Genomic DNA, 144,179 nt, shown 5'->3' with positions numbered 1-144,179 from the left:
ATCCCAGCTAGGCAAGCCAACTAATGATGTAAACATATATTTATTTCTTTAAAAATTATCCGAGCATTAAAACTCGGAGTACTTGCAAAAATTAAGACAATGTGAGAAATAAGATAAATTAAAACCCAAGTAAAATAATTAAATCCAAAAATTCTACTAGTGTGTGCCGAGACCTGGTGTCACAAGTATATTAGCATCTAGTAGATTATACAAAATTTTAAATATTGTCTAAAATAAAATAGACAGAATACAATTACAAGAAGAGGCACTAGTTGATGCAGAACGGCTCAGAAAGGCAGCTCACTACTAAGCCTCTGGATAACGTAGGTGCGCTCCGATAGATCCTCCGATAGTACCTGTCTCATATCCTGCACAAAATGTGCAGCAAGCGTAGCATGAGTATATAAACAACGTATACCCAGTAAGTATCAAGCCTAATCTCAAAGAAGTAGTGACGAGAGGTCGACTTTTACACTCACAATGGGTCAATAATATTACAATAGAAATATATTAAATTAAACATGATTTTTAGATGAACAACAATAATTTTCTTAACAAGCAGAAGTAATTAATTCCATACATTTCAATAATTTCCAATTTTATCAATTTACTTCACAAGCAACAATTAAAATATCAAGGTATCGTATAATTAATATTATTACGCACGATTTCTGCTGAGGTCGTACGGCCCGATCCAGAGTGTCGTGTACACTGCTGAGGGATGCGCGACGCGATCCATAGATGCATCTATACTGCCAAGGCGTTCGGCCCGCTCCACAAGAAAGGAGGACATTTTCTTATGAACCTCCGGAATGATAAGTTATTATAAGGCTAACACATAAGGATATACAATTTCTATTAACAATCAAGTAATTTGCACGCATAAGGATGTACAAATTTCTACAACAATTAAATATTCTGAACAAAATTTCAAGTATGTGAGATTTCAATCTTTTACTATTTTCTCTAACAATTTGCAACATAATTATATTGCTTTAATTAAATAAGGATACAATTATCACAAGTAATTCATGATTTGAGTCCTAAACTACCTCGACCATAGCAATATTAGTAGCTAAGCACGGACTCTCGTCACCTCGTGCGTACATAGCACCCACAATTAGCTACAATTATTAATTTAAATCATCTATGGGATAAATTCCCTCTTACAAGGTTAGACAAGAGACTTACCTTGTCTCAAAGCCCACTTCCCGATCATAACGTCGCGCAAAAATCCCAACTCGGTGCCGAAAAATCCGAAACTATCCAAATGTTATATAAAATAATTAATACATATTCGAAAATTCAAAATTAGACTATTAAATAAATTTTCCTATCCAAAATGGTAAATTTCTAAAATTTACCCCGGGCCCACATGCCCGAATTTTAGAAATTTTCAGAGGAAAACGTTTCCCATAATCTCAAGAATTCAAATATACAATTTCCATCCAATTCCATAACCATTTTCGTGGTTAAAATCTCGTTTTTGTCAAAACCTAGGTTTTTCATCTAAACCCTTGATTTTCAAGATTTACAGGTTATAATCTACCCATGATCTGTGTATTAAACTCAAAGTGTGTAGAACTAACTTACCTTCAAGTTGCTAGTTGAAATTCCCTCTCAAAAGCTCCAAAAATCGCCCAAGAATGGAGAAAATGGGCTCAAAAAATGGTTGATCCCCAATTTTTAATCCATTCAGCCAAGCAATGGTTTCGCATCTACGGCTCCGCATCTGCAGAAAAAGCATCACAAATGCGGCCTCCCCTTAAGTCAGCCTCGTCTGCTTTTGCGGCTTGTACATCGCATCTGCGATGCGCTTCTGCAGTTGTTCTTGCGCATCTGCGCCCAGTTCGCTTCTACGGTGCCTTCCTCGCACCTGCGGTTGGCCAAGCGCAGGTGCGGTTGCAGCAGAAGCTGGAAGCTTCAACTGCTGCTCCAAGGTCCAAAATCGATCCGAGCCTCGTCCGGTCACACCGAACATACCAACAAGTTTAAAATCACAAAACGGACTCGCTCGAACCCTCGAAACGTGTAAATCAATATCAAAACTAAGAATCATACCTCAAACCAAATTGATTTAACTTAGAATTTTCAAATTCTTCAAACTTACTCCGAATGTGCTGAAATATACTTATACTAATCGGAATGACACCAGATTTTGCGTGCAAGTCTTAAATCACCATACGGAGTTATTCTCAGGCTCGAAATTTCAAACGGACTTCAATTACTCCAAAACCTACTCCAAACCAAATTTAAAGAATATTAAACCTTCAATTAGTTAATGTTTCACTATTAAGCTTTGAAACGTTCCTGGGTTGTCCAAAACCCGATTCAACCATACGTCCAAGTCAAAAATCAGCATACGAACCTATTAAAACCATTAAATCCCGATTTTGGGATCGTTTTCTCAAATTGTTGACCGAAGTCAAACTTGGGCTTTTAAAACCAAATTAAGGAACCAAGTGCTCCGATTTCAACTTGATCACTTACAAATCCCGAATCAACCATCCTCGCAAGTCATAAATTAGTAAAAAACACATACAGGGAGTTTTATTTAGGGGGACGGGGTTCTAAAAGTCAAAATGACTGGTTGGGTCATTACATTCTCCACCTCTTAAACAAGCGTTCTTCCTCGAATGGGTTTAGAATTTTACTTGGAGTGCTAAATAAGCGTGGATATCTGCTATGCATGTCCTCCTCGGCCTCCCAAGACGCTTCCTCAACTGTTTAGCCCCTCCACTAGACTTTTACTGCAGTAATCTTCATGGACCTCAACTGGCGAACCTGTTTATCAACAATGGCAATTGGCTCCTCTTCATAACCCAAGCTCTTATCTAGCTGAACCGTGCTGAAGTCTAACACATGAGATAGGTTGTCATGATACTTCCGGAGTATAGATACATGGAAAACCGGATGAACTCCTGATAGGTTGGGAGGCAAAGCAAGCTCGTAAGCAACCTCCCCAACTCATCGCAACACCTCAAATGGGCCTATAAACCTTGGGCTCAACTTGCCCTTTTCCCAAATATCATGATTCCTTTCATCGGCGAAACCTTCAAGTGAACTTTTTCACCCACCATAAATGATAAATCACGCACTTTCTGATCCGCGTAACTCTTCTGTCTGGACTGTGCTGTACGAAGTCGCTCCTGAATCAACTTTACCTTTTCCAAGGCATCCTTCACCAAATCAGTACCATATAACTTAGCCTCACAGGGCCCAAACCATCCGATGGGCGAACGTAATCGCCGACCATATAAAGCCTCAAATGGAGCCATCTCGATGCTGGATTGGTAACTGTTGTTATAAGAAAACTCGGCCAAAGGTAAGAAACGATCCCACTAACCTCCAAAGTTAATCACACAAACCCTGAGCATATCCTCCAAAATGTGAACTGTCTGCTCCGACTGCCCGTAGTCACAACCGGAATAAAGTGTGCCGACTTGGTTAACCTATCAACAATGACCCAAACTGCATCAAACTTCCGCAAGGTCCGCAGCAACCCAACTACAAAGTCCATAGTAATGCGTTCCCATTCCCACTCTGGTATAGTCATCTGCTAAATTAGGCCACCTAGCCTCTGGTGCTCATATTTAACTTGCTGGCAATTTAGACACCTAGCTACATACTCAATTATATCCTTCTTCATCCTCCGCCGCCAATAATGTTGCATCAAGTCACGATAAATCTTCATAGCAAGTAGATGAATAGAATACCGAGAATTGTGTGCCTCATCTAGAATCCTTTTCCTCGGTCCATCCACATTAGGAACACATAGACGATCCTGGAGTCGTAGAACACCATCCGCGCCAATAGTAACTTCCTTGGCACAACCCCATAGTACCGTTTCTCGAAGAACCATTAAGGGTGGATCATCGAACTGGCGAGTCTTGATCTGCTCAAATAGTGAAGACTGGGCCACAACACACGCAAGAACTCGGTTGGGCTCCGAAATATCCAACCTTACAAGTCTGTTAGTCAAGGACTGAATATCCAAAGCTAATGGCCTCTCCTCTGCTGAAATGAAAGCCAAACTACCCATACTCTCCGCATTTCTACTCAAGGTGTCCCCAACTACATTTGCTTTGCCGGATGATACATGATAGTAATATCATAATATTTTAGTAACTCAAGCCATCTGCGCTGCCTCAAATTTAGGTCGCTCTGCTTGAAAAATGTTGCAAACTGCGATGATCAGTGTAAACTTCACAAGACATCCCATAAAGATAATGCCTCCAAATCTTAAGTGTGTGAACAATTGCGGTTAAATCTAAATCATGCACCGGGTAATTTTTCTCATGGGGTTTCAGCTGACGTGAGGAATATGTAATAACTCTCCCCTCCTACATCAGTAGACAACCCAAATTAACGCGTGAAATGTCACAATACACTGTATACATCCCCGAACCGGAAGGCAACACTAACACTGGTGTTGTAGTCAATGTTGTTCTCAGCTTCTGAAAGCTCACCTCACAATCATCTGACCATCGGAACGGAGCACCCTTCTGGTTAATTTGGTCAAAGGTGCTGCAATAGATGAAAATCCCTCCACGAACCGATGATAATAACCTGGTAATACTAGGAAACTCCTGATCTCAGTCGCCGAAGTGAGACGATGCCAATTCTGAACTGCCTTGATCTTTTTGGGATCAACTTAAAGCCCTCGCCTAATACAATATGCCTAAAAAATGCCACAGAATGTAGCCAAAACTCACACTTGGAGAACTTAGCATATAACTTTTGATCCCGCAAGTCCTGTACCACCACTCTCATATGTTGCTCGTGCTCCTCCTTACTGCGCGAATAAATCAAAATGCCATCAATGTAGGCAATGACAAACGAATCAATATATGGCCTGAATACCGTGTTCATCAAATCCATAAACGCCGTCGGGGCGTTAGTCAAACCAAAAGACATCACCAGAAATTCATAGTGACCATATCTAGTCCAGAAAGCAGTCTTCGGAATATCTGAATCCTGAATCTTCAATCGATGGTACACCGACCTCAGGTCAATCTTAGAGAGCACCCTGCAACTTGTCAAATAGATCATCAATTCTTAATAGTAACTTTGTTCAATTGGCGATAATCAAAACACATTCGCATTGTTCCATCTTTCTTCTTCACGAATAATACTGGTGCACCCCAAGGCGATACACTCGGTCTGACAAATCCTTTAGATAGTAACTCATCAAGTTGTTCTTTCAATTCCTTCAATTCTTTCGGAACCATGCGATACGGTGGGATAGATATAGGCTGGGTATCTGGATCCAAGTCAATACAAAAATCAATATCACGATCTGGTGGCATGCCTGGAAGATCTGAAGGAAATACATTGGAGAACTCCCAAACTACAAGCATTGAATCAATAGTCGGAGTCTCTGTAGTAGTATCCCGAACATAGGCTAGATAAGCCAAACAAACCTTCTCGACCATATGCCGAGCTTTTAGAAAGCAAATAACATGATTAGATACGCTCACAGACGAACCCTTCCACTCCAACCTAGGAATTTCTGGCATTGCCAAAGTAACAGTCTTAGCATGGCAATTTAGGACGGCATGATATGGGGATAGCCATTCCATGCCTATGATAATCTCGAAGTCGGTCATATCAAGAAGTAGAAGGTCCGCTCTAATCTCATAACCACAGAATGTAACAACACAGGACCGATAGATCTGATCCATAACAACAGAATCACCCACAGGAGTGGACACATAAACAGGAGTACTCAAGGACTCTCAAGAAACACCCAGGAAATGAGCAAATAGAGAGAACACATATGAATACGTAGATCCTGGATCAAATAATACAGAGGCATATTTGACGTAAACAGAAATAATACATGTAATCAATGCATCTGAGGCATCTGCATCTGGTCTAGCCGGAAAAGCATAGAACTGAGTTGGAGTGCCAATTGGCTGGCCTCCACCTGGCTAGCCTCCACCTCTAGGACGACGCCTACCCACTTGCCCTCTACCTCTAGGTGGTCAGATGGCTAGTGGAGTAACTGGCGCGATAATCATAGGTTGCTGACCCTGCTGCACTGGTCTACCCCGAAGCCTGGGGTAGAATCACCGTATGTGACTAAGATCCCTGCACTCGTAACAACTTTTCGGTGCGATGGTCTATTGAATAGAAATCTGACCTTGGGGACCTGAATACCCACTGAAAGAACCCTGAATAGTTGGTGGGCGATAAGAACTCTCTGGAATAGCACTGAAATAAGGTCGACTAGGGCACCCCGAGGAGGTGGTGGTGCTGGATATGGGGGCCCGCTGGACTGCCCTCTCACGAACTAACCTCTACCCCCAGACGGAGCACCTCTGAACTCTCCAGAATATCTAAATCTCTTATCCTTCATAACCTGCTCTCGGTTACGCTGACGCACACCCTCAATCCTCCGGGCTATCTCCACAACCAACTCATAAGAAGTCCCCATCTCAACCTCTCGGGCCATAGTGGCCTGAATGCCAGTATGTAAACCCGCAACAAACCTCCGTACTCTCTCCGTCTCGGTAGGGAGTATCATAAGTGCATGGCAAGATAACTCAGAAAACCTCGCCTCATAATCGGTCACTGACATTTGACCTTGCTGGAGCTGCTCAAACTGGAACCACAACTCTTCCCTCTAGGAGGGTGGAATATACTTGTCCAGGAAAATACAGGTGAACATGTCCCAAGTCATGGGAGGAGAATATGTTGGTCTGCCAAGAAGATAAGATTTTGACCATCTACGGGCTCTGCCCTCCAGCTGAAAGTAGAAAAGTCTACCCCGTGAGACTCTAATATTCTCATATTGTGCAGTCTGTCCCTGCACCGATCAATGAAGTCCTGGGGATCCTTATGTCTCTCACCCCCGAAGACAGGAGGATGTAGTCTAGTCCATCTGTCCAATAGCTTCTACGGCTCGCCTGCCGTAGCTGGTCTGGGCTCAGGTGTAGCTGCTGCCACTGGTTGGACTCCACACACGGGTAGTGCACCCTGGGTATGATATACAACAGTTGCCTACCCATGAGCATGTGCGGTAGGGGTCTGTGCTCCCCCGCCGGCCTGAGATGTGGTTGGGTCTGCCGAAAATAAACTGGCATGAGTCATTGTGACCAAGTAGCATACGGCCCATGACCTCCTGAAATCCCGGTGCAGACGTGAAATCCACTGGAGCTGGCTCTACTACGGGCACCTCGCCCTATTCCTCAATAATAGGATCCTCTATTGGACCCACTGGTGGCATAACTGGAAATATTCTGGGACGTCCTCGCCCCCTACCATGGGCTGGATCCCTCTCTCGGCCTCTGCCTCGGCCTCTAACAACAGGGGGAGTAGCTCTTCCCTGGTCTAGAACCTCGTTAGAGCGCGTTCTCACCGTCTCTGAGAGAATAAGAGAAAGATATTTAGTACTACATTAATTGCACGATGGAATATGAAGAAAGATAGTTTTCCTAACACCATATAGCCTCTCGAAGATAAGTACAGACGTCTCTGTACCGATCGGCAAGACTCTATTAGGCCTGCTCATAACTTGTGAGACCTACGTGAACTTAGTGCTCTAATACTATGTTGTCACGACCCAAATTCACCTATAAGTCGTGATGACACCCAACATCCCAGCTAGGCAACCAAACTAATGACTTAAACAAATATTCATTTCTCTAAAAATTATCCGAGTAATAAAACTCGAAGTACTGGCAAAAATTAAGACAATGTGAGAAATAAGATAAATTAAAACCCAAGTAAAATAATTAGATCCAAAAATTCTACTAGTGTGTGCCAAGACCTGGTGTCACAAGTATATGAGCATCTAGAAGATTATACAAAATTCTAAATAATGTCTGAAATAAAATAGACAGAATACAAATACAAGAAGAGGCACTAGTTGTTGCAGAACGGCTCAGAAAGGCAGCTCACCACTAAGCCTCTAAATAACGTGGGTGCGCTCCGATAGGTCCTCCAATAGTACCTGTCTCAGGTCCTGCACAAAAAGTGCAACAAGCGTAGCATGAGTACGTAAACAACGTGTATCCAGTAAGTATCAAGCCTAATATCGAAGAAGTAGTGATGAGAGGTCGACTTTGATACTCACTATGGGTCAATAATATTACAATAGAAATATATTAAATTAAACATCATTTTTAGATGAACAACAATAATTTTCTTAACAAGCAGAAGTAATTAATTCCGTACATTTCAATAATTTTCAATTTTATCAATTTACTTCACAAGCAGCAATTAAAATATAAGGTATCATGTAATTATTATTATTAGGCACGATTTCTGCCGAGGTCGTACGGCCCAATCCAGAGTGTCGTGTACACTGTCGAGGGACGCGCGACGCGATCCATAGATGCATCTATACTGCCGAGGCATTTGGCCTGCTTCACAAGAAAGGAGGACATTTTCTTATGAACCTCCGGAATGAGAATATATATATTTATTTATTTATTTTTTAGATTTAACGCACGAGGATGTACAAATTTCTACAACAGTTAAATATTCTGAACAAAATTTCAAGTACATGAGATTTCAATCTTTTACCATTTCCTCTAACAATTTACAACATAATTATATTGCTATAATAAAATAATGATATAATTATCACAAGTAATTCATGATTTGAGTCCTAAACTACCCGGACTTTAACAATATTAGTACCTACGCACGGACTCTCGTCACCCCGTGCGTACGTAGCCCCAACAATTAGCAATAATTATTAATTTAAATCACTTGTGGGTAAATTACCTCTTACAAGGTTAGACAAGAGACTTACCATGTCTCAAAGCCCACTTCCTGATCACAACGTCGTGCAAAAATCCCAATTCAGTGCCGAAAAATACGAAACTATCCAAATGTTATATAAAATAATTAATACATATTCGGAAATTCGAAATTAGACTATTAAATAAATTACCCTATCCAAAATAGTAAATTCTTAAAATTCACCCCGGGCCCACGTACCTAGATTCTAGAAATTTTCGGAGAAAAACGTTACCCATAATCTCAAAAACTCAAATATAAAATTTCCATCCAATTCCATAATCATATTCGTGGTTAAAATCTCGTTTTTGTCAAAACCTAGGTTTTTCGTCTAAACCCTTGATTTCCAAGATTTACAGGTTATAATCTACCCATGATCTATGTATTTAACTCAAAGTGTGTAGAACTAACTTACCTTCAAGTTGCTAGTTGAAATCCCCTCTCAAAAGCTCCGAAATCGCCCAAGAATGGAGAAAATAGGCTCAAAAAATGGTTGAGACCCGATTTTTAACCCATACTGTCAAACATTGGTTTCGCATATGTGGCTCGCAAGCCACTTTTGTGGAAAAGGTATCGCAGATGCGGCTTTCCCCTAAGCCTGCCTCGTCCGCTTCTGCGGCTTGTACATCGCATCTGCACCCAGTCCACTTCTGCGATGTCGTCCACGCACTTGCGGCTGGCCAAGCGCAGGTGCGGTTGCAGCAAAAGCTGGAAGCTTCAGCTGCTGCTCCAAGGTCCAAAATCGATCTGAGCCTCATCCGGTTACACCCGAGGCCCCCGGGACCCCGCCCGAAGGTACCAACAAATTTGAAATTATAAAACGGACTCGCTCGAACCCTCGGAACATGTAAAATAACATCAAAACTAAGAATCATACCTCAAACCAAATTGATTCAACTTAGAATTTTCAAATTCTTCAAACTTACTTCGAACATGCCGAAATATACTTATACTACTCGGAATGACACCAAATTTTGCGTACAAGTCTTAAATCACCATACAAAGTTATTCTCAGGCTTGGAATTCCAAACGGAATTCAATTACTCTAAAACTTACTCCAACCCAAATTTAAAGAATATTAAACCTTCAATTAGTTGATTTTTCACTATTAAGCTCTGAAACGCTCTCGGGTTGTCCAAAACCCGATTCGAACATACGCCCAAGTCAAAAATCATCACACGAACCTATTGGAACCTTCAAATCATGATTCTGGGGTCGTTTTCTCAAAATGTTGACAGAATTCAAACTTGAGCTTTTAAAACCAAATTAAGTAACCATGTGTTCTGATTTCAACCCGATCATCTCCAAATCCCGAACCAACCATTCCCGCAAGTCATAAATTAGTAAAAACTCATACATGGAGTTTTATTTAGGGGAACGGTCTTCTAAAAGTCAAAATGACCGGTTTGGTCATTACAATCAAAATGGGCCTCTAGGAAGATGACATCTTGCGCTTAATGAAGTGGGCTTATCACTTTAGCCCAATTAAATGGGTTAGCCCAATAAATTAAGACTTATTTATTTAATCCATATATATTGGACTTGATTAATTAATCCAATTATAATAGTCCATAATATTTATTTGAACTAATATATTTAATATATAGTCCAAATTATTTTATTGAATTTAAATCCAACAAAATTTATTTGATTAAATGCTTACAGATGACTAGCGTTTGATTGTTTTTCTTTGGGATATTAACTTATGTCAATATAGTCACATGTTATATAGACGAGCAAGCTACGAATTAGAACCTCTTCGTTGATTTTAAAATTCAGTTTTTTATTAATCGCTAACTTTTAGAGGCTTCATAGGCATTGAATAAGAATCAAGAATTTGAAGTTCATATATCATGGTTTTATTTAGTTGATCTCAGATATTTTATTTAACAAGCTAAATTATGCAGAATATTTTTAAAAACAGATTTTTTTTTAAAACAAAAATGTTGGTTTCTTTTATTTTTAGATTGCTTTAGTTTTACTTGCATTTTAGAATAGAAAGAACAAATTGGAAGGTTTGTTCGGTCAAATTAAGGCACCGAGCGTCGGCTACGTCTCGGTTTATTGCTATGTATTATTTTTTCAGATGTTCATAAGACACACATTTGTCTATATAATCACCGGGATAGTTCGGAAAATAAGGAAAAAAGAATAAAGGAATTCATTTGCGTATGTAATTAACTGTGCTACAGGTCAACGAAGTAGTACATTTCTCTAATTTCTTTACTATATCCCACTCTTGCTCATTATTATTCACCGTCTATACTCTATAGTGCACCTATCAGCAAAGTCATTTTCCAATTTAATACCTTCATTTAAACCAATATAGACAAGGCAAGTAGAAAATAAATTACAAGAAGGTTATGTCGTATATACCTTATAAGTTATAGTAACAGAAGCAACCCGAAATAATTCTATCCTAAAATTAATGGATTCACATAAACTCGCAAATTATATAATCAGTGGCGGATCCAAGTAGTGGCTAGCGGGTTCAATTGAACCCGCTTCACAAAAAAATAATATTGTGTATTTGTATAAATTATGATTAAAGCTGTTTAAATTTTGCATAAATATTTTATTTGAACCCACTTGACAACTATTATTTTACGACTAAATTTATATATTTCTAAGATTAAACATGCATGCACAAAATCTTGGGTCCGCCACTGTATATAATAGGTCCGCCCTTGGGTTATAAGTTTGTTAAAGTTGACAGTTGCTAAGAAGCAATTGAATCAAATCATCAAGCGATATAAACCAATCAAAATAAAAGATCAATATGTTATATATCAACAAGTTAATGCTGATATATATAACCATACTTACATTAAGTCCATTGTTTACTATTTGGTTCACATGCTAGTTATGTAGGATTATGATGCAGGAATTATTTACATGGTGATTAATAATAAAATGATTGTAATTTTCTTAATACTAAGTAGGAGATCTTATACATGAATAACTTACTATAACACACTTTTTTGTGTTAAAATAGTTTAATTCGAGCATTGCTAATACATATTCTTACTCCACATTCTATTCCACATAAAATAATTCATTAATATTGTGATGATCCAAAATAGCATCTTTAAATTTAATAAGTAATTCTGTGTTCTAAGACCTCGAAAAGTACCATTTATTATTTCTTGACTTGCATGCGCATTCCGTACAATTTTTCGAAAAGATTTTATGTGAAAAATGGATTAAAATGTGAAATAGAGCTTTAAAAACTCAACTGAATTGACTTTAGTCAATATTTTGAGAGAACGGACCCGGATCAGTGTTTTGATAATTTCGGTAGGTCCATATCATGATTTGGGACTTGGGCGTATGCTCGGAATCGAATTCTGAGGTACATAGCTCGAGATATGGAATTTTGATGAAACATTAAAAGTTTGAAAGCTTAATGATTTTTAAGAAATTACTGATGTTGGATTTATTGACTTCGGGTCCGTATTTTGGTTTCGGAGTCCGGTATAGATCCACTATAATATTTAGGACTTGTCTGCCGAATTTGGTGAGAATCGGAGTTGATTTGATGTGATTCAGGCGTCCGGTTGTAAAAATATAAGTTTTAAAGTTTTCTTGAAAATTTTCTTTGATTTGATGTCTGATTCGTAGTTCTAGGTGTTATTTTGGCAATTTGATCGCACGAGCAAGTTCGTATGATGTTTTAGAACTTATGTGCATGTTTGATTTGGATCCCCGAGGGCTCGGGTGCGTTTCGGATAGGCTACGGGATGATTTCAGACTTAGAAAATCTAGTTTTCTGCAAACTTTAGGCTTTTGGAATCTCCTTCATCGCGTTAGCGAATGTACTATCACGAACTCGAAGAGCAAACTGAGCTGGCCGAATTTTCCTTCTTCGCGAATGCGAAGCTTTAGAGGTCTCGGGGAGGGGTCATTTGTCCTTATACGCGAACGCGAGCACTGGCACGCGAACGCGAAGGCCGGGGGGAAAAGCCTTCGCGAACGCGAAGGAGGACTCGCAAACGCGAAAGCCACATGCTGCTACTCATCGCGAACGTGACAGGCTCTTCGCGAACGCGAAGAAGGCCTGACCCCTATGACTTTAAACAGAACCAAAACGGGATTTTTTGCATTTTTCACAAACCCTCAATTATAACTCGGCTTAGGGGAGATTTCAAAGGAGTTTTTTACGATTTCGATATGGGTAAGTGTTCTATATCATATAGTTATTGTATTTCATAAGTCTAAGCCTATATTCATCATTTATTTCGGATTTAGATGGAAGAAATTGAAATTTTTGTAAAACTTTTCAAAAATGAAAAATTTAGATTTGAAGATCCATTTGACATCGGAATTGGATAATTTCTGTATGTTTAGACTCGTCTCGGAATGGGTGTTCGGATTTCGTAAGTTTTTCCGAGATTTGAGACGTGGGTCCTACTGCCGAATATATTAATAAATTTCGAATTTTTATCCGGAAAATTTGTAAATTTATATGGAATTAATTCCTATGATTCGTATTGAGTATATTGAATTGTTTGTGAATAGATATGAAGCTTTCAGAGACAAATTTAAAAGGAAAAGTTGTGGTTGAATAATTGATTGGAACTTGCAATTCGATTTAAGTGTCGTGGTTAACCTTGACTTGAGAAAATAGAACCCTTAAATTATTTGTTATGTGAATTGCATGTGAACGACGTATAGGCGAGGTGACGAGTGTCTATACGTCGTCAAATTAATTGTTTGCCATCTTACTTAAAAAATCATAAATTATTTTAAATCATGAATTAATTATTATTATTATTGTTTCTCTCCTATTCTTTGTCAAATATTAATTCTTGAAATCCTGCATTAATTGTTACATGCTATTTGAATTATGTGCCTTAATTGTTATTTGACATTTAGTATATTAAATATTAAACTGCATATTTTCTCTTTGATTTTCATAATAATTTGCTATTTGCCTTTGTTTGTTTCATAATTAAATAATAATTATTGTATGCTTGTTGTCTTATAGTTTTATATTAATTGTCAGATTTATTGGGAGATTTCTTCTATAAGAATGGGTAAATGAATATGTTGGAGGAGCGGGTTGCACGCCGCAACAGTATTAATTATAATGAATATATTGGAGGATCGGGTTGCAACCGCAATAGACTTATTAAAAGTCCATATTGGAGGATCAGGTTGCACGTCGTAACAGACTTATTAAAAGTCCATATTGGAGGATCGGGTTGCACTCCGCAACAGACTTATTTAAAAGTCGACATACATATATATTTTGGAGGATCGGGTTGTACGCCGCAACAGACTTGATTAAAATGAATATATTGTGAGAGCGGGTTGCACGCTGCAACAGACGCAACAAAACCGAATGTGAATATATTGTGAGAGCAGATTGCAGAGTGCAACAGAATTGAATGTGAATATATTATGAGAGCGGGTTGCACGCTGCGGCAGAATTGAATGTGAATATATTGTAAGAGCGGGTTGCACGCTGCAACAGAATTGATGGAAATGACAATTGGTTATGACTGCTGAGTTGGCTTCAATTATTATAAATGAATTACCTGATTTATTTCTATTGTTGTTGTTGTTACTAATATTGCGTACATGTTAATGTAAGTGACCCGCCTTAGCCACGTCACTACTTCGTCGAGGTTAGGCTAAGCTCTTACCAACACATAGGGTCGGTTGTACTGATACTACACTCTGCACTTCTTGTGCAGATTTCGGAGTTGGTCCCAGCAGCGCACCATAGACCTGCTCGGATTTCAGCTACCAGAGGAGACTTGAGGTATAACTGTATGTGTCCGTCGTTCTGAAGTCCCTGTCTATTTTACTTTAGATGTGTGTTTATTTCCAGATAGTTTTATTTATTCAGAACTTTATTTGTATTTATTCTTGAAGCTCGTGTACTTGTGACACCAATTCTGGGATGGTATTTGGACACCGTCGTTTTTATAGATTATTCCACTATATTTCAAACTTTGCTTCCGTATTTGTTTATTTGATTATTAATAATTTAAAGATTGTTTAAAAATTAGTTAATATTATTCTAACGTTGGCTTGCCTAGCAAGTGAAATGTTAGGCGCCATCACGGTCCGAAGGTGAGAATTTTGGGTCGTGACAGGTGGTATCAGAGCACTAGGTTACATAGGTCTCACGAGTCACGAGCAAGCTTAGTAGAGTCTAAAGGATAGGTACGGAGACGCATGTACCTATCTCTCAAAGGCTATGAAGTTTAGGAACAATATAACTTCTTTCTTATTCGGTCGTGCGATTTTATTCTATCATCGATAATTGAATCATTTTACTCTTATTCTCTTGCAGATGGTGAGAATACGTAATACCTCTACCGATGGACAGGGATTAGAACCCCCGGTGGCAACTATGGCCAGGGGTAGAGGTCGAGGTCGTGCTAGAGGATGAGGTCGAGGCCGAGGTAGAGCTCAGTCCAGAGCTCGAGCAGCTGCACCTGTTGAAGAACCTCAGGTGGACCTTCAGGAGAAGGTTCCAGTTCAAAATGTACCAGTTGGACCAGTTCAGGTCCCAGAAGGATTCATAGCCACTCTAGTACTTCAGGATGCTCTAGTCCATTTGGTAAGTCTTATGGAAGGCGTGGGCCAAAATGGTACATTTTCAGTGGAACCATTCGTCTTACAGGCTAGGGGAGGAGCACAAACTCCCACTACTCCCGCTCCGGAGTAGATGGCTCCCCAGAATCAAGCTCCAACAGCCCCACCAGTTGGGGTAGTTCAGCCAGTTGTTGCGGCACAGATCGGTGATAGGCCCGCCATGTCTTTTGAGGCCTTATTGATACTGGATAAGTTTAACAAGCTCTTTCCAGTTCACTTCAGTGGTACACCTTCTGAGGACCCACATGATTATCTTGAACATTGCCATGAGGTGCTGCGGAACATGGGTATACTTGAGACCAATGGGGTTGATTTTGCTGTATTTCAGATGAAGGGTTCCGCCAAGAGGTAGTGGAAAGATTACACATTGACCCGACCAGTCGGATCGCCTGCAATTACATGGGAGCAGTTCTCTCCGATATTTGTGGAAAAGTTCCTCCCTATCAATCTAAGAGAGGAATTCCGCAAGCAATTTGAGCTTTTACAGCAGGGCAATATGACTGTTACTCAGTATGAGTCCCGTTTTGTGGATTTGGCCCATCATTCTCTCCTTTTACTACCTACGGAGGGAGAGAGAGTGAGGAGGTTTATTGAGGGACTCACTCACTCTATCAGATTTCAGATGGCCAAGGAGACCGGAAGTGAGATTTCTTTTCAGGCAGCTGCTAATGTCGCAAGAAGGATCGAGATGGTTCTTGCACATAAGAGAGGGCAGAGGTCCGATAAGAGGCCTCGTCAGTTCAGTGGTTTCAGTGGTGCCTCTTCATGCATCTATCGGTGCTTCAGGGAGTCACGGTCCTATTATGCCTTACTTTGGCTAGCCAGCATTCAGTGCATATTCAGCTCCTATCAGTGCACCACCATTCCATAGTTACTACAGCGGTTATCCGGCCTATTTGGGTCAGCTTCAGCAGCCACGACAACAGGATGGGTGCTATGAGTGTGGGAACATTTGTCACATCATGAGGTATTGCCCTAGATTGGCGAGTAACAGATCTCGGCAAGATTCTCGTGCCATCATACCGGCACCGGTTTCTTCACCGCCTGCTCAGCCAGCTAGAGGTAGGGGTAAGGTAGCTAGAGGTGGAGGTCAGGCTATTAGAGGTAGAGGTCAGGCCATTAGAGGTGGAGTTCAGACTGTTATAGGTGGAGGCCAGCCAGTCAGAGGTCGTCCCAGGGGCGCAGCTCAGAGTGGTGGGGGCCAACCCCAATTTTATGTTTTTCCAGCTAGGCCTCAGGCCGAGTCATCTGATGTTGTGATCACATGTATTATTCCAGTTTTCCATAGAGATGCTTTAGTTCTATTTTATCCATGATGTACTTATTCCTATGTGTTTTGCTTCATATTTAGTTGTGCCTTGTGATTCTCTAAGTGCTTCTGTTTTTGTATCTACACCGGTGGGAGACTCTGTTGTAGTAAATCATGTTTATCGTTCGTGTGTGGTTACTATTGGTATTCTTAAGACTAGTGTGGATTTTTTACTTTTTGATATGGTAGATTTTGATGTCATCTTGGGTATAGATTGGATGTCTCCTTATCATGCTATATTGGATTGTCATGCCAAGACAGTGACCCTAGCTATGCCGGGCCTCGGTTAGAGTGGAAAGGAACTACTGATCATTCTACCAGCAGGGTTATTTCTTATATGAAAGCTCGGCGTATGGTAGAGAAAGGGTGTCTAGCATATTTGGCTTATATTCGCGATCCTAGTGCGGATGTCCCTTCTATGGACTTAGTGCCAGTTGTTCGTGAATTTCCAGAAGTATTTCCTATATATTTGCCCGGGATGCCACCCGATAGAGATATTGACTTATGTATTGATTTGGCTCAGGGCACTCAGCCCATTTCTATTTCACCATATCGTATGGCCATGCCGGAGTTGAAAGAATTAAAATAGTAGTTGCAAGACTTGCTTGATCAAGGATTCATTAAACCCAGTGTCTCGCCATGGGGTGCACTAGTATTATTTGTAAAGAAGAAAGATGACTCGATGCGGATGTGTATAGAATATCGGCAGTTGAACAAGTCCACTATCAAAAACAAATATCCGCTGCCAAGAATTGATGACTTATTTGATCAGCTTCAGGGTGCCAAGGTATTTTCAAAGATCGATTTAAGGTCTCGCTACCATCAGTTGAAGATTAGGGCATCTGATGTCCCTAAAACAGCTTTTCGAACTCGGTATAGGCATTACGAATTTCTAGTGATGTCATTTGGGTTGACAAATGCCCCAGCAACATTTATGGACTTGATGAATCGGGTGTTCAAGCCTTATTTGGATTCTTTTGTGGTTGTATTCATTGATGATATCTTGATTTACTCCAGCAATCGAGAGGAACATGAGCAGCATCTTCGAAGTGTGCTTCACACCTTGAAGAATAATCAGTTATGCGCCAAGTTTTCAAAATATGAGTTTTGGTTAGACTCAGTTGCCTTTTTGGGGCATGCTGTATCGGCAGAAGACATAAAGGTGGATCCTAAGAAGATTGAGGTTGTTCATAATTGGCCTAGACCTACTTCAGTTACAGATATCCGGAATTTCCTGGGTTTAGCATGTTATTATCGTCGGTTCGTGGAAGGGTTTTCATTTATAGCAAGCCCATTGACCACATTGACCCAGAAAGGTGTCCCATTCAGATGGTCAGACGAGTGTGAGTTGAGCTTTCATAAGCTCAAGATTGTTTTGACTACGGCGCCAATATTGGTATTACCCACAGGTTCAGGATCGTATACGGTATATTGTGACGCATCTCACATTGGGCTTTGTATAATATTAATGCAAGATGGCAAGGTAATTGCATATGCATCGCGGTATTTGAAAGTTCACGAGAAGAATTATCCTGTTCAGGACTTAGAATTGGCAGCCATTGTTCATGCGCTGAAGATTTGGAGGCATTACCTCTACGGTGTCTCGTGTGAGGTATTTACTGATCATCGTAGCCTTCAGTATCTGTCCAAACAAAAGGATCTTAATTTAAGGCAGAGAATATGGTTGGAGTTGTTGAAAGACTATGATATCACCATTTTGTATCACCCCGAAAAGGCCAATGTGGTGGCCGATGCTTTGAGTAGAAAAGGCTATGAGTATGGGTAGTCTTGCGTATATTCCGGTTAGTGAGAGTCCATTAGCTGCAAATGTACATACTTTGGATAATCAGTTCGTGAGATTAGATATTTCAGAACCCAGTTGGGTTCTAGCTTGCACAACCGCTGTCTTCTTTATATGAGCGCATCAGAGAGATGCACTATGATGATCCGTATTTACTTGTCCTTAAGGACACGGTGCGGCACGGTGATGCCAAACATGTTGATGTGAGGAAGATGGGGTTCTGCGGATGCAAAGTCGTATTTGTGTGCCTAATGTGGATGGGCTTCGTGAATTAATTCTTGAAGAAACACACAGTTCCAGGTATTCTATTCATCTAGGTACCGCCAAAGAGTATCAATATTTATGGCAACATTATTGGTGGAGGGGAATGAAAAAGGATATAGTTACATATGTAGCTCGGTGTCTAAATTATCAGCAAGTTAAGTACGAGCATCAGAGACCTGGTGGTTCGCTTCAGGAGTTTGAAATTCCTGAGTGGAATTGAGAGCGTATCACTATGAATTTTGTTGTTGGGCTCCCACGGACTCAGAGAAAATTTGACGTAGTTTGGGTTATTGTGGACAGGTTGACCAAGTCAGAATAATTCATTCCAGTGGCAGTTACCTATTCTTCAAAGAGGTTAGCTGAAATTTACATTCGTGAGATTGTCCGCCTTCACGGTGTGCCCGTGTCTATTATTTCAGATCGAGGTACGCAGTTTTCCTCACATTTTTGGAGGGTTGTACATCGTGAGTTAGGCACGCAGGTAGAGTTGAGTAGATCGTTTCATCCACAGATAGACGGACAGTCAGAGCGCACTATTCAGATATTGGAAGATATGCTCCGCGCTTGTGTTATAGACTTTGGAGGTTCTTGGGATCATTTCTTGCCACTTGCGGAGTTTGCTTATAATAATAGCTACCAGTCGAGCATTCATATGGCTCCATATAAGGCATTATACGGAAGGCAATGACGATCGCCGGTTGGTTGGTTTGAACCGGGAGAGGCTCGGTTGTTGGGTACCGATTTGGTACAGGATGCCTTTGATAAGGTCAAGATTACTCAGGATCGACTTCTCACAACTCAGTTTAGGCAAAAGAGTTATGCTGACTGTAAAGTTCGTGATATTGCATTCATGGTTAGAGAAATAATATTGCTCCGGGTTTCACCTATGAAAGGTGTAATGAGGTTCAGAAAGAAGGGCAAGTTGAGCCCTAGGTATATCGGACCCTTTGAAATTCTTGAAAGGGTGGGTGAGGTAGCCTACATGCTTGCATTACCACCTATTTTAGCAGCGGTTCATCTGGTGATCCATGTGTCTATGCTCCAAAAATATCTTGGTGATCCGTCCCATGTGTTAGATTTCAGATCAGTCCAATTGGACAAATATTTTACTTACGAGGAGGAGCCGGTGGCTATTCTAGACCAGCAGGTCCGACAGTTGAGGTCTAAGAGTTATCCTTAAGTTCGGGTACAATGGAGAGGTCAGCCGGTAGAGACATCTACCTGGGAGTCCGAGTCGGACATGCGGAGTAAATATCCACACATTTTCTCCAGCTTAGGTACTTTTTCTAACTTTGTTCGAGGACGAACGTTTGTTTTAGAGGTGGAGAATGTGATGACCCAAAATATCATCTTTAAATTTAATAAGTAATTATGTGTTCTAAGACCTCAAAAAGCACCATTTTATCATTTCTCGACTTGCGTGCACATTCCGTATAATTTTCCGAAAAGCTTTTATGTGAAAAATGGATTAAAATGTGAAATAGAGCTTTATTAACTCAACCGAGTTGACTTTATTCAATATTTTGAGAGAAAGAACCCGGATCAGTGTTTTGACAATTTCTGTAGGTCTGTATCGTGAATTGGGACTTGGGCGTATGCCCGGAATCGAATTCCATAGCTCGAGATATGGAATTTTGATGAAAAATTAAAAGCTTAAAAACTTAATGATTTCTAAGAAATTACTGATGTTAGATTTATTGACCTCGGGTCCGTATTTTAGTTTTGGAGTCCGATCTAGGTTCACTATAATATTTAGGACTTGTCTGCCTAATTTGGTGAGAATCGGAGTTGATTTGATGTGATTCGAACATCCGATTGTAAAAATATAAGTTTTAAAGTATTCTTGAAAATTTCCTTTGATTTGGTATCCGATTCGTAGTTCTAGGTGTTATTTTGGCGATTTGATCATGCGAGCAAGTTCGTATGATGTTTTAGAACTTGCGTGCACGTTTGGTTTGGATCCCCGAGGGATCGGTGAGTTTCAGATAGGCTATGGGATAATTTCGGACTTAGGAAAATGGTTTTCTGCAGATTTTGGGCTTCTAGTATTTCTTTTATCGTGTTCGCGAAAGTACTATCGCGAACACGAAGAGCAAACTGATCTAGCCGAATTTTCCTTCTTCGCGAACGCGAAGCTTTAGAGGTCTAGGGGAGGGGTCATTTGTCCTTTTACGCGAACGCGAGCACTGGCACGCGAACGCGAAGGCCAGGGGGGAAAGTCTTCGCGAACGCGAAGGAGGACTCGCAAACACGAAAGCCACATGCTGCTACTCATCGTGAACACGACAGGCCCTTCGCGAACGCGAAGAAGGCCTGACCCCTATGACTTAAAGCAGAACCAAAACGGGATTTTTTTCATTTTTCACAAACCCTCAATTATAACTCGGCTTAGAGGAGATTTCAAAGGAGTTTTTTCACGATTTCGAACTGGGAAAGTGTTCTCTATCATATAGTTATTGTATTTCATAAGTCTAAGCCTATATTCATCATTTATTTCGGATTTAGATGGAAGAAATTGAAATTTTTGTAAAACTTTCCAAAAATGAAAAATTTAGATTTGAAGGTCCATTTGACATCGGAATTGGATAATTTCTGTATGTTTAGACTCGTCTCGGAATGTGTGTTCGGATTTCATAAGTTTTTCCGAGATTTGAGACGTAGGTCCCACTGCCGAATATTTCAATGAATTTCAGATTTTTATTCGGAAAATATGTAAATTCATATGGAATTAATTCCTATGATTCGTATTGAGTATATTAAATTGTTTGTGAATAGATTTGAAGCTTTCATAGACAAATCTAAAAGGAAAAGTTGTGGTTGAATAATTGATTGGAATTTACAAAGCGAGATAAGTGTCGTGGCTATCCTTGACTTGAAAAAATAGAACCCTTAAATTATTTGTTATATAAATTGCATGTGAACGACGTATAGGCGAGGTGACGAGTATCTATACGTCGTCAAATTAATTATTTGCCTGCTTACTTGAAAAATCATAAATTGTTTTAAATCATGAATTAATTATTATAATAATTGTCTCTCTCCTATTCTTTGTCAAATATTAATTCTTGAATTCCTACATTAATTGTTACATGCTATTTGAATTATGTGCCTTAATTGTTATTTGACATTTAGTATATTAAATATTAAACTACATATTTTCTCTCTGATTTTCATAATAATTTGCTATTTGCCTTTGTTTGTTTCATAATTAAATCATAATTATTGTATGCTTGTTGTCTTGTAGTTTTATATTAATTGTCACATTTATTGGAGAAATTTCTTCTATAAGAATTGGTAAATGAATATGTTGGAGGAGTGGGTTGCACGCCGCAACAAAATTAATTATAATGAATATATTGGAGGATCGAGTTGCACGCCGCAACAGACTTATTAAAAGTCCATATTGGAGGATCAGGTTGTACGCCGCAACAGACTTAATTAAAATGAATATATTGGAGGAGCGGGTTGCACGCTGCAACATAACCGAATGTATTGAATATATTGTGAGTGCGGGTTGCACGCTGCAACAGAATTGAATGTGAATATATTGTGAGAGCGGGTTGCACGATGCAACGGAATTGAATTTGAATATATATTGTGAGAGCGGAATGCACGCTGCAACATAATTGATGAAAATGACAATTGGTTATGACGACTCAATTATTATAAATGAATTGCCTGATTTATTTCTATTGTTGTTGTTGTTACTAATATTGCGTACAAGTTAATATAAGTGACCTGCCTTATACTCGTCACTACTTCGTCGAGGTTAGGCTCAGCACTTACCAGCATATGGGGTCGGTTGTACTGATACTACACTCTGCACTTCTTGTGCAGATTTCGGAGTTGGTCCTAGCAGCGCACCATAGACTTGCTCGGATTTCAGCTACCAGAGGAGACTTGAGGTATAACTGCATGGCGTCCGCAGTTCTGAAGTCCCTGTCTATTTTACTTTAGTTGTGTGTTTATTTCCAGACAACTTTATTTATTTAGACCTTTATTTGTATTTATTCTAGAAGCTCGTGTACTTGTGACACCAATTCTATGATGGTATTTAGACACCGTCATTTTTTTGAATTATTTCACTATATTTCAAACTTTGCTTCCGCATTTGTTTCTTTGATTATTAATAATTTAAAGATTGTTTAAAAATTGGTTAATATTATTCTAACCTTAGCTTGTCTAACAAGTGAAATGTTAGGCGTCATCACGGTCTGAAGGTGGGAATCTCGAGTCGTGACAAATACCCACATAACATAATAAGTTATTATTCAGTTCCGCCAATCAAATATTGCATTAGTTATGTGGTAATTATTTTTTGTTATACGATCAATCAAACACTGATTATTTTATGCGAAATTTTATACTGGCATTAATCATTACAATACCTTCGACCAAACGACCCATAAGTGTATTAATATGTTTTATTTTCCCCATAAAATATTAGATTGTGGTCTAATATTTGAAACTAATTATAAAAATTTACACTGTGGTGTAACGTTTCCATAAAATTTTGGTCTAAAAGATCAATCAGTTGTAAGAGATTTAAAAAGGGGGTCATCTATAAAAAGGGACAACCGGAGAAAATAAAAAATAAAAACAATAATACTGGATGAACTTTTTTTAAACACCATTATTTATAATTTAACCCCATTAAGAAATATTTTGGAAAATAGCACGCGCTAGAATTTAAAGTATGCTAGACAAAATTTTCGATCCCCAAAATTTTAAAGTACATTGGGTAGAATTTTAAAGCACGCGTTAGTTATAGTGATCATCAGGAAATTTTGACCAGAATTTCAGCCACATTACTAAAAAAATTCTGTCAACATTTTTTTCACACAATCCTGACAATCACTATAGCTGATGTGTGCTTTAAAATTTTGCCCAGCGTACTTTAAAATTTTAGCTTATGGAAAATCCTGCCCACCGTGCTTTGGAATTATGGCATGAGATTTTTTCCCTAAATTTTTTGTTACCGAGGTTAAAAAATAAAGGAATTTTTACCTTATACATTTTTTGAAACCTTATTACCTTCCTTGTTCAAGTTTTAATTTAATTAAATGGCCATATACAATTTAACAATTATATACAAATAAATTTTAAATAAGTATTCTTTTATATTAGGAATTAAATAAGAAATATCAGTTATTTCTTTATCCATTTATACTTGTCCACTCTCTCTCTCTCTCTCTCTCTATCTCTTCGTCTCTCTACTCTCCTTCTCTATTTTCCCCCCAATTTTTCTTCATTTGATGTTCTCTATTTTTTTTATGCTTTCTTGTTGTATAGAGTTTTAATTGAATTCATCAATTGATTTCAATTGTTTTAACTTAGTAATTTCCTTTCATGTTGCACAATTGGTGTTCGAATTGAAATTGTCAATCAATAAATTTTGAAGGTGTTTGACTCTCCACCATTGACATTCATTAAAAAGCTTTGAAGTTTTGAAATCGAATTTGGGTTTTAAAAAACCATTATTTATTTGGATAGGGTGTTGTTGCAAACAATTAAGAATATTGTTTGGAGTTTATATCTCAATTTTGAGGGTGTTTTGATAAAAATAAGACTTGATTTTGGCTGAATTTCAGATTGAAACTCGAAGAAGAAGAAGAAGAAGAAGAAGAACACATGACATACAATATACTTACGAAATTATAGTAAAGTTTTATTATAATTGTATTCTGTTGTAGTTATATATATTTTTTTATTTGAATATTGTATAAAGTTAAAAAATAGTTGTATAATATATGAATCGTTGTATAAAATTTATATCTAAGTTATCAATACTATCTGTTTACGTAAAGTTGTAGATATGTATCAAAATTGTATCAAGAGAGTAAGTTTTGATTGAAATTTTAGAGAGGAAGAAGCGCACACACCACATACAAAATATATACAAATCAGATACAAAAGATATATTGTATAAAATTTATCTTTAAGTTGTATGATATTGTACTTGTATTTAACTAGGTAGAAATAATGTATGAAAGTTGTAGATAAGTTGTATAATATATAATTAGTTATATGAAATTTGTTTTTACTATGTTTATATCAGATACAAAATATACAAAAGACATATTGTATAAAATTTGTATAAAACTTGTATTTAAGTTGTATGATATTGTAGTTGTATTTAACTAGGTAGAAATAATGTATGAAAGTTGTAGATAAGTTGTATAATATATAATGAGTTGTATGAAATTTATTTTTTACTACATATGTTGTTGTAGTTATTCAAATTTACATTAAATTTGAATGAAATTTGTTTTTAATTTATCTATTAATTTACCATATCGACAAATGTACACTGATTCATATTTACTTCAACGAAATTTTTTAAATATTAATGGGAACTAAATGATTTGGGTGGAGTGAAGAAAGAAGATAGGGGGTGTAATGACCAGATTTGTCGTTTTAAGAAGTAACGCCCCATTCAACGACTTAAGGTCCCGAGCAACTTCGTAATATGTATTATGAATTGCGTGTGCGGTCGAGTTTGATTTTTGGAAGGTTCGGAATTTAATTGGAAGAACGATCCTTATTTTTGAAGCTTAAATGAAAAAAGTTGACCGGAGTTTGACTTTTGAGAAAACGACTCCAGAATATGATTTTTTTGATGATGTCAATAGTTTCGTATCGTGATTTAGGACTTAGGCGTATATCCGGATATGGATTGGAAGTCCGTAGGACAATTTGACGCATTTTGACGAAAGTTGAAAAATAAAAAATTTTTAGAAAGTTTGATCGGGAGTTGACTTTATCGATATCAAGGTCAAAATTTGATTTCGATGATTGAAACAGAACCATTATGTCATTTATGACTCGTGTGCAAAATTTGAAGTCATTACGGATTGATTTGATATGTTTCGGCATGAGTTTTGGAAGTTGGAAGATTTGGAAATTTCATGAGTTCAATTTCTGGTGCGATTCGTAGTTTCAATATTGTTTGATACGGTTTGTGGCTTCATGCAGCTATGCGTTATGTTTTAGGACTTGTTAGAATGTTTGGTTGAAGTCCCGAGTGGCTCGGGTCTGTTTCGAGGTGAGTTTTGAACGATTCTAGGCATTTCGATACTCTAATGATGTTCTGGCAACAGTAGGAGTGTGGGGGCACATTTTGGAGTGCTGACGCAAACCCTCATGTGCGGACCACAGAAGGAAAATTGCGGACCGCAGAGGTGAAGTGCGGACCGCCGAATTTCTCTTGCGGCTGTAGAAAAGGGATTGTGCAGGTTCGATGGTCTAACTTCAGAAGCTTATATCTTTTCATCTACCAGGAATTTAGAGATGATCTAAAAATAAAAGTTGTAGCCCTTTGAGTCTAGTTTTCAAAAAGATAAACTAATCATTATTTGGACATTTATACCGATAATTATGGTCAATTTACTAAAATCTAGTACTGTAGTGACTACTGAAGTGCGGCCGCACAATTTGGATTGCGGCCGAAAAGACCTTAAATATGCGGATCGCACAAAACAATATACGGTCGGCACTTTGGAAGTCAGATGTGGTACCATATAAATGAGGTTATCATCTCATTTTTTTTATTTTTGGACCTAGAGAGCTCGGTTTGTGGCGATGTTTTGTGGATTTTTCAAGAAAATCATTGGGATAAGTGATTCTAACTCGGATTTGGTTAATATACATGAATATATCATTATTTTTATTATTTAATTAGTGTTTTTAGATTGAAACTTTGGGAAAAGTTGTAGAAGTTTCATAAAATGAACTTTTGGGATTTGAATGTCGATTCGGAGTCGGATTTGAGTGAAACTAGTATGGTTGGACTCGTATCGGAATGGGTGTTCGGATTTCGTAAAATTTCTGTCGGGTTTCCGAGATGCGGGCCCTGCACTAACTTTTGGTTGACTTTTAATGTAAAATTTTAAGTTCACGTTTTATTATCCAGAATTATTTCCGATGAGTTTTAATAAAGCTATACAATTAATTTGGTTAGATTTGAGCTATCCGGAGGTCAATTCAAGCAAGAAGACGATTTTGGAATATCGACCTAACTTCAAAAAGGTAAGTATCTTGCCTAATCTTGAGTAGGAGAATTACCCCTTAGGCATTGAGTCTTATGTAAAAATTGTGTAATTGAAAACCATGTACGTGAGGAGACGAGTATGTACTTAGTTTATATGTGCAAATTATATCAGTTGAAATCCGTAGACGCCCTTATGTATTAAATTGGAAAATTTTTGGAACTTAGTAAATCCTTGATTTGTCATGCATCATTCCTTGTTTGTCGAGTTTGTATTTTATATGATAATTTTGTGTGATTGTCACTTGGACTTTTTACGTGAATTAGTGTGTTGGTTAAATTAATATTTCTTGGAAATAATCACATTATGAATTTTTCATCTGCAAATAATTAATTAAATAAGTTTAAATTGAGGCGTTAATATAATTATCTAAAATTTAGATTTAAGAAGGCGTTGTTCCTTGATGAATTAATTTTCAGTTCATGTTGTTGAAATTGGTATTGAGTTATAAAGGCCGTAAATCATATTGAGACAAAATGTTAAATTGTGAAATATGATTTTGTTGAGTTGTTCACTCCTGTATATTTTTGTTTAGATTTTGTGCACATTATGGTCGAGCCATGAGCTCCTTATTGTGAAAAATAATGTATTGTTGATTTTCTGTGGCAAGTTGTAATGTTTGAGCACTTGAGGTGCAATTTGTGAGGTGTTGTGATATTGGCACGTGATATTGTTGGGAGGTTTGTTCGGGTGTTTGCACGAGGTTTCTGTCGTGCTATTGTTACTATTGATATATGCACATGCGGCGTGAGAAGGTGAGATATATATATGGGTTTGCGCATTTGGCGAGACAAGGTGGGAATATTATTATGTGCGTGCGGTGAGACAAGGCGGGCATTTACTTTATTATTGTGCACGTTGCGAGACAAGGTGGGCTATGTCGGGGATTGATTTGTGATGACTTGTGATGGCTTGGGGAATTATTGTTGTTAATATTTATGGTTTGGGACTACGAGGCGGTACCTTCGGAGTGCCCTTTTGTTGATATTTCTCTATGGATGCACTTGCCTTTGGTTATTTTATTTTTCCATAATATATAAATTCTTGTGTTCTCCGTGATATATTATTTGACTTAATATTAAGTGTTTTGTATTTCTTGTAGCATTGTGTTGGCTTTGGCTTTTTCGTACGAGACTCTGAGGATTTGTATTTCTGGTTTGTACTTGTTCTTGATAATTGAGGTGTTTTAAATAAAAGAAAATTACTATTATGTTTTAATTTAATAAGTTTTACATCCAAATCAGTAGTTTATCTGATACTTTATTTTAATTGAAATGTCATTTTTCTTCACTCAAACTATTTCTAAAATAAACTCATTTCTTTGTTAAATTCTTACTTGGTTTAAAAATTGTAACCTTACTTTATTGAAAATAAATTGATCGTGCAGATTTTATGTATTGATATATTTGGCACGAGAATTGTCCATGCGGTTGTGATAGAGATATGGGCACGAGGTGCCGTGATAATATGAAAGGGTGGCCGAGACCCGTATTTCTGATTATGATATAAGATATTTAATTGAAAGGATTTTCTTCCAAAGATTTTTATTCGATAAACTAGTAGATAAAAGGTGTATATTTTGAAGGACTTGATTAATTGGTTGTGATTGTGTTCATTATTTGTTTGGACAATATTTATAGTGTTCTTGTTGCCTTGATGTTTACATCACTAATTGATTATTGTTGCTATCACTGCTATTATTTTCTATTATTTTTGTATACTATATTACACAGATTATTAGACTAGTGAGTGTCTTGACTATAACTCGTCACTACTCCACCGAGGTTAGTCTTGATACTTACTGGGTACCGACTGTGGTGTACTCATACTACACTTCTGCATTTTTTTGTGCAAAGCCAGGGAAATTTGGAGTTAGGTGACCACTAGCTAGTTGTACGGATCTTGCTGTGGAGACTCAAGGTAAACCTGTTTCTGCGTTCGCAAGCTTCAGAGTCACCTTCTGATAATGTACTTGCATTGTTTTATCTCTACTTCAAAACAGTTGTATTTGTAGGCTTTCTAGTAAATCAGTAGAGTTATGGCTTGTAGTACCGGTTTTGGGATTGTAAGTATTGTATAGAGAATTCTACATCGCATTTGTCAGTCGTTAATTAATAATATTATTATTTCAACAAATGTTAGGCTTGCCTAGTCCTTAAGACTAGGTACCATCACGACATCCTACAAAGGGAGATTTGGATCGTGACAATTTGGTATCAGAGCTCTAGGTTCATAGGTTCTATGAATCATAAGCGAGTTTAATAGAGTCTTGCGGATCGGTATAGAGATGACTTTACTTATCTTCGAGAGCCTACTGAACTATTAGGATAATTTCACTTCTTTCATTCCTATTGTGCGAGTTATTGGTTTCAGAGTTTGAGATTTTATCTTGCTATTCTCTTACAGATGGTGAGGACACGAGCTGCAGTTACTGAGGACGCTGCCCCAAGAGCAGGTGTCGTTAGAGGCATAGGCCGAAGAGGAGCACGTGTCGCAACTAGGGCACCTACTATAGCAGCAGTTGAGGAGCCGCCTGTATCTCCGGTTGGGGGAAAAGTACTAGAGGCGCCTGTTGTTACCCCCGGACTTCATGAGACTTTAGCACAATTCCTGAGCATGTTTGGTACATTGGCTCAAGCGGGGTTGATTCCGGTCGCACCAGCTACTTCACATACTGTGGAGGAACTCAGACTCCCGCCGTCCGTACTCTAGAGCAACAAGTCCATATTGGTCAGGTTCCAGGTGTCATGGCGACTCATCTTGTGGTCCCAATTCATCCATGGTTAGGGCCGCAACATCTGAGGAAGAACAACTTAGACTTGCAACGTTCAAGAAGTATGACCCTCCTACCTCCAGTGGTTTGGATTCAGAGGGAGCACATGGTTTTCTAGAGGAGTTCCACCACATTATCCGTACTATAGGTATTGTGGAGATGAGTGAGGCTGCTTTTACTACGTTCCATCTTAGAGGAGTGGCTTTATCAGTGGTGGCGAGCATACGAGTTGGGTAGTCCGGTCGAGGCAACTTCACTCACTTGGACTCAGTTCTCAGATAAGTTCTTGAGGGAGTATGTTCCCCAGAGTCTTAGAGATTCATGACGCACAGAGTTTGAGCAGTTGTGCCAGGGTTCTATGACTGTGTCAGAGTATGTGGTTAGTTCAGTAAGTTGGGTAGGCATGCACTAGCCTTGGTTGCCACTGTTCGAGAGCGGGTTCGTCGATTTATCGAGGGGTTCAACCCCAGTATCAGATTTGGCATGGCCCGAGAGTTGGAGATAGATATTGCGTACCAGCAGGTAGTAGGGATCGCTAGGAGATTGGAGGGTATGTGGGACCAGGAGTGTCACGACCCAACTGGAGGGTCATGACTAGCACCCGGGCCATACTTGCCGAGCACCAACGTACATTTTATCTAACCTTCCTTATTATCTTTAAGGGCCGACAAGACCAATATAAATGGTAGATATGGATCATGAACATCCAACAATGAAAGATAATGTCATGAACATACATAACATGGGACAACAAGACTATCAAGAAACTATATATAAGGTACGAGCTACCATGAGTCGACACTTGTCTATGAGCCTCTAAAGGAACATAAGTGCTACAACATTGCCAGAACAGGGCCCCGACATACCCATAATGTCTATAACAAAAATGCCTACCAAGACCACGGCAAGTCCGGAGAAAGGATCTTGCCAATAACGCTGAACCGGATAGCCTACTGTGATGGGGGAGCTGCGTCTACCCGTCTATCAGGACCTGCAGCACGACATGCAGCGTCCACAAATAAAAAGGACGTCAGTACGAATAAAGTACTGAGTATGTAAGGCAGAATAGCATAAGTAAGAACAATAATGTAAACAGTGATAGGGAATATACAACCTGTGACATATGGGTACCTCTGAGGGCTACTGACATGAAATACATGATACATACATATATATATACATAAACTTTTAAAACATATGCCTTTGTGGGCATCATCATCATCATATCGTACCCGGCCGTAATAGGCTCGGTAAAACGTACCCGGCCATCATAGGGCTCGGTAGAATCGTACCCGGCCACGTGGAGCTCGGTAAAACCCAACTGATCAGTGGTTGCACAATAGGTGCCATACCCGGCCGACTATAGCGCGGCTCGGTAGAGTAAAATAGATACATATATATATGATGCATGCTGGACTCATTGGAGTGACATTTTGAACCTTTCGGAGTGACGTAAGGTCGGTATCCTTCGTACACGTTATTAGGATTAACTCTTCATCAAGAATCTTATAAGAATAAGGAACTACCAACAACATTGATAATATAAGAATAAGAGAAGTAACATCAATATCAATCGTTTCATAAGAAGGGCAGCAATGTAAGTACTGCTAGCTTCTAAGAGTAGAGTATCTTTGGGAGCTCGTTCATTACATTATGTACAATTGGAGTCGTGCAAAAGAATGAAGGGGATAGCCTCACATACCTTGTATATACTGCCCAACCTCAAGCTATGCAAATGTCACGACTCCTTAGTCTACAATAAGATAAATGACACTATCATTATCGTTTAAGCGTCGTAACTATTATGTATCGACCGCAACCTATTTTACGATGAAACGGACAGCACCTCCCCTATTTATATGACTTCACACAAGTCAATACAACCACCAAACAGCCCAAACAACATCATTAATAATCATATTGAGCCTCCAAAACAGTCCACCAACTAACAACATTACTACCAAGCCTTTCGATATATATTTCACAAGTTCTAGCATCAACGACTTAGCCACAACTTGGATAATCTTAAATATATATAGATTAAGAGGCTCCTTACCTTTAAACAGAAAGAACAACTCCAATTTGACCTTAATTTTCCACGAAATATCCCTTCAATTCTGCCACAAGAACAAGGAAGCGAAACTAGCAATTAATTCGGGTTTTTCGGAACTAGAATTACTTTAGAAGACTTGAAATCACCTAGGGTTGATATTAATAACTTGAAGGTTTATTTACAGAACATAAAGCACTTAAAACAACCTCCCACACGAGCTGGAACAACACAAAAATCAGCAACAACAAGAAGAACAAGAAACTTACTAGCACCACGGGATTCCCGACATTTGATTTGTGTTGTTTGCCCTTTGTTTGGGTCTTGGATCATGAGAGAACCTTGAGGGAGTGTTTTTAGGGTTATAAGGTCTGAATATACTGAAAAATAATGACTTAAAACGGGGTTGAGTTATCTTATATATGTCCAAATGTCTTAAACCGCCTTTGTGGGCCCCATAGAGAGCAGCTTGGCGCACTCTCGCGAAAACGCGAATATCTCTCTATTCCGAGATTGTATCGACGAACGGTTTAATGCGTTGGAAACTACACTCATAGATCTTCAATTCGATAGGTAGATCACCCCATAATTCCAAGTACATTGGGAGAAAAATGCAGTAACAGTTGACCTAATGTTTAAGTAAAATTATAAACCTAAGTTGCGACAACTTTTATCGACTTTTGTTTCATAACTCGCTTGACTTCAAGACTTATGATGCGGATATTATATGATTCAAATACATTAAAACAAGACCTCTTGGGACAATTAATCACCTCTAGTGTTACCCGAAAATACAGGTTACAACATCCTCGATTCGTTTAACGTCAAATACTTGTTAACCACTCTTATACACCCTTGTATCGTTTAAGACCAATAGGATTAACTTATTATCGTCTCAAAGATAATCTCTTCTTGGATTTACGTCGACTAACTTACGGCGTGATCTATGATATGCGAATTTGGGTTGTAACATCCTCTCCCCCTTAGGAACATTCGTCCTCGAATGTAAGGGTTTATGGGGTGTCTAACTCATCGTGGATTCCGACGGAGATTTCCGGCTGAGTTTCCCCTATAAAATAGACACTAGCCAAACTTGCAAGCAGTTAAACCCAACCTATGGCCATACAAGACTATACAAAGCATTATGGATATGTACATTATATGCATATCACCATTTTGTATTAAAAAAAAGAGTATTCACAAGCTATTGCTTACCTCATAGAGCCGTTTCACCTTATAATGCGTCATTCTTTCCCCCGGGATCCTCGTTATTTTCACTCTGGAATAGGTAAGGGTATTTAGACTTCATCTCCTCTTCTGCTTCCCACGTCATTTCTTCTATATTCTTGTTCCTCCAAAATACTTTCACGGAAGCTACATCCTTTGTTCTCAGCTTGCGGACTTGTCGATCTAATATAGCCACTAGCACTTCATCATATGATAGATCCTTTGTAACTTGTACATCTTTGATAGGGACAACCCGAGAAGGGTCTCCAATACATTTCCTCAACAAAGATACATGGAATACCGGGTGGACAAATTCCAATTCAGATGGCAATTCTAACTCGTAAGCAACCTGTCCAATTCGCTGAAGAATTTTGTACGGCCCAATATACCGCGGACTCAACTTACCCTTCTTCCCAAAACGCATAACACCCTTCATCGGCGAGATCTTCAGGAAAACCCAATCACCAACCTCAAATTCTAGATCATGACGTCGGACATCGAAATAAGACTTTTGCCTGCTTTGTGCCGTCCTCAGTCGATCTTGTATCACTTTCACCTTCCCAATGGCTTGGTGAATCAAATCTGGCCCATATAATTCTGTCTCACCGACTTCGAACCATCCAACTGGTGATCTACATCTCCTCCCGTACAGTGCCTCATACGGGGCCATTTTAATAGTGGAATGGTAGTTATTATTGTAGGCAAATTCTATAAGTGCAAGATGGTCATCCCAATTCCCCTTAAAATCTAGAACACATGCTCGTAGCATATCTTCCAGCGTCTGGATGGTACGTTCAGCCTGTCCGTCAGTCTGCGGATGGAATGCAATGCTGATATTTACTTGTGTGCCTAAACCCTTCTGAAAAGACCTCCAAAAGTTAGCCGTAAATTGAGCTCCTCGGTCTGATATAATAGATACCGGCACACCATGAAGCCTAACAATCTCCTTGATATACAACTTCGCATAATCTTCAGCCGTGTAAGTTGTCTTAACTGGTAGAAAATGGGCAGATTTTGTAAGTCGATGAACTATCACCCAGATGGAGTCAAACTTATGATAAGAGCGAGGTAATCCAATAATGAAGTCCATATTAATCACCTCCCATTTCCAGGTCGGAATCTCTATATTCTAAATCAATCCACTAGGTTTCTGATGCTCGATCTTTACTTGTTGACAATTAGGACACTGGGCTACAAATTCTGCAATAGACTTCTTCATGTTGTCCCACCAATACTGCTCCTTAACGTCATGATACATCTTTGTCGAGCCAGGATGGATAGAATATCGGGACTGATGAATCTCAATCATAATCTTCTCTCGCAACCCTGCCACCCTAGGCACACATAATCGGCCCTGGTATGTCAGTGTCCCATCTCCTCCGATCTTGAAAGTTGTAATCTTACACTGCTGAATTCCCTCTCTCAATCTTACTAAGGTAGGATCTTCATATTGCCGTGCTTTTACCTCGGCTACCAAAGATGATTCTGCTGTATTCTGTACAGTAACACCTCCGTCATCAGAGTCCAACAATCTGATTCTCATATTGGCCAACTGGTGAAGCTCTTTGGTCAACCCTTGTCTACCTGCCTCAATATGTATTAAGCTTCCCATTGACTTACGGCTTAGAGCATCTGCCACAACATTAACTTTACCGGGATGGTACAATATCTCGACATCATAGTCTTTCAGTAATTCAAGCCACCTACGCTGCCTCAAATTCAACTCCTTCTGCTTGAAGATGTATTGTAAACTCTTGTGATATGTGTAGATGTCAACATGGACGCCGTATAAGTAGTGCCGCCATATCTTCAAAGCATATATTACTGCAGCCAATTCCAAATCATGAGTCGGGTAATTCTTTTCATGCTTCTTCAATTGTCGTGATGCATAAGCAATCACCTTCCCACGTTGCATCAATACGCACCCCAAACCTATACCTGAGGCATCACAATATACCACATAACCTTATGTTCCTTCTGGGAGAGTGAGCACTGGCGTGGATGTCAATCGATTCTTTAGCTCCTGAAAACTATGTTCACAAGCATCAGACCACTAGAACTTGGTAGCTTTCTGTGTTAACTTAGTCAATGGTGCTGATATAGAGGAAAACCCTTCTACAAACCGCCTATAATATCCTGCTAGCCCCAGGAAGCTGCGAACTTCTGACGGTGTTGTAGGTCTCAGCCAATTCTTCACTGTATCGATCTTCTAAGTGTCGACACTAATACCCTCTTCAGATATCACATGGCCAAGGAATGCTACTGAGTTCAGCAAGAATTCACATTTAGAGAGCTTAGCATATAACTTATGATCCTAAAGGGTCTGGGCATAAGCCTGAATACGGGAAATATCCATGCCCTCTACCAAGGAGGCTGTTGTGCACTCATTTATCAGATGTGGTCCCAACCCGTTCACGAACAGGTGCACCCTATCACTCATCTCGGCCACCATATGGGGAGTATACCTTGCTAAAGAATCAAACTGTATACTATACTCTAGTACACTCATATTACCCCGTCGAAGGTTCAAGAACTTATCAGCTATAGCTCGTCGTATCTCAGCTGGCAAGTAGTGACGAAGAAAGGCCTCAGAAAATTCCTTCCACACAGCTGGAGGAGCATTCGGACCCCTAGATCTCTCCCAACTATCATACCATAAAATTTCTAAGTCCTGTAACCGATAAGAAGCCAACTCTACTGCCTCCATATCACTAGCATGCATAACCCGCAATGTACGATGAACCTGATCAATAAATGTTTGTGGGTCCTACTTGGGATCTGATCCGGTAAACATTAGAGGGTCTAGATTAATAAAATCATGAACTCTCGCACTAACCGGTTTATCAGCAACACCGGTATTCTGCCTCTGAGCCTGAGCAGCTACCAAGCTAGTCAACAACTGCACCGCACTACGTATATCGTGGTCTGTAGTGCCAGACGGGGGAACTGGATGTACTGGGTGCCTCCTAATATCCTCTAGAGGAGACGGCGAGGTATGAGACAGCATCTCACTCTGAGCCTCACTTTGGCCTGCTCTAGCTGGAGGCACCTGAATGTTACCCTCTCCCACAGCTGTATCAAGCCGTTTACTAATCGCTTGCGCCCTAGTCGAAGGCATCGCTAAAAGAAAGCAAGGTGAATATTAGATATGAACACTTACGACTCAACTCTACGCACGATCTAGATTTAGGAAGAAGGTAACAACCCTAGATGTCATGTAGCCTCCTGATTATAAATGTGGCGCGCTACACATCCATAATCAAAACTCTACTAGACATGGCTCATAGACAACCCCTAGGACAGACTTGCTCTGATACCAAGTTTGTCACGACCCAACTGGAGGATCATGACTAGCACCCGGGCCATACTTGCCGAGCACCAACGTACATTTTATCTAACCTTCCTTATTATCTTTAAGGGCCGACAAGACCAATATAAATGGTAGACATGGATCATGAACATCCAACAATGAAAGATAATGTCATGAACATACATAACATGGGACAACAAGACTATCAAGAAACTATATATAAGGTACGAGCTACCATGAGTCGACACTTGTCTATGAGCCTCTAAAGGAACATAAGTGCTACAACATTGCCAGAACAGGGCCCCGACATACCCATAATGTCTATAACAAAAATGCCTACCAAGACCACGGCAAGTCCGGAGAAAGGATCTTGCCAATAACGCTGAACCGGATAGCCTACTGTGATGGGGGAGCTGCGTTTACCCGTCTATCAGGACCTGCAACACGACATGCAGCGTCCACAAATAAAAAGGACGTCAGTACGAATAAAGTACTGAGTATGTAAGGCAGAATAGCATAAGTAAGAACAATAATGTAAACAGTGATAGGGAATATACAACCTGTGACATCTGGGTACCTCTGAGGGCTACTGACATGAAATACATGATACATACATATATATATACATAAACTTTTAAAACATATGCCTTTGTGGGCATCATCATCATCATATCGTACCCGGCCGTAATAGGCTCGGTAAAACGTACCCGGCCATCATAGGGCTCGGTAGAATCGTACCCGGCCACGTGGAGCTCGGTAAAACCCAACTGATCAGTGGTTGCACAATAGGTGCCATACCCGGCCGACTATAGCGCGGCTCGGTAGAGTAAAATAGATACATATATATATGATGCATGCTGGACTCATTGGAGTGACATTTTGAACCTTTCGGAGTGACGTAAGGTCGGTATCCTTCGTACACGTTATTAGGATTAACTCTTCATCAAGAATCTTATAAGAATAAGGAACTACCAACAACATTGATAATATAAGAATAAGAGAAGTAACATCAATATCAATCGTTTCATAAGAAGGGCAGCAATGTAAGTACTGCTAGCTTCTAAGAGTAGAGTATCTTTGGGAGCTCGTTCATTACATTATGTACAATTGGAGTCGTGCAAAAGAATGAAGGGGATAGCCTCACATACCTTGTATATACTGCCCAACCTCAAGCTATGCAAATGTCACGACTCCTTAGTCTACAATAAGATAAATGACACTATCATTATCGTTTAAGCGTCGTAACTATTATGTATCGACCGCAACCTATTTTACGATGAAACGGACAGCACCTCCCCTATTTATATGACTTCACACAAGTCAATACAACCACCAAACAGCCCAAACAACATCATTAATAATCATATTGAGCCTCCAAAACAGTCCACCAACTAACAACATTACTACCAAGCCTTTCGATATATATTTCACAAGTTCTAGCATCAACGACTTAGCCACAACTTGGATAATCTTAAATATATATAGATTAAGAGGCTCCTTACCTTTAAACAGAAAGAACAACTCCAATTTGACCTTAATTTTCCACGAAATATCCCTTCAATTCTGCCACAAGAACAAGGAAGCGAAACTAGCAATTAATTCGGGTTTTTCGGAACTAGAATTACTTTAGAAGACTTGAAATAACCTAGGGTTGATATTAATAACTTGAAGGTTTATTTACAGAACATAAAGCACTTAAAACAACCTCCCACACGAGCTGGAACAACACAAAAATCAGCAACAACAAGAAGAACAAGAAACTTACTAGCACCACGGGATTCCCGACATTTGATTTGTGTTGTTTGCCCTTTGTTTGGGTCTTGGATCATGAGAGAACCTTGAGGGAGTGTTTTTAGGGTTATAAGGTCTGAATATACTGAAAAATAATGACTTAAAACGGGGTTGAGTTATCTTATATATGTCCAAATGTCTTAAACCGCCTTTGTGGGCCCCATAGAGAGCAGCTTGGCGCACTCTCGCGAAAACGCGAATATCTCTCTATTCCGAGATTGTATCGACGAACGGTTTAATGCGTTGGAAACTACACTCATAGATCTTCAATTCGATAGGTAGATCACCCCATAATTCCAAGTACATTGGGAGAAAAATGCAGTAACAGTTGACCTAATATTTAAGTAAAATTATAAACCTAAGTTGCGACAACTTTTATCGACTTTTGTTTCATAACTCGCTTGACTTCAAGACTTATGATGCGGATATTATATGATTCAAATACATTAAAACAAGACCTCTTGGGACAATTAATCACCTCTAGTGTTACCCGAAAATACAGGTTACAACATCCTCGATTCGTTTAACGTCAAATACTTGTTAACCACTCTTATACACCCTTGTATCGTTTAAGACCAATAGGATTAACTTATTATCGTCTCAAAGATAATCTCTTCTTGGATTTACGTCGACTAACTTACGACGTGATCTATGATATGCGAATTTGGGTTGTAACAAGGAGATAAGGGACGGGCGGGACCAGGAGAGAGAGGGCAGGCGAGGTCATGAGAGGGAGAACATGGAGGCTAAGAGGTCTAGCAGACCGGAGAGATCTGTTGGTCCTTATTTTGGAGGCAGGGTACGACATGGTAGAGGGTTTGTGGGTCAGCTAGTTCAGTTTGCACTTCAGGCTTCACACGATGTTTCAGGCGCTTATGGGTCTCAGAGTACCCGTACTGCACAGTTCCCATAGCCACATCACCATAGAGATTGCTTCGAGTGTGGAGATACCAGCCACATGGTGAGAGATTGTCCCAGACTCCGAAAAGATGTGTCACAACGGGGTATTCAGGCGAGTAGAGGGCGCCCAAAAAGGGGAGGCCTGCCCCGTTGATGTGTTTCATACAGTAGGTCTGAGGCCGTTGCGCCTGACGATGTCGTACATGTATGGTTTTAATTTTTTTATAGAGGAGCCTCATTCGTATTGTATTTCGGTTATGACTATCGAGGTGAGACCTCCTATCATGCTCCATATAGGGTGAGTTTGTGATTTGTACACCACTCGCTTGTTTATCCCTGTTGGTTTGTGGCGATGTTTCGTGGGTTTTTCAAGAAACTCATCGGGGTAAGTGATTCTAACTCGGATTTGGTTAATATACATGAATATATAATTGTTTTCATCATTTAATTAGTATTTATAGATTGAAAACTTTGGGGAAAGTTGTAGAAGTTTCATAAAATGAACTTTTGGAATTTGAATGTCGATTCAGAGTCGGATTTGAGTGAAACTAGTATGGTTGGACTCGTATCGGAATAAGTGTTCGGGTTCCGTAAAAACTCTGTCGGGTTCCGAGATGCGGGTCCCGCACTAACTTTTGGTTGACTTTTTAATCTAAAATTTTAAGTTGACGTTTTATTATCTAGAATTATTTCTGATGAGTTTTAATTAAGTTATACAATTAAATTGGTTAGATTTGAGCTGTCCGGAGGTCAATTCAAGTAAGAAGGCGATTTTGGAATATCGACCTAACTTCAAAAAGTTAAGTATCAGCGATGACCCAAAATGCCATCTTTAATGTTAATGATTAATTCTGTGTACTAAGACCTCGAAAAAGCACTATTTATCATTCCTCGACTTGAGTGCGCAGTCCGTAAATTTTTCTGGAAACTCAATTGAGTTGACTTTGGTCAACATTTTGAGCAAACAGACTCGGATTAGTGTTTCGAAAGTTCCGGTAGGTCCGTATCGTGAATTGGGAATTGGGTGTATGCCCAGAATCAAATTCTGAGGTCCCTAGCCCGAGATATGGAATTTTGATGAAAAGTAAAAAGTTTAAGTTTAAATAGTGACCGGATGTCGAATTATGTGCAAAAGACCCCCGGAATAGAGTTTTGATGATTCCAACAGCTCTGTATGATGATTTTGGACTTAGGAGCATGATCAGAATTTTATTTGGAAGTCCGTAGTGAAATTAGGCTTGAAATGGCTAAAATAGGAACTTAAAGTTTGAAGTTTGGACATGGAGTTGACTTTTTGATATCGGGGTCGGAATCTAGTTCTGAAAATTTTCACAACTCCGTTATGTCATTTATGACTTGGGTGCAAAATTTGAGGTCAATCGCACTTGATTTGATAGGTTTCGACTTCAAATGTAGAAGATGGAAATTCTAAGTTTCATTAAGATTGAATTGGAGCATGATTCGTGATTTTAGCATTGTTTGATGTGATTTGAGGTTTCAAATAAGTTCGTATAATATTTTAGGACTTGTTGGTGTATTGGGTTGAGGTCCCGAGGGCCTCGGGTGAGTTTCAGATGGTTAACGGATCAAAAGTGGGACTTAGGTGCTGCAAAAGCTGCTACAATTTTTCTGCTGGAAATGCTGCCAAAAATCGGGTTGCTCGCCAAATTGAGGTCCCTGAAAAAATTGAGGTCCCTGACAAAATCGAGGTCACTGACAAATCGAGATTCCTGACAAAATCGAGATCCCTGACAAAATTGAGGTCCCTGACAAAATCGAGCTCCCAAGAACGAGCTCCCAAGATCGAGCTCTCGAGATCGAGCTGGACAGATCGAGCTCCCGAGATCGAGCTGGACAGATCGAGCTCCCAAGATCGAACTGGACATATCTGTAAGTTATAAAAACAGAGGCATTCAACCCATTTGCCATTTTTGACAAACTTGAGCTTGAATAGAGGCGACTTGTGACAGATTTTCACGGAAAGACATTTGGGGTAAGTGATTCCAACTCGGATTTGGTCTATATACACAAATATATCATTGTTTTCACCATTTAATTAGTGTTTTGAGATTGAGATTTGGAAAATTTTAGAAAATCTCATAGAAACGAATTTTTGAGATTTCGGTATCGATCCGGAGTCCGATTTAAGTGAAACGGGTATGGTTGGACTCGTAATTGAATGGGTTATTGGATTTTGTAAGTTTTGCCAGATTTCGAGACGTGGGCCCCACGGACATTTTTTGAGCTAATTTCGGATTTTATTGAAAAGTATAATATTTTCTTATGAAATTAATTCCTATAAATTTTGTTGACCGTATCGAATTAATTATGACTAGATACAAGTCGATCGGAGTTGAAAAAATTGAGGGAAAAGCTTAATACTTGGTTAAATTTGAGCAACTCGAGGTAAGTGACTTGTCTAACCTTGTGTGGGGGAAATTTCCCCTATGATTGTTATTGATGTGATTATTGAAATGTGTTGAAAGTCGTGTGTACGAGGTGACGAGTGTGTACACGAGCTAAATTGTGAAAGATTATATTTTTAAATTGTGTGGATCATTGTTGCGCATTTATTAAATTATTTTATCTTGTTATATTCTTCATCATTGATCTGAGATATATACTTCAAATTTGTTTGATATTTTCTTACTAATTATTTTACCTGTTTAATTGAAACTTGGTTTCTTTTATTCTGTGCATTATTTGAAGGTTGATTTTCTTTAAATTAAATATTATTAATATGAAGTATTTGACATTTTTAAACTTGATATTGAAGCAACGTATTAAAAATTTTAAAATATTATTTTCCTAAATTATTTACTCCTGAATATTTTTATACTCATTGTGATGGAGCCGTGAGCTCTTTATTATGGAAGAATATTATTGTTGAATTATTAAGACATGAGTCGTGAACTCTTTCTTGTGGAAAAATAGTATTGTTTAATTATTTTGACATGAGCCGTGAGCTCTTTATTGTGAAAAATATTGTTGTTGAATTATTCTGGCAACTTAAATTATTTGAGCACCTAAGGTGCAAATTGTGATATATTGTGATATTGATACGCATGCGGTGGTATAAGGTTTGGGTGTTGAAACGCATGCGGTGAGATAAGGGTGGCTTGATACGCGTGATTAGTAGGGAGAACTACTAGAAGTCATGCAGTGTAATAAGGATGGCTAAAATGCGGGATGTTATTTCGATAAAAATATATTCTTTAAAATAAATTGTGAAGGCTCCCACGGTGAGATAAGGAAATGAGATATTGTGAATTTGTTTATGATTTGGGACTACGAGGTAGTACCTCGGGAGTGCCCTTGTTGATATTGATTTATGGCCGCAGTTGCCTTTGATTATTGTTGTGATTTTCTTCAAGTTGAAAAGAATTCTATTTTGTTTCCACGAGGTATTTATTTGCCATTATTTGATGTAATTAAATGTGACATACTACTTGATTCATTTCCATTGTCATTTTATCTTATAATATTGTTTAAACATTTTACCGTGCCATTATTTATTTTCCAGTAGGGCCTGACGTGACCTCGTCACTAGTCTACCGAGGTTAGGCTTGTCACTTACTGGGTACCGCTGTGGTGTACTCATACTACGCTTCTGCATATCTTTTTGTGCAGATCCAGGTACATCTTATCAGACCACGCATCAGTAAACTAGCTGTACGAGGAGTCCCCTTCTATCTTACTATATTGTTTTCCTTATTTGCTTTAGACTCTGATGTATAGAGATATAGAGAATAAATTCTTAGAAGCTTGTGACTTATTTTTACCGATTTTTGGGAGTTGAAATTGTTTGAATTATAGTTTATTTATTTCAGATATTTATTATTATTCCGTATTGATAGGCTTACATAGTTTTAGAGACTAGGTGCTATCACGACATCCTACAGAGGGAATTTGGGGTCATGACAGTATCTTGCCTAACCTTAAGTGGGAGAATTACCCCTTAGGCATTGAGTCTTATGTAAAAATTGTGTAATTGAAAACCATGTACGTGAGGTGACGAGTACGTACTTGGTTTATATGTGCAAATTATATCAGTTGAAATTCGTAGACGCCCTTATGTATTAAATTGAAAAATTGTTGGAACTTAGTAAATCATTGATTTGTCATGCCTCATTCCTTGTTTGTCGAGTTTGTATTTTATATGATAATTTGGTCACTTGGACTTTTTACATGAATTCGTGTGTTGGTTAAATTAATATTTCTTGGAAATAATCACATTATGAATTTTTCATCTGCAAATAATTAATTACATAAGTTTAAACTGAGGCGTTAATATAATTATCTAAGATTTGGATTTAAGAAGGCATTGTTCCTTGATGAATTATTTTCCAGTTCATGTTGTTGAAATTGGTATTGAGTTATAAAGGCCGTAAATCATATTGAGGCAAAATATTAAATTGTGAAATATTATTCTGTTGAGTTGTTCACTCCCGTATATTTTTGTTTAGATTTTGTGCACATTATAGTCGAGCCATGGGCTCCTTATTGTGAAAAATAATGTATTGTTGATTTTCTGTGGCAAGTTGTAATATTTGAGCACTCGAGGTGCAATTTGTGAGGTGTTGTGATATTGTCATGTGATATTGTTGGGAGGTTTGTTCGGGTGTTTGCACGAGGTTTCTGCCGTACTATTGTTACTATTGATATATGCATATGCGGCATGACAAGGTGAGCTATATATGTGGTTTTGCGCATGTGGCATGCGCGTGCGAAGAGACAAGGCGGGCATTTAATTTATTATTGCGTACGCGGCGAGACAAGATGAGCTATGTCGGGGATTAATTTGTGATGACTTGTGATGGACTAGGGCCATTGTTGTTGTTGTTATTTATGATTTGGGATTACGAGGCGATAACTCGGGAGTGCCCTTTTGTTGATATTTCTCTATGGTCGCACTTGTCTTTAGTTATTTTATTTTTCCGTAATATGTAAATTCCTGTATTCTCCGTGATGTATTATTTGACTTAATATTAAGCATTTTGTATTTATTGTAGTATTGTGTTGATTTTGAATTTTTCGTACGAGACTCTGAGGATTTGTATTTCTGGTTTGTACTTGTTCTTGATGATTGAGTTGTTTTAAATAAATAAAATTACTAATATATTTTAATTTAATAAGTTTTACATCTAAATCAGTAGTTTATCTGATACTTTAATTCAATTGAAATGTCATATTTCTTCACTCAAACTATTTCTAAAATAAACTCACTTCTTTGTTAAATTCTTACTTGGTTTAAAAATTGTAACCTTACTTTATTGAAAATAAATTGATCGTGCAGATTTTATGTATTGATATATTTGGCACGAGAGTTGTCTGTGCGATTGTGATAGAGATATGGGCACGAGGTGCCGTGATAATATGAAAGGGGGGCCGAGAACCGTATTTTATGATTATGATATAAGATATTTAATTGAAAGAATTTTCGTCCAAAGATTTTTATTCGAAAAACTAGTAGATAAAAGGTGTATATTTTGAAGGACTTGATTAATTGGTTGTGAATGTGTTCATTATTCGTTTGGGCAATATTTATGGTGTTCTTGCTGCCTTGCTATTTACATCACTAGCTGATTATTGTTGCTATCACTGCTATTGTTTTATATTTTTTTTATATATTATATTGCACATATTATTAGACTAATGAGTGTCTTGACTGTACCTCGTCACTACTCTACCGAGGTTAGTCTTGATACTTACTGGGTACCGACTGTGGTGTACTCACACTACACTTCTGCATTTTTTTGTGCAGAGCCAGGGAAATTTGGAGTTAGGTGACCGCTAGCTAGTTGTACGGATCTTGCTGTGGAGACTCAAGGTAAACCTGTTTCTGCGTTCGCAAGTTTTAGAGTCACCTTCTGATAATGTACTTGCATTGTTTTATCTCTACTTCAAAACAGTTGTATTTGTAGGCTTTCTAGTAACTCAGCAGAGTTTATGGCTTGTAGTACCGGTTTTGGGATTGTAAGTATTGTATAGAGAATTCTACATCGCATTTGTCAGTCGTTAATTATTATTATTATTTTTTCAGTAAATGTTAGGCTTACCTAGCCCTAAGACTAGGTTCCATCACGACATCCTACAGAGGGAGATTTGGGTCGTGACATGGAGTTAGTTCAGAAGTTCCTAGTGGATGTCGATACATGAGTATAATTTGATATATGGGTTTTATTTACAAATAACTTGCCTTGAACCTGTAGCTATTTGCAAGATTCCATATATTTTGGAAATAAATTCTCGTTAGAAAAAAAGTGTGAAAGTATAAGGAAAAATATTTGGGAATCAGACAGATGTGGTGAATCAGACAAATAATGCCTTGAATCTCATTATCAAATGGTTAGTGCTCAATGTGGATGTTCTTTCGTAAAGGAATAACTATAAATACTAGTAGAAAAATAATTAATACTTTTGGACTTGCAAAAGAAGAAGCGGTCAGTAGTATAATCAAGAAAAATAATGGGTCACTCCTGATTGCCGTTGCTTTTGGACGTCTATGTGTTCTTCAATTTCAAGGTATTAATGTTTACATCAAACATAAAATTGACCGGTAACTCCTATTTTCCGTAAAATATGTAGCATGGCTTCACTACCCACATAATTTGGCACTCAATTAAGGGAGTTTTGAGTGCAGAGAGGCAACAAAGAATAGGTCAAGAGGAGAGGAGAGAAAAAAGGAAAAGAGAGTAACCGAATCTCCTAATTTAAGGCACTAATACTGAATTGTATATAAATTATAACTAAATCTTAGTTAGGGCGGGTAATATATAAAATTAGGATAATTTTGGTAAATAAATTTCAAATATTGTATAGGAAGGAAAAATTCCAAAAAACTAATAGTGAACAAAAGTATCCTATTTGTGTTATTCCTCCGACGAAAAATTCACGTCCAACGATGGTAAAGAATAAACATGGGCTTTCAGCCCATATGTAAACTGTATCCCCCATTACGGTTTGAGGCCCAGCCCAACAATAAGTCCTATCCCGCCACTGCAACCAAAATAAAAAAAATTGAAAACACAAAATCCCTCCAAATAATTTGACGACTTCGACTCCTTCCCTGAGAAGCTTTGTACAATTCAATAAACTCTTCACTCTATCTCTTCTTCTACAATTAGCTTTTTCAGCACACTTTCACATTTCTAGGGTTCTTATAAAATCATCACATTTGAACTCCTTTCATTTGAAAAATTCTAGAAGATTCATTAGGAGAGAGAGACAGGTTTAATGACTGAAGGCAACCAAGATATGTTATACGAAGACCGCTCCAAGATTTTCATTGGTGTTCGATTTGTTCTTGTCGGATTCGACCCCCTTAGAAAAGGGAAGGTACGCTATGTTTAATTTTGATTTTATAATTTTCCGCCAAATTTGCATTTTTCAAGTTATTTCTTCCTATTTGAGTTTTACTAAACATAGTCGGTCTCGAGCCCGGACAGTGTGAAAAATAGTCTGATAATAGACAAAGTTTGTTAAATATTTGATGGAAACTAAAAGTACTTACTTTTGACAAACTTAGAAGGCCATAACTGCCCAGGAATATATTTAAGGGACTACTTTGCGCTTGCTTCCGAACATAAGGGATCATTTTTGTCATTTTCTAGGGAAATGGATATAGAAGATTCATACTGTGGGTCTTAACTGTTTTGGATGTGAGGTGTTGTTGATTGATTTAATTGCATTTGCCAAGTTAATTTTGCTCATGTGAGCTTAGCAAAGTATAGTCGCTCTCAAGCCTAGATAAAGGATGAGTAGGTAAAATATTAAAAATAGTTAGATAATCTATGTTTAATTTTTAGTTTTATTAATTTTCCGCCAAATTTGCATTTTTCAAGTTAATTCTACCTATTTGAGTTTTACTGAATATAGTCGGTCTCGAGCACGGATAAATTATGAGGATGCAGTAGAATAATGGTCAGTGTACAAATTGTGTGATAATAGACAAAATTTATTAGATAAACCAAATGTGCTTACTTTTGGCAAACATAGAAGACCAGAATTGCTTATGAATATATTTAAGAGACTACTTTGAACTTACTTCCGAACATAAGGAATCATTTTTGTCATTTTCTCGGGAAATGTATAAAGAGTTCATATTATAGATCTTAACTAGTAGTTTGGAGTTGAGACATAGTTGATTGATTTATTTGCATTTTCCAAGTTAATTTTGCTCATGTGAGCTTAACAAAGTATAATAGGTTGCAAAGCTAGATAAAAGATGAGGATGGGGTACAATGTTAAACATATTTTGATGATTTTTTGAACAGTGACATGGATATAGAGGTTTTTGTATTGTTGATCCAAACTAGCTTTGGAGTAATGGGTAGTTGATTGGTTTATTTGCATTTTCCAAGTAAATTTTGCTCATGTGAGCTTAGCAAAGTATAGTCGGTCTCAAGTCTAGATAAAAGGTGAAGACGAGGTACAATATTAAAAATAGTTTGATAGTCTTTTGAATAATGAGATGGATATAGAGGATTCGTATTGTTGACCCATATCAGCTTGGGATTGAGGGGTAGGTGATTGATTTATCATTTCCAAGTAAATTTTGCTCATCCGAGCATAGCAAAGTATAGTCGGTCTCAAGCTTAGATAAAAGATAAGGATGCGGTACAATATTAAAAATAGTTTGACTATCTTTTGAACAGTGAGATGGATATAGAGGATTCTTATTGTCGACCCAAACTAGCTCACGGTTAAGGGGTAGTTGACTGATCTATTTGCATTTTCCAAGTTCAAGTTGTAGTTATGGTATATTGGACCCCACTTGTGGGACTACACTGGGTATGCTTGTTGTTGTAAGTTGTAGTTATGTTATAGTTGTAATTGTTATTATTCTTCTCTTTGTTCTAAGTTCTATGTTAAATTTTTGTCCTTTTTCCTTTTCTAGATTCGGTTGAAGCTTTTGGAGGGTGGTGGAGTTGATGTAAGCGGATATGGACCAGATTGCACCCATCTTATTGTCGATAGTATTGTCTATGTGAGTATGACCATGTAGTCATTTTTTAACAAAATTGTCCTTATTTGGTTTTTAGGGCACCCTTTTTTGCAGTTTCTTGTTGCTTTGTTACTGGCCTTATTCTGTACCTAACTCAAACAGCATTCTTTACAAGTAGAACTAGGTGTATAACTTAATGTTTTCTGGAAGCAGGATGACCCCATATGTTTAGCTGCTCGACAGGATGGGAAAATAATTGTTACCAGCTTGTGGGTTGAGCAAAGTTATGACATGGGAATGCCTTTGGATCACCATTCTGTGAGTTCATTTGAGAATTAAGTTTTTATCTGTTGGAAAATACAGTTTGCTCATGCACGTGCATGCTCAGTTGAATTCCTTTGTTTATCAGCTGTATGTTGCTTATACGATAATGGCTAATCTCTCCCACAAAATGAACATTTTACTTTATGATAGAGTGGATATGAAATTCTCTTTGCGAATTGCTTTCTTTTAAATTCTAATACCACTTTGGTGCATGAATGGATCTTTTGAAGTTGTGTTCATGAGTTCTGTTGTATAAATGCTATTCAGTTTGCAGGTTTTTGCTTTGTAGTAGTGCTATTAGCCCAATCAATTATGCAATGAATTCAGGAGCAAGTATTTCTTTTACATCTCATATTGCGTAGGGAGTTCTATAAAGTTTTATGCTTGTGATTTTGGGTTTTTGGTGGCCATATGAATATATATTGGTTTCTATCTGTTCCCTTGCTCCCTTAAAAATTCTATCTACTCAAACCTTCATAGTTATTGCATCAGTGTCTTTGGTGTCAACTTTTCTTAGGCCCATTAAATATAATTGAGTTTTCCCTTGAACCAAAACGTAAAAAATCCACAACTTCTCTTTCAGATCATGTACAGACCTCCAAGGGATTTGAATGGAATTTCAGGTGCTAAATCACTGGTGGTTTGCTTAACTGGATATCAGGGGCAAGATCGAGATGATATTATGGTTCGTAGAATGCAGTACTGTTATTCATTAAGTCTTTTATTTTTGAGGGAAATATATATTCTGGAAAGGAGAATCTAAACTGTTGCTTGTCATGTCATATTTGGTTCTCTCTTCTTCTAGAAAATGGTGGGCCTGATGGGTGCAAACTTTTCAAAGCCATTGGTGGCAAACAAAGTCACTCATCTCATATGCTACAAATTTGAGGGTAAGTATGTCTCTTTGCAGTTGCAACATGTTGCTGGTTGTAATTCATCTCTCATTATTTCTTGTCTTTGTTCGATGCATAATCCTAGAGAGGGTGAATGGGGGTTTCAGATGGTTTTGCACAAATTTCCTCTATGTTCATGATTTGGTACGATGTATTGTTGCAGGCTTATTTTTTCTTCCCCATACTCTCTTTTGCCTCAATTTACAATTGAATATACTTTTAATGTTACCTACAGTTGAGTTTAATGTGTCTATGTAGTTGGAACAACACTTCCTGTAGATTCCCCTGATTCTTTTTTTAACTTTGTTAGCTCACTGGTTCTGGTATAGTTTTTGATGTAATGCTGCTAACATTGTTTTTGCTTACCTACCTTTTGTAAGTTTATGCATCTTCTTGATGCCAGTAATGAAATCTATTATTACGTTGTCAGAGTAATGCTACCTAGAAGGCTTGACCTTGGGAGAAATGTAGGTCATGATTATGTATCTGATGCGGGTAGTCAAAGCAAACTGATGGTCAGGGTACCATAGCATGTAATCAAGGAATATGATCTGCATTTGCAAAATGAATGTTGCTGTTACCTTATTTAGCATTTAAAGAAAAAAAAAGAAAAGAAAGCCCTTAAAGTAGTCCAAATATACAACTTTTAATCAATATACTGTGATTTAAGAATAATAGAGATTCATTATAAATGTGAAACTACTATTTCCTATTTAACAATTTGAGAGAATAATGAGAAGGAAATTGAATATTCCCTCTTTTCCTATTTGTGTGACACTATTTAGGGATAATTTGGTTTATACAGTTTGTGCAATTGCTGATCCAAGACGGTGTGTCCATGGAGCAATTGGCCTCATAGGATAGGAAGAGGAAGAATCCCACGATTGTAGAGAAAAGTACTTTAATTTCCAGAAAAGGAATTGCGGTCTTTTAGCATTTTTGTTTTGTTTAATATGATATTTTAATATAAGAGATGATTAATTGAAAGAATTTAATATTAGAAAATTGGGTGAAAAAAATTAGAACATGCAAATTTGTCAACCTGTATCTTATTTACGTTTATGAAAAACAGGTAAAAAGAATTTTAATCAAGCATAAAATTTGAAGGGGCAATTTTATCTTTAACTAAGCTTATTGTCACGGACCCGTTTTCTGAGGACTCCGCGAGGGCAGCAAGATAGCTTTGACTACTACTCTTGCTTCAGCCCTTAACAAGAAACAAGCACAAAATCGTGCTTGGGACCAAGGCAATCACACAAACTCAAAGGTTGGAGGGATAACGAAATGAAAGACACAAAGATGGGAGGCCAAGGCCAATTTTCGGGGTTTATCTCATATACAAAAGAAGGAAATACAAGTACAAAGATCTGTCTTCTAACAAGACTTATGTATCCTATTTATACAGAAAAATGCCCACAGGCAACTAAGTTGGCTGTGGGACCGGCCAGCCTGGGATGCACTGCTCTATGCTGGATTCCTGGAAGATGTTGGCAGTCCAGCTGCCATTTGACTTGTCCAGTTGCTGTGGTCCCTTTCTTGCTGGCGGGATTTGCTCCCATGTTCCTCCAGACAGGATGTGGCCCTACCTAGCGGCGCAACACTTGGTTTTGCTGGCGGAAAGTAGCCTCTATGAGGGCCCGGACAGCCTGTCAGATTGTTGCCTCCATGTGCAAAGACCTTCTGGTCTTTGCCAGCCCAGTTTGGCTCGTTTGGCAGCCCTTTAGGCGGCGAATTTGGGCGAAAAATATGCGGGTCGGAACACTCTCCCCCACTTGAAATGGCGACGACCTCGGCGCCACAACGATTCAAGTAGTCGTGAACTTGATCTTTGAACGGCCATAATGCCTTATATTTTTCCCACGTCGCCCCTTCTGTCGGTTGCCCCTTCCATCGGACAAAAAATTGGGCGCTTGAATTGCCCCAACCTACTCCTTGTATCACCCGATGATTGATAATGGTCTCGACCTTTTTGTCGACGACCGAAGAACTTGTGGAAACTGTTGGTCGCCTGGATTGCCCCCGCTCCTTATCACCCTTGTCCCTACAAGGTGCCTGTAACGGACTGACATGCCTCGACCCATGTAGCTTTCCACGTTGCTTCCTTGATTCCCCCAACTTTGGAGGTGCCATGTACGGACCCTTGGCAGGTGGCTTCGTCCACACAATTAAGTCCTTACCCTTAAGGACCCGTTGTTCCGAAGGAGTCAAGGCTTTGTCCCTCTTGACCTCCTTAGTCCCTGTCCCGACTGCCAACACCGGTGCTCCCTTTTCCTTGAAGCCTTTTACGGTTTGAATTGCGGACAGCAAACTAACAACTTGTGGTACCCGAACTGCCTGCACCACACATGGACCCCTTGGGTCATAAATGTAAATCTGGTTGAGAAATGGGCAGATGAATGCCTTCACTGCATCCCAATAATCTAGCCCCAGAACCAGATCGAACACGTCCAGGGAAGCGACAAAGAAACTCACGTTTCCCTGCCAAGCTCCTAAGTTGAGCTGCACATTGCGGGCGATCCCTTTCACGTTGGTGGGTTTGGCGTTTACCGTCTTCAGTACAGAACTGCTAGGACCGAACACAAGGCCAAGTGACTTAGCCTTTGCTTCGGACACAAAGTTGTGTGTCGCGCCGGTGTCTACCATGATGCGGACTGATTGTCCGTTTAATTGTGCATCCACGAACAGTGACCCTGGTTCCTGTGACTGACGCTCCTTGTTAATCACATCATCGCCTAAAGCATGAACCAGTTTGACAATGTCATGCTTTCCCTGGGCGACCTGCTTCAAAGCAGGCTTTTCGGCAACTACTGCGCCCAGTACCATGTTGCCAAGATGAGCTATGTGCGGTGGTTGTTCTCTGGCTTGTTCACCTGCTTGGAATCTTTCCTCTGTAAGCTTCCGCTCGGCAATAATTATGGCGCCGAGTTTCTTCAAAGAAGGACAATCCTTGCAATTATGACTAGTGTCCTTGCAGATGTAACAACTTGGGCGGGAACCAGCATCCTTCCTCCTTTGGTTGTACCGATCGCGCCAAGGCGCCTGATTGCCTTGTTCTCTGGAATCGCGGTCTGGGGCAGCAACTTGTTTGCCCCTATCCTGATATCCTTGGTCTCCTTCCGTCTGGAAGTTGGTGTCCCTCGCCTTTGTGGGTTCTGTCCTATAATCATTTAAGGACTCCGCAACCGCAATAGCTTCATCGACGTCTTTGACTTGACGTCGCTGCAATTCCTGTCTTGCCCAGTCTTGAAGACCATCGATGAAAGTGAATAACAAGTCATCGCTTGCTAAGTTTGGAATCTGCAGAATGAGTTTCGTGAAATCTTTTACGTACTCACTTATGGAAGTTGTTTGCCTGAGCTCTCTCAACTTCCTACGTGCCTCGTTGACAACGTTTTGTGGGTAAAACTGGCGCTTCAGTTCGAACTTGAACTGATCCCAGCTATTGATGGAGCAAGTTCCCTTCTCCATGTCGGCCTTCTTCCGTCTCCACCAAAGTATGGCGGTCTCGGCAAGATACATCGTTGCTGCTCGGATCTTGGCAGCCTCATCAACGATGTAAAGGTGCTCAAAGTAGTCTTCCATCTTCCAGATGAAGTTCTCTACCTCTTGAGCGTCTCGTTCGCCCCTAAACTCCTTCGGTTTTGGGCCCTCGATCTTGGTTTCCCGCACTGTCACCTGACTAGTGCCACCGGCTAACTCTACTGCCTTCAGTTGCTGCTTTAGGAGCTCAATCTCCCCGTGCAATGCTGATACAGCCTCGGTCAGCTTCAGCTCAAGGTTGGTTAGTCCTTCCTTGTGCTCAAAACTTGCTTGATCTACTGACTCTTTGACCTCGTCAAGTCCATCAAGGGTCGTAGACTCAAGTGCTTGGAAGTTATGTAGAACTTCCCCCATGTGCTGGTTTAGAGCATCTAAACTAGCTTCAGTGAGACCCATTCTCAAATTTAAAGGATCTGAGACGGAAGCCTCACGATCTTCACCAAGTCTAACCTGTTGTGGGGGCGGCGGTAAAGCAGGCGCCTCACTTGTTACGGCTATGGTGGGATCTCGAACTTTGCTTGTTCCTCTCTTCTTTGGTTTCTGCCTTTTTGTTGGTGACTCGTCTCTGCCACGATTGTTGTCTAAATTTGCGATATCTCCATCAGTTGCCATGGTCGATAACCTTTGCTCTGATACCAGTTGTCACAGACCCGTTTTCTGAGGACTCCGCAAGGGCAGCAAGATAGCTTTGACTACTACTCTTGCTTCAGCCCTTAACAAGAAACAAGCACAAAATCGTGCTTGGGACCAAGGCAATCACACAAACTCAAAGGTTGGAGGGATAACGAAATGAAAGACACAAAGATGGGAGGCCAAGGCCAATTTTCGGGGTTTATCTCATATACAAAAGAAGGAAATACAAGTACAAAGATCTGTCTTCTAACAAGACTTATGTATCCTATTTATACAGAAAAATGCCCACAGGCAACTAAGTTGGCTGTGGGACCGGCCAGCCTGGGATGCACTGCTCTATGCTGGATTCCTGGAAGATGTTGGCAGTCCAGCTGCCATTTGACTTGTCCAGTTGCTGTGGTCCCTTTCTTGATGGCGGGATTTGCTCCCATGTTCCTCCAGACAGGATGTGGCCCTACCTAGCGGCGCAACACTTGGTTTTGCTGGCGGAAAGTAGCCTCTATGAGGGCCCGGACAACCTGTCAGATTGTTGCCTCCATGTGCAAAGACCTTCTGGTCTTTGCCAGCCCAGTTTGGCTCGTTTGGCAGCCCTTTAGGCGGCGAATTTGGGCGAAAAATATGCGGGTCGGAACATTATGCATGTATTAATAACCTTTGTATTGCAAATACCATGGTTTGCCATGTATTAGGTATACATAGGATAATACCAAATAGGGTGTGTAACTAATGCTTGTATTAGTTATACATATGTTGAAAAAGTGTACCAAACAAGATATTACTAATACACAAAGCTAATGCATGCATTATTTTTTCTACTGCACTCTGCCAAACGACCTCTAAGTCCATAACCAATAGCCTATGTTGCATTGTGAGGTTCTCACCCGGGATAACCTTGCAATCCGTGCATAGACCTCTATCAATATATTATCTTCCTCCTCCGCTAATATAATTGATAAGTTAAATGACATTATATTTCCTATCAAGTCAAACACCATCTCATTATATGAGATGGAAAGAGTAAAGGAAAAAGAGGGATGTGCTACAATAGTGTCTGAGCTAACTTTTCATAGTATCATCTTTTTTTCTTTTGTTGGTTTACTATGTGATATGTTCTCGCACACTGCCAACTACCTTGACTAGTGATAAATTCCTGTGATACTAGTTATGTCTTAAATTCTCTTTATTTATCAAATGAGGATAAGGAAGAAAGCCACTAACAAATTCCATTTGATTTTCACTTTTGCCATGCCTACTATGGTGCGCATTTTCAACTGTGTATATATCCTAATTGAGCTTATCACATTTGATAGGGGATAAATATGAGCTTGCCAAGAAAATGAAGACGATAAAGTTTGTTAATCACCACTGGTTGGAGGATTGGTATGCACGAACTTTATTTTTTCAGAAATTACTGATTGCCTACTTTTAAGCTGCTAAAATGCATATTTTTATTTCATGCTTTATTATGCAGTTTAAAGTCTTGGGAAATCCTTCCAGAGGATGATTATGATAAGAGGTGCGTCATTGCCATTTCCCCGCTTTTTTATGTGAATGTGAAGTAGCTTTTCCTTTCTACAGGAGGATATTTTCGTTTGTGCTGGTAGTGACTGGTTATACAATTCCTAATAGATTGCCTTTACATTGCAGAATTTGAAACATTTGAAGTTGTATTGAGATATTATGAAGTCCTGTTTTAAAAATTTGAGTGTGTGTATTGAAGTTGTCAATATTATAGGGAACCATTTTCAAGCGACCTTGTCAAGCAACAAAAGATGAGCAGAACTTCACTCTTCATGTTGTGTATAAATTACATAATGCATGCATATTTCGGCTTGCTTAAGTTATTTTATTTTTCAGATTTGTGGTAGCTTCTGTGCTAGACAAAAGATGAATTTCAAGCTCAAACTCAAAGCACTGTGTAGACATCATCTTTCAAAATAAAAAGTATAGTGTGTTTGTTCACTACCTAATAAGTAAGAGTTAATTTCATTAGCTCAGGCATAATATGTATATACTTTACCCCTCAATGGGGGTTTTCTTGTCGAACAAATTAACTAGCAAATAATAGTGTCTCATGTATGCACTTCTTTTTCTGGCCTCAAGTGGGTATGAGTTGATGATGATGGAAGCTGAAGCTAAAGATTCTGAAGAAGAAAATGAGGGCATTGCTGCAAATAGGCGCGGAGAGAAAATAGCTATCATGCGTCCTGATCATTCAAAAAGTCCTAATCAATTCCTTGTGAAGCAGGAAGCCTCTACAAACATTTTAGACTTAAGCACATTAAGAGGTTTGTCAGGTCTTGGAAACACTAAGGAGCTGTCGTTATCTGCTTCGAAGCAGTCAAAATCTCATCAGGTTCCAGCCTTTGAAGAATCTCCCAATAGGCATGCTAAGATGCTTAATACCAACTTGTGTAGGACAAAGGAAGAGCTGCCATCTAGAATTGAACAAAATGGAAGTGATTTTCTTTTTGTTTCAAGTAGTGCCAGGAAATCCCCTCATTCTTGTTCGTCCCAAGAAATCCCAAGGAAATTCAACCTTCTCATGACCTCAGAACAAATTAAGACTTATGCAGGAAGTCCTGCTACTGCTGAAGCAGGTACAGAATTTGATTTCCTTAACCTGTCCTCAGAGAGGGAACAAGAGAAAAGTGAGTTAGGTGCAAAAACTTCTAAGAACTTGTCATTTCCTGGGAAGGGTCAAAGCAGTAGACTGCCCGAGAAAAGGAAGTTGGGCATTTCAGATGGTAGCTTCCAGTCATCAAGGACCGGTAATAATCCAGAAAGCATACAAGATGGTTACTTGACGGCAAATCGTACTGAAGAGTTAGTACACACGTCAAAGTTACATAGTCCACGCAAAATAGGCTACTATCTATCATATAGGAACACTGCCCCTCACTATGACAAGGGTGTAACTCTGCATACTTATCATGATTCTACTATTTCCAATCCTGTGACACTAAGCACTCAGCGAGGGTGTGATGAGGATGAACCTCAAAGTGGCACTTTTAAGATCATGGAGTCAAAAGGGATTAGTCATGCCACTGTTGATGTTAACGGGCCATTGGATGGACTATATGATGTCCCATCTCCCGTTACTGAAAGAAGAGATACCCTGAAGTCTAATGTGCTGGCGGTGTTCGATAAGGCTGGAGATGATTCAATGTCAGGGTCTAAGCCATTGGGGAAAAGATCTCTTTCCAAGAAGACACCCACCTCTGATGTTAATGGGCCATTAGATGAACTGCATGATGTCCCTTCTCCTGTTAATGAAAGAAGAGATACCCTGAAGTCTAATGTACTGGCTGAGTTTAATAAGGCTGGAGATGATTCGGTGTCAGGGTCTAAACCAATGAAGAAACGATCGCTTTCCAAGAAGACACTGGGATCTAGACAAAGTTTCCGTAAAGGGGATGATAGGAATCAGAAAGGGTCTTTATCCATTAACAAGACTGCTCTGATGTCTTATTCAGCTGCTTCCAGCAGCGGAGGGAGAGAGGAGACAGAGCATCAAAATATCTTAAGCTCTACAAACGGTGAGGTTCTCCCTGCAAATAATGCAGATTCAAGCAAAGAGAATGAGAGAAATAAAATTTTGGATTCTGAAAAAGAAACTGCCAAAACAAATGAATCCATAAATGATGATACTGAGGCTCCTGAGGACCAAGACTATGAGGAGTTAAATGTTTTAAAAGAGAAGTCTACTGATACTGAAGCGCAACGTTCTAGGCTTCGATCAATGGAGATGAAATTAAATGTGAACAAGGTGGTAAATCAGGATGATATGGAGGATACTGATGTTGCAAAGAGACAAAGTACTGAAAACAACAAATCTGAAACTCAAAAGATTCTTTCTGACCAGAAGACCAAGTTAAGTGAATCAACTTCTGTGGGGAAAGCTTCAGTGGAGAAAGTTCCCAGTGGCCCATATTATCTGATGAAGAATAGCAAGAAAACTAATCTTGCTACTAAAAGAGCTCTGGTTTCTACAGAAGTTGCAGAAGGGAAGAAGTGCAGAACAGATGGAAAGAAGGCAGATGCAAAAAAAGCAAAAGGGTCTCCATCTGAAAAGGGTGAGGTTCTGCCGGCAGATTTGAGCAAAGAGATTGAGAGAAATAAAATTTTGGAGTCTGAAAAAGAAACTGCCAAAACTACTGAATCCATAAGTGATGATACTGAGGCTCCAAAGGATCAAGAAGATGAGGAGTTAAATGTTCTAAGAGAGAAGTCTTCTGATACTGAAGTGCAGCATTCTAGGCTTCGAACAATGGAGAAGAGATTAAATGTGAATAAGTTTGTAAATCAGAATGATAGGAAGGATACTGATGTTGCAAAGACACAAAGTATTGAAAACAACACATCTGATACTCCAAAGACTCTTTCTGGCAAGAAGACCAAGTTAAGTGAATCAACTTCTGTGGAAGCTTCAGAGGAGAAAGTTTCCAAAGGTCCAAAACATCTGATGAAGAATAGCAAGAAAACTAATCCAGCTACTAAAAGAGTTGCGGTTTCTACAGAAGGTGCAGAAAAGAAGAAGTGCAGAACTGATAAGGCAAATGCAAAAAAGGGAAAAGGGCCTCCATCTGAAACAGGTAAAACCACAGTAATTGCAACAGAGCATCAGTCTGAGAGATCCATGGATGTGGAAAAGGAGAATATACCTGATATTGGAGGCCAGAATGCGAGTCATAACAAACATGGGGCTGACAGAAGTTCTCCTTACGACAAAAAACTTCGCTCATTGCAGGTTACAAAAGTACAAAGTGAGCCAAGGTGGTTTATAGTTAGTGGGCATCGGCTACAAAGAAAGGAGTTTCAGCAAGTTATCAAGCGATTGAAAGGAAAAGTGTGCAGAGATTCTCACCAGTGGTCATATCAGGCAACACATTTCATTGTCCCTGCTCCATTGCGAAGAACAGAGAAATTTTTTGCTGCTGCATCCTCTGGAAGGTATGGCTAATTTTACATCCCTAAGTTATGTCCTTTCTCAAAAGTAAACACATTGTTTAGTATTTACTGATTTTTACAGGTGGATCCTCAAGACAGATTATTTAACTGCTTGCGTCGAGGCTGGAAAATTCTTAGATGAGGAGCCATATGAATGGCACAGAAAGGGATTGACTGAAGACTTAGCTATCAACTTAGAGGCCCCAAGAAAGTGGAGACTTCTGAGGGAGAGGACTGGACATGGCGCATTATATGGGATGAGGATAATCATATATGGAGACTGCATTGTACCACCATTGGTATGGTAATTTGGTGTTTGTTGTGTAGTTTTCTTGAAGATTGAGTTCCTATGTTGCCAATTTGCAAGATTCTCTCTCTGCCGTGAACTCCTTTTACATTGTGTTTTTAATGATGACAAAATATTTTCAGGAAATTCTTTGATGAAATCATTTCAAGTGTTTGGTTTCCTCCTTGCATTATGGGATCCCCCCCAACCCAAGTCCTTACAAAGCATAACTTCCTTCAACTTTTTTATTAGAAAGCATAACTCTTACTCTATATCAGTTGTTTCAATCAACACGTAGACATTAATGTCAATCTTTAGTACTAACGAATTACCACCAAAACACTATTTCTATATTTTTATCCTACACCTTATATGATCTTAATGTGGCATACTTTTATACCCGACCAAAAATTGGAAAATGATCTGGAAATGATTTCTTAAGATGAAGCATTTTTGGTGGAAAGTTTTTTTCATGGAAGTGATTTCTTGAACGTTAAATTTCCTCGGATTGCACTTCGTATGTATCTCCAGCTGGTTTCAAGATGCTCTCTTTTTGTTGAATCAGGATACATTGAAGCGAGCAGTCAAGGCTGGAGATGGCATTATATTAGCAACTTCTCCTCCATACAGTCGCTTCCTTGAGTCAGGTGTTGACTTTGCCATTGTTAGTGAGGTGATGCCACGTTGTGACAAGTGGGTTCAAGAATTCTTAAGGCATGAGATACCTTGTGTGTTGCCTGATTACTTGGTGACATATGTGTGCAAACCTGGTTATCCCCTCAACAATTATGTACAATACAACACTCATGCTTGGGCAGAAAGGGTGCTGAAAAAACATGTCAATCGCTTGGAAGAGATTGTTGAGGAGATGGTGCCATCGGATGACAATAAGAATGATTTAGCATGCCAAGTATGCGGGTCACCTGACAGGGAGGAAGTAATGCTGATCTGTGGTGACGAAAGTGGCTCTCACGGATGTGGCATTGGCATGCACGTAGATTGCTGCGATCCTCCCCTTGAATGTGTACCAGAGGAAGACTGGTTTTGCCCAGAATGTAGCAAGACTAGAAGCAACACAAGCATCAAAAGGAAGTCCAAAAATTGGACCTCTACTTCCAAGAGGAAGAAGTGATATTCTGCCTTTTGGTTTAGGTCTGTATAATAGCAGCAGCTTCAAGTCAAGTTTGGTATATTTAGATTAGTGAATTGTACAAAAATAACTATTAGTACAGGATAACTTTGATAAGTAGGTATGGTAGCCATTCCTTTCCTTTTGTAGCAGCTCGCTGCCTTTTTATTTATTTTAAATTTTAGTTGTTATAACAAGTAAATTTTTAGTTTTAATCAGCAACCTGAAAAGTGAAATCTTCAATGCAGGGCCAAGACTGTCACATTTGCCCAAATGGAGATAAAGCTTTAGAGTCATCCCCTTCATGTTTGAATCTGTAACCATAATATTTAAGCCAACACTGTCTTTTGTGACAGTTGACATTCTGCATATTGTGAAATCTTCCATACTTTGAATTGTTCATTACACCATTTCTCTATCATTACACAAAAAATACCCATCTGAACAATCTTGTTCCTGAAAGAAAATATGAAGCAGGGAAGCTCTCCGGGAGCATGCATTTGGTTTGCTAACACTCCAAGTACTTATGTCTAAATTACGACAAACACATTGGGATTCTATTCCCCTCCCTAGTCAGTAAGGATGCTACCTCTCTTCTCCTTCGCCACTCAACCATCAAAATATGGACAATTACATCATTTTTTCACTCTACAAAATTACTACCTCTGGTCTATATTATATTATTATCTATCCTTAAATTTAAGTTTTTTCCACATCCTGTATCTCTCACTTAATTAAGGGGTGAATTTGACTCTCTAAACTTCAAATATCTTAGAACATATTTGTCTAATGTCTTAAACTCAATCAGCTTGTGAGATGCAGAAAGATAACTGGCATGTGGATTGGCTGCATCCAAGCTCCCAATTCCAAACTCCAAAGTCATTGCTACTAACTGATATCTCATAAGAATTTGTGCTAAATAGTTAATACCTTCACTTTCGCCTTAAGAGATTACTAGTTTTTCTTTCTTAAAATATCCTCAAGAGTATGATCTTAATTACAATATTAAATACGATCCCATGGACCTGTGTCATTTCTCCATTTAAAGATCTATTGATCAATATTATCATGCTTTTACCTCGTTATATGGATATTATTTTCTTTACAGAATAGGCATTAAGAGCTCCATAAAATAAAAAGGCTAGAAAGAAGGGGAAACAACATAGAGATTGGGGAATTGATTTACTATATTTTTACATGCTTTCAGTGTCAGACTTGGAAGTACATACTAAACAATAAGGTAATAACAGACTAAGATGTAAAAGCTTGTTTTTTCCTACACCCTGAACAAGTAAGAATTGACTCAACAAAATTTGATGGATTAGTTGGACCTAAAATATCCATTCAGATTTGTTATCAATTAGGTATTAGTGGAAGCGTAAAGATAAAAGAATTAACTTGAGTATCAAATCGATCAAATTGAATAAATGATATAATAAATTTATGTTGTTCAGTGGAAATTGAAGAGGGGAGAACGAACACACATCGAACTATTAATTTCAATTTATAGTTATGGTGGACTTGTCGTTTAGGCCCCTGAGTGAGATTTCTGCTAATTACAGTCACCTCGTGGATTCTTCGCACCTGAACCTTACGTGGTCAACGAACTCATACTAATGCTAAGAGTTGTTGTAACCAATCCAGTTCGTCTATAATTATAGTCATGGGCGGAGCTAAGGGGGGCAGACGGAGGAAAATAATATTGTGTTGAATCTCTTTGGCGTCTTGTTTACCTTTCAAAAAAATCATTAATTACCAACACTCACTCAATGTACAATTTTTTTTTTCTTAATCTTTTGGTGATCATATAGATTCGTTAATCCTTTCCTTAGTGGTCACTCACATTTCCAGATAGATAGATAGATAGAGATAACAGTATTCTATATAGGTTTCACGTGACCCTCTCCTTTCTTGCTAGCTCTCGCTGTCCAATGGTTGCATTATTGCAACCTCAACAAGACAGTGTCGGGGAATTATGAAAATTTTGATACCTCAAATTTAATTTGCTATCATTATATAATTAGGCCATGTTGTTGCCTTTTTAATTTAATCATTATCCATATTGTGCGTTAAGTTTGTATAATCCATCATTAACAATCTTCTAAATTTGTATAAATTCATAACCAACTCAATTTACTTTAATTTGGTTATCATATATTGAAAAGAAATTGTTCCGAGCTTTCGGCTTTCTACTATACGCCCAAAAGATATCCGATTCAAGATAAATTCATGAGGAAGTGTGTAGCGTTAGCTACGAGTTTGGATCGAAGAGAGCTCAAAGAGCAATAAAAAAAATAAATAAGAAATAACTTAGATTTTTCAATATTGAATGCCTTCTCTATCAATGACAGACTATAATTATAGGAAAATGACATAGAGGACAGCTGTCGATTGGACCCAAAAGATAACCACTAATAGTATTAATGGTCACATGTCCTTGATTTACTAGTTATCTGTTCCTAGGACTGAAAATAGTAATTATCTAACTTGGGGACTAAAAGTGTCACTCTTCTATACTATCTAATATTATGTAATTAGGTCCTAAGAAGATAGTCACGACTAAATTCGTGACATTCCATCCCCCTTCTGTCCTTTCTTCTGCATTACTGATCAAAATTTGGAAACTGGGATATGAGGAAAGTGTAATCTTCCTATGTAGCCTCATCATGGGAAAGATTTTCCCACTGAGCTAGGACTTGGGTAGCACCTTTGTTGCCCTTCTTCATAATTCGGCGGTCTAAGATGGCTACTGGTTCAGTCAAGACTTGACCATCATCAGTGCAAATTGGTGGCTCCTTCGATGGTTGCACATGATTTCCCACTGCCTTCTTTAACTGAGATACATGGAAAACGGGGTGAATTTTTTATCCCAATGGAAGCTTGAGCACATAAGCGACCTTGCCAATTTTGCGAAGCACTTCAAAAGCCCCATAGAGTTTAACTGCCAACTTCAAATTCCAGCGGATTGCCACTAATGTTTGACGATAGAGTTGTAATTTCAAAAACACCAATATCTCCAACTTTGAAATTTCTATCACTTCTCTTGGAATCAGCGTATTGCTTTATCCTATTTTGTGCATTGGTCAGATTGTCCTTGAGAATCTTGTTGAGTAACTGTCTTTCTCTCAAGATTTGATCTACTGACTCCAATCGTGTCTGTTCCACTAGCTCAAAAGAGGGCTGAGGATGGTCGAAGCCGTAAAGAGCCTTGAATGGTGTCATTCCTATTGCCGACTGGTAGTTCGTGTTGTACCAAAATTCTGCCACAGGAATCCACTTACTCCAATCACGTGGTTTGTGGCATGCCATGCATCTCAAATATGTTTTCACATTTTGATTTAATTTCTCTGATTGGCCATCGGTTAGTGGGTGATATGCCGAGCTCAAACGTTGTTCCACTTGTATCCCCTTGAGAAGCTCCTTCCAAAACAAGCTAGTAAAGATGGGATCTCTATCTGAAAGGACAGAGCTTGGAATCCCATGTAATATGTTGTCTAGGAACAACTGAGCTATTTGTGTTGCATCATAAGGATGTGTCAGGGAAAATAGATGAGCATACTTGGTGTACCTGTATATGACCACTATGATTGAGTCCTTCCCGTGTGACTTAGGTAGGCCTTCGATGAAATCCATGGTGACGTGTTCCCAAGCCTTCGAGGGTATTGGTAGTGGCTGTAAAAGCCCTAGATAAGTCACATGCTCCCTTTTGTTTCTTTGGCATATCATACAAATTTTCACCACTTCCTTCACGTCCTTCCCTAGAGTAGGCCAAACGAAAATGAGCTTTACTCTTTTTTGTGTTGCTGTAATACCAGAATGCCCTCCCCATGGTATAGCGTGCAATTGCTCAATGATGGACTTTCTCAATCCTTTGTTGCTGCCCACCCAAATTAAACCATTGAACCTAATGATCCCTTTTTTTGAATGTTATATTTGGAATTGCGCTTGCATCCAAACTTAGTTGTTTAATGATGTCTTGGGCTTCAACATCTTCACAGTAACTTTCCAGCACCTCTTGTACCTATTTGGGTTGAACTATAGTAAGACCATTCCATTCCTCCATAAGCTCTTATTTTCTCGACAGGGCATCAGCCACAACATTATCTGCACATTTCCTATAATGGATCTCATAACTCAAGCCCATTAGTTTGGAAATCCCTTTATGCTGTAGTGCTGAGGTTATTCGTTGATCCTTTAGAAACTTCAAGCTGAAATGGTCCGTCCTAATGATAAAATGATTGGGTTGGAGATAAAGCCTACATTTCTCGACTGCTAGCAACAGGGCCAACAACTCTTTTTCATATGTTGAGCGACCCAAATGTATTGGACTAATCCCTTGACTGATGAAAGCAATTGCTTTATGGTTCTGCATTAGTATTGTAACACCCCAGAAAATTTTGAAGAACTTAAGTGTAAATCCCGGTAAAATTTACAAAGAAAATAATATTTCATGGTACCAGACTAAGCTTATGAGTTGAACAATGCACAGGAAAGTAAATTTTTTTTTTTTTGGAGGAAAAGCGCATTTCTGCGGTCTATTATGCGACTGCAGAATCACTCTGCGGACCGCATAATGGTCGCAGAGTGAGACAGTTAATTGGGTCAGTTGGAAGCAACTATGCGGTCAACTATGCGACCGCATAAATGTTATGCGGTGCATTATGCGATCACATAACAGTTATACGGACTGCATAGTGACCGCATACACAAACAACCTTTTTGATCATTTTATCAGTAATTATGCGACCGATATGCGGTCGCATATGCGACCGCAGAACTGTTCCGGAGCTTCATTTTTGGGTTTTTAAAACTCAACCCTATTTCGTTAAATACATTCTTTGGGTCATTTTTGAGCTATTATCTGACATTTTAGAGTGTGAGAGGGTGCCCTAGAGTGAAAAGGTGCTCTCCAATAATTGTTCTTCAATTCTTGCCCAAGTTTTGGAGGATTGAGAAGGGAAACTCACTAGGTCTTCATCCTAGAGGTAAGATTCTACACCCTAACCCTCAATTTCGAATTTTATGTAGAAATGAATAATAAGAAAGATAATTTCTGGGCAAGAGGGTTGGTTATTTTACATGCATGTGTTATCAAAGGGTGTAGAAAGATTGTTGAGCTAAAAATGGTAAAAGTTGGGTTGTGGGATGATGGAATTGTCCATGAAAGGACCTTGAAACCTTAATGCACATCTAGTGTTTGATAAAATGCTCAAATGAGCTAGAACCATGATCATCTTCCCAATTTTGGTTCAATTTGTTATATTTCTAAAATAGATTGAAGTTGCTAAGAATTCCAGAACATTTAGAGTGTAAGGAAGCTCAAGTGAGTTATGTTGGTTAAACTCTTCTCTTAGAATTGAATCCCATGATATTCATGTAAATTATGTAAGTCCCGAGTGATTCATTATGAAATTGGCTATTCCGAGTAAGATTGGGTTGAAAAATATATGTTCAACAAGCATCCAAAATGTTCTATTCATGTTATGTTACCAATTGAGGATGTGTTAAAATATGGGTTGTGCATTAATAATATTTCGACTTTAAGTCAAGTTCAAATGAAGGCTATTACGCCAAATTTTGTGAAATATCTCTATGTGCATTAGACTCTAAATTGCTCACATGTCTACTACACACTTTGATTTGAATTGTGTTTATTGTTGATGATGAGGATGATATTTGAAATTGATAATGTGAGCATGAAATACTGAATATGGCCAACGTGCCAAGAATGATCTTATAATTATGGCCACTAGTGCCAATAAAATAAAAAGATGTGAAAGTATTATGAAATGCGATGATTGATATAAAAAGGTTGATGTCTCAAATAAGACGGCCTAGCCGATTGGGTCGTGATCGGACACCATGCCGCACACATGGTGGTGATTGTGCTGGAAATTATAATTGAAATGGTAATTGTGGTTGATGTCTCTAATGAGATGGCCTAGCCAATCGGGTCGTGATCGGACTCCGTGTTAAAAACGGTGATATTGATATTGAGAGAAATTATGGTTGATGTCTCTAATGAGATGGCCTAGCCGATCGGGTCGTGATCAGACTCCGTGCTAAGAGTACGGTGGTACCGGTATTGTGAATAATGGTATTGTGGAGAATGGTATATCGATACTAAAAATCTCCCAATGTGAGATAGAGAAATTAATTTGAACACTGTCTTGATCCAAAATTGAGGTTTGATGTTGATTAAGGCTTTCATTGATATTATGATAATCTTATTTGTATTATTTGTCATTATATTGAGAGGGTGTTTAGTTATACATACTAGTACTATTCGACAATACTAACGTCCTTTTGCCGGGGGCACTGCATCTTTCAATGGATGCAGGTGGTTTCACTGCAGGACATATTGGTCAGTGATAACAGTGCACCTTCTTCCCAGCTGACTTGGTGAGCCCCACTTCATTCCGGGGTCATGAGTCATTTGTACTTTGTGTATTCTGTTTGTGGTATAGCAGGGGCCTTGTTGCCGGCATTGTCATTGTACTCTTATTTATCTATAGAGGCTCCGTAGATATAATATGGGTTGTGTATTGGTGCTGGGGAAAGAAAAACTATGTTATGTTGTGGATGTATAACTTGTCCATTTGAGACTTTAAAAATGATGTATAACTATTGTAAATGAATTGGTATTGTAGACATGAATACATTTTCGTCTAATTAATGCTAATATGTATTACCTCTATTCATGGATGAGTTTGGGTAGAATGAAATCTAACAGGCTTGCTCGGTCGGGTTCATTCGGTTGAGCGCCGGTCGCGCTCCTCGGTTTTGGGGCGTGACAAACTTGGTATCAGAGCCTAAGGTTTTAAAGTGTCCTAGGATATCTCGGAGCCGTGTCTAGTAGAGTCCTTATTATCGGTGTGTTGTCGACCACATCTATAATTAGGATGCTACATGGACATTTAGGAATAATACCCTTCTTTCATGTTCTTGATCGTGCGATAAAACTGGTTGTAAGATTGTTCCTCCTTTAACTCCTGAGTTGCTCTAATTTTCAGTACATGGTGCCTAAGAAGAAGGCAAAAACTGGCCAAAGAGCCAATGTCACCTCAGGAGTGACATTTGATCCTATAATTGATGATGCAAGTGAACACCCGAGGAGTGAGAATATTCCTCCAGCTACTACACTGCCTGACTCTACTACAACTGATCAGACCGCACCTGTCCCTACACCTACTAAGGGTGCAACGGTCCCTCCAACTGATATACCAGTTCCACCTCCAGTTCCAGCTTCTGAGTGTGGTATTTCTGATGTTGATCTTAGCGGAGCCATACAAATGTTGGCTCAAATAGTGTCTTCCCAGACCCAAAGGTCAAATGTTGTACTCACTTCTTCCAGTCAGCCAGGGGATTCTACTGGTTCCAGGGTGAACAAGTTTCTCCAGTTGGATCCTCTAGTGTTTACGGGTACTAAACCAGAGGAAGATCCCCAGGATTTCATTGATGAGATGCACAAGACTCTCAGAGTTATGCGTGCTACTGAAACAGAGGCAGTGGAATTGGCATCCTACCGCTTGAAAGAGGTGGCATATTTTTGGTTTGAACTATGGGAGGAGTCCCGTGGAGAAGGGAGCTCTCCAGCAAGGTGGGGTGAGTTTGCCGATGCCTTCATTGATAATTTCTTGCCTGCCGAGACTAAGGCAACCCATGCTACTGAGTTTGAGAACTTGAGGCAATGTAGCTTGAGTGTGTGAGATTACCATATGAGATTCGCGTACCTATCTAAATATGTCATTTACATGTTGCCCACTATGGAGCCTAGAGTTTGCCAATTTTTACAGGGCCTTAGTCCCTTGGTAATTAATGAGGTTGCTACAACTGCCTTGAATTCTGATATGAACTATGGAAAGATGGTGGCATTCGCTCAAGCCACAGAGACCCGCAAATTAAGGAACAGAATGGAGCGAGAGGGTAATAAGGCCCGGTCTATGGGCAACTTTGGTGGCTCTTCAGGTGGTGGCAAGTCAACATTCAGAGGAGGGTCGTCAGGGCCATCACATTCCTTTTCTCAGTCTTCGGCTAGTGCACCGCTATCAGGGCCTAGTCAGCAGCAGCAATGGAGCCGTTTCAGGCCTAGTCAGGGCAACAGGGGCTCCAATAAGCAAGGTCATCATGGTGGTAGATTCCAGCAGCAGAGGAATCCCCTCATGCCCTAGGTGTGGAAAGATTCACCTAGGAATATGCTACATGGAATTACCTATATGCTACATATGCGGATTGAGGGGTCACATTCAGAGGGATTGTCGTTCGTCCCACTAGGGTACGGGCAAGGGCATGGCATAGCCATCTAATTCTACAGCTACTACATCCGTAGCACCTCCTCCAGCTCGAAGCACTCCAACACCCGCAGGGCGTGGTGCAGCTAGGGGTGGAGCACCGAGTTCGGGAGGATCTGGCCGTTTCTATGCTATAAGGGGTCGCCAGAATTAATAGGCTTCTCCAGATGTTGTCACAGGTATATTGACTGTCCAATCTCATGATGCATATGCTCTTATTGATCCCGATTCCACTTTGTCATATGTCACACCTTATGTTTCTATGGAATTTGGGATAGAACCAGAACAGCTTTATGAGCCGTTCTCTATATCTACTCCGGTTGGTGAGTCTATTTTGACTGCGCGGATTTATAGGGATTGTGTTGTCACATTGCGTGGTCGAGTCACCGCGGCCAATATTATTGAATTGAGAATGGTCGATTTTGATGTGATAATGGGGATGGATTGGCTTTACTCTTGTTTTGCCAAGCTTGATTGCCGAACCAGAACTATTAGGTTCGAATTTCCAAATGAGCCAGTTATTGAGTGGAAGGGTGATGATGTAGTGCCGAAGGGTAGGTTTATTTCTTACTTTAAGGCCACGAAAATGATCAACAAGGGATGTATTTACCATTTGGTCCGGGTTACGGACACCGATGCTGAGGCACCTACACTTGAGCCCGTGCCTGTTGTGAATGAATTTTTGGGAGTATTTTTGGATAAACTCCCTGGGATCCCACCAGACAAGGAGATTGATTTTGGGATTGATGTGATGCCATACACGCATCCTATATCTATTCCACCCTAGAGAATGACACCGGCAGAATTGAAAGAGCCAAAAGAGCAATTGAGAGATTTGTTAGAAAAGGGTTTTATCCGGCCAAGTGTGTCGCCTTGGGGCGCACCGGTCCTTTTTGTAAGAAAGAAAGATGGGTCGCTGAGAATGTGTATTGACTTTCGGCAGCTTAATAAGGTCACAATCAAGAATAAGTACCCGCTGCCAAGGATAAATGACTTGTTTGATCAATTGCAAGGTGCCAAGTACTTTTCCAAAATTGATTTAAGATCCGGGTATCACCAATTGAAGATCAGGGAGCAGGATATTCCGTAAATAATTTTTAGGACCCGGTATGGGCATTTTGAATTTCTGGTGATGTCTTTTGGGCTAACAAATTCCCCAGCAGCTTTCATGGATCTTATGAATCGAGTTTTAAGCCATTCCTCGACTCTTTTGTAATAGTGTTTATTAACGATATTCTTGTATATTCACAAAGTCGAGAAGACCATGCCGATCATCTCAGGGTAGTTCTGCAAACCCTGCACCACCACCAGTTGAATGCAAAGTTTTCAAAGTGTGAATTTTGGCTTGAATCGGTTATATTCTTGGGTCATGTAGTCTCTAGTGAGGGAATTAAGGCTGATCCTTAGAAAATTTCAGTTGTGAAAGAAATTGGCCTAGGCCTACAACTCCAACAGAGATTCGTAGTTTCTTAGGCTTAGTTGAGTATTACAGAAAGTTTGTGGAGGGGTTTTTTACTCTTGGCTCTCCATTGACTAAATTAACGCAGAAGGCAATTAAGTTCCAATGGTCAGATGCTTGTGAAAAGAGTTTCCAAGAATTGAAAGCAATATTGACTACGACACCGGTGTTGACTCTACCAGAGGGTATAGATGGATTTGTGGTATATTGTGATTCTTCAATAATCGGGCTTGGGTGTGTATTAATGCAACATGGAAATGTGATATCTTATGCTTCTAGGCAACTAAAGAATCATGAAAATAACTATCCAACACATGATCTAGAACTTGCGGCGGTGGTATTTGTATTGAAAATTTGGCGTCATTATTTATATGGGGTCCATGTGGATATATTCACGAACCATAAAAGCCTTCAATATTTTTCAAACAGAAGGAATTGAATCTGAGGCAGAGAAGATGGCTTGAATTACTCAAGGATTATGACATTGATATTTTATACCATCCAGGGAAGGCTAATGTTGTGGCAGATGCTCTTAGCCGAAAATCTATGGGTAGCTTAGCACACTTGGAGGCATATCAAAGGCCATTTGCCTAAGAAATTCACCGATTGACTAGTTTGGGAGTTCGTTTTACGGACTCTAATGAAGGAGAGGTAATTGTGCAAAATAGGGTTGAATCATCACTTGTTGTGGAAGTCAAGGAGAATCAATATAACGATCCATTGTTGGTGAAGTTAAAAGAGGGGATTCATAAACATAAGACCATGGCCTTTTCTCTTAGCATGAATGATGGTACACTAAGGTACCAAGAACGACTCTGTGTTCCAAATGTGGATGGTCTCCGGGGAAGAATTATGACTGAAGTTCACACTTCTAGATATTCCATGCACCCAGGTTCTACAAAAATGTATCATGATCTTAAGGAAGTCTATTGGTGGAATAATATGAAGAGGAATATGGCCGACTTTGTGGCAAGATGTCCGAATTATCAGCAAGTGAAGGCTGAACACCAAAGGCCAAGTGGATTGGCACAGAACATAGAAATTCCAATGTGGAAGTGGGAAATGATTAATATGGATTTTGTGGTTGGATTACCACGCACCCCACGTAAGTTTGACTCGATTTGGGTGACTGTGGATCGACTCACGAAGTCATCACACTTTTTGCCGGTTAAGTCTACCGACATAGTGGAGCAGTATGCTCAGTTGTATATTAAAGAAATAGTCAGGTAGCATGGCACCCCGGCTTCCATCATTTCTGATCGGGGGGCACAATTCACTGCTAAAATTTGGAAGAAATTTCAGCAAGGTTTGGGTACTCAGGTGAATCTTAGAACATCCTTTCACCCGCAGACTAATGAGCAGGCAGAGCGAACTATTTAGACGCTTGAGGATATGTTGCGTGCTTGCGTTTTAGACTTCAAAGGTAGTTGGGATGCTCAATTACCACTCATAGAATTTGCCTACAACAATAGCTATCACGCTAGCATCCAAATGGCACCGTTCGAGGCTTTATATGGTAGGAGATGTTGATCTCCCATTGGGTGGTTTGATATTGGGGAAGCAGAGTTGATAGGGCTAGACCTCGTGCATCAGACCATGAAAAAAGTTAAAATCATTAAGGAGCGGTTGAAGACTGCTTAGAGTCGTCTGAAATCCTATTCAGATGTTCGTCATAGGGATTTGGAGTTCAAAGTAGATGATTGGGTATTCTTGAAAATTTCCCCCATGAAGGGTATAATGCGATTTGGTAATAAAGAGAAATTGAGTACGAGATATGTCGGACCGTACAAAATCATTCAGAGGATCGGTGAGGTGGCGTACAAGCTTGAGCTACCACCTGAGATGTCATTAGTACACCCAGTGTTTCATGTGTCTATCTTGAAGAAGTTAATTGGATATCCGACACTCATTGTTCCGGTTGAGACCATTGAGGTAATGAGAAATTGACTTACGAAGAGATTCCGGTTTCCATTATTGATCGGCAAGTCCGAAAATTGAGAAATAAAGAAATTGCCTCCGTGAAAGTGTTGTGGCGAAACCAACAGGTTTCGCCAACTTGGGAGGCCGAGGAAGAAATGAAGAAATGAAGAAATGAAGAAAAAATATCCTTATTTGTTTGAATGACCATGTATTTAAACTTGTAATCTAGGAAAAAAAATTTAAATTATAAGACTTACTTTTTAAAGAATTTTATATCATGTGAACAATTGGCATTAAGGGTGTTCCTTTCTGTATATATATTGCTTATGAGATCACAATTGGTATTGTTTTGTATTATGTTACGTCGTTGGAATACGTATATGTTGTTAGGATGTGTTTCCGGGGCTCTCTGACAGATGGATAAGCCTAGTTACAAAGGAAACTCTGGAGAAATTTTTGGAAGTTAGTCAAATTTGGGGCTGCTCGAATGTGGTATGAAACAAACTGAGTTGCATAAGATGTTAATAACAGGTTTTGAACCCTCATTCGAGGACGAATGATCCTAAGCGGGGGAGAATGTAACACCCCAGAAAATTTCTAAGAACTTAAGTGTAAAGCCCGGTAAAATTTGCAAAGAAAATAATGTTTTACGGTGTCGGACTAGGCTTATAGGTTGAACAATGCACAGGAAAGTAAAAGAAACTTTTTGGTGGAAAAGCGCATTTCTGCGATCCATTATGCGATCGCAGAATCACTCTGCGGATCGCATAATGGCCGCAGAGTGAGACAGTTAATTGGGTCAGTTGGAAGCAACTATGCGACCGCATAGTGACCCATACACAAACAACTTTTTTGATCATTTTATCAGCAATTATGCGACCGATATGCGGTCCGCATATCCATTATGCGGTCGCATATGCGACCGCAGAACTATTCCGGAGCTCCATTTTTGGGTTTTTAAAACCCGACCCTATTTCATTAAATACACTCTTTGGGTCATTTTTGAGCTATTATCTAATATTTTAGAGTGAGAGAAGGTGCCCTAGAGTGAGAAGGCGCTCTCCAATAATTGTTCTTCAATTCTTGCCCAAGTTTTGGAAGATTGAGAAGGGAAACTCACTAGGTCTTCATCCTAGAGGTAAGATTCTACACCCTAACCCTCAATTTCAAATTTTGTGTAGAAATGGATAATAAGCAAGATAATTTCTGGGCAAGAGAGTTGGTTATTTTACATGCATATGTTATCAAAGGGTGTAGAAAGATTTTTGAGCTAAAAATGGTAAAGGTTGGGTTGTGGGATGATGGAATCGTCCATGAAAGGACCTTGAAACCTTAATGCACATCTAGTGTTTGATAAAATGCTCAAATGAGCTAGAACCATGATCATCTTCCCAATTTTGGTTCAATTTGTTATATTTCTAAAATAGATTAAAGTTGCTAAGAATTCCGAAATATTTAGAGTGTAAGGAAGCTCAAGTGAGGTATGTTGGCTAAACTCTTCTCTTAGAATTGAATCTCACGATATTCATGTAAATTATGTAAGTCCCGAGTGATTCATTATGAAATTGGCTATTTCGAGTAAGATTGGGTTGAAAGATATATATTCAACAAGCATCCCAAATGCTCTATTCATGTTATGTTACCAATTGAGGATGTGTTAAAATATGGGTTGTGCATTAATAATGTTTCGACTTTAAGTCAAGTTCAAATGAAGGCTATTATGCCAAATTTTGTGAAATATCTCTATGTGCATTAGACTCTAAATTGCTCACATGTGTACTACACACTTTGATTTGAATTGTGTTTATTGTTGATGATGAGGATGATATTTGAAATTGATAATGTGAGCATGAAATACTAAATATGGCCAACGTGCCAAGAATGATTTTATAATTATGGCCACTAGTGCCAATGAAATCAAAAGATGTAAAAGTATTATGAAATGCGATGATTGATATAAAAAGGTTGATGTCTCAAATAAGACGACCTAGACGATCGGGTCGTGATCGGACACCATGCCGTACACATGGTGGTGATTGTGCTGGAAATTGTAATTAAAATGATAATTGTGGTTGATGTCTCTAATGAGATGGCCTAGCCGATCGGGTCGTGATCGGACTCCGTGCTAAGAGTACGGTGGTACCGGTATTGTGAATAATGGTATTGTGGAGAATGGTATATCGATACTAAAAATATCCTAATGTGAGATATGGAAATTAATTTGAACACTGTCTTGATCCTAAATTGAGGTTTGATGTTGATCAAGGCTTTCATTGATATTATGATAATATTATTTGTATTATTTATCATTATATTGAGAGGGTGTTTAGTTATACATACTAGTACTATTCGACAGTACTAACGTCCTTTTTGCCGGGGGCACTGCATCTTTCAATGGATGCAGGTGGTTCCACTGCAGGAGATATTGGCCAGTGATAACAGTGCACCTTCTTCCCAGCTGACTTGGTGAGTCCCACTTTATTACGGGGTCATTAATCTTTTGTACTTTGTATATTCTGTTTGAGGTATAGCCGGGGCCTTGTTGCCGGCATTATCATTGTACTCTTCTGTATCTATAGAGGCTCCGTAGACATAATGTGGGTTGTGTATTGGTGCTGGAGAAAGAAAAACTATATCATGTTGTGGTTGTATTACTTGTCCATTTGAGACTTTAAAAATGATGAAACTATTAGAAATGAATTGGTATTGTAGACATGAACACATTTTCGTCTAATTAATGATAATATGTATTATCTCTATTCATGGATGAGTTTGGGTAGAATGAAATCTAACTGGCTTGCTCGGTCGGGTTCACTCGGTTGAGCGCCGGTCGCGCTCCTCGATTTTGGGGCGTGACAAGTACTGCTCCTAATCCCGTTCCACTGGCGTCCACCTCAACAACAAAAGGAAGTGTGAAATCTGGTAGTGCCAAAACTGGGGCATGCACCATTGCATTCTTCAGTTCTTCAAATGCAATAGTAGCACTGTCATTCCATGGAAAAGCTCCTTTTTTGAGTAAATATGTTAAAGGTTTACTGATAGCTACAAAGTTTTTAATAAATCTGCGATAATACCCGGTTAGTCCAAGTAAACCTCGAAACCCTTTAATATTAACTGGATAAGGCCAATTAATCCATGCCTCGATCTTTGTTGGATCAATACTCACACCTTGGTCTGAAATGATATGGCCCAAATATTCAATCTGGGCCTCCCCAAAATTGCATTTGGATTTCTTTGCAAACAACTGGTTCTCTTTGAGAACTTCAAACATTACTCTCAAGTATTTAACATGATCCTCCAGGGTAACACTGTAGATGAGGATGTCGTAAATAAATACTAGGACAAATTTTCTGAGATAGGAACTGAAAACCTTATGCATGCGTGCTTGAAAGGTTGCCAGTGCATTGGTTAATCCAAAAGACATTACTTAAAATTTCCAAAGGCCATGATGAGTTTTGAATGCCGTTTTGTGTTCATCCCCTTGTTTCAAACGAATCCGATGATACCCCGAGCGTAAATCTATTTTTGAGAAAAACCGAGGTCCATGTAGTTCATCAAGTAGATCCTCAACCACTGGAATTGGGTATTTATTCTTCACCGTTATGTCGTTCAACCTTCGATAGTCCACACAAAATCGCCAAGTTGAATATTTCTTTTTAATTAGGATGATTGGTGATGCAAAATGAGATGTACTGGTTGTCACAATTTGAGCTTCAAGCATTCCCCATACCATTCTTTCAATTGTATTCTTCTGCTCATAATAATAATGATAAGGTTGTTGGTTTACTGGCTTGGACCCAAGAAATAATTCTATGGCGTGATCACACCCTCTGCTTGGAGGAAGTCCTTTTGGTTCTTGAAAAATCTCAGCAAATTGCTCTATTAGTTTTTGAACTAGGCCCGGACTTTGTTGTTACTCCTGCCCTCCATCCAAGCTTAACAAATGGGATGACAAGCAGCCTTGGCCCATTCGTAATATCTTGGCAATGTATCTTGCATCCCCCTCAGCCAATATACCTTCAGTGTTACTACCCATTATAGTAATGAGTCTTTTATCCTTAAAAAATGAGATACTACGGGGTCGTGCATGCAACATAATTGGTGTTACAGAATCCACCCAATCCATGCCCAATATGATATCACTCCCCCATGCCTTTAGTAGTACCATGTTGAAGGTGAAAAACTTGTCTCCTATGGTCCAAGAAAATTCTGGGCAAATATAGATGCAAGGCATCAGCTGCCCGTTTGCCACCTTCACCTTCATAACCTTGTGAAGTCGTTTTATCGTTAACCCAAATTGCTTCACAATCTTAGGGTAAACGAAACTATGGGTAGCCCCACTATCAAATAATATGGACACCTTATGCTTCTTGACCCACCCTTGAATTCGGATTATGGTGGGTGTATGTGACAAACCCATTAGCATAGATAATGTCACCTCACCTCCTTCTTTTGTTTCACCTAAAGCCTCGTCGAACACCTCCTCTTCCTCCTTGCCTTCTACAGGAGTCTCAATTCCCTCTATGGCACTTAAGGCTCGTGGTCTGCACTGATGTCTAGAAAAATCGTGATCATGATATTTGTAACACAATTTGCGTTCTCTTAGAGACTCATTGGTGGGGTTATTTTGGGCTAACTATTTTGCGTGGACATTTGTGGGGTTGGGATTGGTATTTGTAAATGTTGGCCCTTGACTGGGAGGAGAAAATTGTGGCCTTGGGCTAGAAGAATAATAACTGGGCTTTTGAAAAGGTTTTGGGTTGTGTGGTTTGGCCTTCAAGGATTGCTCGTACAACTTGGCTATAGCATAGCAGTTAAGAGTGTTTGGGGGTTGGCCATCTTAACCATTGGGCCTAAATATGTTGTTAGCCCACCAATAAAATAAGTAATGAAATAGGACTCGTCCAAATGTGGCATGGCTAATAAAATTGGTCCCCTCAGCTCCTCAAAATGGCGTTGATAACTAGTAATATCTGTTACTTGTTGAATCCTATTAAATTCAATAATCACATCCAAAGGTTGGTCTTGGCCATATCGTAGGAAAATGTCCGCGCAGAATTGAGCCCAAGAGACTTGTCCCCCATTATCAATCAAATATGAATCAAATCAATGGTCAATTTGGTCTGTAATGTTGATGGCCACATAAGTCATTTTCTCCTCCTATGGAACCTTGTATAATGCAAAGAAATTATCACACCTTATAATCCACCCTCGTGGATTAATTCCATCGAAATCTGGGAAAGCTAGTTTAGCTTTAGGCATATGGTTAGGCTGGCTAGTGGAGGGGTATGAGTTGTGGTATGGATAAAGATGGGTGGTTAGAATAGGTTGAGTAAATTGACTATTAAAGTAATGCTCTGTAAGTATGGGTTGGGAATAATGGGCTTGTGAATAATGGCCTGGGGGTAAGGGTTGTGGTTGCATGTATGTCAAGGTGGTGTAAATTGGTATATTATGAGAGGTGGTATAAGTAGGAAAATAAGACTGTGGGTGTGTTCGAGCAGAAGTGGACCCAAACGTTCCAAATGAGGTGGATGTATTGATAATGGGTTGAGACACTGTGGTTTGGACATAGGGTAAGGAAACGAACGGGTTGGTAGAATTGTTGGCTGGAGGATGAAATGTTATTGTAGGTGGAGGGGGGTGCGAGTGAAGAGCGTGAGACAAAAATGGGTTCATCAACCCTAAGGACATGGTTTCATTAAGGGATGAGGGTAATGAGGTACAAGCTATGGGTGCAGTAACGAGTGGAAGGGGTAAGATCTGGTTGGTACCCATGGATACTAGAGTCACCGGAGTCACCGGCGTAGATCATGTACGATGACGCCCGCTCACAAATGATTGGTTGCTCTCTACCAGCGATACTCCTAATGCAGCCAAATAAGACCTCCCTGTGCTGTGAGGATCTTCTAGCCGGCTTAGCTCTGTCATCATCATATCCATCCTTCTTTGTGTTTCATCATTCATCCTTTTTCTGCATGTCCTTGATATATTCCAGTCTCCAGTTGGATGCTTCTATGAAGGTTTGCATCTGAAGTTCCAGATTGGAGGAGCCTCCAACACCGTCACCGGCACGTTGTTTGTCCACTATTAGTAACAAGAATACCGCTCTGATACCAAATGTAGCGTTAGCTACGAGTTTAGATCGAAGAGAGCTCAAAGAGCAATTAAAAAACAAACAAATAAGAAATAACTTAGATTTTTCAATATTGAATACCTTCTCTGTCAATGACAAACTACAATTATAGGAAAATGGCAGAGAGGACAACTGTCGATTGCTGGACCCAAAATATAACCACTAATAGTACTAATGGACACATGTCCTTAATTTACTAGCTATCCGTTCCTAGGACTGGAAATATTAATTATCTAACTTAGTGTCACGTCCTTAGTCGTTAACTAAGTACACATGCGGCACTTGATAACTCGCTCACGATCTTGCACACTTTGCTCACATTCTTGCTATGCCAAGTAAGCCTTACTACACTCAAGATCGCTAAGAGAATGGTAGAAAGAACACAAGAGAGTTGTTAAAAGAAGCTTTGTATTAGAGAGAATTTAAATTGTTTGCTTGGTGAGTTACAAATGAATAACCCCCTTTATATACTAGTTTCATAGGGGCTAGTGAGTAAATAATAATTATTACACAAGGCCCTTATTATTTACAAGTAAGTCTCTTCTCTAGAATATTCTACATAGCTAGAATCTTCTAAGGACTTTCCTAGCAATTCCATAGGGTTCTAAGGTCTTCCATGAGAAATCTCCATATTTCTCTAGAACCTTCCCACATGTGCAAGTCTATTTCATATGTAAGCTTCCACATGACATTAATATATGCCAAATGCCACCTACGTGACATGATGATGTGGTGGCTCATGACACTCCCCCCCATTCAATTTTGTGCCACCCTCGGCACAAAGCATCGACACGTACGCGCGCACCTCGACTTGGGGTCGCTGGAGATCTTTGTCCATTAGCCATGATGCTCTATGGAGCGGTTCGCCTTCCCATGTCACAAGGTACTAATCACTTTTCTTCTTGCCTCATTTGTACTTTGGACGGCTAGCAATGATGTCCTCGATCCTCTGCCCATCGGATGCCTCTCCTTGCTTTTGGCTTGAATCTCCCCATGACTCGACCAAGTCTAGCAGCTTCTCAAGCATCGTGTCCCTGCTTTCATTCCCTATTTGGCTACCCTTCGTAGTCCCAGCCTTGCTAGCAAACTTGACCCCTCTGCTTGGTGCCTCGTCTAAGTCCGATAGCGTGCCATCACTTTGTAACTCGCCATCCTCTCCAACTATGTACGCCCAACGTTTCTTGCTACCACCATGCTCCATTTGCATGGTGCCAAGATAGGCTTCAGAATCCCCTACTTTATGCTTAGATTCCAAGCGCACCCCCCAATACAAGCGGTCCCTCCTTTGTCACCCTTGTGTGCTTGAGCAAAGTTTCCGATTATTAATGCAAGGCTCCCAAATATGGGCATTCACTTGCCCGATGTGATCCTTTACAGAAATAGCACCCTCCCTTAGGCACGTACTCGCTACCGTTTTCCAACCCCTTGCGGTTTCTCTTAAACCCCTATCCGTTATGGGATGGCTCCTTGCCATTACCTTTGTATACCTCGGCTATGACTTTCCCATTGCCCTTATCATGATCTCCCTCACCCCTCTCGGCGTTGCCTTCTTTGGATTTGGCAGGCTCCATTTTGAAGTCAACAAGCGACTCGGCTACCGCTATGGCCTCGTCCACATTGGCTACTTGATATCTTCTTAACTCGTGCTTTGCCCAATTTTGTAACCTATCCATGAAGGAGAAGAGGGAATCTTCCTCGAACAACGACAGGATTTGAATCGTTAAGGTAGTGAACTCGCGCACATACTCCCGAATTGTGGCCATCTGTCGAAGCTCCCTTAGCTTCCGCCTAGCTTCATACACCACATTCACCGGGTAGAATTGCTTCTTAAACTCCTTGAATTGCTCCCACGTCTCAATCTTGCATAGCCCCTTCTCTATGTCAGCACACTTTCGATGCCACCATAACGCAACAATCTCTGTAAGGTACAATACGACAGTGTTGATCTTAGCCTCATCGTCCCTCACTCTACCGTGCCTGAAGTAGTTCTCCAAGTGCTAACGGAAGTTCTCCACTTCTTGTGCATCACAAACACCTTTGAACACCAGGGTTTTTGGAGCCTCGATCTTAGCCTCCCATATCACAACAACATTACTGTCTGCCTCGATCATGCCAGCATCGACACGCTCCTCGAGTGCCTTTATCTTAACCTTCATGGCATCGATAGTGCTCAATGCCTCCGTGAGTTTGCGCTCCAAAGTAGTGATGGTTTGTATTAGCTCCATCTCGGCCTGCGTACGCCCCTCCAAGTCATTTCGGATACTTTCAATCTCCTCAAGAGTGTGTCCCTCAAGAACGCTAAGGGTGCCTTCCACCTCCCCCAAGCGTTGGCCAGAGATCTCGACAACGTCCATCCCCTCGTTCACCTTTATCACCCACTCTTTACCGAGCGATATGTCCTCCTGCAGGACCTCTACTTCATCCTCGCTCGCCTCAATGGCAGATGGTTCTTAGGATGTAAGCCCCTCGTTTGGCACAATCTCGGGCGGCACCTCCTGGATCTTGTTGGTGGCATTCCTCTTTTTGTTACGGTCACTCTTGCCAGCAATATCCTGGATGATATTGGCTTGGGTGTTGGCATCGTTAATTTCTCCGTTGTTCACCATTCCTTTAGTTACAACCTTTGCTCTTATACCACGTTGTCACATCCTTAGTCGTTAACTAAGTACACGTGCGACACTTGACAACTCGCTCATGATCTTGCATAACTTTCTCACGTTCTTGCTATGCCAAGTAAGCCTTACTACAATCAAGATCGCCAAGAGAATGGTAGAAAGGACACAAGAGAGTTGTTAAAGGAAGCTTTGTATTAGAGAGAACTTGAATTATTTGCTTGGTGAGTTACAAATGAATAACTCCCTTTATATACTAGTTTCATAGGGGCTAGTGAGTAAATAATAATTATTACACAAGGCCCTTATTATTTACAAGTAAGTCTCTTCACTAGAATATTCTACATAGCTAGAATCTTCTAAGGACTTTCCTAGCAATTCCATAGGGTTCTAAGATCTTACATGAGAAATTTCTATATTTCTCTAGAACCTTCCCACATGTGCTAGTCTATTTCATATGTAAGCTTCCACATGACATTAATATATGCCAAATGGCACCTACGTGGCATGATGATGTGGAGGGTCATGACATTAGGGACTAAAAGGGTCACTCTTTTATACTCTTTTATACTATCTAATATTATGTAATTAGGTCCTAAGAAGATAGTCACGACTAAATTAGTGACAAAGTGATAGCTCTTTAGGATATCTCCCGCATCTAAAAATTAGATTAGATGTAATTGATGTCCCGCCCAAGAGAAGAAATAAGTATTTTTATGGCGATTAAAATAATCACAAAATTGTGAAAAAGTCCTCACAAAAGACTATTAATGGCGACTAAAGGGCACCCAATGATGATATTCTCGGAATTTTACTTTCTCCAATTCCAAGCATTGTGGATAGCGGAAGGGATAAAGAAGTAATGTATTACATTAAAACCAGAAAACAAAAAACGCACGAAAAAAGATATATATATATATATATATATACACTCCCTCTGTTTACTTTTACTTGACACGTTTTGATTTTTTACGCCCCTTAAGAAATAATAAATAAAGTGCATAATTTATCATGATACCCATATTAATAGATGCATATTTTATTGGATTTGAGAAAGATGATTTAAAATGAGTAATAAATACGGTGGGTATAACAAAAAAAAATTATCTTCTCTTGATATGCGTAAAGTGACAAGTAAAAATAAAAATCTATTTTTAGTATATGTGCCAAGTAAATATGAACTAAGTGAGTTCTAGTTTAACATAATTCAATATAAATTTCAATAAGCATTAAATTTCGAACTCATAATAAATTCAGTACAGTAAATTCACAAATGGTCATATAACTATGACTTCTTTCCACTAAAATCATATAACTTTGTTTTCTCACACAAAAATCATATAACTATGATTTTTTTTCAACAATGTCATATATCTATATTTTCTCACACAAAAATCATAAAAGTTTTACTAACTTATACAAAAATCATAGTGATTGGAAAATATAAATTTTCAGTAGTATTTTCTAGTTTTGTGATTTTTTATTTTCTTATTTTCAGCATAATAAATAATAATCCAATTCAAATAGGGATGAGCCAACCCTACCTAACCCACCCGACCCAATACTCATATATAAAAATTAAAATAATACTAAAAGTGAATAGTAAATCATTCAAAACATGATACTTCTATCTTTTATTTTTATTTTCAATTTTTTTATTCAAATCGATAGCATTTTTATTTCAAGTGCTCTCTAATTTTACATTTTATTTCCTTATTTTTTTGTCAGAATCTCATGCATTCCGAACTAAGTTTCCTATGGGGGAAGAATTCACTTTTAGTATTATTTTAACTTACGTATATGGGTATCGAGTCAGGCTGGGTTGGGTCATTCCTATTTTAAGGAAAAAATATAAAATTAGTCGGCCGACCGAAAGCTAGGCAGAATATACATAAAATGTGTATATTATATGTATATAATACACACACATATATAAAAATATTTATAGGCTATTATTTTTGGGAACGACTAAAAATATACTCATATTTCTCCTATTTTAATTGGATAATTATTTATTAGATTGAAAATTTAAAATTTTAAAACGTAAAATAAGAAAATACTAGCAAAAATTTTATTTTCCGACCGCAATGATTTTTGTGTGAGATAGTGAAAGTTTTATAATTTTTGTGTGAGAAAACAAAGTTATCTGACTTTGATGAAAAAAAGTCATAGTTATATGATTTTTGTATGAAAAAATAAAGTTATATGACTTTGATGAAAAAAAGTGTAACGACCCGGCCAATCGTTTTAAAAGTTGTAGTCCCACTCCCCTATTTACTGCTCATTCTGTGCTTTATAACTGTTAAGTAACTTGTCGGGATAGTCGGTTCGGGTCCGGTGAGGTTTTGGAATGAATTGGAATACTTAGTTCCAATTTTTAAAGCTTAAGTTCAAATAGTGACCGGATGTCGACTTATGTACAAACGACCCCGGAATAGAATTTTGATGATTCCAACAGCTCCGTATGGTAATTTTGGACTTAGGGTCTTGCTCGAAATAATATTTGAAAGTTCGTAGTTAAAATATGTTTGAAATGGCTAAAATAAGAATTTAAGTTTGGAAGTTTGACCGAGGAGTTGTCTTTTTTTATATCGGGGTCAGAATCCAGTTTTAAAATTTTTTATAGATCCGTTATGTCATTTATGACTTGTGTGCAAAATTTGAGGTCAATCGGACTTGATTTGATAGGTTTCGACATCGAATGTAGAAATTGAAAATTCTTAAGTTTCATTAAGCTTGAATTGGGGTGTGAATTGTGATTTTAGCATTGTTTGATGTGATTTGAGGTTTCAAATAAGTTAGTATGATATTTTAGGACTTGTTGGTGTATTTGGTTGAGGTCCTGAGGGCCTCGGGTGAGTTTCGGATGGTTAACACATCAAAAGTTGGACTTAAACAGCTACTGAAAAAGTTGCCGCAATTTTTATTTTGCTGGAAATTCGGGGGCAAAAATCGAAGGCTGAGGACTGAAGGCTGATGACCGAAGGCCGATGAACGAAGGCCGAGGCCGAGAATTGAGGGCAGCGTGGACATAACTGTAAGTTATAAAGCAGGGGACTTCGTCCCATTTTCCATTTTTGACAAATTGGAGCTTGGGGAGAGGCGATTTTTGGGAGATTTTCAGAACAAATATCGGGGTAAGTGTTCTTAACTCAATTATGGTTAGATTACCCGAATCCATCATTTATTTTCACCATTTAATTAGTGTTTTGAGATTGAAATTTGGGAAAATTTTAGAAATTCATAGAAACGAATTTTTGAGATTTCGGTGTCGATTTGGAGTCAGATTTGGGTGAAATTGGCATGGATGGACTCGTAATTGAATGGGTTATCGGAATTTGTGAGTTTCACTGTATATCCGAGACGGGACCCCACAGGCAATTTTTGAGTTAATTTCGTATTTTTATTGAAAAATATAGTATTTTCTTATGAAATTGATTCGTATAATTTTTGTTGACTGTATCGAATTATTTTGGCTAGATGCGAGCCATTCAGAGTCATATATTTATGGAAAAGGCATTCTTACCGATTGATTGAATTGGTTCGAGGTAAGTGGCTTGCCTAACTTTGTGTGGGGGAAATCTCCTTAGGATTTGGTACTGTTTAATATGTGAGCGCCATGTACGTGGGGTGACGAGTATGTACACGAGCTAATTGTTGTAAAAACCCAATTTCTACTAAGTAATAACCCGTTTTTCCTTCTTATTTGAGTCTTATCAATATGTGTAGTATCCTGTTAGACTAAAATAGCATGCCTACTTGCCTTAATTATTTATCTGAACTCTATGCAACATGTTTTAGTAAAATTCCTGTTTTTCCTTGACTTGAACTTAGTCTCAATTGTAGTTTTTCCTGCTGTAACTATTATTTCTGTTGGTTGATCTGCATATTTACTTTGGGACTACGGAACGGTATTCCGGGAGATCCCCCTGTACTGCATATTTATTTTGGGACTACAGAACGGTATTTCAGGAGATCCCCCTATCTTGCATATTTACTTTGGGACTACGAAACGGTATTCCGGAAGATCCCCCTATTCTGCATATTTATTTTGGGACTACGGAACGGTATTCTAGGAGATCCCCCTGTCTTACATATTTATTTTGGTACTACGGAACAGTATTCCGGGAGATCCCCCTGCACATTTACGTTTGGGACTACGAGACGGTATCTCGGGAGATCCACTGTTGTATTTTTGTGTACTGAGCTGTTACCTTCTATGAATTATTTCTTGTTAAATTTCAGTCTTTATTTTACTACGATATTTCATTCCTGCCTTGCTTTATTATTATATATACCAGAAGGGTCCTGACCTGACCTCGTCACTACTCGACCGAGGTTAGGCTTGGCACTTACTGGGTACCGATTATGGTGTACTCATGCTACTCTCTACACATATTTTTCGTGTGCAGATCCAGGTGCTTCTTATCAGCCGCATTGTCAGGGAGCCGAGACAACTTTGGAGACTTCAAGGTATATATGTCGTGTCCGCAGACCTCGAAGTCCCCTTCTACTCTTTCACATGTCCATTATCTTCGGTATTTTTCTTTTGTTAGACTCTGATATATAGAGACACTAGATTTTTCTTCTGTAGTTTGTGATTCACGATGTTTCGGGTTTTGGGATTACTGTGTATTTTATTTGAAATAGTTGGTTATTGTACATGCCAAGCGACATGGTACCCAGTTATGTTATTAATTTTATATTTTTATTTTATTATTCCGCAAATGTTAGGCTTATCTAGTCGTAAAGACTACGTGCCGTCACGACGTAATAAGGAGGGGAAATTGGGTCGTGACAAAAAGTCACACTTATATGACAATTTGTGGAATTTATCCCTAAAGATTGTGGTGAGATGGACAAGAACCCTTTATTCTTAATCAGTGATTTCGTGCTCGAGGGGAATGTAAAAAAATTATAGTAGAGGCATTTCCCACTTTAATAAGCTTCACACGACACAATTCCAGATTAGTCGCAGCCCTAGTGCAAATATCTGACACCGGGTGGAAGCAAAAAATGAGTATATTTCAATATTTAATGAGGCCACCATTATTAGTTACGGCCTCCTCGAATGGGATAAGTTGAAAATTCTAAGGCATTTCCAACTGATCATTATTAGTGTCAGACGTACAAACTGACACCCAAGCCTTGAGATGCCATTTGCTCACTATTTGCCACAAATTATTTGTGATACAAAATAAAGTGTAACCACAATATAAATATGAAGAAACATAATTTTATTGATAAAATGATGTGGGTACAATTCTGTTTGTTTTCTTGATTCTTCCCTCTAGATCGTTATTCGTAATTTGAGAGCTTAACCAACGTATTTCTCAAATGTAGGATGATGCGAACATCCTTAGGATGTATTTGATCTCCATGAAAAGGAAAAAAACATTGGTTGATAACTTCGGCGGCTTTGAGAAAGACAATATATGATGTCTTTGATCTCTTTGTGAATATTTCATGAATTCTTATGGAATTTCGAGAAGCTTTCAAAGGGAATATGTGGTCCCTTTTTATAGGTGTAGCTAGGGTTTTGGGTAGATTAGCCTCCAAGCTAGGGTTTCAGGTAGAGTAGCCTCCAAGCTAGGGTTTCAGGTAGAGTAGCCTCCAAGTTAGGGTTTCATATAGAGTAGCCTCCAATAAAACCTCGATGGACTCTACTTGTAGTATCTTAAATTTAGGATTTTGCCCAAATTTTATATGGATTTGATCTGATAGATTTTGATGTCTACAAATGCCCCTACTTCAAAGCTTGTCGGGGCGTAGATTTACAAGATCGTCGTAGGCGAGGCTTGAAGTACCAGCAAAGAATACACCACATTCTTTTCACCGCGAGAGAAGGGATGAAGGGCAGATTTGGTCCCACTGGGCATGCCAGAATTTGTAGACAATAAGTTTGCGTCGAGAAAATAATCGAGATCGAAAAATATTACAACAATCGTAATATTTGATTTAAAATAATATGAGTGTACGATCTCTATGAATCCTCTGATTCTTCTTTCCAATAGTAAATAAATTCAAGGGCCTTCGAGCTTGATCTTGAACCTATATTTGTTCTCACGAACGATGATCCTGCATTCAACTAGCATGAACTTTGATTTGAACTCGTACTCCTTGAATCTTGATCTGTTCTTCGTTCTTGAGCTTGAACTTGATTTGTTGAACTTAAACTTGATTGCTTGAACCTTGAAACTTGTGGAGGAATTTGCAGTGTTTGATCCACGAGCTCTTTCTTGCTTCTTGTTATAAATTCTGGTCAAAAGCTTCCAAAAGTAACATCGAGGATGCTTTCCATATCAGCATAGAACCTGGAATTAGCAGCCTTGGTGGAAGTTGAACTGGAGTTGATTTTTTTTTGAAGCCATTTCAATATTTTTGAACTTTAGTGATTGAAAAGTTGAGATGAGAGGGAGAGATTGTCCTATTGGGCGTGCCAGAATTTGTAGACAATAAATTATTTGTGGTACAAAATAAAGTGCAACCACAATATAAATATGAAGAAACATAATTTTATTGATAAAATGATGTGGGTACAATTCTGTTTGTTTCCTTGATTCTTCTCTCTAGATCGTTCTCCGTAATTCGAGGGCTTAACCAGCGTATTTCTCGAACGTAGGATGATGCGAACTTTCTTAGGATGTATTTGATCTCCATGAAAAGGAAGAACATTCGTTGATCACTTCGGCGGCTTTGAGAAAGACAATATATGATGTCTTTGATCTCTTTGTGAATATTTCATGAATTCTTATGGAATTTCGAGATGCTTTCAAAGGGAATATGTGGTCCCTTTTTATAGGTGTAGCTAGGGTTTTGGGTAGAGTATCCTCCAAGTTAGGGTTTCAGGTAGAGTAGCCTCCAAGTTAGAGTTTCAGATAGAGTAACATCCAATAAAACCTCGATGCACTCTACTTGTAGTATTTTAAATTTAGGATTTTGCCCAAATTTCATATGGATTTGATCCGATAGATTTTGATGTCTACACTCACTTTTCCAAAAATACTTATCAGAATTATCAATATACTATATTAATCCCGATAATGCATCTCGAAGAGAAAAACTTATATGAAAATCTGTGTTTTTCACCATTAAAAGGAGTTAAAAAAAGAAGAAGACCAAGGAGAGTACGAACGTATTAGTTATTTTGTTACATCATAAGTTAATTGTCAGCTTTAGCAATTCATAAGTTTTTTTATTTTTTTACATCACAAGTTACCTGCAATAACAGATGCTCCTAACAGTTTATAACAAACTCGATCAGTATGTTAAATTACACCGATAGCTAATATAAAAATAGTTACCAGTGTTGCTAACTGCTTATAACAAATAGGATCAGATAACTCGAAAATAAAACAAAAAATATAATACTTGTTAAATTATATTAATAGCATAATTTTTTTTATAACGTCATGTTTATAACTTAATTCGGTACGGATAATCCAAGACTCCATTTTCAATTTTCATGACTATACCAGCATAGCGGGCTCAATAGTTTTCAACTTGAAATTTCTAAATGTTCGGAATCTACAACACTTTGTAGTCATGTAATAGAGCTAAAATTAACAAATGTATCAAGAGTCAAGTAATTCGCTGAAGTGATAAGACCTTGAAAGCTGCTAATTTAAATGTTAGTAGCTAAACATTTTGCTAATCAAGGAAGAATTTTGGTTACAAGACCCGAAGATATTATAATAAGTGAGAAAATTAATATGAGTAACAAAAATCCGTAAAAAATACAATCGCCTGGTTAAATATTTTGCTTTGATTTTTGCCAAAAGGTGGGGAGAGGTAGTTTTCTCTTTTGGTATTTGATTAAAGTTTAACTTCTATAAATTGTCAGTGTACTGTTAATGCATATAAGTTAAATATTTTGGATTATAATTTGCCGAGTGGCACATATATATGATGATTTACTAGTAACGTTTCTTGCGGTCAAAGCGATCGAATCCTCCTACATGCATGCAACGGCTACCGTACGGCTTGCATGTGAAAAAACATTGACAATTTTAATTTTCTCAATATAAGGGTCAAGCACTCACGGTTATATATGATCCATTAATCGGATCACGAGAAAACAAATTATAATAATAAATCCTCCTCCCTCCGTTATATTACCTTCCATAGGTGGAATCGTGATTTGAAGTTTATAAATTTCTACAATAATCTTAAATTAATATGCAATAATAATTAGGTTCACAAATAAATATTTATAATAAATATGTCTTTATATATGATTTTGACAAAAAAATATTAAATTTACGTGAATCCGTATATTACGTGGTAGGTCCGCTTCTGAGACCCCTGTATATAATTAGAAATTAGGTTGTTTTGAAGATATCGAAAATATATCTATGTCAACATAACTTACATGCAACATGAAATTAGAACATTAAAAAAAAAACCCATCTTTTATATGATCCATTGGATCACAAGAAACAAACTAACAAATCCCCCTTCGATCCCTCCCTTAGATTGACATATAATATTTCTGTTATTCTATATAATACACTAGCAACTTGAAAATTACCTTTTCATTTGAAGACATAAAATTTATGTTTTATCGTCAATGTAATTTTTTTTTACATTATCAGATCAACCAAAAAATATTTACAGGTAATGTTTCTTAAAATATAAGATTTGTAATCTTAAAAATAAAATAAGTTAATCTGTCAATAATCTTGAAAATAAAATAAGTTATTTGCCCCTTTTTTTTTACTCTAAATCTTTAATGCTGTATATAACTTAAACTCATGTACTGGTAATCTGGTATATGTTTTCATTTCTTTTTGGCTATCCTTCTTTCCACGTGAAAGCACGTGCACTCCTCTCAGAATTCAGATTAGATATTCATCTCATTCGTTAAATTTTCTTAATGAAAAGCCACGCAGAGCACAGGGCAATTATTTAAGCAATAGTCATGATCTCTGCAGAATTACAAGAGTCAGTAGGCAGAATTAAAGATAATAGTAAACTAATAATGAGGACGATGATGCTAATTATGATTATAATTTAATACTGTATTATAAGTTTTAATTAATACTCCATTTGATAAGAGAATCTTTTTGAGTATTCACATCGAACGAATAATTATGCCTCCTTGGAGTCCAACATGTCTAGAAAATGGAAGCCAACAACTAACAACCCCTTCATAATTTATACTCCTTCCGTTTTACTTTAATTGATTTTTTTATTATTTTCGCACATATTAAGGAATACACTTTTTAATATTAATTAACAATAAAAATGATCATATTAATCTTCACTATCTCTTTAATCTTTAATCTGTTCATTGAAAATATAAATAGATACTTCGAGACACTTTACTCCAAGGGTAACTGAAACGACCCGCCCCGTCGTTTTGAGAGTTGTAGTCTCGTTCCCCCATTTAATATTCATTTTGTTCTTTATACCTGCTATGTGACTTGCCAGGGTAGTTGGGTTGGGTCCGAAAAGGTTTCGGAACGAGTCGAGACACTTAGTCTCAAGATTGAAAGCTTAAGTTGAAAAGGTTGACCGGATGTTGACTTGTGTGTAAATGACTCCGGAATGGAGTTTTGATGGTTATGTTAACTCCGTTGGGTGATTTAGGACTTAGGAGTGTGTCCGGATTGTGATTTGGAGGTTCATAGTGGAATTAGGCTTGAAATGGTGAAAGTTGGAAATTCGGAAGTTTAACCGAGAGTGGAATTTGTGGTTACCGGGATCGGATTGGGGTTCCGGGAGTTAGAGTAGGTCTGTGGTGTCATTTGTGACTAGTGTGCAAAATTTAAGGTCAATCGGACGTGATTTGATAAGTTTCGGCATCGTTTGTAGAAGTTGGAATCCCTTAGTTTCAATAGGCTTGAATTGGAGTGTGATTTGTGTTTTGATGTTGTTTGATGTGACTTGAGGACTCGACTAAGTTCGTATCGTATTTTAGGACTTGTTGGTATATTTGCTTGAGGTCCTGGGGGCCTCGGGTGGAGTTCGGATGGTTAACGAATCAAGATTTGGAATTTGAAAGATTGATGAAAAGCACCAAGTCTGGTGCGATCGCACATGCGGAGTTTTGATCGCAGGAGCGAGCTCGCAGAAGCGAGAAGGGATCGCAGAAGCGGCCTGGAAAGAAATTGGCAGTGGTCGCATGTGCAAGGTGATTTTCCGCGCCTGCGTGGTCGCAGATGCGGCACATTGGGCGCAGAAGAGGAGTTTGGTCAGCTGGGGGAGTTGTGCATGTGCGAAGGAAATTTTCGCACCGGCGAGTTCGCAGATGCGGAGGAAGTATCGTAGAAGTGAAGAGGGGCCTGGTGAGGCAGGTCCGCAGAAGCGGAGGTGTGTTCGCAAAAGAGAAATCGCAGATGCGGTTAAGTGATCCGCAGAAGCGAAAAGGATGGGCAGTGTATTAAAAACTAGGGTTCCGAGATTTTCTTCATTTTTGAACATTCCAAGCTCGGGATTGGGCAATTTTGAGAGGGATTTCAAAGGGATTCTTGAGGTAAGTCACTTGTGATTTATTTTGCCCAATAATTATGTTTTTCCGTTGATTTTCCCACCTAAATTGTGTGGTTTTAAGGTGTAATTTGGGGGTTTGAGGTTAGAGATTTTGAGAGTTTAAATTGGGGATTTGAGTGACGATTTGGTGTCGGATTTTGGTATGGTTGGACTCGTGGTTGAATGAGCTTTCAGATTTTGTGACTTTTGTTGGATTCCGAGACGTGGGCTCGGGGACCAACTTTTTAGTTGACTTTTTGACTTTTGATTAATAACTAGTATTTTCTTATGGAATTGATTCCTTTAGCTCGTGTTGATTGTGTCGAACTGTTTGTGGCTAGATTCGAGATATTTGGAGGCCAATTCGCGTGGCAAAGGCGTGTTAGAGTAGGGATTTACACGGTTTGAGGTAAGTAACACTTCTAAGCTTGGTTCTGAGAGTATGAAACCCCGAATTTCATGCTATGTGATTTATATTGAGGTGACACGCATGCTAGGTGACAAGCGTGTGGGCACGCGCCATAAAAATTGTGATTTAGTCGATCCCTGGAACTGCGTAGCTATTCTATCTGAATATTTTGTTGTACTCTATGTGTTAGAGCATTTGAGCTGTGATTCGTGTTAGAAATCATGTTTAGGCTATATGCTGGTACTATTGGGACCCACAGTGGTTGTTCTTGCTGTTGAGTTATCTGTTTAATTATAGTCGTGAACTCAGTCAGATTCATCATTAAGTGCCATATCTCAGTCTGTGTTATCGTATATTGTCACATCTCATATCATTGATTAGGGCTGCTTAGCATGAGTGTTGTGATCCCGAGAGACCGGAGAGATTAGTGACTGAGTTGGGGCCCTGAGTGTCGTGTGTGTGTGTGTGTATATATATATATATATATATATGTGTGTGTATGTGTGTGTGTGTGTGTGTGTGTGTGTTGAACACCGCAACAAGCCTTATGGATATATATATATATATGGATCGGGTTGCACGCCGCAACGAGCCTTATGGCTATATATAGTGTTGAGTGACTAAGTGTGGCGAGCGGGGATTGAGACGGGCATATTGAGTGCTCTGAGAGAGTGAGTACTTGGGATTTCACTGTGTTACATCACATTTGATATTCATCTTGGCATGTAGATATATAGATGTTATTTTCATATTATCAGTCACACTTTGCCTCTTTTTACTTGTGCTAAACTTAACTGTTGAACCTGGAAACATGTCTATTTTTCTGCATTGCTAAATTCTGTATCTTTACTGTATTGTTAGAGCTCGTCACTGCTTTCAGACCACAGGTTAGACTTGTTACTTATTGAGTTGGTTGTACTCACGCTATACCCTGCACCTCGTGTGCAGATTGAGGTGCTTCCGGTCACGGCGGTTGCTGAGTTGTGGAGTCCGGACATTCGGAGATCATCGAGGTAGCTGTTGGGCGTTCGCAGACCTTGACTCTCCTCCCTTATCTTTCATGTTATTTATTTCAGTTTTATTTTCTAGACTGTGTGCCAGACTATATCTTTATGTAGATGCTCATGTACTCGGTGACACCCCGATTTTGGGAGAGATTATGTATTGAGTTATGACTTCCTATCCTGTTTTTAAAAGATTTTCCTTTAATTAAACTGTTTTCATATCTTTCAAAGTTTTAAAGTGTTGGAAATATTTGAATAGTCGGCTTGTCTAGTACCATGATATGCGCCATCACGACGGGTTGGTTTTGGGTCGTGACAACAACTTTAATAAAAGAAGTTAACTCCTTGATATCTGAAAAAGTCAAATATTGCGAACCACAAAAAAGGCCAAAAAGTTAATTAAAGTGGACCGGAGGAAGAAGTGATTATTTTTTACCACTACTAATTGATTTTAATTCATAATTAGTCAATGTATTACTCTTTGCGATTTAAACAGAACTAAGGTTCGGAATACAAAGGCAAATCTTCTAATTTTTTTAAAAGTAAAATAGGACATTATTTATGTAAAGGTTGTCCTTAAAGAAAAAATTGTGTGACTCTCCGAATAATAACAATATCATTGTATACGGTCGAAATAGATTTCGGCCTTCCTACGTTCGATCGAGTTCGAGTGTTAAGAAGTCAGAATGAGATTTTGGGAGTGAGCTCTGAGGTCGGTACTAACGGATCTCGAGCCTGAAGGTCGCTCGAGGAGGCGACTCGATAATTCTATCGAGCCCGTGACCGAATCGATCCGCAAGGCACTACTTCGAGGTCGGAAATGCACGACACCCATCTTGAAGGTCGAACTCGATCCAAGACCGAAGGGCCCGATCCAGTAACGAGTTCGAGCTAGTATCGAGCTCACAGACAAGAGCCGTTGCAACCATACCAACAAAGAGAATATTAGCGGGAATCAAGGAAGAGACAAGTCATCATGGGTCTTCCACTATATATTTTATTTTATTATTTTTTGGTAATGACCCTCTTCTATAAAAGGGGAAATCCTTGTAAGCTAGGCGGGTGGAACATAAAAAAATCACTTCCTCTAGATATTGATAGTAATCCCCTTGTGCTTGTTTTACTTATTCATTCTTTTTGCTTATTATTTTCGTTCTTATAGTCAACAATACACATATTTCTATTTCTCTACGCGATTTATATCAAATTATATCGCATATCCTTAGAACCATCCACAAATCTAACATTATTTGATTTTTTCGGTAAACAGTTTGGCGCCCACCGTGGGGCTAAGAGTAACAGTGATCGTTTGATATAAACCTAAAGTACACGCCAGTTTACAACTTCAAACCAGCAATGGCTTCACCTATCGACCACGAAGCCGGCCTTCAAGATGAAACCAATAACTTGTCACCCGGGGTCGGAAGGTCACTCGATGAAGGCGCTGAGGCTCAAATCGAAGCACCCAAAATTCGAGCCGAAGCACTGCTAGATGTCAATTCACAAGTGGCTCTTGAGGCGAACCAACGTTCGAAACCGGAAAAAAATATTTAGGGCGGTACTCGATCCGTAGCTCGAGACACCCATAACGTGGAAGAGATCGGAGTCAGCTTACGGATGATCTTCAAGATGTTACAAGCCCAGCAAATAGCGATAGCTCAGTTGCAGAGCCAAACTCAGGTACAAAGCAGGCCAGAGCCCAATCCGCTTCGAGAAGTCACCCACAGAACGGAACCAGCCATAGAGAAGCCAAATGAGCAAGAATCGGGGACTACTCCCGAAATTACTAAATTGCTCGAGGAACTCACAAAACGAGTCGAAGCCAACTATAAAAAAGTAGAAACATATAATTCCAGGGTCGACCAGATCCCGGGGGCTCCACCAATGATAAAGGGGCTAAATTCGGAAAAATTCGTTCAAAAGCCTTTTCCCTCGAGTACAGCCCCAAAACCAATCCCCAAAAAATTTTGTATGCCTGAAATACCCAAATATAACGGAACGACCAACCCCAACGAGCACATCACTACTTACACGTGTGCCATCAAGGGCAATGATTTGGAAGATGATGAGATCGAATCTGTATTATAAATTTTTTTGGTGAAACCCTGTCAAAAGGGGCAATGATATGGTATCATAATTTACCATCTAACTCCATTGATTCTTTTGCTATGCTTACAGATTGCTTCGTAAAAGCTCATGCCGGAGCCATAAAGGACGAAACCAGAAAGTCGGACCTGTTCAAGGTAATGCAAAAGGATAACGAGATGCTAAGGGAGTTCGTAGCTCGTTTTCAAATGGAACGAATGGATCTGCCACCAGTCACAGACGATTGGGTTGTTCAAGCTTTCACTCAAGGTCTAAATGAGCGGAGCTCGAGGGCTTCGCGGCGGCTGAAGCAAAATCTGATCGAGTACCCAGCTATTACTTGGACCGATGTGCACAATCGATATCAATCCAAAATAAGAGTCGAAGATGACCAGTTGACTTCTAGGACCATTACGAAAAAGCAAAAGTCGACCAGAGATCGATACCAGCCATATAGCGGGAACGATACTACTACTGAGTATCCGAGGCCTCTTTAAAATCAACATCGTACACAGGGGGGCTTTATCATTGAACACATCTGTGATAATTATCAAGTTCGGTGCAAAGGAAGTTACTTCGTTATTTCATGACAAACAATGTCTTAATGTGAAACGTTGTAAGGGCCAAACGGTCAAAACTAACCATGCTTATATAGCTGGCCCGAGCCCTGACGCAAAACATGAACCCATGTGTAATGACCTGCAAAGAAAGCTCTCTTCTTTACCGATATTCTATGTTCAAGATTTATTATGCAAACAGGATCGAGTCAGAATCATTCGATCGATTGCCAAGCCTACGGGCTACCTTTATTTCGAGTTCGAGCAATCACTCACTCGACCATTAAGCCTACGGACTATTTTGAATATTACGCCTATGGGCTACATTGCATCGAGTTCGAATCATTCACTCGATTGCCAAGCCTATGGGCTACCTTTATTTCGAGTTCGAACAATCACTCACTCGACCATTAAGCCTACGGGCTACTTTGATTATTACGCCTACGGGCTACATTGCATCTAGTTCGAATCATTCACTCGATTGCCAAGCCTACGGGCTACCTTTATTTCGAGTTCGAGCAATCACTCACTCGACCGTTAAGCCTACGGGCTACATTGCATCGAGTTCGAATCATTCATTCGATTGATAAGCCTACAGGCTACCTTTATTTCGAGTTCGAGCCATCACTCGCTCGACTATTACGCCTACGGGCTACATTATTTCGAGCAAAACTACTCATTTCTTCGAATTAAAACAAACACTTGACTATTTAAGCTGAAGGACGCTCGAGCCCGATAAAGCAAAGGGGACTACCCACGAGGCCCGAAGGCAACAGAGATTTAAATTCAAACTGTCTATTTAGTTTGAAAGGCCATTTCTCTTCAAAAAAAGAAGAAAGATTTGTATTTACAAAATTTTTGTACAGAAGCGGTGAAAACGCCATCAGAAGTTATCCGATTCGAAGCATGTTGAGCCTCGTTGAAAAGACAGGAAGCCCCTCCGCATTCATCACTGATTAATCTTCTCCAGTCATCAAGGACCGAAGGTAACTGGCAATTCCCACCAGGGAAAAAAAAATCGGGTATCCTCGATAAAGTCGGGGACTATAAAGACGCATAAGATGATCGAGCATTACATACGTCATGGTCGGGATAGATAAAAACATCAGTGTATATCTGATCGAGCTGCTGGAAAATCATCACATAAAAACATCAGTGTATATCTGATCGAGTTGCTGGGAAATCATATCGTTTCTCGCCACATCCTTTTCCGAGAAACGAGGGGACTATCTGTATACGGTCGAAATAGATTTCGGCCTTCCTACGTTCGATCGAGTTCGAGTGTTAAGAAGTAAGAATGAGATTTTGGGAGTGAGCTCTGAGGTCGGTACTAACGGATCTCGAGCCTGAAGGTCGCTCGAGGAGGCGGCTCGATAATCCTATCGAGCCCGTGACCGAATCGATCCGCAAGACACTGCTTCGAGGTCGGAAATGCGTGACACCCATCTCGAAGGTCGAACTCGATCCTAGACCGAAGGGCCCGACCCAGTAACGAGTTCGAGCTAGTATCGAGCTCACAGACAAGAGCCGTTGCAACCACACCAACAAAGAGAATCTTGGCGGGAATCAAGAAAGAGACAAGTCATCATGGGTCTTCCACTACATGTTTTATTTTATTATTTTTTGGTAATGACCCTCTTCTATAAAAGGGGGAATCCTTGTAAGCTAGGAGGGGGGAAGATAAAAAAAATAGATCACTTCCTCTAGATATTGATAGTAATCCCCTTGTGCTTGTTTTACTTATTCATTCTTTTTGCTTATTATTTTCGTTCTTATAGTCAACAATACACATATTTTCATTTCTCTACGTGATTTATATCGAATTGTATCGCATATCCTTAGAACCATCCACAAATCTAACGTTATCTGATTTTCCGGTAAATAATTATATAAAGTAAAATAAAAAGATAATTAATTTAAATGATTTAAATAATTAATATAACATGTGATGCGCAACCAAGCGCAACCAAAACAAACATGTAACACATATGTTCTATTTATTATATTTCTCTTCTTAATGATAATCCCAATTCTTCATTTATACCACACCTTATCTGTACCTATATTGACATTGACAAAAAGATTTAAGTTATATACACCAATAATGTAATGAATTATTTCATCAATATAATTTAACCTATTATATATAGTAGGTTAGTTATTATTTAATCTAGGTTATCAATCATCTAATTATGATATTTAAGCCCCTTGTTACTAAATACTGAACTATTTATTACTATCTTATCATTTTTTATACGTCATGATTTTACTAATTCTAGCTAAAAGGTTCCTTTTATTTTGTTATTTTGCCTCGTTCTCAGTATTATAAAATGTAATAGACTAATCGCCTCATTAAACAACGAATGCAAGTCTTGGATTCCCCTTGGTGTAATTTTTTTATTTTTCTTTTTATTTATAGCAAGTCAAACCCTGTGAATATATGGCGCCAATGTCCGGTACAGAGGCGGAGCTAGGATTTAAAGTTTATGAGTTTAGAATTCTAAGCATTTTAAGTTACTGAGTTCTAAATTATTAAATTATAAATATTTAATAAACTGTTCTAGACAAATACATGATTTGAACCAAAGCTAAAAGGTTCGCCAAACTCGTAGCGAGAACACTGGCTCCAACCGTGGTCCAGTATATATTTTACAATATGCATGGGGAGCAAGTGGTTAATACAGGAAATTAAAAATCGAGGAGGAGATCATTGTTACAATTATATGCTGACAATCAAACAACAAAAAATATTTTCGGGGCGAAGCTACCCTTGTCCAAGAGGAGTCAATTGTACATAATTTGCCAAATATATATATATATATATATATATATATATATATATATATATATATTTATTTATTTATTTATATATATGTTTAAATTTCTTCGTATGTTTACTTCTTTATATTTAAATTTCGTAGTGAAAATCTTGGCTCCACACTATAGAGGAATTTTTTATGTGGAGCACCACGAGAGGGTTGAGTTTTTTGCGAGTTAAGGCCTCACCGCCCCATCCCTGTCCCCTTGGCCATCCCTAGCTAGGAGTATCAATCTAGCGGAGCATGGTGAGATAATAATAATAATAATAATAATAATAATAATAATAATAATAATAACCAGCTGCCTCCATTCATGAGCTAGCCCCAACCGCGAAATGGTCAACTCTTTTTTCCTACTACGGCTGGACATTTCTTTTCTCCTTTTATTCTTTTTCTTTTGGCCCTTAAAACTGTCGCATGATTATTGAGTATATATTTGCTGGAACATATAATTATATATACAATTATCATGATGATTTTGGATGGAACCAAACTATATACAAACTAAATTTCATTGTTTGTGTAAATATTTATTCGAACTATGATCGGTAAATATAAGAGAAATCCAATGACATACTACGGTGACAAAAGCGTTAATTTAAACAAAAGCCACGTTTATTTCCCAAAACGAACTCATCAGGAAGTCAAAATGAAAAAGGGAAACAAAGAAATTAGATAGAAGAGGTAATTATAAGAAACACACATTAGGTTAGCATATGGGCTGTTGTAATATATCTTGCACCATTTTGTACAATCACCTCTTTCATAATTGGTGTCATGAATTATTGGCATACTCTTATTCCTCTTTCTGTTTGAACGCACATGATGAATGGAGCCAATGGTAATGATGACCAGATATAACGCTTTCTGTAACAACTTAAACTTTAGATTGGATGGTCACATTTCTATAAAGTAATGATGAGCAGACATAGATTTCGGGTTCGACACTGTCACCCAGTATCAAAAAATAATTTCACGTGCTTGGCTCATAAAAAAGAATCAAACCCGCATGTAAGGGGTATGTTGAAAACTTAATCAAGTAAATAAATACGGGCTCTTTCTAATAGCTTAAACTTTTAGATAAGGTAGTCATACACTTCAACAATAACTAACAAGATTTGTGATGAAGTGATAAGTATTCTTTCATCCTTAATTATAGGTTTTGTTTACGGGTCCTGGATATATAATCGCTTTAGTTAAAGAGCGTTTTACCCTTAATGTGAAAGTTTTTAGCGCGAATTTAAATTTAGTCGGACCCAAATACAATTACTAAATAATACCGGATGGAAAACAAAAAAAAGATGATGATAAAATATATTTATGTGGTCACATGGAGCTAGGCTTTGTGCTAAAGTAAGTTGATTAGTTCTCGTTGGCATCTTCTTCCCACTTATATGGACTTGACGAGGAAGTTAGTTTGAAAAGACGTTTCGTGGATAAATAGAAGAAAATAATAAGGGGCTTATAATCTGTCTAAGGTCATCATCTCATTTCAATGCAGGACAAGAATCGTGGTGTTAGCATGTGCCACAATAATCTCGACCTATAATAATTAGGTAAAAGAAAATTTTGGAGAACAAAATTATTTGATACATGTATTTAGGGGTGTACATGGACCGGATTAGTTTGATTTTTATCAAAACCAACTATATCGATTTGGATTGGTTCGGTTTTGTCGGGTTTTTCGGATTTTTATTACTTAAATATTATAATTTCAATTTTACTTTGTTAAGTTTTTTATAAGTAAATATATGTTTAGTAAAAATTTTAAAAATTAACAAATATATTATCTATTAAAATATTCTTATGAGAAAATTTTCTTAGTAACACGTAATAGTTATTTTTTTAGTCATTTGACAATGATTTTTCGTTGATGTACATTTTTAAGTTTAACTGAATTAGTAACTAAACATAAAAATCAATATGATACCTAAATAATAATAATCACTTTATATGCGAAAAAGATAAGAATTTAATAGATCTTTAACATATGATATGAATATAGAAGAACAAAGAGATTGACGCATTTCAGTAACACTTGATGAGAAAGTGATCATATAACCCATTATTTAAGGTTAATAAATATGGGGCACTTCATATTCTATTAAGTATTACATCCTGCAAGAGAATCCCAAATATTTCTAGATATTTTTTAAAGAAAATTCTATGTAAAATCTTAAAAGTATATATAAAAATTATATATTTATATGTCGGTTTGGTTCGGATTTTTTTACTCAATACCAAACCAAATCAAACTGCACCAACCCGTTGGTTTTTAAATCGGTTTGGTTTGGCTTTTCGGTTTGGTGCGATTTTTCGATTCTGTTTGTACACCCCTACCTGTATTAATAGGAAGTAATAAAAATACAATGGAATGAATTAAGGTATGCGCGTATTGATTCGAACACCACCGTTATTAACTAAGAATTTAAGTAAAGAAACAATATAGGCCGTAGGAAACGATTGTTGAGGTTTTTTATTTTTAAGATGAAATAGTCTTAAAATGAGGGTGAATGAGAAATGGAGGGAAAATGAAATTTTTTGAGTAAAATTTTAAGTTTCCCCCTCTTGACAATGAGACATTATCCCATATTGGAAGAGGAAAAGATTTTTGGTGGGTATATATATAATTGATCTTCTTGTATCTCTTAAAGAGTTAAGAAGAAAGCAAGCCTCGCGCCGTCGTCGTCGTCGCTCGGCTTCGGCTACGGCTACGGCTACGGATTTGGATTTGGTCAAATAAGACTCCTCAAGGTCTGGCATTGTCACAATCTCATTATATTAAGACAGTACTTGAAAAATTCAAGCACTTGAGCTTTAAAGTTGCAAAGACTCCAATTGACGTGAATCTATTGAGCACTTCATATTCTATTAAGTATTACATCCTGCAAAAGAATCCCAAATATTTCTAGATATTTTTTAAAGAAAATTCTATGTAAAATCTTAAAAGTATATATAAAAATTATATATTTATATGTCGATTTGGTTCGGATTTTTTTACTCAATACCAAACCAAATCAAACTGCACCAACCCGTTGGTTTTTAAATCGGTTTGGTTTAACTTTTTGGTTTGGTGCGATTTTTCGATTCAGTTTGTACACCCCTACCTGTATTAATAGGAAGTAATAAAAATACAATGGAATGAATTAAGGTATGCGCGTATTGATTCGAACACCACCGTTATTAACTAAGAATTTAAGTAAAGAAACAATATAGGCCGTAGGAAACGATTGCTGAGGTTTTTTATTTTTGAGATGAAATAGTCTTAAAATGAGGGTGAATGGGAAATGGAGGGAAAATGAAATTTTTGAGTAAAATTTTAAGTTTCCCCCTCTTGACAATGAGACATTGTCCCATATTGGAAGAGGAAAAGATTTTTGGTGGGTATATATATAATTGATCTTCTTGTAGCTCTTAAAGAGTTAAGAAGAAAGCAAGCCTCGCGCCGTCGTCGTCGTCGCTCGGCTTCGGCTAAGGCTACGGCTAAGGCTAAGGATTTGGATTTGGATTTGGATTTGGTCAAATAAGACTCCTCAAGGTCTGGCATTGTCACAATCTCATTATATTAAGACAGTACTTGAAAAATTCAAGCACTTGGGCTTTAAAGTTGCAAAGACTCCAATTGACGTGAATCTATGGAGCACTTCATATTCTATTAAGTATTACATCCTGCAAGAGAATCCCAAATATTTCTAGATATTTTTTAAAGAAAATTCTATGTAAAATCTTAAAAGTATATATAAAAATTATATATTTATATGTCGATTTGGTTCAGATTTTTTTACTCAATACCAAACCAAATCAAACTGCACCAACCCGTTGGTTTTTAAATCGGTTTGGTTTGACTTTTCGGTTTGGTGCGATTTTTCGATTCTGTTTGTACACCCCTACCTGTATTAATAGGAAGTAATAAAAATACAATGGAATGAATTAAGGTATGCGCGTATTGATTCGAACACCACCGTTATTAACTAAGAATTTAAGTAAAGAAACAATATAGGCCGTAGGAAACGATTGTTGAGGTTTTTTATTTTTAAGATGAAATAGTCTTAAAATGAGGGTGAATGAGAAATGGAGGGAAAATAAAATTTTTGAGTAAAATTTTAAGTTTCCCCCTCTTAACAATGAGACATTGTCCCATATTGGAAGAGGAAAAGATTTTTGGTGGGTATATATATAATTGATCTTCTTGTAGCTCTTAAAGAGTTAAGAAGAAAGCAAGCCTCGCGCCGTCGTCGTCGTCGCTCGCTCGGCTCGGCTTCGGCTTCGGCTTCGGCTTCGGATTTGGATTTGGATTTGGATTTGGAACAAATAAGACTCCTCAAGGTCTGGCATTGTCACAATCTCATTATATTAAGACAATACTTTAAAAATTCAAGCACTTGGGCTTTAAAGTTGCAAAGACTCCAATTGACGTGAATCTATGGAGCACTTCATATTCTATTAAGTATTATATCCTGCAAGAGAATCCCAAATATTTCTAGATATTTTTTAAAGAAAATTCTATGTAAAATCATAAAAGTATATATAAAAATTATATATTTATATGTCGGTTTGGTTCGGATATTTTTACTCAATACCAAATCAAATCAAACTGCACCAACCCGTTGGTTTTTAAATCGGTTTGGTTTGACTTTTCGGTTTGGTGCGATTTTCCGATTCTGTTTGTACACCCCTACCTGTATTAATAGGAAGTAATAAAAATACAATGGAATGAATTAAGGTATGCGCGTATTGATTCGAACACCACCGTTATTAACTAAGAATTTAAGTAAAGAAACAATATAGGCCGTAGGAAACGATTGTTGAGGTTTTTTATTTTTAAGATGAAATAATCTTAAAATGAGGGTGAATGGGAAATGGAGGGAAAATAAATTTTTTGAGTAAAATTTTAAGTTTCCCCCTCTTAACAATGAGACATTGTCCCATATTGGAAGAGGAAAAGATTTTTGGTGGGTATATATATAATTGATCTTCTTGTAGCTCTTAAAGAGTTAAGAAGAAAGCAAGCCTCGCGCCGTCGTCGTCGTCGCTCGCTCGGCTCGGCTTCGGCTTCGGCTTCGGCTTCGGCTTCGGCTTCGGATTCGGATTCAGATTCGGATTCGGATTTGGATTTGGAACAAATAAGACTCCTCAAGGTCTGACATTGTCACAATCTCATTATATTAAGACAGTACTTGAAAAATTCAAGCACTTGGGCTTTAAAGTTGCAAAGACTCCAATTGACGTGAATCTTGCATTAGCAAAGAATAAAAGCCAAAGCATATCACAATTGGATTATGCTCGTGTGTTGGGATGCTTAATGTATATCATGAATTGTACACGACCAGATATAGCTTGTGCTATAAGTAAACTGAGTCGATATACGAGCAATCCAGGCCAATCTCATTGGATGGCAATGAAACGAGTTTTGGGATATTTAGAACATACCTAGAACTTTGACTTGCACTACAGTAAATTTTCTGCGGTGATTGAGGGATATTGTGATGCAAATTGGATCACTGGTTCAACTGATTCTAAGTCTACAAGTGGATATGTATTCACTATTGGTGGAGGAGCGGTATCTTGAAAGTCGTCCAAACAAACATGTATTGCCCGCTCTACATTGGAGGCTGAATTCATAGCCTTAGATAAAGCCGGTTAAGAAGCTGAATGGCTCCGGAATTTCTTGGAAGACATTTTGGCCTAAACTGTTGGCACCAATATGCATACATTGTGATAGTCAAGCGGCAATTGGAAGGGTTGAGAGCGTTATGTATAACGGTAAATCTCGTCATATATGACGAAGACATAAAACCGTTAGGCAATTACTCTCTAGAGGAATTATCACGATTGACTATGTAAAGTCAAGTGATAATGTGTCGGATCCACTTACAAAAGGCCTAACTAGAGAGGTAGTTGAGAAATCATCAAGGGGAATGGGGCTATGGCCGAGAACAAGTCATTGTGGCGGTAACTCTACCTAGAAGACTGGAGATCCCAAGATCTAGGTTCAAGGAGATCAAACAAAGTCATTAATGACGGTTCAACATTGTCAAATAAAATTTTAGTCCGTTCTCGTGATGAGACAATGTTCAGTACCAAGGATAAAGCATTAAGGCTTTTTAATGATTTCTAAATTTGATACGGGGTATATCAAATAGTGTATCTACAGGATGACATGTTTAGGAATCACCTATGTAAGTGTGAAGTGTTAGCCGCTTCAAGGAGAACTTTGTAAGGCCAGTTCTCTACGCACTAATAAAACCAGGCGGTGTTCATGGCTGAAACGAACACAATAATGAGAACCAAAGACGGTTAAGGGTTGATTGTGTGACTTATGGTTGTCTAGGTATACACCAAAGATCGACGGTTCAGAGATATCAAATCTACCGATTGACCGAGTATATCCGACATAAGTTTACTACGGAAAGTTTAAAGGGAAACCTATTTATCCAGATGCGATTAATCCTTGCTTGTAAATTACACAGTTTTTCCATGCATACTTCCGTGATATAGCCATTCCCCATTCATGTGGGGGATTATTGAGGTTTTTTGTTTTTAAGATGAAATAGTCTTAAAATGAGGGTGAATGGGAAATGGAGGAAAAATAAAATTTTTGAGTAAAATTTTAAGTTTTCCCCTCTTGACAATGAGACATTGTCCCATATTGAAAGAGGAAAAGATTTTTGGTGGCTATATATATAATTGCTCTTCTTGTAGCTCTTAAAGAGTTAAGAAGAAAGCAAGCCTCGCGCCGTCTTCGTCGTCGCTCGCTCGGCTCGGCTTCGGCTACGGCTACGGCTACGGCTACGGCTACGGCTACGGCTTCGGCTTCGGATTTGGATTTGGATTTGGATTTGGATTTGGTCAAATGATCGATTGATTGATTAATTTTTTGGACCAAATTTATTTGTTAATAGTAAATATTAACGTAAGATTATCCGTATTTGTAACGGATATTTTTCAATCCGTGTATTGACCACCAGCTGTAATAGCAGCCACCTAATGCTCTTCCCACCATGAATGTGCTTGCTCCACAAACAAGTGCTTACTCCACAAACAAGTTAATGTTTGCTCCACCATAGAGGGTGGACGATTATTCTTCTTCAACACTGGCTGCTATATATATGTGCAATAACTGTTGAAGAAAGATACACACAATACACAAGACACAAAACTGAAAATGCTCAACAGATTTGGCTATACATTGCACTCCTTTCTCTCAGCATTTCCATACGATTTTCTGAGTTTCTACTCCTTCGTTCTGCATTGTTTTAACTTCAAACAAAGCAACTGCAAGTGTGATTTGCTACCGAACTTTGTGTTCGCTGAAACACTGGGGTTTGAAGTACCACTACACCAGTGTGTTATTCGTTCTATCCTGGGAGGAAATAATCCATAACCTTGGGTACTAGGAGGGGATTAAATTCCTTAAGGAAACACTGTGAATTCAGTGGCCTCGAATTAATTATTGTTTCATTACGATAACTTTTATTTTGCAGAATTATTATTTACAAATACAACAATATTGACGGGAATAACAACGATTACTATATACTTGTATAATCTTTCTATTTTAAAGAAACATTATATAGACAAATGGTGTTCTAATTTAGTGGGCAATATGAGTAGGTGATAGACAGTAGGTTCTATAAAATAGTCGAGATATATAAAAGACCACATCTAAGTATTTCGTATATATGTAGGATCCGAAGAAGGGTTACATCCCAAAGGGGTGTAATGTAGACAAGGTCTTCCATTCATGCAAACAATAATAATTATTTTTACGGCTGGAATCTGTAATCTATATATCACACAAAAATAACTTTATCGTTGATCCAAGACTTCCCTTCGAATAAAAATATTGATACAAAAATTATGAGTCCATCTCTTTCTTAGCCAGATAAAGATAAAGTTAGAGGCCTAGGGGTGATGGGAACCTTTATGTGAGAAGGAAAAAGGAAAAGGAAGGAAAAGGGTTGTTTATTATTTTAGAGAGACTTTAAACAAACCAATCTGGTTGTCGACTCAATATTTCATGTGCATTCATTAAATTAAATGTGGGTGAAATGAAAAGCAAAGGGGAAAAAAAGCATGATTCTGTTGCCTTACACCTTACGAGAGAGAGCACTTGTCACTTTCTCACTACTGCTTATCTTCTTGCTTTTTCATTTTTTTTTTCTCATATGATATTCGGTATTCATATCGGAACTCTAACTAATTCGATTCATGTTGTGTAAGACTATTAAAGGAAAAATCGCTCCCTATAAGATTTTTTTTATTTTCAAGACTTAAATTCGAAACCTCCAATTAAAGATGAACGGCTCCTATATATTCGTCTTACCACAAATGTGTGATTATTCTATCCTACCATCAACAACAACAACAACAACACAAGTGAGGTCTCGGGAGGGTAAATTAACTATGTAATTATTTTGTTAAGATAAAGATGTTATTTCCAATAAACTCTCGACTTGAAAAATATCCTACCATCTCCTAATATTGTTAAATATTTTTGCAAGCTAGCCTACATAGGATCTGTTTTCTCAATTGACAGGTGTACAAAAATATACATGGTTATATAAGTTCACATTTATTGTCTCAAAGGTGCAATAAGTACTACTTAAATATAAGCACTTTTAAATATTATATTCCAGCAAAAATAAATAAGGCAGGAAAATTCACGCTTTTCTTTACTTTGTTTTAAGGCAACTTGCTGGAAGTCTCATCTTTTTCCCCGGTGGTTGAATCCGAGGACCCGTGATCTAGATAAGGGACATAATAGCCTTGGATCTAGTAGTTTAAATTTGTTGATAACGACTTACTATTTATTGTGTTAGTAAATGCCAATCTAAAATAGATATATACGTATATTGAATCTAATAGTAATCTTTTAATCCGTTCATATGACAATGTTTTATTGAATATAACGTTTTACATATTATTTTTGGTTTTCCAATCGGTGTTCCGTATCAACATCGAAGCCCTGACTAATCCGGATATGTGCTGTGTGATGCCCGTTAAAGGAAAATATGTTCCCTATCAGAATTTTTTTAATTCCAGAGCTCGAACTCGAGATCTTTGATTAAGGGGGAGAAATCTTATCAATCCCACCGTAACCCTTGAGAGTAATATATCCATTTGGACTTATGTATTATTCTAGTGGTCTTAGGGGGGAAATTCTAAAGTAATGGTTGAAAAATTATTGGTGATTTCGTCCCATCTATTTAAATTTTGATGGACAGGGTTATCCAATACTATACTGATAGGCAGGGGCGGAGCTAGAAGTCCGTATACGAGTTTGGCTGAATCCAATAGCTTTTGCTCAAATAATGTATTTTTGTTTAAAATATTCATTAAATATAAATTTAGAATCTAGTTATTAGCACTTGAAGTAGTTGTTTTGAAATTCATAACCCATAAAGTGAAATCCTGACTCCGCTACTGATAGGAAGTAACATAGATTCGGTGGAATAATCGAGGTGTGTGCAAGATGGTCGGACACCAGGATTATATAAGAGATACTTATTGTTTACAGTATTGGCATGTCTAGTTTAAATGTATAATTAAATACATTCTACATAACTCTATAATAATATAGACCGTAGAGAGGGAGAGTAGTCTTTACAGAGATTCTGGCGTGGGTGCGTGGTTTGCCAGCGATGAAACAGAAGGACCAAAGTTTTCTCTCAGTTTATTAGGTCAAAGCTGGCACTGTATATTCATGCACTTCCCTTTCATTCCCTCTCCCTCTCTATATCATATTTATAAACTCTTTTCATTTCAAACATCATAAAAATGAAAATATTAATGTAAACACAGACACCCTTTAGGCAAAAAAACTAGAAAATTTGCAGCATTTTGATGGTTAATGAACCTTGTACATCAACAATGGCTGCATCTCCAATTCTTTCCTGTGGAGAAAAGAAGCATTGGTGGATTAGCAACAAAAAGGTAATAACATATTCTTGATTTTTACTCACATTGATCCAACTAATTCAGAAGGGACCCTTGGAGCAACGTAAAGTTGTCTCCGTGTGACATATAGGTCACGGGTTCGAGCTGTGGAAGCAGCCACTAACGCTTGCATTAGCGGCCCTTCTCCGGACCCTCCGTGAATGCGGGATGACTTGTGCACCAGGCTGCACTCTCGTTGATCCGACTAATTCAGATTCGCGTCGTGGAGAAATGTGACAAAACTTTCATAGACAATTGTATACAGTCATGCACTTATGTTCTGTATTTATTTTTTCAGATTGTGGAAAAATATATCAAAGATGCAAAAATTCTCATTGCCACTCAAGAAACAAATGAGATTGCTTCAGCTCTTGGACTTCTTGAAGCTGCACTTGTACTTTCTCCACGACTTGAAATAGCACTTGAGTTAAAGGCTCGATGTTTGCTTTATTTAAGGTGTTTTAAGGATGTAGCGTATATGTTACAAGACTATATTCCTAGTCTAAGAATTCCAAGTGATGACACCTCTTCTACCTCTTCTTCTGGTTCATTTGATAACTCAAAGGAGCAAATTAGGCTCATTTCCTCTGGTGATGAACCAAATTTCAAGTGTTTCTCTGTCTCTGATTTGAAGAAGAAGGTTATGGCTAGCCTTTACAAGAATTGCAATAAAGAAGGCCAATGGAGGTAAGCTGTTAGATCGAACAAACTTTTAGTTAATTATATTATGTCTTGACACGCCCCTCACGTCTGAGCCTGAATTCTTTTCGTGGGACAAACACGTGAAAATATTACTCCTTGCGTCCAAATTTATGTGAATGTGTTTGACTGGACACGGAGTTTAATAAAGAAAGAAAGTTTTTTAAAACTTGTGGTCTAGAATAAGCTATATATATTTGTGGCGCTAAGAGTACAATGTGCATTTTAAAGTTAATTGTTTGTGCCACATAAAATGAAACGGAGAGAATAGTTGCTTTTTGGGTGGCGATGAGATTTGTACCCAGAATATATTGCTTGTTTTGATACCATGTTGAATTGTACGACCATAACATGCTTTTAATTACTTAATTATATTTTGTCTCAACAGGTACTTGGTCTTAGGACAAGCTTGTTGCCATTTGGGTCTAATGGAAGATGCGATGGTTTTGCTACAAACTGGAAAACGCCTTGCTACAGACGCCTTCAGACGCGAGAGCATTTGTTGGTCCGACGATAGTTTTTCATTTGCAAAATTTCCACTCTCAGGAAAAAACTGCACAACTTTGCCGATAACCGAGTCAGAAACCATCTCTCAACTTCTCAGTCATATCAAGCTACTCTTACGACGAAAAACTGCAGCAATTGCAGCTCTTGATGCCGGTCTTTACTCAGAAGCTATTAGACATTTCTCAAAAATTGTGGATGGTCGTCGTGGTGCCCCTCAGGGATTCATGGCAGAATGTTATATGCATCGAGCATTAGCATATCGTTCCTCTGGTCGAACTGCAGAGGCAATAGCTGATTGCAATCGAACTTTAGCGTTGGACCCTTCTTGCATTGATGCTCTTAGGACCAGGGCTGCACTATTTGAAACCATAAGATGCTTGCCCTATAGTCTTCACGATTTGGAGCACTTAAAACTATTGTACAATTCAATTCTACGCGATAGGAAATTATCAGGACCAATATGGAAGCGTCAAAACGTGGAATACAGGGAAATTCCAGGGATGCTTTGTTCCTTGGCTACTAAGATTCAAGAATTGAAGAAGAGGGTTGCAAATGGCGAAACGGGGAATGTAGATTACTATGCATTGATTGGTTTGAAGTGGGGTTGTTCAAGATCAGAACTGGAAAGAGCGCATTTGTTGCTAACTTTAAGACACAAGCCTGATAAATCGACGAGTTTTCTAGAAAGATGCGAGTTTGCAGATGAACAAGATGTAGATTCTGTAAGGGATAGAGCAAAGATGTCTGCTCTGTTGTTGTATAGAATGATGCAGAGGGGTTATGCTAGTTTGATGACGATAATAAAGGACGAAGAAATGGCCGAGCAGCAGAGAAAGAAGGCTGCTGCTGCATTGCAACTGATGCAGCAACAAGTTCAGCTAAATGAAGAACTCCAACAATCAAAAGCTGAAACACTTGGCACTGTTTCAATGCAGCAACAAGTTCAGCAAATTCAAGAACTTCAACAATCTAGAGCTGAAATTCTTGATTCAGATATGTGTAATACTACATCATGTAGTAACACAAACGCGACAGTATTCCAAGGGGTGTTCTGCAGAGACATTGCAATAGTTGGGAATTTGTTGTGTCAAGCAGCTGGTTTTAATCAACCAATTCCAGTGAAATATGAAGCATTGAGTTGCTGAATATTAAGGGAAAAATGTACTTACCACTGCTAGCTGGGAAAGTTTTGTTACCTAGTTTAATCTATTTCGTTATTTTCATATTCTCTTCTCAAAAAATCCTCTAGCTTTGCACTACAAAGTACAGAGTTAATTTCAGTACTTAATATATCTACTAGCAGTCTAGCACCTTTTCTGATTCGGATTTAATTTAGTCTAAAACTTTTATTCGTGATAAAAGCATCAAAGTTAACATTGGCAAGTTATTCAAAACGCAACTACTGATATGTTAGGATGAGGGATAATTGAAATGAGGATAGCAATCAACAAAGTGGATGAAAATCATCAGAGACTAAGGTATCCTTAGTGGACAGAATTACCAAGCACTTATACTAGTGAGAGGTAGCAACTATATGGTAAAATAGTCGAGATGTACGAAAGTTGACCCAAACACCATTGCTATAACAGAAAAATCACGAGAACATCCACAAAGGCAAAGTGGAACTAGAGACATGGATTTTACAATACCGTCACGTAGTTTGTAATAGCCTTGTAGAAAATAATAGGACACATTAACAATATAGGAATTGATTCAGAAACAACCTCTATCTTTAGAAGGCAAGGGTAAGGTACACACTACCCTTTCCAGACCCACTTGCGGGATTACATTTGGGTATGTTATTGTTGTATAAAATTAGAAGTTCATATTTTCAAAAAGAAATTCAGTCCATATACCAATAAAATCCATCGGTAAAATAAAGAAAGGGGAAATCCTTTTGTTGAAAGAAATTCTGTCCTTTTAGTTATTTCTCAAGAAGAAAAAAGAGGTTGACGATCCTTTAATCCGACAGCATCTAGTGTTCCATTTGAATGATGTACTTAGAAACCAAAAGGTCACTTTTGCATACAGAAAACACAGTGCATACAGTGAATGAAGTGACAACAAAGAAGGTACAACTTTAATAGAAATTCATAATATAACTGAATGGGAGATAACAAATACAGGTATGAATTTAAGTCAAGAATATGTAGATGGCAATTTCGAGCTACACGTAAATAATACAGAGAAATAAGAATACCTTGTCATCAAACTACATAGACACCAAAGTGTACAAAACTGGTACCAACATTTCATCCTTTCCAGAAAAGGAAAAACATTAGCTGATCTACAGCATATCGATGATGCAATCTCTTTGAATGTCTCGGGCATTGCTAATGGAACTTACTTTATATATTGAGATACCCACTTAAAGCCATCGCCATAACCCATTTTCCGTACAATGCTACACATAAATACCTCTAAAGGCCGAACATTAGAATCAGCAAGATTCGCCTTACCCTTGCCAGTAGTGACACCGGTCAAGCCAAGATGATAACGCAATTCATCTTCTGAGGCAGCATATGGTATGTCTATCTTGTTACCCAAAATGAGGAAGGGGACAGTAGAAAGGGCCTCGTCAGAAAGAAGCGCATCTAATTCCTTCTTTGACTCTGCAAACCGCTCTTTGTCGAATGCATCAACTAGGTATACAACTGCATCAACCTGCATAAACAGCAACTCGAGCCAATTGACACAAAACTCCAGAATACTCATTGGCCAGTTTAACAGTCACCAAAAAAGCAAAAGAAATCAAATTTGACCAAAATGTCCATTAAACTACGGGTATACGATGGCCAAATTTGGCATTTGGTGAGAGTAAGGAGAATTTGTCTAAAAATATTAAGGATTGTCGGATCCATTTGGTTAGCCACCCCCAGAAAAACAGAAAATAAAGGTAAAATGGCTAAAACTGTAAGACAGTTAGGCAAACACTAGGAGGCTATAAAGCAATCAAGACCCAGATCAAAGATGGAAAAGTATCACGGAGTCAAGCTTGTAACCTTGAGGGAAATGATACAATAGAGACCTAAAATAAAGGAACAAGAATGTCTAGTCCTTTTAACCTATAGGACAACAACTGCACGCTACTCTCGTTTGTTATTTTCTTTAAAAATTTGCAAGCCTATAACGGGATTCAAAAAGAAAAATTGAATGAGTCCTTTCAAAATATAAATAAAGTATTGATCAAACAGTATCCAGTATAAGTCACTATGTAACTTGTCATTTCCTTCCTTTATCACTGATAAATATTAAATTTATTTCAAGTATCTTTAAGTCATACGTGACATTTATTTTTGAGTAAGGTAACACCATCTCAGACATTTATTTTGATGAATGCAATATCACCCTTCACAAGAATTGATACCTTTCTAGCGCCAAAAGGATGGAAAGAACAAGATTTCCATCGTTATCCATCTTTAGTAAAGAAATTTTAGTTTGGCTATGCTAAAATCACTCAAAACAAATATGATAACATTAATAATGCAACAAATTAGTGCTAAAAAAGTTAACAAAAATACTGCAAGAGAACAACTTCACCTTCAACATATTTAATTTGTCACATGAATACTTTCTAAAGTCCCTATTTTTACAGATATAAATGTCATCAAATGAAGCACAACAATGTTTCAATGTAGCTGCAAGGACAAGCATTCTAGAGGCCTTATTAAGTGACAAGTCACTAAAGAGAAAGGCAAGTCATCTCGATGAGGGAGAAAGATAAGGAGAGTATCTGCCTAAGTAGAATATAGTCAATTGGCATAAACATTAACCATAACCCGATTTGACTTTGAAACAACAACAATTTTTTTGGAAAAAGGCAATATTATCCTTCACACGAATCGAGTACCTTCCTAACACTAGAAGGACGGGAAGAACAAGGCTTTCATCTTTCTTCATGTCTAGTAAAGAAATGTTATTTTGGCAATACTACAAGCCTACAAGTGAGACTAAATAAAAGGAACATGTCAAATGCTAACAAAGCAACAAATTAGTGCAAACAAGGTAAAGACGATGCTGCAATAGACCTACTACACTTCCAACAAATTTAACTTGTCACATGAATATTTTCTAAAGTTGCTATATTGACGGAGATAATTGTCACCAAACTAATGTTGCATAGTTGCTGCAAGGGACATCCAACCTAGAGGCATTAATAAGTAATAACTACAAGGGCCACTAAAGAGAAAGACAAGTCATCTTGATAACGGAGAACGAAAAGCAGAGTCTCTGGATAAGTAGAATATAGCAGTAGGCATAGATATTATGGTGATCATCTCCAAAATCCAGCTGTCTTATAGGATAAAGGTATTCAATTTGCAATATAACCTATTACAGTAGCTTTCCAAGATTGGCACGTTTAAGGGCAGGGCAGCCCGGTGCATAAACCATCCCGCATTCACGCAGGGTCCGGGGAAGGATCGCACCCCAAGGGGTGTGATGTAGACAGTCTACCCTAATGCAAGCATTAGTGGCTGCTTCCACGGGTCGAACCCATGGCTTATAAGTCACACGGAGACAACTTTACTGTTGCTCCAAGGCTCCCCTTCAATGTGCAGATATATAAGTGTACGGATATATAATGTTGCACTAACCAAGTTGAGCTAGTCAAACTTTTTGATTGTTTCTACAAAGGAAAAGAGCTCCACATACTTTATAGCACGAAAATTCAGCAAGACGAACTTCAGACCAACAAGATAAGCAAAAAGATTAACATGCAATACATACTACATGGATCTGATGCAATCACATGATTCAATAGGCAATTTCGAGTTTTCTTTACTTTTGGATTATCAAAAAGAGATTCTTTTTGATTATTTCTTTTGATTCCCACAGTGAATTAAAGCATAAAAAATGCTTAGGTACAAAATCCAAGTATTGATATAACTCTAGTTGGACAGAGAGATTCACAACAATCCCGAAAACTTACATAAGTAGTAACCAAGATAGGAGAATGCGGAGAATAAATAATGCAACAAAATGAGCAAGACAAGTTCAATCCTTTTATGCAGAAAATGCACATTTGATACAATAAACAGACCTTGGCATAGTAATCTTTCCAGACCCGACGAGCGATCTGATGACCTCCCAAGTCAAAAGCTTTGAACTTTATCTTCCCAATACTCAACTCTTCAGATGTAGGATACTGAGTCGGCTGATGCTGAACCAACCTCTGTAAATGAAATGCAATTAAAAATAATTAAAACAGAGACAATATTTTATGATAAATCAAGACTAATAGACCACAATCAATCAATCAACTACACGCAATATGAAACCTCAGCACCCATTTGCTCATTTCAACTCAATTCAAATTTTCTTAAAGATTCATCATAATTACTCAATCCATCTCAAATTATGTGATGCACTTTCTTTTTTAGCCTATCGCCCTATTCCAAAAAATGCTAGCTTTCTATATTTAGAAACAAGACTATTAGACCACAATCAATCAATCAATCAACTACACACAATCCTCAACACCCATTTGCTCATTTCAACTCAATTCAAGTTTTCACAAAGATTCATCGTAATTACTCCATCTGTCTCAATTTATGTGATGCACTTTCTTTTTTAGCCTACTGCCCTATCCAAAAAAAAAAATGCTAGCTTTCTATACTTAGAAACAAGAGTATTAGACCACAATCAATCAACTAGACACAATATGAATCGTCGGCACCCATTTGCTCATTTCAACTCAATTCAAGTTTTTCTCAAAGATTCGTCATCATTACTCAATTCGTCTCAATTTATGTGATGCACATTTTTTAATCCTTCCCAAAAAAATGTTAGCTTTCTATATTATAAATAATTTAACTTTAAATTTCTCATTCTATCACACAAATATCTATAGCTTATTTTATACCACAAGTTTCAAAACTCTTTCCTTGACAAACTCCATGTTCAATCAAACAACATCACAAGCTATGAGAAAAATAAAGGGATTAATAGTACCTCATCTTTGAGCATGTGAAGAAGAGTGGTTTTGCCAGCATTGTCAAGGCCTAAGAATAAGATCTTAGCTTCCTTTTGCCACAAACCTAGAGATGATAAAACTCCATAGAACCAATCCCACAGAAACATCTTCTTGTTTTTTCAGAAGGATCTGGATTCTACTGTAGTTTTCTGCAAAAGCAGATCTGGGGGTGCTTATATGGCCTAATTAATGTGAGATTTTCATTGTTATAACTAGAAAAAAGAAAGATGATCAAAGAATTGTTTAAGGGTTTAGGTGAAGCTAATGTGAAATGAAAACTGAAGCTAATTGTTGTTGGAAAAAGACAAATTTGTATGTGCTGTGATTTGTGGATGGATCTGAACTGGCATTCATTGCTGTCTTTTTGTTACTAACCCAAATAACCACTATAGTTATATATACGGATAATATATATATATATATTAAATCGGTAATCTGACCAGCTATTTGTGTAATTTTTTATTTTTTTAAATTTTTTTTACACAAATAACCGGTTAGATTGACGGTTTATTTTCTTATACAGTATAAATTTATACTTATTATACATGATTATACTCTTGTATACATATAATTACTAATTATTTTTAGTTTAAACGATTAAGTAAACGGTTATTTAAGTTATTTTTATTTTTCTTAAGAATTGTTTTAATTCAGGTAATTCAAAATTTAAACATAAAATATGATTTTATCCCTTATTTAAAAGAGTTACAAATTATGCAATGCAGTTAATAAAAAAAATAATGGGTGAAAATAGAGGTAGATTTTATGATAGCTTCCTAAAATTTATCTATTTATATTTTACATGAATTTTATATTACAATTTAAAAAAATCTATTAATAACAATCAAAACTCAAAGACAATGTAGAATAAGAGAAAAGGTGGAACTTAAAATCACAACATTATATGTATAGTAAATACACGTAATCTTAAATAACAATAAGAAAAAGTAATGATAAATTTAATAATAAATTCATAATATGATATAATTGTATTGCGTAAAATACATTATGCTACGTGGCCACTTAAGAAATGGACACGTAGAATCAAAACCGGGCACAACTACCTTGTGTGTCACCGAAGAAGGCAAGTTCGTAAGGGCATTAAGCATGCTGCGGCCGATGATATTTAATAAAGAATATTTCACAACATTAAAAAGTAACGGCTCATTAAAGAAATCTGAGCATTTATGTTTACCGTTAGGTTTCCATTATCACACCTCGATAATTATCATTAGTGGTGGGCCCAACCATTACGCCCACTGAGCTATAAATAATAGGCTCAACTCTCATTGTAAGACACGATCTTCTGGGCATCAAAGAACATATTCTAATACAGCATTTCAATACTATTTTCTCTCCCTAACTTGTTGTTCTTATCATCGTCGTACCCGGAAACCCTGTTCCAAGGTTCTCCAAATCTATCGTTTTGTCTACATTAGTTGATTGATTCTTCATCTTTTGGGATCAAATTGATTCATCTGTCTAGAAACCACGAACAAATTTAACTGTATCATTTTTCGGATAAACAATAATATTATTTAAATTATAGTTAAAATACCTACGTAAAATATAAAGAAATATTGCATATATGGGGAATTAAAATTATCGAGGGCAAAATAAACCTCGCATAGGATGAAAGGAAGAGAAAGACAATTATTCAAAGTTGAAAGATGAGTTTGATTTTTAAAGTAAACCTAGGATGCAAATGATTTTCATTAATTGCTATATGGTGCACCTTAATTTGTTGTATGACAGGGACTGAAATTTATATGCTGGTATTAGCACAAGAGAAAAGAGAGATAAGAAGCTTACTAAGAAAAAACCTTTTGTTCAAACTCACAAAGTTTATAAGACGCCACCTTAAATATCATTACATTATAGTAATATCATTCTTACTAGCTGACAATTCGAGATATTATAGCAACATATAACAGAATCATTGCTGAAGCCAAATAGGAAAAAGTTTCAGCTACATTGAGTAATTGTTTCTAGTTAACAAGAATATCGTTGCCTATCATAGGAATCACCATAAGGAAGATCAAGGTACTAGCACCCTAAGTGCTCACAACCCGGGCGTGAACGCAGGATGCATTGTGCAGCTTTGCCCTTTGCTAATTACACAAATCAGATCAAGGCAATAATTTAAATAAAGGCTATACAAGATAGCAAGAATAGGTACGCTATGTATATATTGTGATCTACTCCTGCTGAGGCAGATGTTTCCTGCTCCCAGTGGGGTGAGCTAGCAGAATAGCAGCAAGAAAAAGAAGACTCTGGCTTGTGACAATCTTTATCTTGATTATATATAGGATCGCACGGGCGCGCTGTGACTCTCATTGCATACTTTTAAATGTATCTCTTAAAAACTTAGCTGCTGCAGTATGAATTGCTCCTGATTTATAAAAATCTTCTGAGGTGAATGTAACATACTAAGACTGAGCTAGACCACCAGCGCGAATGGTTATCCTTCTTGTTTATATACAGGATCTCAGCTCTTCTATTTTTTCATTAGGAAGAGAGAAAGTCACTGGCAAATAAACGAGAGAAGGAGCTTAACCTTGTCACTTGTGTGGCCTGAAATTCCAATTTGACTTTCAGAAGCAAAAGTAGAAATTGAAACTAATCTTCTTTCTGATTGATTTGCCCAAGAGGGACAAGATTTAAGTACTTCCGGGTTGACATGACTTACGTATAACATCTTAAATGACCCGTTTCCATGTTGGCTGTGTAATTCTTCATAAAAATGCTTCAGCTATTGTCACGGCTCAAAATTTTCACCGTCGGGACCGTGATGGCGCCTCACATTTTACTTGCGAGACAAGCCAACGTTAGAGAATCATTAAACCAAATCCTTATTTCAATTCGATAAATAACCATAATTAGCCAAGATGAAATATAATAAGTGCGGAATAATCTAAAGATTGTATCAATTACTATCATCCGGATCTGGAGTCACAATTCACGAGCATTCTAGAATTTACTACAAGTAATAGTCTGAAAGAAATACAACTATCTGAATAAAAAAAATAGCAAACATAAAAGATAGATGGGAACTTCAAGGTATGTGAACGCCGACAGATCTACCTTGAGTCTCCGGATAGCGGTCCAATAGAAAAATCTCTATCAACCCGAGCCGGTACCAAAATCTGCACAAAAAGTTCAGAGTACAGTATCAGTACAACCGACCCCATGTACTAGTAAGTGTCGAGCCTAACCTCGACGAAGTAGTGACGAGGCTAAGGCAAGTCATCTACAAATCAACCTGTACAGTTTAACAATGTATATACAAATAACAGAAATGAAGAATTAGACAGGAGATATCGGGAGGGGGAAAACATGCTGGGGGAAATATGAGATAAAGAACTACAGCAGAATGATAACTGGAACAACCAACATATTATGAATCAATAGGAACACGAATACAGTAAAGGAAAAATGCACGACATCACCCTTCGTGCTTTTACTCTCAATCTCACCATAAAATCAATAGAAACGACACGACATCACCCTTCGTGCATTAACTCTCATAATATGGTACGGCATCACCCTTCGTGCATTGACACTCACAATATGGCACGGCATCACCTTTCGTGCATTAACACTCATAATATGGCACGGCATCACCCTTCGTGCATTAACACTCTCCCTTATCATAATGCAATGCATAAATAACAACAGGGAGATAGAATAACAAATACAAGCCTTACTTCAACATTTGGTTCCACAATATCAATCTCAACTTTGAAATAAATTCTCAATTATCACCAGAAATTCCGTAAACATGATAAGAATGATCAATTTAACAACATTAGTATAAACGCGTAGCAATTAGGCATAGAAAAAAGAAAATATAAGAAAAACGGAAGAAACATGGAAAATAGGTAAATTGACGGCGCATAAGTACTCGTCACCTCACATATACGCCGCTCACATGAATTTCACGTAACAAATAGTCTAAGGTTCCTAATTCCCTCAAGCCAGGGTTAGACACACAACACTTACCTCGCTCTGAAAGCCACTTAATTCTCAATCACAACTTTTTCTTTAGAATTTACCTCCAAACCACTCGAATCAATTCAAAAATGACTCAATAATATCAAATATTGCTAAAGGAATCAATTATATTGCATAAATTAAATTTTCTAAATTTTCCTCCAAAAAGTCGAAAAATCGACCTCGGGCCAGCTTGGTCAAAACCCAAGGTTCGTACCAAAATTCATTTACCCATTCACCTCCGAGCCCGAATATGTAATTAGTTTTGGAATCCGACCTCCGAGCCCGAATATGAAAACTCTAGATTTTAGGTTGATAATTCATGAAATGTAATGGGTAATTGAAAAAAAATGGTATAGAATCACTTACCAACACTTTGGAGAAAAAAGATGACTCTTGAAAATTGCCCCTACCCGTTTGGTTCTTGAAAAATGTTGAAGAAATGGCTTAAACCCGTGTTTGATTATGTTTTAAGTGTTGAGCGACGATGTGCATTGCGTTCGCGAAGAGCATTGGCTGCCAAACCTTCATGTTCGCGAGACAGTGTTCGCGTTCGTGTAGGCCACCCCCCCCCCCGGCCTTCGCGTTCGCGAGGCATTGCTCGCGTTCGTGATGAAGGAAAGGTTAACCCCCACCCCCCAGTGCCTAACACTACGCGTTCGCGATGAGCTCGTCGCGTTCGCGAAGGGTAATGCCCCCATCGCTTCGCGTTCGCGACCAAGCCTTCGCATTCATGAAGAAGAAAATTCAGGCCTCATTAGTTTAGTCTTGGCGTTCGCGAGAGGACCTTCGCGAACGCGGAGAAGGACATGCAAGAACACCAGAATCTGCAGAAAACCAGATTTTCCAAAGTCCAAAACATACCGTGGCCTATCCGAAACTCACCCGAGCCCTCGGGGCTCCAAACCAAACATGCACACAAGTCTTAAAACATCATACGAACTTGCTCGCGCGATCAAATCACCAAAATAATACCTAGAACTACGAATTTAGTACCAAATCAAATGAAATTCTCAAGAACACTTTGAAATTTCTATCTTCTCAACTGGACGTTCACGTCAAATCAACTCCGTTTCTCACCAAATTTCACAGACAAGTCTTAAATATCATAATGAACCTGTACCGGGTTCCGGAACCAAAATACGGATCCAGTACTCACAATGCCAAACATCAATCAATTCTTAGAAATAATTAATTTTCAGACTTATAATTTTCATTAAAAATTCATAACTTGATATAGGAACCTCCGAATTCGATTCTGGGCATACGCCCAGGTCCCATAATTCGATATGGACCCACCGGGAATAGTCAAAATATGGATCCGGGCCCGTTTATCAAAAATATTGACCGAAGTCAACTAAAATTAACTTTTAAGGCAAAAATTCTTATTTTTATTAGTTTTTAAAATAAAAGCTTTTTGGAAATATGCCCGGACTGCGCACACAAATTGAGAAGGGTAAAAAAATGAGATTTTTAAGACTTAAGAGCGCAGATTCGAGTTCTAAAGCATAAGATGACCTTTTGGGTCATCACATTCACCACCTCTAAAACAATCTTTCGTCCTCGAACGGACATAGAAAAATACCTGGGCTGGTGAAAAGGTGGGGATATCTACTCCGCATATCGGACTCGGACTCCCAAGTGGCTGCCTCAGCAGGCTGACCTCTCTATTGCACTCAAACTGAAAGGTAACTCTTTGATCTCAACTAGCAAACTTGCCGGGCTAGAATAGCCACCGGCTCTTCCTTGTAAGTCAAATCTTTGTCCAACTGGACAGAGCTGAAATCTAACACATGGGACGGATCGTCGTGATACTTTCGAAGAATCGATACATGGAATACCGGATGAACAGTTGCTAAACTAGGTGGCAACGCAAGACTGTAAGCTACTTCTCCTACCCTCTCTAGAATCTCAAAGGTCCGATATACCTAGGGCTCAACTTGCCCTTCTTTCCGAACTTCATTACACCCTTCATGGGTGATACCTGTAGCAACACTCTCTCTCCGACCATGAATACAACATCACAAACTCTGCGGTCAGCATAACTCTTCTGCCTGGACTGAGCTGTGCAAAGTCGATCCTGAATAATCTTGACCTTATCCAAGGCATCCTGTACTAAGTCTGTGCCTAACAACCAAGCCCTCCCTCCCCCCCACCAGCTCGAACCACCCAACTGGCGACCGGCACCGCCTACCATATAATGCCTCATAGGGAGCCATCTGAATGCTCGACTGGTAGCTGTTGTTGTAGGCATATTCTGCAAGGGGCAAGAACTGATTCCACGATCCTCCGAAGTCTATAACACATGCGCGGAGCATATCCTCCAAGATCTGAATAGTGCGCTCGGACTGCCCGTCCGTCTGAGGATGAAATATTATGCTCAACTCAACCCGCGTACCCAACTCACGTTGTACTTCCCTCCAGAAGTGCGAGGTGAACTGCGTACCTCGATCAGAAATGATAGACATGGGCACACCTTGAAGACGGACGATCTCACGAATGTAAATTTCTGCCAACCGCTCTGAAGAGTAGGTAACTGCCACAGGAATGAAGTGTGCTAACTTGGTCAGCCTATCCACAATGACCCAAACTGCATCGAACTTCCTCTGAGTCCGTGGGAGTCCAACAACAAAATCCACAGTGATACGCTCCCACTTCCACTCAGGAATCTCTAACCTCGGAAGTAAACCTCCAAGATCTGGTGCTCATACTTTACCTGCTGGCAATTTAAGCACCGAGCTACATATGCAACTATGTATTTCTTCATCCTCCTCTACCAATAATGCTGCCGCAAGTCCTGATACATCTTGGCGGCGCCCGGATGAATAGAATACTGGGAACTGTGGGCCTCCTCAAGAATCAACTCACGAAGTCCATCCACATTAGGCATACAAATACGACCCTACATCCTCAAAACTCCATCATCTCCAACAGTAACCTGCTTGGCACCACCGTGTCACACTGTGTCTCTAAGTACAAGTAAATGAGGGTCGTCATCCTGCCGATCTCTGATACGCTCAAACAAAGAAGACCGAGCAACTGTACAATCTAGAACATGGCTGGGCTCAGAAACATCCAACCTCACGAACTGATTGGCCAGGGCCTGAACATCCAATGCAAGCGGTCTCTCACCAACTGGAACATAAGCAAGACTACCCATACTAGCTGACTTTCTACTCAAAGCATCGGCCACCACGTTGGCCTTCCCGGGATGATACAATATGGTGATATCATAGTCTTTTAATAGCTCCAACCACCTCCTCTGCCTCAAATTGAGTTCCTTCTGCTTGAACAAATACTGCAAGCTCCGATGATCTGTGAATACCTTACATGGCACGCTGTAAAGGTAGTGCCTCCAAATCTTCAGCGCGTGAACAATGGCTGCCAGCTCTAGATCATGAACAGGGTAATTCTTCTCGTGAACCTTCAACTGCCGAGAAGCATATTCAATAACATTTCCACCCTACATCAATACCGTACCCAGACCAATACGAGATGCATCACAATATACTGTATAAGATCCTGAACCTATGGGTAACACTAATACCCGTGCCATAGTCAAAGATGTCTTGAACTTCTGGAAGCTCGCCTCACACTCGTCTGACCACCTGAACGGGGCACCCTTCTGGGTCAATCTGGTCAACGGGGTTGTTATAGATGAAAACCCCTCCACAAACCGACGGTAATGGCCTGCCAATCCCAAGAAACTATGGATCTCTATAGCTGATGTGGGTCTAGGCTAGTTCTGAACTGCCTCAATCTTCCTAGGATCCACCTGAATACCCTATGTTGATACAACGTGACCCAAGAAAGCAACTGAACTCAACCAAAACTCGCACTTTGAAAATTTAGCATACAACTGGTTGGCTCTCAGAGTCTAAAGTATAATCCTGAGATGCTGCTCATGCTCCTCTCGACTGCGGGAGTAGATCAAGATGTCATCAATAAACACGATCACAAAGGAATCCAAGTAGGGCTTGAACACCCGATTCATCAAATCCATGAATGTTGCTGGGGCATTGGTCAGCCCAAATGATATCACTAGAAACTCATAATGCCCATACCGAGTTCGAAAAGATGTCTTAGGAACATCGGATGCCCTAATCCTCAACTGATGGTAGCCATATCTCAAATCAATCTTCGAAAACACCCGGGCAACCTGAAGCTGAACAAATAAATCATCAATCATCGATAATGGATACTTGTTCTTGATGATGACTTTGTTCAACTGCCGATAATCTATACACATCCTCATCAATCCATCTTTCTTCTTCACAAACAACACAGATGCACCTCAGGGCGAGACACTAGGTCTAATTAAGCCCTTATCAAGCAAATCTTGTAACTGTTCTTTCAATTCTTTCAACTCTGGCAGGGCCATACGGTATGGCGAAATGGAAATGGGCTGAGTGCCCGGGGCCAAATCAATACATAAATCAATATCCCTGTCGGGTGGTATCCCCGGCAGGTCTGCAGGAAACACCTCTGGAAACTCACGAACAACTGGTACTGAATCCATGGAAGGAACCTCCGCACTAGAATCGCGGACATAAGCTAAATAAGCTAGACACCCCTTCTCGACCATATGTCGAGCCTTCACATAAGAGATAATATTGTTGGTAGAATGGCCAATAGTACCTCTCCACTCTAATCAAGGCAACCCCTGCAAGGCTAAGTTCACCGTCTTAGTGTGACAATCTAATATAGAATGATAAGGTGACAGCCAATCCATACCCATTATGACATCAAAATCAACCATATCGAGAAGTAGAAGGTCTACACGAATCTCAAAACTCCTAATGGTGACCACACACGAACGATAAACACGATCTACAATAATTGCATCTCCCACTAGTGTGGACACATACACAGGAGCACTCAAAGAGTCATAGGGCACAACCAAATATGAAGCAAAATAGGATGACACATAGGAGTAAGTAGACCCCGGATCAAATAGAACTGAAGCATCTCTACTATAAAATGAAACAATACCTGGGATAACAACGTCAGATGACTCAGCCTCAGGCCTGGCTGGGAAAACATAACACCAGGGCTGGGCCCCACCACCCTGAACTACATCCCTGGGACGACCTCTAGCTGGCTGGTCTCCACCTCTAATGGTCTGACCTCCACCTCTAACAGTCTGACCTCTACCTCTGGCTGTCTGACCCCTGCCTCTGGCTGGTTGGGTAGGTGGTGTAGCAACTGGTGTCAGAACCATGGCACGAGAACTCTACTGTTGTGAGTTGCCCGTTGCCCGAGGGCAAAATCTAGCAATGTGTCTCGGATCACCACAAGTATAATATAACCTCGGTTGTTGTGACTGCTGACCCTAAAACTGACCCTGTCGACCTGAATAACCACCCTGATAGCTATAGAGTGGAGGTGCACTAATAAGAGTTGGTGGTGCACTGTAGGCTAGCTGGTCGGAATAAGGCATATGAGGACCACGACCACCTGAGGCACCGTGGGATGCCTGGAGTGCTGAATGAAACGGCCTGGGGGATGGCCTCTACCAAAAGTACCACTGCCTATAGATGAGGCACCGCTGAACTCACCAGAATAACGAGGTCTCTTGTCAGACCCCTGACCTCCCTGAGTAAGAACCATCTCGACTCGTATGGCGACATTAGCAGTCGCCTGGAAAGAAATCTCACTCCCAGTCTCCTTACCCATATGCAATCTAATAGATTGAGCAAGTCCGTCAATAAAACTCCTCAACCTCTCTCTCTCGGTGGGAAGCAAAAGAATAGCATGATGGGCCAAACCCAAAAAATGGGTCTCATACTGAGTGACAGTCATACTGCCCTGCTGGAGATGCTCAAACTGATGGCGACACTCCTCTCTCAATATGACAAGCAGAAACTTCTCTAGGAAGAGCTGAGAGAACTGGTCCCAAGTAAGAGCAGGCGACCCTGCTGGTCTGGTCAATAAATAATCTCTCCACTATTTCTTGGCGGAACTAGTCATCTGAAATGCAGCAAAGTCGACCACATTTGTCTCCACTACACCCATGTTCCGTAGAACCTCGTGACAGTTGTCAAGATACTCCTGGGGTTCCTCAGAAGGAGCACCACTGAAGTGAACTAGGAAGAGCTTGGTAAACCTACCCAATCTCCACAAAGCCTCAAAAGACATAGCTGACCCATCATTGGTCTGTGCCACAACAACCGGCTGAATTACTCCAACTGGCTGAGCTGCTGGAGCCTGATACTGGGGAGCTATCTTCTCCGGAGCGGGAGTAGTGGGAGTCAGGGCTCCTCTCCAACCGGAGAGACTGCACCTACCTCGGCCTCTGGCATGGCCTTTGGCACGGCCTCTGGCACGGCCTCGGCCTCGACCTCGGCCCCGCGTAGGAGCTGCCACTAGAGGCTCTGGATGCTGCTCAACTGAGAAAGCGGTACGTGTTCTCGCCATCTGCGAGAGAATAAGAGTAGAAGAGTTCAATGAGTATTGAGAAAGCAAAATCGCACGACAGAGAAGAATAGAAGTGAAACTTGTTCCTAAACTTTATAATATCTAGAAGATAAGCACAGACGTCTCCGTACCGATCCTCCAGACTCTATTAAGCTTTTTTGTGAATCGTGAGACCTAGGAAACCTAGTGCTCTGATACCAACTTGCCACGACCCGAAATTTCTACCGTCGGGACCGTGATGGCGCCTAACATTTTACTTGCTAGGCAAGCCAACGTTAGAGAGTCATTAAACAAAATCCTTATTTACATTCGATAAATAACCATAATTAGCCAATATGAAATATAGTAAGTGCGGAATAATATAAAGACTGTATCAATTACTATCACTCGGATTTGGACTCACAATTCATGAGCATTCTAGAATTTACTACAAGTAATAGTTTGAAATAAATACAACTGTCTGAATGAAAGAAACAGCAGAACAGAAAGATAGAAAGTCCAGAGTGCAGTATCAGTACAACCGACCCCATGTACTAGTAAGTGTCGAGCCTAACCTCGATGAAGTAGTGACGAGGCTAAGGCAAGGCACCTACAAATCAACCTGTACGGTTTAACAACGTATATACAAATAACAGAAATGAAGAATTAGATAGGAGATATCAAGAGAGGGGAAACATGCTGGGGGAAATATGAGATAAAGAACTACAACAGAATGATAACTGGAACAACCAACATATTATGAATCAACAGGAACACGAATACAGTAAAGGAAAAATGCACGGCATCACCCTTCGTGCTTTTACTCTCAATCTCACCATAAAATCAATAGAAACGGCACGACATCACCCTTCGTGCATTAACTCTCATAATATGACACAGCATCACCCTTCGTGCATTAACACTCACAATATGGCACGACATCACCCTTTGTGCATTAACACTCATAATATGGCACGACATCACCCTTCGTGCATTAACACTCACAATATGGCACGACATCACCCTTTGTGCATTAACACTCATAATATGGTACGACATCACCCTTCGTGCATTAACACTCTCCATTACCATAATGTAATGCATAAATAGCAACTGGGAGATAGAATAACAAGTACAAGACTTACTTCAACATTTGATTCCACAATATCAATCTCAACTTTGAAATAAATTCTCAATTATCACCAGAAATTTCGTAAACATGATAAGAACGATCAATTTAACAACATTAGTATAAACACGTAGCAATTAGGCATAGAAAAGAGACAATATAAGAAAAATGGAAGAAACATGGAAAATAGGTAAATTGGCGGCGCATAAGTACTCGTCACCTCACATATACGCCGCTCACATGAATTTCACGCAGCAAATAGTCTAAGTGTCACGACCCAAAATCCTAACCTGTCGTGATGGTGCCTATCTCAGTACTAGGCAAGCCGACAACATCAATAACCTACGATTTCCTTTAAATTTAAAAACGTAACATTTAGTACAATACCAAAGATCTAGCAATTTCCGATACAACACTCCCAAAACCTGGTGTCACCGAGTACATGAGCATCTAATATGAGTACAAGTCTAGAAAATACGGTCTATAATAGTCTGAGACCAAATACAGTAAACAATGAGATAGAGAAGGAGAGACAAGGTCTGCGGAACACGGCAGCTACCTCAAAATCTCCTGAAAATCAACTGCACGAAATGATCAACACCCGCTATGTTCAGGAACACCTGGATCTGCACACGAAGTGCAAGGTGTAGTATGAGTACAACCAACTCAGCAAGTAACAATAATAACTGAGGAACTGAAGATAATGACGAGCTATACAGTCATAGTTCACTTTCAGTAGTTCCAGCAAAGAATAGACATGCTTTTAAATCCGGCAGTTTAAGTCAAATCAATTTTATACAGTTCAATTTCAAGTAATCCTGATATAAATTCTGTCAGAGATTTTACAACAATGACAGATAGCAACCAAGTGCAACAACAAATGCAAAGCAAGTACAGCCTGTCAGGCATCAGTCACTCAACTTATCACAACAGCTCAACCACTCGGCTCTCAGCCCTCAGCACTCACACTCAATAGGTACCCGCTCTCACTGGGGGTGTGTACAGACTCCGGAGGGGCTCCTACAGCCCAAGCGCCATAATCTCCACGGACAACTCACGTGCTGCACGGACAACTCACGTGCTATAATATCCTGCACGGACAACTCACGTGACATAATATCCTTACCTCACCGACATGCCCTCGGCCTTACACTCATTCCTCAACCTCTCAAGTCTCTCGGGCCCTCAGAAATCACAAAGATTAGCCCAAACAAAGATAACATAGTATATCAACAAAAATCCAGAAAGACTGAGGTATAATACGCAAGAAAAATCATGAATGAGTACAAGACAATAATTAGCAAATAATTCAACAAGTACGCAACCTCTACGGGTCTCAACAGTACTATAACATAGCCTAAGCATGATTTATAACATGATTCATAGTCAAATTTCTTCAACACATAGAGATCATATAGCTAATAATAAATTATTCAACTTTACAGTTTTTCGGGACGAACCAAGTGCACGCCCACACGCCCGTCACCTAGCATGTGTGGAACCTCCAAAATAATCACATGATACCAAAATTCGGGGTTTCATACCCTCAGGACCAGATTTATAATTATTACTTACCTCAACCCGTGTACTTATTTATTCCGCTATGCCCTTGCCATGAGAATTGGTCTCCGAAAGCCTCATATATAGCCACAATCAATTCGATTCAGTCAATACAAATTATTGTAATTAATTCCATAAGGAAATACTAATTTTTCCAATAAAATCCGAAATTAACTCAAAAATTGCCCGTAGGGCCCACATCTCGGAACTTGACAAAAATTACAGAATATGAACGCACATCCAACCATGAGTCCAACCATATAAATTTTACCAAAATCTGACATCAACTCGACCCTTAAATCTTTAATTAAAGTCTATGAAGATTTCTACCATTTTCAACCAAATCCATACCCATTTGAACTTAACAATCCTTCCACAACCTTATTGGTATGTATACATAATACTCTTACACCCAATAATCATACTATTAATCACCCATTTTTACTCCAAACCCGAAATTGAAGGATTGAGGAAAGAAATTCTTACCTCTTTGAAGCCCTAGCAAGATCCTTGTAAAATCTTCAAACCTTGAACAAGAATTGATGGATAAATGACTAAGTCTTCACTTTTTCTCTCTAAAATGCTCTCACCTCTCTCTAAAATATCAGATTTTGGCTAAAAAATGAGCTTCAAGGGCTATTAATCGAAGTTGGGTTGGGTAAAAAATTAGAAAGAATGGAAGCTCCGACGTAGTTATGCGATCGCATAACAGGTATGCGGTCCGCATATCCGCCGCATCATTTGGCCTCCAAAGCTGGGCGTTACTGACCCGGTCTGCAGTCATTATGCGGTCCGCATACTTGCTTTGCGGTCACATAATACACCGTAAAATAGGTCTGCGGTCGCATAGTGCATCGCAGATTTTCCTCAAATCTTGCCCCTTACCTGATCCACTTTGCGACCATTATGCGGTCCACAAAGTGATTCTATGACCGCATAGTGGTCGCAGAAATGACCCTTTTCCGACAAAATTTTCCTTTACACATTGGTCGCAGAAATGACCTTGTACAAATTGATCTACCTCGGCACCACCAAACCTTAATTTTCTTAGCAAAATTTCTCCAGGGTCGTTACACCTAAGTTAACATCCGGTCAACCTTTTCAACTTAAATTCTAAACTTTGGAACTAAGCGCTCTAAATCATTTCAAAACCTCTCCGAACCCAAACCAATTACCCCGGCAAGCCAAATAACAACTGTAATTCACAATTTGAGCAGTAAATGGGGGAATGGGATTGCAATAGTCAAAACGACCGGCCGGGTCGTTACACTAAGGTTCCTAATTCCCTCAAGTCAGGGTTAGACACAACACTTACTTCGCTCCGAAGGCCACTTAATTCTCAATCACAGTTTTTCCTTTAGAATTCACCTCCAAACCACTCGTATCTATTCAAAAATGACTCGATAATATCAAATATTTCTAAAGGAATCAATTATATTGCATAAATTAAATTTTCCAAATTTTTCTCCAAAAAGTCGAAAAATCGACCCCGGGCCCGCTTGGTCAAAACCCGAGGTTCGGACCAAAATTTATTTACCCATTCACCCCCGAACCCGAATATGTAATTGATTTTGGAATCCGACCTCAAATTGAGGTCTAAATCCCCAAATTTTTGAAATCCCTAGTTTCTATCATAACCCCTAATTCTACCATAAAAACTCTAGATTTTAGATTGATAATTCATGAAATGTAATGGGTAATTGAAAGAAAATAGTTTAGAATCACTTACCAACACTTTGGGGAAGAAAATGACTCTTGAAAATCGCCCCTACCCGTTTGGTTCTTGAAAAATGTTGAAGAAATGGCTTAAACCCGTATTTGATTCTGTTTTAAGTGTTGGGCGACGATGTGCATCGCGTTCGCGAAGAGCATTGGCTGCCAAACCTTCACATTCACGAGAGAGTGTTCGCGTTCGTGTAGGCTATCCCCCCTTCCCCTCCCTAGCCTTCGCGTTCGCTAGGCATTGCTCGCGTTCGCGATGAAGGAAAGGCTGACTCCCCTCCCTAGTGCCTAACACTACGCGTTCGCGATGAGGTCGTCGCGTTCGCGAAGGGTAATGCCCCCATCGCTTCGCATCCACGACCAACCCTTCGCGTTCGCGAAGAAAAAATTCCGGCCTCATCAGTTTAGTCTTCGCGTTCGCGAGAGGACCTTCACGAACGCGAAGAAGGACATACTAGAACACCTGAATCTATAGAAAACTAGATTTTCCAAAGTCCAAAATATGCCGTGGCCTATCTGAAACTCACCCGAGCCCTCGGGGCTCTAATCAAACATGCACACAAGTCTAAAAATATCATACGAACTTGCTCGCGCGATCAAATCGCCAAATAATACCTAGAACTACGAATTTAACACTAAATCAAATGAAATTCTCAAGAACACTTTGAAATTTCTATCTTCTCTATTGGACGTTTGAATCACGTCAAATCAACTCCGTTTCTTACCAAATTTTAGAGACAAGTCTTAAATATCATAATGAACCTGTACCATGCTCCGAAACTAAAATACGGACCCGGTACTTACAATGCCAAACATTAATCAATTCTTAGAAATAATTAATTTTTCAAACTTTTAATTTTTATCAAAAATTCATAACTTGAGTTAGGAACCTATGAATTCTATTTCGGGCATACGCCCAGGTCCCATAATTCGATATGGATCCACCGGGATCGTAAAAACACAGATTTGGATCCGTTTACCAAAAATATTGACCAAAGTCAACTAAAATCAACTTTTAAGGCAACAATTCTTATTTTCGTTAGTTTTCAACATAAAATCTTTCCGAAAACATGTCCGGACTGCGCACACAAATCGAGAAAGGTAAAAAATAAATTTTTTTAAGACTTAAGAGCGCATATTCGAGTTCTAAAGCATAAGATTACCTTTTGGATCATCACAGCTATACTGAGAATTTTGATATACTTCTTTTCAATTTTGATAGGTGCCAGCAAACATTATATGATTAATCAGTGTTTGTTGTCATATCATTATACAAGTGCATACCATCCTGTGCAAAAATAACTATACAATGTGGATTTCATCCTATGTTGATTCAACTTTGAGACAAGGTATATAACTTTTTTAAACTGTGGTTATTAGGAGCTGAACATTGATCATCGTCCTCGTTATGTTCCACTGCATATCTTTATCCTTTGATTCTGAAGCTGATACCTGATATATATATATATATATATATATATATATATATATATATATATTGGCTTCGTCATGGAGAAGCGAATAACCTTCCATTTTTGTATTTTGTCTCCAATTTCAATTTAAAGATTCTTCTCATCAATCAAGTGAACGTACATGGAAAGAAGCAGGAAATTAGCACACAACCTTTATGACTTGGATGATGGAACCTGCCAAATGTTGAAATTTTCTACTCTTGCATATTTGGTCCAAAAGAGCTTCCTTGCAATGAGAAAGCAGATGACATCTTAAATCTCTTTAACTCTAGATGATACAACTGATGAATTTGAGCCAGCAATTCAGTAGATTCATGCTACTTTATTTAGTTAGATATCGGTGGAGGTATTTATGTGTTGCTTTATGGTTTCTTATTTATTACTACTTGTTCTACTTCCTATTGATTTTTCCTTCCAATGTACCTCCAGGGAAATATAAAGTTGTCCAACAAATATATAATCAAGAATAGTTGTCACCTATAAGTGCTCCCTCTGACAAGAATAGGTTGCTCTAGTGGTGAACACCCTCTACTTCCAACCCAGAGGTTGTGAGTTCGAGTCACCCCAAGAGCAAGGTGGGGAGTTCTTGGAGGGAGGGAGCCGAGGGTCTATCGGAAACAGCCTTTCTACCCCAGGGTAGGGGTAAGGTCTGTGTACACACTATCCTCCCCAGACCCCACTAATGAAATTATACTAGGTTGTTGTTGTTGTTACATCATATGCATGTTTAGGCTCAACTTTTCAGTATGTTGGTTTCTTCTCATAAAATTGGCTCTATATCTACTATCATTGAGTGTCAGTTGTCTACCCCGAGTTTACAATAGGACAAATCACAACTTTTCAAATCACCTCTACAAGATTTGTTGAAATCAAACTTTCAATATACACAGTAGCCTCAACTTCAAAGCTATAAGGCATTTGTGTAATATGCTCTATAGCTTTCTCCCTTATACACCATTAATCTTGGAAGCATTGCTGCATAGAAATGGGCCAAATCCTCTTATCATTCTTAAAAACTTCAATATCATGATACGGTACTGAAACCGAAGAGACCGAAGCAACCTTACTCCATCCATCTTCCTTCATAACCCATACACCCGTCTGAACTCTATAGTGACAAGATACAGAAAGAGTGCCTCTTAAGATCCCTAATCTCCAACTAACTTCACCATCATCAACATTATTATCAAGGTAGATGGGCAATGTCAATTCTTTGTATGTCATGTCTAAAAGGTCCAAAGAAGCAACGAACCATGACTCGAAGTCGTCATGACCTCGATCAACAAGCCAATGCAGTTTTTTTATACATACAGCAGGATCGATCCCAAAGCAAGCACCGAAGTTCTCCCAAAAAATTGTTCTTAAACTGTACATAAAATATGCATTAATGTTTAACCCATTTATTCCATTCCATCTCGATGACCCACAACTTGTACAATTTTATAATCATCTTGGGACTCAACATAACCAAAGCCAAAATTAGAAAATGGCTTCTAAAATGCTAACTCTTCGAAGCATGGATGGGCAAACCATTAAGTTAGTAGAAGATGTCGCTTTTCAATCTAAGTTAGTAGAAGATGCATAGTCTACTACAGGGAACCTTGTAGTGAACCATAGTATCTTGTTGTTACGGTACAATATGACATTCTGAACATCGTGATAGTATGATAGCATGATAAAATTCTTTCTGTCCCAAAGGGTTAAAGGACCCCTCAATATTGTTATTATTACACATAACTAGTAAATACATGTACCATGAGATAGAAACTTAAATATATGATAATTTAGTATTTCACCTATCTAAATTAGCCATTTGTATTAATATACTACCATGGTTCTCCTTGTCAAGAACATTATATGCTGACTAAGATTTGAGTAGTTTAATTCAAAGTTCTAAAATACTAGACAAAGTTTTACCATTGAAAGCTCGAAAGTTGAAATGATAACTTAAAAACTTGAAATGAAAATTAATTACATTTCTAATATCATGACCATACAAGGAAATATTGAAGCTTTTAAAAATTAATTGTAACTTTATAACGAAGATGTCAGTTTTCTTGTGCAAAATAATTAAATATTAAATAAAAAGGTAAAATAATAAATACAAGAAAATAATGAAGTTTTTTTTATTAATTAATTATAATTACAATTATATCCAACATATAATACATTTATGAGGGATAGAAAATATATTTTTTACAATTAATATAAATAAAAGGTTTCTATTTCTTCTAGATTTGGTTGCGGTTGTTCAACCGAGTGAGTAAGTTAAGTTTCTATATCTATTCTTTCTTTCTTTTTGACATTATAGGTGCTCCGTTGGTTTTTGTCACACCCCTTTTATATCCCCAAAAAGATATATATTATGGCTTGTTGTGGGTTAAAGAGTTTATCCAATTAAAGTGACAAATTTGTGTAGGGATTATTTTATTTACAGAGTCGCCACTTGGAATTGATTTTTTGGGTGTTCCAAGTCACCTTTTATTTGAATCCCTAGTCAAAGGAAGGTTTGACTCTATTATAATTGGTCTGCGAAAACAAAGTCCGGGTAAGGAATTATGTTGACCGGGGAGAAGGTGTAGGGCATTCCCCGAGTCCCGTGGTTCTAGCACGGTCGCTTTATTGACTACTTTTGGCTTGAATTAATTTTGGATAAATTGTGATTTATTGGTTTCCATACTTTATCTATCCGCTTTTAATTATTAAAATATGGAATTATATTTGAAACGAATCACGTGTGTGAATCCGTTTTGTTTATTGTGCAAAAATCATGCCACGCGTATGTGTACACAATTAATAACATTTTATTATATTACGATTGTTCTGACCAAAGTTGCGCGAACACATACTTCGGTTTTAATTTTAAAAATTATAATTATGCCACGCGAAGGTATACATAATCACTATAAACTAATTAAAAGCGCGCCTAATACACTCTAACGATGTTCATTATTCTTCCTAAACTTTGAGATTATTGTGAGGTCATGAATTATGAAATTACTTGTGGAAGAAGTGTATGATTTTAGATATTTGAATAAATAAACTATCATATACCAATACCCTATAGCTCAACAATTGAAGCCCAAACTTATTAGGGTCCAAATCTTCCCAACTTTAAAGCAAGCTTGAATACCATATTTCTAGAAACATAATTAAGCATATAACTTTTAAGGACCAATTTACATTATTATTTATAAAATTTAAATGAAAATAAATAAAATCACATGAAATAAGATAAAAAGAACAGAGGAAAGAATAAGCCTTTAATGCAAAATTTTCAATTAAATGAGTCTTCAAGAACAGGTACAATAACTCAGACGAACGACGAACAAGCATAAGCGAAGAAGAACATCAAAGCTAGTGAACGGAGCTCCAACGGAATTCTCGACCTCGACTATTGACTCCACTGTTTGGCGTGTGAAAATGGATGTTTTGAAGTATTTTTTGTTGGGTTTGGGTGATGACTTGCTGGATTTTTCGAAAGAAAGACGAAGAAAGAATGACACGAGTAGAAATTTCCTTAGCATAGAAGAAGAAAAATAATTTCTCTCAATTCCCTCCTCCCTTCTTTTTTTCTCTTTCTCCTCTTCCTTTCTTTTTTCCTTTCTCTCCTATTTATAGAAAAAATTTCGGAATTTTTCAGTTTTTCCTTTTAATTGTTTTATTTTATTATTATTTTTTAATTAAAAAGAAATCCCACTTCCCGTTTTTCTTCTTTTTTAAAAAAAAATTCTCCTCTTTCCTTTACTTTTTTTTTTTTAATTTCTCATTTTTTTACTTTTATTATATTTAAATTTCTACTTTTTTTACTTTTCTTTTTTTATTTCCCACTTTTTTTACTTTTCTTTTTTTTTTTCACTTATATTACTTTTTTTTTAAACTTTCATTTTCTTTTACTTTTATTTTTTAAAATTTTCATCTACCTTTACTTTATTTTTTAATTCCAATTTTTATTTACTTTTCATTTTTTAAATTTTCACATTCTTTTACTTTTATTTTTTTTAATTTTCCACTTTCTTTTACTTTTTTATTAAACAAACAATTTTCCACCTACTTTTACTTTTACTTTTTTATTCAATACTTTTAATTTTCTTAATATTTTATTCCCATCAGAAAATTAAAAATAATATTTAATTTTTTCGGTTTTGTTTTTAATTTATTTTATTTTAAAATAAAGATAAAAAATAAAAATAATACTAATAGTAATAATTTGACCTTTTAAATTATTTTAATTCTTACTATATAAAAAAATATAACAAAGCTAAAAAATATATATTAAATTTCTAAAAATATTTATATAGTAGAAGATGGTAAAAATTCAAATATAGTAAAACATTAGGTGCTCGCAGCTGCCCCTCTTTGCTTGAAAACATGAAGAGTTTTCAGGCAAAGATTAGGCGAGCATATGACTAATATTTGACCAAACCGTTAAAGAAAAAGAAATAAAAGATAGGGTGCAATCGAGTCCTGATTTTGGACAGCCTACATATCCCGGGTTATAGGGGAATCAGGTCACGTGTAGTTCAAGGAGAATGGTGGAATGATGAGTTGAGGAGTCGAGTGAGGTTTCGTCAAGGCTCCGGTCTACGGTCCTGCTATTATAAAAAAGAAACTAAACAAGCCCATCAGCTATGAGTTACAAGATTCCTATCTATGAGTCTTCTGAAACTTGATCTTGAGTCTTGACTGGTTCTTCATGCAGACTCTGATCTAAACCTTGATGCTCGCTAGCTGTACGTGCTAGTTCATTGTTCTATAGGTTCTTCTAATCAAAACGGGACTCCAATGCTCGTAGTTTCAGTCATGTTTTGATCATTCCACATCTTTTCAACTACTTTTGCATTTTGGATTCACCTATTTTTTCTTTTCTTTATTTTGAATTGAGACTTATTCTTTTGGTCATCTCGAACCATGTGCCTCGAGTTAAAACCTACTCAGACACCAAAACAAACAAACAAACAAACGAAATATTTCTGCCCTAGTTTGCACTAGGAAAATTTCGTGAGTTATTGTAACAAAATTCTAAACTACTTCTTTATTGAAAGCAATAAAAGGTCGGGAATGGTGTACCCCGAAAAAAAAAACAGAGACTAGGGAATTGAGACCCTATGTCTAAAATGAAAGAAACTAGGGAGTGGAGACTCTATATTGAAAAGGCGACTAGGGATTGGTGGACCCTGATACTGGTAAGGAAATGTAACCATGGGTTGATACCCTGTATTACGGAAAAAGAATGTAATCAGGGGTTAGTACCATGTATTACTGAAAAGAATGTAGCCATGGGATGACGTCTTGTATTACTAAAAGCAAATGTAACCAGGGGATGACATCCTGTATTACGGAAAAGAAATGTAACCAGGGGTTGGTGCCCTGTATTACTGAAATAAAAATGAATCCCCTAGGCAAAAAGGTTCTACCTGGGTTAAATTGCAAAAAGCGAGCCTGGGAGAAGAGTACTTCTACCCGGAATATGAGCTGGATCCCCCTAGGCGAAAAATTTCTACCTGGGTTAAACTATGTAAAACAACCTGAGCAAAGAGTACTTCTACCCAAAAACTAGAAGCTGGATCCCCCTAGGCGAAAAGGTTCTACCTAGGTTAAGCTACGTAAAACAACCTGAGCAAAGAGTACCTCTACCCGGAACTATGAGCTGGATCTCCCTAGGCAAAAAGGTTCTACTTGGGTTAAGCTACAAAACACAACCTGAGTGAAGAGTACTTCTACCCGGAACTATGAGCTGGATCCCCTTAGGCGAAAAGGTTCTACCTAGGTTAAGCTACGAAAAATAGCCTGGGCGAAGAGTACTTCTACCCGGAACTATGAGCTGGATCCCCCTAGACGAAAAGGTTCTACCTGGGTTAAGCTACGAAAAACAAGCCTGGGTGAAGAGTACTTCTACCCGAAAACTATGAATTGGATCCCCCTAGGCGAAAATGTTCTACTTGGTTAAGCTACAAAAAATAGCCTGAGCGAAGAGTACTTCTACCGGAAACTATGAGCTGGATCCCCCTAGGCGAAAAGGTTCTACCTGGGTTAAGCTACATAAAATAACCTGAGCGAAGAGTACTTTTACCCGGAACTATGAGCTGGATCCCCCTAGGCGAAAAGGTTCTACCTGAGTTAAGCTACGTAAAACAACCTGAGCGAAGAGTACTTCTACCCGGAACTATGAGCTGGATCCCCCTGGGCGAAAAGGTTCTACCCGGGCTAAGCTACAAAAAGCAGCCTGGGCGAAGAGTACTTCTACTCGGAATTATGAGCTGGATCCCCCTAGGCGAAAAGGTTCTACCTGGGTTAAGCTACATAAAACAACCTGAGCGAAGAGTACTTCTACCCGGAAACTATGAGCTGGATCCCCCTAGGCGAAAAAGTTCTACCTAGGTTAAGCTACGTAAAATAACCTAAGCGAAGAGTACTTCTACCCAGAACTATGAGTTGGATCCACCTAGGTGAAAAGGTTCTACCTGGGTTAAGCTACGAAAACAGCCTGGGCGAAGAGTATTTCTACCCGTAACTATGAGCTAGATCCCCCTAGGCGAAAAGGTTCTACCCGGGTTAAGCTACGAAAATGAGAAGTATGAGCACTAGTGATGCATGCTAAAAAACTAAAGGAAAGTGGAAATTTTGAGGAAACTTACCTTTGGTGACATTTGTCCTTTAGGAATTTCCATTCTGCACTGCTTTGTTCCTACTGCAAACAAAGGAAAATCATGAGTGTTCAAAGTGGTGGTCAGCTTGCGGCCTTGATTCCCTTTCCAAGGTTGGGTGTCTTTTCAAAGTATCTGTTCGCTTCAAACGAGAGCCCTGTAATCGATCTTACCATCCTTTCTTTGCCTTTATTTTGACACGAAGTTATACCGATATGGATTCAAAGAAAAACAACAATGGAATGGAGAATGAGTTTAAACAAGAGGTAACCCTTTCGGGGAAAGAAAAGGACTTATCTAAAGTACATGCGGACTTCAATGAACATGACATGCCTTTTGGACTGGATGCATGGTCTGTGTAAACCGTCCGACTCTCAGAAATTCATCATAACGTTTGCCTCGAAATCGAGAAACCTTGCCCACGACTATGTCGATGCCAATGGTTGTGAGGATCCTCTTTTCGATCAGTGGCACTCTTTGTGGGTTTTCACCAGTTGACCTCTCTCTTCTCACCATCGCCTTATAGTTCTTCTTACGAGTTTTCACTAAAAAGACTCTCATTTTTGTTTCTTTACTCACCATTGTCTTATGGTGCCCATGAGGGTTTTCACCAATAAGACTCTTTCATTTTTATTTTCTCTGCTCGCCATCTCCCTACGGTTCCCGTGAGGTTTTCACCAATAAAACTCTCTTATTTTATTTTCCTCATTTGTTTATATCAGATCCAAGTAACTGTATCCTCCAATTCTTGAACATTCTCGTTGATTGATCGGAAGGACTTGAAAAGAATTTGGATAAAAAGGATTTGAATTGAATTACAACTTTGGAACCTTTTATGCAAAACCATCACCGAACCAATTGTAACATTTGCCCCAGTTTCAATTTCTTTTTTTTCTTTTTTTTTTGGGAATGTGAATTTTTATGTTGGTGTGACTGAATCCCACAGAGAGGCTGCCTACGTATCCTTTCAGAATCAAGTCGAACGTAGTTCAAGTAACAAGAACTTGTTTGGATTTTTGTTTTATTTTCTTTTTCTTCTGTTTTGTTTTGTTTTCTTTTTCTTTTTCTTTTTCTTTTTCTTTTTCTTTTCCTTTTCCTTTTTTCAATTTTTATTTCATTTTCTTTTGTCTCTATTTTTTTTTCTTTTTTTTTTCCAATAACACTTTCAGGTTCCAAAGAGGGTAATCAAAGAAAAGATAACCATCCCAAAGGGTTGATAGTGTTTGCGCAGCGAGAATGAAAGCCTTCGTCATCCCAATCAGAGATCATTAAAGATGCGTAAAAAGGGTCAAACATAATACCTTTTGACCGCGTCTGTATTGACAGCTGGCACGGATACATTTTCTTCAATATCTCCCAAATATAAAGCTCCCTTTTGGCAGTACTCTTGTTACAATGTATGGACCTTTTCAATCTGGAGCCAATTTTCCTTTAGTTGTTCTGAGTCTTTGTTTTATTTCCTTAAACTTATCTTCATTGCATTCTGATTCTTGATTCATTATTTCGAAGTGCCACAGCGTTTTAGGATCTAGGCATGAAGTTCGCAAGCATGTCACGCCATTAAAATCTGCATTAACAGAACTTTAAAGAGAATAAGGAAGGTGACAAGAATAAGAAAAGAGACATTCCTGTACAATAAAATATTAATTTCATTTGATTTGATTTTTTAAAATTTTTAAAGATAGAAGGGTTTACATCAAAAAGTAAGACAATAAAAGTAAAACGTCCGGATAACACCCTGAAATAATCATGACGCAGAAAAGATAGCAAGACCGGCCACTGAGACTCCCATCTAACAGAGAACTTTTCAGGTTTGGCACCCGTTTTTAGGTTTCTCTTTTGTCGCGGCAATGACTACTATGGCTTTCAGTGCTAGATCAAATTCCCCATCTTCACAGATCATTCCGACTACTGGCCCATTGGAGTGAGTAGGCAGAGGATTGTTTATCATATTAGGGGCCTCTTCATCCCTAAGAACTATTGCCTTGACCTCGATGAGGTCTTCCACTGCTCTCGTAAGAGTCCAACAGTCTTCCGTATGTCCCACTGCTCCAGAGTGGTATTCACATCTAGCATTAGACCGGTGCGAGGGGGGCTCGGAGTTTGGCCGGTTCAGGGCTACTGGCTGCAGTAGACCTATCCTGACTAGCGTTTGGAACAAGCTCGAGTATGATTCACCAACATGGGTGAACTGATTCCTTCTGAGGAGACTCTTTTTTTAATTTTTTTTTTTATATCTTGATTTCTTTTTCTTTCTCTTTTTGTTGTTTTTCATTCTTTGTTTTTCTCCATATTTGTTTCCCACTCTTTTCTTTCTTTTTCACTCAATTTTTTTTCTTTTTTTACAGTTTATTTTTCACTCAATGTGTTTATGGCTATGATCGAATCCGATGGGGTTTGCCTACGTATCATGACACCGCATGAAACAGATCATTACGTAGTTCAGGAAGATCAGAAATAAAATAGATAAATTAACTCTTTTTTTTTGCTCATATACAAATAATCCGACAAAATCTCCTAGCAACGAAAATATTTTTAATTTTTTTTTTCCGATTTCGATTTTTTTTTTTTGAGAATTGGTAAAAGAAAGACTTCTAAAGAAGAAAGAAAATATTTTTGGATTTTGAATTTTTTAAATATTTTTGGATTTTGAATTTTTTATTTCTTTGTAAATTTCAAAAGAAAGAAAATATTTTTTTTGATTTTGATTTTTGTTTTTTTGACTTTTGGAAGAAAGACTTTTTTTTTTAAAAGGAAGAAAATATTTTTGGATTTGACGTCTCAAAGAAAAACTTCTAAAGAAGGAATTAAAGGAAAATATCTTTTTGAATTTTTGAAAATTGGGGGCTGGAACCGATGAGGTTTGCTTACGTATCTCACATCCGGTGAAAATCAGACCCGCGTAGTTTGGTCAAATAGACTATGTTCTCTTTTGATTTTTATGAAAATTAATCTTTACACCTCACACCAGACTACTAAAAAATCTTTAGTAAAGCCGGTCAAATTGAACCTGATAATTTTTTTTGTTTGTTTATAATTCCGCTCAACTAATTTTCTAAAGCCGGTCAATAATGCAAGCAAGCCTTCCAAATGATGTAGCAAGTAGCACATAAGTGAACATGATGGCCTCAAAGAGAATATCTGTCTTATACGGACCCGGCCCCTGTGCCGAGTTTCGCTAAGTCAAATGCATGGGATGCAAATAAAGCGAACATACTAGGGATATTAGGCATGATGTTTGTTCTTCTAGGTTTAAATCTTGGTGGAGAAGGTATCTAGACTGGATTACTCGAGCGGACAACTCGAGCTAATGAGGGTCAGCGTACCGGTAGCATTGCTTTCCGGCTTAGCTGGTGGTGCTCCCCGCCTAAAATATGTGTGACTAAAATCCTTCACCGGGTGACAAACACCTCGGCTATCTCAAAGGAGGTGGACTATGTCAAGCAAATCCCCAATTTAAATTCAAGAAGACTCAGAGAAGTGCGAGAGAAGACAGTTTATATGTACAGTTCAACAATATCAATGAGGTAAAAAAATGCACAAATAGCACATTAGGCCCAAATAGATTACATTATATACAAAGATTAATAAATCCAAATAAAAATAATGTACAAGCTTGAATTCATGGGGTTTCCCCAGCAGAGTCGCCAGGGCTGTCACACCCCTTTTGTACCCCCCAAAAAGATATGTATTATGGCTTGTTGTGGGTTAAAGAATTTTTTCAATTAAAGTGACAAATTTGTGTAGGGATTATTTTATTTACAAAGTCGCCACTTGAAATTGATTTTTTGGGTGTTCCAAGTCACATTTTATTTGAATCCCTAGTCAAAGGAAGGTTTGACTCTATTATTATTGGTCAGCGAAAAAAAAGTTCGGGTAAGGAATTCTATTGACCGGGGAGAAGGTGTAAAGCATTCCCCGAGTCTCGTGGTTCTAACATAGTCGCTTTATTGACTACATTTAGCTTGAATTAATTTTGGATAAACTATGATTTATTGGTTTTCATGCTTTATCTATCCGTTTTTAATTATTAAAATATGGAATTATCTTTGAAATGAATCACGTGTGTGAATCCATTTTGCTTATTGTGCCAAAATCATGTCACGCGTACGTGTACACAATTAATAACATTTTATTATATTAAGATTGTTTTGACCAAAGTTGCGCGAACACATACTTCTGTTTTAATTTTAAAAATTACAATTATGCCACGCAAAGGTATACATAATCGCGATAAACTAATTAAAAGCGCGCCTAAAGCACTCTAACGATGTTCATTATTCTTCCTAAACTTGGAGATTATCATGAGGTCATGAATTATGAAATTACTTGTGGAAGAAGTGTATGATTTTAGATATTTGAATAAATAAACTATCATATACCAATACCCTATAGCCCAACAATTGAAGCCCAAACTTATTAGGGTCCAAATCTTCCCAACTTTAAAGTAAGCTTGAATACCATATTTCTAGAAACATAATTAAGCGTATAACTTTTAAGGACTAATTTATATTATTATTTATAACATTTAAAGGCAAATAAATAAAATCACATGAAATAAGATAAAAAGAACAGAGGAAAGAATAAACCTTTAATGCAAAATTTTTAATTAAATGAGTCTTCAAGAACAGGTACAATAACTCAGACGAACGTCGAACAAGCATAAGCGAAGAAGAACATCAAAGCTAGTGAATGGAGCTCCAACGGAATTCTTGACCTCGACTATTGACTCCGCTGTTTGGCGTGTGAAAATGGATATTTTGAAGTATTTTTTGTTGGGTTTTGGGTGATGACTTGCTGGATTTTTCGAAAGAAAGACGAAGAAAGAATGACACGAGTAGAAATTTCCTTAGCGTAAAACAACAAAAATAATTTCTCTCAATTCCCTCCTCTCTTCTTTTTTTCTCTTTCTCCTATTCCTTTTTTTTTTTCCTTTCTCTCCTATTTATAGAAAATTTTCGAAATTTTTCAGATTTTGTTTTTAGTTTTTTTATTTTATTATTATTTTTTAATTAAAAAGAAAGCTCACTTCCCATTTTTCTTCTTTTAAAAAAAAGATAATTCCCCACTTTTCTTTACTTTTATTTTTAAATTTCCCATTTTTTTACATTTATTATATTTAAATTCTCACTTTTTTAACTTTTCTTTTTTTATTTCTCACTTTTGTTACTTTTTTATTTTTTATTTTCCACTTATTTTACTTTTCTTTTTTTTAATTTTCACTTTCTTTTACTTTTTTTAAAAAAACTTTCAGCTACCTTTACTTTATTTTTTAATTCCAATTTTCTTTTACTTTTCATTTTTTAAATTTTCACATTCTTTTACTTTTATTTTTTAAAATTTTTCACTTTCTTTTACTTTTTTATTAAACAAACAATTTTCCACCTACTTTTACTTTTACTTTTTTATTCCATACTTTTAATTTTTCAATTATTTTATTCCCATCCGAAAATTTAAAAAAATATTTAATTTTTTTGTTTTTTTTTAAAATTATTTTATTTTAAAATAAATATAAAAATAAAAATAATACTAATATTAATAATTTGACATTTTAAATTATTTTTAATTCTTACCCTATATAAAAAAAATATAACAAAGCTAAAAAATATATATTCAATTTCTACAAATATTTACATAGTAGAAGATGGTAAAAATTCAAATATTGTTCAAAATTAGGTGCTCACAGCTGCCCCTCTTTGATTGAAAACATGAAGCGTTTTCAGGCAAAGACTAGGTGAGTCATGTGACTAATTTTTTACCAAACCGTTATTCAAAAGAAATAAAAGATAGGGTGTAACCGAGTCCTGGTTTTGAATAGCTTACATATCCGGGTTATAGGGAAATCAGGTCATGTGTAGTTCAAGGAGAATGGTGGAATGATGAGTTGAGGAGTCGAGTGAGGTTCCGTCGAGGCTCCGGTCCGCGGTCCTGCTATTATAAAAAAGAAACTAAACAAGCCCATCAGCTATGAGTTACAAGATTCCTATCTATGAGTATTCTGAAACTTGATCTTGAGTCTTGACTGGTTCTTCATGTAGAGTCTGATATAAACCTTGATGCTCGCTAATTGTAGGTGCTAGTTCATTGTTCTATAGCTTCTTCTAATCAAAACGGGACTCCAATGCTCGTAGTTTCAGTCATGTTTTGAGCATTCCATATCTTTTCAACTACTTTTGCATTTTGGATTCACCTATTTTTTCTTTTCTTTTATTCTGAATTGAGACTTATTCCACAGTTTTTGTTTTTCCTTTTTCGTGTACAATAATTTGATTTTCTCATTTGTATACGGTCGAAATCTGGCATGTCAGATTTCATAGGCATAGGGAGCTGCCTCGAGAGTAAGCTCGTAATAGACCAGGCTCGAGCTCAATGGCAGAGTATGGAGCATGAAGATCAAAGTGCTCGCTGAAGATCGAGACAAAGCATGACCGACTTCGAGTATGGCATAACGGAACGATGAGATATTAGCAACCGACCGAAGATCTCGGCGAAAATTCCGGAATAGATCGAATCAAGCGGCTATTGACGCCAATCATAGGAGTTGTTTTCGTTATTAGAATTGTACCTTATTTAGGATTCCTCTACTATATAAAGAGGGACTCCATTCATTTGTAAGGGGGATTGATTGACTGATAAATATATACATAAACGCTACTCTCTATTTCACTTACTATCCATTACTTTTCATCATTGTTTACTTTCTGTTCTTTACGGTTCTTGTTACCCAACCTCGAGGCCATCTCGAATCGAGGTCGAAAACACTGCCAGAACACTGGTTTGATTTATTTTACTATTCAGATTATCTATTCAATTCCTTATTTATCAATTGGTATTTGATTAA

General features: G+C 38.3%; 4 protein-coding genes across 6 annotated transcripts; 2 read left to right on the top strand and 2 right to left on the bottom strand.

Annotated features, from left to right (window-relative positions):
- The first annotated feature begins 45,874 nt into the window (after positions 1-45,874).
- On the top strand, positions 45,875-59,926 carry LOC107765913 (BRCT domain-containing protein At4g02110-like). 3 transcript variants are annotated; one of them, XM_075233865.1, is made up of 11 exons: positions 45,875-46,171; positions 47,733-47,822; positions 47,994-48,098; positions 48,688-48,789; positions 48,910-48,994; positions 54,481-54,550; positions 54,642-54,686; positions 55,274-58,123; positions 58,203-58,419; positions 58,972-59,558; positions 59,784-59,926. In XM_075233865.1, exons 1-10 carry the CDS (start codon positions 46,070-46,072, stop codon positions 59,536-59,538), a joined length of 4,233 nt encoding a protein of 1,410 aa, XP_075089966.1. In that variant the 5' UTR covers positions 45,875-46,069; the 3' UTR covers positions 59,539-59,558; positions 59,784-59,926. The 3 variants fall into 3 exon arrangements, with proteins under 3 accessions (XP_075089966.1, XP_016440100.2, XP_016440101.2); XM_016584614.2 differs by lacking the exon at positions 59,784-59,926 and having other exon boundaries at positions 58,972-59,732; XM_016584615.2 differs by lacking the exons at positions 45,875-46,171; positions 47,733-47,822; positions 47,994-48,098; ... (3 more) ...; positions 54,642-54,686; positions 59,784-59,926 and adding an exon at positions 54,820-55,143 and having other exon boundaries at positions 58,972-59,732.
- A 3,513-nt stretch (positions 59,927-63,439) lies between these two features.
- LOC142171469 (putative mitochondrial protein AtMg00860) lies at positions 63,440-74,629 on the bottom strand. Its single transcript, XM_075233828.1, has 2 exons — positions 74,069-74,629; positions 63,440-63,556 (listed from the first exon to the last, which is right to left on the bottom strand). Exons 1-2 carry the CDS (start codon positions 74,627-74,629, stop codon positions 63,440-63,442), a joined length of 678 nt encoding a protein of 225 aa, XP_075089929.1.
- Positions 74,630-106,812: 32,183 nt separating this feature from the next.
- Positions 106,813-109,708, top strand: LOC107790376 (uncharacterized). The gene is made up of 3 exons (XM_016612298.2): positions 106,813-107,236; positions 107,538-107,926; positions 108,327-109,708. The coding sequence occupies exons 1-3, from the start codon at positions 107,147-107,149 to the stop codon at positions 109,588-109,590; spliced, it is 1,743 nt and encodes a 580-aa protein (XP_016467784.2). The 5' UTR covers positions 106,813-107,146; the 3' UTR covers positions 109,591-109,708.
- An 807-nt stretch (positions 109,709-110,515) lies between these two features.
- On the bottom strand, positions 110,516-114,687 carry LOC142171486 (small COPII coat GTPase SAR1A-like). The gene is made up of 3 exons (XM_075233861.1): positions 114,398-114,687; positions 113,487-113,618; positions 110,516-111,109 (listed from the first exon to the last, which is right to left on the bottom strand). The coding sequence occupies exons 1-3, from the start codon at positions 114,524-114,526 to the stop codon at positions 110,789-110,791; spliced, it is 582 nt and encodes a 193-aa protein (XP_075089962.1). The 5' UTR covers positions 114,527-114,687; the 3' UTR covers positions 110,516-110,788.
- Positions 114,688-144,179: the final 29,492 nt, after the last annotated feature.

This window comes from Nicotiana tabacum, chromosome 17 (assembly GCF_000715075.1).
Source record: "Nicotiana tabacum cultivar K326 chromosome 17, ASM71507v2, whole genome shotgun sequence".
Classification (NCBI taxonomy): domain Eukaryota; kingdom Viridiplantae; phylum Streptophyta; class Magnoliopsida; order Solanales; family Solanaceae; genus Nicotiana; species Nicotiana tabacum.
This window is presented reverse-complemented; position numbering and strand designations above follow the sequence as displayed.

Excerpts from the sequence above, each read along its gene's own strand:
- LOC107765913 (XM_075233865.1), top strand. The coding sequence starts at position 46,070 with ATGACTGAAGGCAACCAAGATATGTTATACGAAGACCGCTCCAAGATT. Across the intron at positions 47,823-47,993 it reads TTGTCGATAGTATTGTCTAT|GATGACCCCATATGTTTAGC; the intron begins GTGAGTATGACC and ends TTCTGGAAGCAG. Across the intron at positions 48,099-48,687 it reads TGCCTTTGGATCACCATTCT|ATCATGTACAGACCTCCAAG; the intron begins GTGAGTTCATTT and ends CTTCTCTTTCAG.
- LOC142171469 (XM_075233828.1), bottom strand. The coding sequence starts at position 74,629 with ATGTCTTTTGGATTAACCAATGCACTGGCAACCTTTCAAGCACGCATG. Across the intron at positions 63,557-74,068 it reads GTGGAACGGGATTAGGAGCA|GTACAAGAGGTGCTGGAAAG; the intron begins GTACTTGTCACG and ends CAACCCAAATAG.
- LOC142171486 (XM_075233861.1), bottom strand. The coding sequence starts at position 114,526 with ATGTTTCTGTGGGATTGGTTCTATGGAGTTTTATCATCTCTAGGTTTG. Across the intron at positions 113,619-114,397 it reads TTCACATGCTCAAAGATGAG|AGGTTGGTTCAGCATCAGCC; the intron begins GTACTATTAATC and ends TTTCATTTACAG. Across the intron at positions 111,110-113,486 it reads GGAAAGATTACTATGCCAAG|GTTGATGCAGTTGTATACCT; the intron begins GTCTGTTTATTG and ends CTGTTTATGCAG.
- LOC107790376 (XM_016612298.2), top strand. The coding sequence starts at position 107,147 with ATGGTTAATGAACCTTGTACATCAACAATGGCTGCATCTCCAATTCTT. Across the intron at positions 107,237-107,537 it reads GGTGGATTAGCAACAAAAAG|ATTGTGGAAAAATATATCAA; the intron begins GTAATAACATAT and ends TTATTTTTTCAG. Across the intron at positions 107,927-108,326 it reads AATAAAGAAGGCCAATGGAG|GTACTTGGTCTTAGGACAAG; the intron begins GTAAGCTGTTAG and ends TTGTCTCAACAG.